General features: G+C 40.0%; 1 protein-coding gene across 1 annotated transcript; it reads right to left on the reverse strand.

Annotated features, from left to right (window-relative positions):
- Window positions 1-10,226: 10,226 nt before the first annotated feature.
- BTC (betacellulin) lies at window positions 10,227-51,727 on the reverse strand. The gene is made up of 6 exons (XM_081239333.1): window positions 51,372-51,727; window positions 27,020-27,118; window positions 19,622-19,739; window positions 13,950-14,096; window positions 11,765-11,875; window positions 10,227-10,316 (listed from the first exon to the last, which is right to left on the reverse strand). Exons 1-5 carry the CDS (start codon window positions 51,433-51,435, stop codon window positions 11,767-11,769), a joined length of 537 nt encoding a protein of 178 aa, XP_081095459.1. The 5' UTR covers window positions 51,436-51,727; the 3' UTR covers window positions 10,227-10,316; window positions 11,765-11,766.
- Between the last annotated feature and the right edge of the window lie 64,943 nt (window positions 51,728-116,670).

Consider the following 116,670-nt stretch of genomic DNA (forward strand, 5'->3'; position numbering starts at 1 on the left):
GACCTTTCCTTGATTTGTGCATGTAGACAGAGATCTCTCTCTCTTTTTCCTCTTCTTATAAAACTACCAATCCTATCAGACTAGGAATGCATCTTATGACTGCATTTATCCTTAGTTAGTTACCTCCTGAAAGCCTTATCTCCAAATACAGTCTCGGTCGAAGTTAAGGCTTCAGCATACGAATTTGTGGAGGACATAATTAAGTTCAGTTCACAACGAGGAAGAGTCTGCAGTTTTAACAAATTCTCCAGATTATCCTTTTGCACACTAACATTTAAGAACCACTGGCTAGGCTCCAAGAAGAATTATCTTACCTTCAAACAGCAAAATCTGAGATCACCTATCCTTTCTTATTTTCAGATCATGATGAATAAAGGAAGCGAAACGAGAAAGAACAGAGACAGAGGCGAAGAGAGACAGAGGCAAAGGCAGGACAGAAATAGAAAGAGAACACACCAAGTTAAAATGAGATTTAGCTAGAGCTCGTCATTCAAAAACTTATGAACAAATAAAGGCCCCACAATGATGAGGATAGGTCAAACAGTCGCAGGTGTCAAATGAAAGAGCTCCCACGGCCAAACCTAGAACAATTTAAGCAACAAAATAAGCAATAGTGTTAGATTATAACCCAAAGTATGAAATAAATATCCATGAATCCATCCTAATATAAATGATTAAATAATTTTTAAATGAATTAATTAATAGGGGAGAATAGACTAATATCTCATGTAGAAGAATTTCAAATAATTTATGTAGATACTCCACCCTCAAGTTAGTGGAGCATAACTTCTCACCCCTTACGTGTAGAATACACATAATGACTTCCTTCCAAAGACTATATTATGGAAAACGTGAAAAGAGGAGTAACTTAACATGAGGAAACCTGGGAAAACATTACCTCAGCCAGATGATCAAGGTCAACATCAGCAGTGATAAGTTATGTTGATGGTATGTACCATGGATACGATGTGATGAAAATGGTACTTTACTTCTGTGTTTTTCGTCTAACAACACATGATTCCAGTCTAATCATGAGAAAAATATCAGACATATCCCAGCTGAGGGACATTATACAAAATACCTTATTCTTCAAGACTTCCCAGTTCAGAAACAAGGAAAGGCTGAAAAACTGTCACAACCAAGAGAAGCCTAAGGAAACTTGATGATACAATATAATGTGATATCCTGGATGGGAACTTAAGACAAAGAAACAAAAAGAACACTAAGCAAAAGCTAAGGAAATCTGAATCAAACATGGATTTTACTTTATAGTAATATATTAATATTGGTTCATTAATTATAACAATCATACCATACTCATATAAGATGTTAATAATAGGGGAAACTGAGTATGGAGTAAATGAGAATTCTCTGTTTCATCTTCACAATTTCTCTGTGAATCTTTATTTCATTCTAAAAAATAAAGTTGATTTTTAAAAGTGACTTAAATGAATCAGACTCTAAATGTGAAGAAATTTTAAGAATATTTTAATTTATAAACTTTTACCTAATTCTTAAAGAACTCTTTCAATAAGAATAAAGTAAGAATTCTATATCAAAAGGGAAATTAAAAAGCTTATGAGTAACTATAATGCCTCTTCAACCTCAAAAGCAGAAAAGGATAATAAATTGCAAAAATCAGATAAAAGTATTTCCTTTATAGTAGGTGCCATATTGCAAGTGCATTTAAAATTAGCAAGGCTTGACATTTGTCTTCCAAAGAGTTCACAGTGCTTGAGTGTCTATTAAAAAATGATTCTGTGAAATTTTTATCAAACCAAATTTACTGTGAAATTATTGCCCAGATAAGACTTTATTTTGATCTTATTGAGTTATTTCCTTATTATTGAGCCCTTAGTTAGAGCTTCCAAATATAGCAAATGCCTGAGAAAGTAAATTTTTAAATTACAATTATAATACACTAATGGAATTACATATTGTTTTCCTTTGCCCAGTTACAGCACACAATAGGCATCTAGTAAAATATTGATTGAAAGAAAGAAATTACTTCTTATTGCTTCATTCAGTACACTAAGTTTGTCTCTTGACTATCTCATGGGTGTGATCATCAGTTGGTTTGTTAGCTTAGATTTCTTCTAAATGCTTCATCTCACAGCATAATCCTCACTGGAATACCTGATTATTATAGATAGAGATCTCTGCACATTCTGGATTAGCATAGTTTTGTGTGTGTGTGTGTGTTCGTTAAATCCAGAAGTTGGAGAGAAAAGCTGCTACAGCATGTAAATTTCCCTGCGTTGTCTTACAACTGCTACTCACTTAATGCTATATTATTAAAGATAGAAATGGAACTCCCTCCTCTCTACTGTCTATACGTGCAGATCCAACCAACATCAGTGAGCTTTTGATGCATAGCAAACCAACTCAAAGCTTAATGATTTAATACAACAACCATTTCATTTAGCTCATGATTCTGTGGGTTATCGGAGCTCAGTGAGGACTTTCTTCACATCAAATTTTATCCTACAGGAAGTTAATCCAGGCTTTTTCACATGGAGGATTCCCAAACAAGAAAGAACAAATTTAATGAGCCAGAATTTTTCAAGCCTCTGTTTTCTAGCGCCCCATTGGCCAAAGCAAGTCCCATAGGTAAATCTACACGTAAGGGTGGAGAACAGATTCCACCTCTTGATAGAAGGAACTGCTGAATAGTGTGGCCATTTTGTTTTCATCTATCACAGTCCATTCCCAATGCAAAATACACTGAACTCCCCATAACTGTTCTCAAAGTCTGATCCAACACGGTATCAGTCTCAGGACCTAATACCTTGCATTTTGTATCCTGTTCAAATGTAGATGAAATTCTGGAGTGTGGCATCTTGGGTGCACATTTCCTTCATTCAGAGACCTTTAAACTTACAAGAAGATAACTGCTTTTGACACACCTAACATGCAATGGAAAAACAGGTACAAAATAACCATAACAGGACTCTCATTCAAAAATGGAAGAAACAGGACAACACGGCAGTCACTTTTCCATAGCAATTCTGAAATCCAGCTGAGTATACATAGTCAGATATCCCTCCTGTGGGGAAAAGGAATGATCCCTGGTTAGAAGGCAACTCTGCTCCCAGGGAGTGGTTACTTTGTCCTTTGTCTACGTCTCTTGTTTCCACTCCCTATACCTTTCCTCCATCACTTGAGATGTCCTTCATTCTCCATATGAAATTACACATTTGCAGCTAAGCAGATTTCTCAGACTGCTTCCTTCCTACTTATAAAAATTGGGGGACTGAGATAATTTTTTTATTTTGAACTATCTCTGTCCATTTTAGTCCAAATTTGCCTAGTATAAGGTTTCAGCAAAGACTACTAGAAGAAACAATGTTTACACTGAGACTTGAAGAATGATGAGAATTTTATCCAGCAAAGGAGAGGGTGAGCAGTAAAAGGAGAATATTATAAGAAAAAGAAATAATTTCTGCCTGTGAATCATACGACCACAGGCAAGTTCCTTGAGCTCAGATTCTGAACCTAATTCCCTCTCTGCACCTAGTTAATAGTACCAATACCATAGAGTTCTTATAGGTATAAGAACAAATAGGAACAAATTAGATTTTATTTGTAAAGTGCTTAATACTGTATCTAGGAAATTAGTAAGTACTAGTAAGTACTTCATAAATATTTTCTAGTGATGATAAAAGTCTGGAGCCAGACTTCCTGCATTAGATCCTGGATTTGCCACTTAACTAGGTGTGTGATCTTGGGCAAGACATTCACCTTGTGTCTTTCAGCTTCCTCTGCAGGAAAACACTAAGTACTTGTGCATAAGGGTGTTGGGAGCATTCCATGAGTTCCTATGTGAAGCATTAGAACAATTCCTGACACATAATATATACTATATGAATGTTAGCTTATATCAAGAATAAGGAAACCCTGCAAGAGTCCAATTAGGCATTTAGAAATTATTCTATGACTTATAAGAAAACTGAGACTAGAAAAGTGTAAGTACTTGCCCGAGTTCATTTAGCTAACAAATTCCATGGTCCGAAACTCAAATATGCAATTTCTGGTTCCAATCTCACCCCATGATGCTTCCCTAAGCTCCAATAAAAATTGTCTTCATGGAACCTCAAGAAACAGCCCTTGGCTACTTGCCATAGTAATATTACCATTGGTAATATTATCCCTTGGTCTTTTCAGTGAAGATGAATTTCCTGAGAAGTTTCTGAGCTGTGGAGAAATAGGTAGGAATTCTCATCACTCTGAATGACTTGCGTCAGAATACTTTAACCATAGCACTAAGCAAATTATGCTTATTAACAGGAAAGGAGTCTCAGATTTGAATATGAACGATAAGATGTACAGAGAAAAATGCACTGGTCCTTGAAGCACCCTTCCTCTTTTAAAAACAAAATGAGAACATTTCAACTTACAGAATAACTTGTCAAGATACCCTAGGTAATTAGAGTCTCCAGTGTCAAAATGCTGATGGGAAAATATCACCACAAAGCTGAGATGCACATCCAGGTCTATCTGACTCCAAATTCCTTTTCCTGTCACCACACCACTACCACCAATGCATGCTGCCACCAGCAGTCATTTGCAATTGCTCTTTTATGAGCTACTGGGATGGGGAAAAAGGAGTTAGAGGAAGGGCTGGTGAAAAAGCACTAAACTGCACAGAAACTAAAGGTTTAGGGATGGCTTTAGGATTCACCTGGTATATCTCTGAAAGGGAACAATTGTTCACACTTTCATAGACCAAAGGATTTTTTTTTTGAAAAACAGTGTCACTGAGGCCAAACAAATCCTTAATATTCAACCTTATCTCTCTATTCTCTTTTGGTTTGGTTTCCATGGCAACCTATATTTATTGGGCAATTCTATGTGTATTTGCTGAAGGCAGGTGATTGCTTTTGCTCAATTTAGGGGGGAAACAGTCTAGAGAGAGGTCATTTAGAAGAATCTTATTTTATTTTGTGGGAACTCTTAGTCTTTAAAAATAACAGTTAATTTCTTAAACTTTGTGGTAGGCATTATCTGAAAGATAAGTGAAATCAAAATCGATTATAAGAAGAAGCAGAGAAGGAGGAAGAAGAGGAGAGAGAGAAAAAGAGAGAGTAGATGAGAAGGAGGATTGAGGGAAGGAGGGAGGGAATAAACACAAGCGTGGTGTGGGGATCGTCTCTGAGGACCCTAGTTAAATTCCAGCCATTTCCACTGCTTGCCTTCATACTCCGAGGGTGTCTTGTCTCCTCTCTCCATCTCTCTCATCCTTCTGCACCCTGCCTTCTACCCCTGTCACTGCAGTGAAGCGGAAGAGAGAGGCTGGCAGGCTTGCAAGGAAGCCTTGTGCCAAAGCCACCACCGCCACCTGGATGTCAGCTCCACAGATCTAGAAACACTACTTTCCCACATCACGTGCCTCCAATTCTCTGTTTCTCTGTCCGGAGGCTTTCTCCAACATAGCAGAGGACTTCTCTACCTGTGAGCAGGACAACCCAAAAGTACAGGGCATTTAACCCTCAACCAATGAGGGGCAGATGTCTGTAAATAGAAAGTCCATCTTAACACAAGCCTTGGTGGGACACTTCTGAGGGGCATTCCACATGGTTCCTCAGTGGATCCAGGTGGGATCAATCCCGCTGTCCACAGCAGTAATTCTCTCACTAACATGCCCTTCTGGATGGAGCTTCTCATGCTTCTCTGCCTCATTTTCCCCTCTTGCTCACTTGTATATCCTGGAACGATTTCCCAAATAAATGGCTGTACCCATGTGCTCATCTCAAAGTCTGCTTTCAGGTGAAGGGAAAATAAAACACTAGGGTATCCCTGTCTTGACATTAGCTTTCTATGAAATAGTATTAATAGTTCAATTCAATTAATAGTAATAATTATAATATTAATAATTAAAGCCAAAGAAAGTTGACGTTCTTGAGGATTGCCACTGCCCCAACACCTCATTCTGAGTCCCATCAGGGAAACGGAACCTCCCTGGGCTTCCATGTAGAAGAGTTCTTACTAAAACCCAGCATATGACAAATCGTCATCCAGCTTGGATCACAGAGCTTCAAAATATTTTATTTTTCTGCACACACCGCACAAGAATAATTACACTTTCTCTAGCAAGCAACACTGAGTTCTGTGTTTGTGAAGAATTCTGTTTCCTTGACTTCTTTTAAATAAGCTGAAGAAAGAGATAAAGGAAAACACCTACTGAAGTACCTCTGTTACGCTTTTTTTCTGGTAACTTAAACCTGAGTAAGTATAAGAAAAAAAATGGAGGAAAAAGTCTTTAAAAATATGTTTGGCTAACATTTCTTTTATAATACAAGTACTGACTGTAATTGTTGCTTAAACTTTCCTAGGTATCCACATTTTGAAATTTCCAATAACATAAACATAATTTATCTCTTGGAATTAATTGCTGATACAGTTTTTGGAGTTGTATTGTTTATTTAGTTTCCTAATGTAGAATTTCAGAGTACTTCAGACACCAATAGCCGACAGGTCCTGAGGATGAGTGAGCTTACAGCAGTGTCAACTAGATGTTATTATAAGATACACATTCTCAGGGTCCAGTAACACTAACAGACAGACAAGAATAGACAATTCGCACTTTATGTTCCAGCATCAACGCTCAGCTGCCAAAGTTGATCACATGGGAACAGGTTTTCTTTGCAGAAAAAAATGCCTTGAAGCATAGAAAATTCTTTGAAGAAGAACAGATGCCCAAATATAGCACCCATATTCATCAGCCATAACAAAAAAATGTATAAACCAAGATTCCTACACCAAAGAAACATAGTTATATTCTTTTTTGCCGACAGTCATTATTAAAGTATGTAAATTATTTGGCGGTCAAAAGAAATCTGCTCTTCCTATCATATACTGAGTTCTGTGAATGCTCATCTTGAGTTTCATGCTGCAAGACAGTGGTATAGGTTGAAAGTCTAATGACAATGTCCTCTGGATAACATAAATTCTTGGATAAGCCTTGTTTTAAATTCAGTGCTATGAAAGATTATATCTACTACAACATAAGCTGGTGACCATGAGGTCACTATTTGTCCACTGATGAGGTCCCAGAACTAAGGTACTTGGCACTTAGTAGGTACTTAATAAATATTTTTGAATGAATGAATGACAGCAATGCCCCAATATATTTAGGCTCTCATAATATAGTATTGCAAAATATACTAAAACGAAGGTCTCATTAAGGCCATAGTTTGGTCTTAAAACCATGAGCGCTGAAATATGTCCTGGACTTCCTTCACAGAATTTTGCACAAACCAGGGCCTTATACAAATAGCAAGTTATTTGACCCAGAACAATTTACTCTACTCTCTATGTAACCTGCCAACTCCATGGGCAATAATACAGAGTAGAAAATGTAAAAACCCAAATAATCCACTTCAGGAAAGAAAATAAAAGCTCTCCTCCATCTCAGCCCATCGCTTAATAATATAACAGTATTGGAATCAAGAACATCTCACCTCACAGCTCACATGCCCATATATTTAACCCTGTCATGCACAAGACATTCTGGAACAAGGCACGAAGACTTGATTCCATCCCTTCTCACATTCCCTTGTAGCAACACCCACTAGCCCCTCCACTGCTAGAGCTTTCCAAGAAATTCTGTAGAATTTGACAAGGATCCAAGAAATACCTGGCTCTACCCAGGATTTGGGCAGAGACCTTTATTTCTCAGAGCCAGTCATCGGATGTAATTTCCTTCAGGAGCCTTCCCTGATTCCTTCTAAGCTGGCTAAGTCACTCTCCTCTCTTAGATTTTAACATAATGTTTCATAGAGGATGTCATTTCTGCTTTAAGAAACTGTTGTCCACAACCTCATGATGCACCAGAGTTGGTCAGGATCTTGGTTCCAGGTTACAGAAATCCAAATAGAACTAGCTTAAGCCAAAAGAGGAATTTATTATAAAGATACCAGCAGGTCTCATGGAGGCTGCACACAGGAATGGAATGAATCTAAACTTTGAGAATGCATGGGATACGAACTCAGACTATTGGGAAACTCACCTCTCACCTTTGTTCTTCTCTCACCAGCTTCTTTTGCTTTTCTGGTCCACACGGAGCAAAATATGACTGCCGAAAGTGTCAAAATGCACGTCTGTATACCCCACGAATCCAAAGAAGAGTAACTTTATTTCAAGTTCCCAGTTTCCCTGGGAATGACTCCAATTGGCCCAATTTCATCAAGTGCCCACCTTAGACCAACCAAACGCAGCTGGAGGTGGGAGCTGAGGTTAAAAAATATGGCCAGGTTGTTGGGCAGACAATCTCATAGGTGTCTACCACACTTCCAAATTCTTTAGTTTCAAAGGAAAACACGTGGTCAGAGTAGACTATTTCAAATGTATTAATGATAGTTGCTATAATATATGTTTTTTTAAGGCAATAATGTTCAAATTTATTTCTATTAACAATTCATGGTAACAATAGAAAATTCCTAAGTAAACATATTTGCTTTGTTTTAAAAATAAATTTATTTTATTACATGATAATACTGACAGTTTACATAAACAAGGTCATTTAACATATGCAAAACAATTATAAAATACATTTTGAAAAGATACGAAAACCTTTGAAGTACTTTCTTGGTAGTTCAATCTACCAAATTTCAAGAAACACCATTAATATTTTAGCATCAAAAGAAAATTCCCAAGCTTGAATTATCTTGAGAGAATCCACTGGTCAACCAACCTCTGTTTGTTTGTTTCAAACACTCTTAGTATCAATGAAGACTGAGAAAGAGCATGAAGGAGTTCAGAGGAGGCTTTTGAAAATAAAGTGAATACAACATGTATTGGTTGAAACGGATCCTATTTCAAGAATGGTCACTCTCAGGAGAAAAAATGGATTTAGAAAATTATCAGTTGTTTCAGTTAGCTCTCATGGATATTTGAGCTATTTCTGTGTTATATATAAGCACAGCCTCAGTCTCACTTGAAACATGACATGTGATAAAAGGTAATAGACAACTTCAACTTTTCTCTGAATTCTCTGATTCACTTTGGGTGTGGAGTCTACACTGCAAAGTAAAATTTACAAAGATTCTGGAAAAGCTGCTTTTCTGACAGGCACAACAGCCAAAGTGTAGCAATTTGAGGACATCTCATCAGTTTTTATAAATGATCCACCCGGCCGATGTAGGAAATTCCATATTCTACGGAATATTGGCTCAATGTGCATTCTGCTTTTTCAGGTTTAAAATGAATCTTTATTAACCATAATCTGGAGTTGAAGGAGCATTTGGCAAGATGATCCCAAGTAATAGATGACTATGGTCATAATTTTATTGCACCAAAATTCACCTGAGAGCAATCACGGGTACTGTTTTCTTAGAAGAACAAATGAGGATATGGTCACAGCCAGTGTCTGCTTGGGTTCTGCTGTACTGTGACTGACCATTTACCCCGGGATACATAGCCTCTTCCAGTGCTATTATCTATCCTTTAGCAAGCATAGACACTTACCTGGTGCTTAAAGACTTCAGGCATTTACTTCCCATCTCTGCTCATTACCTTAGCTATGGGGCAAATCTGTTTGCTTTAGAAATGTAAGCATGTATGCATATCACTGAGAACTTATAAAGGAGCAAAGAAGTATAATGAAAGTCAAGACTACGGAAAGCATCATGGTAACAATAACATATATCCAGGACTCTGCATTCTGAGTTTCTGCAGGAAAATGCACCAGTGTCTCAGAGTCATGGCAAAACACAGTTTAGTGTGAAGTCTTGGGTTATATTGTGAGTTATGTTGCAACAACTCCAATGAAAAAAAATGATGGTTAAGAGCACAAACTTTGAACTTGGGTAAATCTTGGTTCCAGTTTCAGCTCTACCTACTCCTAACTCTGTAAAACTGGGTTAGATTATTTAACTTCTTAGGGCTTGTTTCTATACATGAGAAATGAGGATCATAGATTCTTAAAAGAATTAAGGAAATAACGTATTTCAAACTCTTAGCACATAGTAAGTTTTGGATAAATGGTAGCTTTATTATTAATTCAATTCCTCAGATCTAAACTCCTTCCTACTCTTCTTTTTTGTTTGACTAGTAATCCCGGTGACAAAACTTAAGTGGAAGTTTATTAAAATTTCCCTTCTTAACTGGGTGCTTTTCCCAAATACTATATAATAATGAAATTACTTATAATTATTATAAAAACAATAGTAAACAACACAAATTAACATTACAAACAAAAAGTAAATACATTATTTAAAATTCATTTTGCTAGCTGTTTTCCTGAGACACAGTCTGTCCATTTTCAAATGAGTAAGGTATTTTGTAGCTTGCCACCAGCCTGGAGGTACCTTCATAGACTGCAGGAAAACGGAAAAAAAGAGCAAGCCATTGAAAAGAAATGGACTATGTAATTATAAAAAATGTCTAGAGCCAGCATTTTGTTTTCAATTCATTCGTGTCATTCTGGTAATAAGTTAGGAGAATATTATAATTTCTTGATAAGCATTTACTATACCCTATTAATCTGCTGGGCGTTCCTGGGAAAGGAGATTCTTTGCACTGTGGGGCGAGCTAAGAAAGTCACCTTTCTTGCTTGCTGGATGGGAACAAGAAAGCATGTGGCCTTGATTGCTACTGGCCTCTTCTATGACCTAAGAGGAATTAGCCAAAGATGAAGCCAACTCTTCAACTGGTGAACAGAAAGACAGAAATAATTGTTCTCTGCATGAGAACTCTGGTACAAGCAAGCGTGAATGCTACCTTCCCTCTGGACTGCCAGTGCATATGAGCCAATACATTTCCTTTATTTTAAACCAGTTTGGTTGTGCTTGATGCCTTACAGACAAAACTACCATGTCTGACTGAGCTACTGAGCTAGTTATGCTCCGTCTTCCCCCTTGAGTCTTCCTCTGCGCTGCTCCGTGCTCCGGGGGGGCGGGGGCTGACCTACAGATTGCATCACAAGGGCTCCCTTGCCTTCTGGATTCTCATTGAGTTTGGCTAGTGGGAGGCATCTGCCAAAGATCTGAAGGCAAGAGGAGAGAAGGTTTGGGGGCATTTTTTCTCCACTTCCTGCCTCCTTCATTGTTTAGGTGCCACCGGCTGTGGCTATTTCCATCCACAGCTACAGCTCCTGCCTGGTGGGGTCTTCCAGCATAGCCAGATTCTCAATGCCAAGGTAACTCTTCCTCAGCATTACAGCCTCCTGCAATTGCTAGACTCTGGGAGCCTCAACGTTCCTATGGGTGCCCTCATCCCTGCCCTCCCAGCCCCTTCATCAAAATGTCTTTATTGGATCATCTGAGAGGATTTGTGATTCCTGCTGAAATCCCAAATGATAGAATATTTAAAAGAGCTTAGAACAGTGCTTGGCATGTGGTAAATGCTCGATAAATGCAGTTATTAAAATATTGCTTTTGTTATTTCCTTTCAGTGTGAGATGTCTAAACTAAAATTGTTCTTTCTTGTGATATATTGGAAAAATATATCAAGTATTTTATAATATTTTATAAGAATATAAAATAATGACCACAGCCATGCAGAACTAGAAAGCAGACTGATCTCAGTACATTAGAAAAAGTATATAAAAGTCCACATTCTATCTCTGTGGTAGAGTGACATCCAAAAGAAAGATATGAGAAAGTCTTTTATTTGGCTTCCGATTCTATGAAAAAATATGTCAATTTATTTTTAGATGTTTTTAAACATAATCAAATTCCAAACAATGATTTACTTGATGCAGTTAAGCCCTACTTCACCAGGTAAATGTCACCTGTTGCCCATCTACCAAGTTTATCACACTTACCATTAAGCAATACTAGTCTCTTGAATGTCATCATTTATAGGAGTTATATCTTTACCCAGAGTTTCCATTTCTTCTTCCTTCTTTATTCTTTCTCGATGTTTCCGAAGAGGACTTGGAAAACAAAGTGTTAGAAATTAGTATGGTCCTATTAGTTAATGCAAGCACAAAATTAATCAAGAGAGCCTATGATCTTATTTCTAGACTGTTAAAAATGTATAGGTTCCTTTTTAAAAAAAAGAAAATTTTGGTTCTCTCTTTATCCATCACTTTCTCTAGGCTCACATGATAGCTACAATAGCATCAGTGTGGATAGGGTGTAGTTATAGGTACATAGGAAGAATATGGTACCTAACTGTTGATAGATCTTGGTGAGCACAAGAAACTTTTTCAGGCCAAGTCATTTTACAAACTAGACTGATAAGCATTATTTAATGTGTAAATAAGAAATAGTACAAAATGGAAACAGACATAAGAAAACCAAGAGAGTGAGGGTAGCCTCTGGATATGTTAATTAAGTTTCTAGATATACTAATTAAGGAGTGTGTTAGATATTCTGGGCTGCAGTCCAGTTTTCTTAAAGTAAAATTAATGTAATAAAATAGGGCATTTCCCAGCTCTGCCCCAAACTTGGCCTTATAAAGACTCCTTTTTGGGGCTTCCCTGGTGGCGCAGTGGTTGAGAATCTGCTGCCAATGCAGGGGGCACGGGTTCGAGCCCTGGTCTGGGAAGATCCCACATGCCACGGAGCAACTGGGCCCGTGAGCCACAACTACTGAGCCTGCGCGTCTGGAGCCTGTGCTCCGCAACAAGAGAGGCCACGACAGTGAGAGGCCCGCGCACCATGATGAAGAGTGGCCCCCACTTGCCACAACTAGAGAAAGTCCTTGCACAGAAACGAAGACCCAACACAGCCAAAAATAAAAATAAATAAATTTTTAAAGACTCCTTTTTGCCATAAAGTAGGTAAAATCTTAAAAAATACCTTTCAATTTTATAGGTAGGAGGAATCCTACAGATTATTTTGTTTAATCCTCTGTCTTACAGAAAATAAAATTAAAGTTTAAAGAGGTTAAGAAACTTGTCCAAGGTCTCAAAGATGTTTAATGACAGAGCTGGGACAAAAATCACTCTAGACTGCCAATAGCTATGCTAATGCCTTTCTACCCAGAATGCTGTAAAGGAAGGAATCATGCAACACCCTCCTCTAATAAATACCACAGCCCGAGGGTAAATGTAACAATTTAGGAGGCTTCTCAAGACAAGAAGGTAGCATTTTAGAAAATGCCTTTTTAGCATGCTATGTGGGAGTCCTGGCCTGATAAAAAATTTGATGAGTTTCCAAAACTAACTTAAGAATTATACCAAGCCGTTCTGTCTCAGAGAAAAAACAAGGTTTTTCTTAATTACCAAAGACGAGGTATATAATGAAAAGTAAAGACAGGAGGAACAGTGCAGTCATCTTTCATAAATAAAATTCATTATTTTAATGTGACCAAGAAAAATATATATTTTTTTGTTTCCATCTTTCAAAGTTGTTTCAAAGTTGTGTCATGGTACAGTTTAAGAAAATAAAAGTATTGTTTAGCCTATTAATAAACTCACATAAAATATGATGGACTTTAGGACTAAATAATTGACTTCTTAAATTGAGATATAACTGATATATAGCATTGTATTCATTTCAGGTATGACTTGATATTTGTTTATATTACAAAACAATCACCACAATAAGTTTAGTTAACATCCATCACCACACATAGTTACAAAAGTTTTCTTTCTTGTGATGAGAATTTTAAGATCTCCTCTCTAAGCAACTTTCAAATATACAATACTGTATTATTAACTATAGTCACCATTAGTACATTACATCCCCAGGACCTATTTATCTTACAACTAGAAGTCTGTACATTTAGGTCACCTTCATTCATTTTGCCCACCTCCTTTTTGTTTAATTAGGAGATTTATATAAATTTTATTTTAAATTACAATAATTATGCTCAGAAAATGACAAAAATTATATGTCCTGTGTTTATTATAAGTGCTTCTAAATAAATGATGGCAAACTGTGAAAAGTGATTTAAATCAAAGCAAAAAGAGAAAAGGTAGGAAGGAGGGAAGGAAGGAAAGAAGATAGGAAAGATAAAAGTTTTCAGATTCCCTTAAAATTAAATTTAAAAGTACTTACTGACAGCATGTGCAGACACCGACCACCAAAATGATAAAAATTACCATAACTGCTATCAAACAAATCACCAAAATCTGCCCTCTATCTCCTCTTAGGTAAAACAAGTCAACTCTCTCACATCTCGCCCCAGCGTAGCCTTCATCACAGCTATAAAAGTGAAACAAGAAGAGGGCAACAAGGTCAAAAGTGAAAGACTTTTAAGAATCTTTACTGTTTCTTTTTGAAGAAACTAACACTCTATTCATTACTTGGAATTTTAAAGGGTGTAGTTCCTTAAAAAATATTAAGTTGTACAACCACTGTGTTCATGAGAAATTTCATTCTTTGCTGAAAACCTGTCACCCCTTGAACATCATTAAGAATATGCCTAATATCAATAAACAGGGATGATAACAATTTACTAAACTCTGTCTTGAAAGGAAGGGGGTGATAAAATTCCCTACACAGCACTCCCAAGTGTTTAAATACCCCAAGAACAGGGAATTCAAAAAGCCCCAGGATTTCCCATTTCATCATAGGACAATACAAAGCGTTTCAGTGTGCCCAAATTCTCCTATTATAAATTATTTTTAAAGTATATGGTTTTATATGATCAAACGTGGAACACATAGAAAGCTCCATAAATGTTGTTCTACAGGATTTCTCTCCCCCCAACCCCTAGCCCCCTGGCCTCTCTTTTTAACTTCCACGCATCCGTTCTGGTTCTACTGCTTTCAGAGGTAACAGCTAGGTAACACTCTTCCCTTCACCACCTCCCCAGCTGCATCCCCTCAAAATACAATAGGTCTCGTCCTCTCCAGTTCCTTTATCTGACCCTCTGAGGCCACATATTCAGAACTGTACACCATTCCCTCCACTCTCCTCTAAATGCCCCTTTGTCCTATGGCCTGAGTAAAGTGCCGTGACCAGAAATCAACAGACTCTCCAAATGGCACACTATTTCCCCTCTCATTCTTCCAACTCTGTCAACACAGTCCTGAATTCACCTCAACTTAGCAGATGCCCCACTTCTGAAGGTGCCGATACAGAGCCATTTGACCAAGCCGAGATTTGTCCAAGCAACCCTCAACCCCCTAAAGTTCAGTGATTTAGGGACCATCCATAGTATTCTCTGAATTGTGTGAGATGTGTAAAAGATGACTAAGAAGTTTGTCTGAGGCTATTTTAAAACCAAAATTATATGTTGTAACATCAACACCTTTGCACTAACAAATATTCTCCCTTTTTCTCCTCAGACTCATTCAAAACACAAAGAGACACTGGTCATATACATAATTATTGAAATCTCAGAAAGATGAAGCTCTACTTCTTACAAAGATTCCTGTGCAACCTCATTTTTGGTTGTGTTTGTTTGTTTGTTTCTTTTACGAAAGGATCTATTGCCAGGCCACTCGAGAGTTTATGTTTGTTAAGAGCTAAGACAGTTAATTCCCACAAAGCTTTATTTCTCAAGTAAGGAGATCCCTTACTGGCGATATTGTAGCTGATACAATGCTTAAAAAAGAAAAAAGCCTCCCTCAGTCACAACCATCAATTGAAAGGTGAGACTCAATGCAAGCAAAGGAGAAAAAACACCTAATGCCATCTATTGCAAAATGACCCCAGGATGTACGAGGGAAAATTGCTTCCTGAAAAATAGCTAGGCTCTTCATTGCAAGGTCAAAATAACAGGAAGAGAGCTTAGAAATATCTTGAAATATCAAAAATCTTTTGCACATAGGACTGGAACTGGGGGGGGGGATCACTTTTAATTGCATGTGTGGGAGGGAGGTCTTTGGAGTTTTTTTTTTAAGGTTATCATTAAAATCTACAAATAGAGTCTCTTCCAATTAGCAGAAATGTTTCTCTAACAATTTACTAAATACAGCATTTTTAAACAATAACTGTGCCCATAAAGTACATAGCAATTACTTGCTGCTCTTTTAGAATTTTTTTCTAATTATAAGCTCTGGGTTCAGTTACTCACCCATGCTTTAAATGAATTTCTCAGTAAGCAGTCCTTCCTGTAAGTTATAACCCAATGAAGCCATGTAGCTGGTCAGACTCTTACACAGCCAGTTACAGTGGCTCTCACATTGTTTCACTGCTCATCAAATTAATAACATATCAGCTGATGGTCATTTCAATGGGAGAGGAAGAGGCAAAGAGTGAAAGATGCTAATAGATGTTTAATAAATGCTGAGCAAATGAATAAATGAGTTTTTATTTAATAAACATCTTATAAATTAAAATTAAAAATAACATTTAAAGATGCTATGACCCTCGAGGACTCTGAAAAATCAGGATTTGGGATCGCTATTCTGAAATAATCATCAGACACTGTTCTAAGAGATGTATAAGTATTAACTCAATTGATCCTTATAACAACCTTTGAAGTAGGTGCTATTATGAACCCCATTTGACAGGTGGAGAAACTGAGGTAAAGAGAAAATAAACGAGTGGGGTTGGATTCAAATGCAGGAAGTCTGGCTCCCCAGTTCATGCACCCACCCACATGTAACACTACCTAAATGAATTGTGCCATGTAAATAAATCAAAGTTATGTACCTGGAAACAAACCATCTCCATTCCAAGAAAATAATGAGAAGACTAAGAAGGGACTTGAGTTATTTGAAACACACTTTGTTTTTTTATGTAAAGACAGGAGTCCACAAACTCCTATGATCCCAAGCAAAAGGAGATATTTATGGTTTCCCAAGATAGCGTAATCACCAATTACAAGACAGCTTTGCTTTATCTGTGCTACACCAAGTCACCTAAAAGGTCAGGCCTAAGATGTATACCTCCCATTCACTTGAATGGTACAATTTATGGAACATTTACTCTGTGCTGGGTATCACAATAAGTACTTTTGCCTGATGTATTATTTTGTTTAATTTTCAACACTTGAAAAGAAGATGTTATCTTCTTTTATAGATGATAAAACACTCAGGGGCTTCCCTGGTGGTGCAGTGGTTAAGAATCCGCCTGCCAATGCAGGGGACACAGGTTCAAGCCCTGGTCCGGGAAGATCCTACATACCGTGGACCAACTAAGCCCGTGCACCACAACTACAGAGCCTGCACTCTACAGCCTGCATGCCACAACTACTGAGCCCTCATGCCACAACTACTGAAGCCCACGCCTAGAGCCCATGCTCGGCAACTAGAGAAGCCACCACAATGAGAAACCCGCACACCGCAACAAAGAGTAGCCCCCGCTCGCAGCAACTAGAGAAAGCCCGTACGCAGGAAACAAGACCCAATGTGGCCTAAAGAAATGTAAATAAAATAAATAAATTTATTTTTAAAAAAACATTCAGGAAAGGTGACTGACCCATTGTTAATGCTGCTTATAACTGGCGGAGACAAAATCTTGACTTAGGTCTGTCTTACTCCAAAACCTGAGTCCTGATTTGTGTGTTCTTCCTCCTCCCCTTGATTTTTGTATCATTCCACCACTAAGAAGGTGTTCCTGGTTCAGATTAAGGTCTTGGTTTTGACATCTAGCACAGCACTAGATGAACCATGACAGAGGGACTCACTCGTTCATTTATTCATCAGACATTTCTTGCGCACCTAGTAAATTCTAGGCACTGTGCTTAGCACTGGAAGATGAAAATGAATAAGCCATCATCCCTGGCCTCTAGGAGCCCACAGCCACAGAAGGGATGTCCAGAGAAATCAACAGTGATGCTCCAGGGAAAAAAGCTTCCATAGAAATGTGACTGAATCACAGAGGAAGGACATCAAACTCAAATCAACGCAGGGTCCAGGAGGAGCTGATGTTTGAGTTGTATCTTAAAGTGTCAGTAAGAATAAACTTTCAGACTATGAGAAGAGCTTGTCTAATAAGCCATGCAGGGCTTCCCTGGTGGCGCAGTGGTTAAGAGTCCGCCTGCCGATGCAGGGGACACGGGTTCGTGCCCCAGTCCGGGAAGATCCCACATGCAGCGGAGCGGTTGGGCCCGTGAACCATGGCTGCTGAGCCTGTGCGTCTGGAGCCTGTGCTCCGCAACGGGAGAGGCCACAACAGTGAGAGGCCGGTGTACCGCAAAAAAAAAAAAAAAAAAAAAAACATGCAAAGGAATGTAGGATTAAGGAAGAACATTGGGGAATGTGATGAGAGACAACATGGCTAGAAAGTCAAGCCAGGATCAGAGAAGCTAGGGAGAAAATGGGTTTTAACCTCTGACTGAGGGGGACAGGGTGTGTATTGATCTCAGGCAGGTAGATTACACCCTGTGGTTTTCATTCTAGAAGGCAGCAATATTAAAGAACTGTACATCTATAGACATAGGGACCAGTTAAAGAAATGTACTGGGTTAAAGGGCATTAATATTTTAAAAATTCATTATATTCTCCCAAGTCAGTGAGCAATTAAATGATTTTTTTTTAAAAATCAACTTCTGGACTTCCCTGGTAGTGCAGTGGTTAAGAATCTGCCTGCCAATGGGGGACACGGGTTCGAGCCCTGGTCTGGGAAGATCCCACATGCCGCGGAGCAACTAAGCCCTGCACCACAACTACTGGGCCTGTGCTCTACAGCCTTTGAGCCACAACTACTGAGCCTGTATGCCTAGAGCCCATGCTCTGCAACAAGAGAAGCCATGGCAGTGAGAAGCCCGTGCACCACAATGAAGAGTAGCCCCCGCTCGCCACAACTAGACAAAGCCCGCACGCAGCAACAAAGACCCAACACAGAAAAAGATAAATAAATACATTTATAAAAAAACAAAAATCAGCTCTATCTTTCCCAACACACGCACAAGCACATTTTCCTTATTTCCATACATTAGTTTTTTTTCTTATTCCCCTCGAAGTATTATGTATGTATATGGATTTTTAAATTAAATTTAATTAGAATCAAACTTTGAAGAAGTCCATGACTCTTCAATGTTCCACTATATCAGGGCTTGGAATCACTGTTCTGAGATACTTGTGAAAAAAAAAAAAGAATACTGGGGCAACTACACAGAAGAACATCAGCATTCTATGACTTTAGGTCAAAAATATACTTAAGAAATCATCTTGCTCCTCTACGAGGTAAGGTCTCAGACAGCACTTTACAGAGACATCTTTAGAAGAAAATAAATATTTAAGATATGCAAAAAATTTGTTTGTGCCTGAGTAAAATTAAACTTGGACTCAATCTACCAAGAGTTGGAAAGAGAACTTTCCTCCCAGTTCCCTGCTGTACTAAACAGGCTTTGTGAATCTCTAAAAATAGGACTGATTTCCATGCACTTAATTGACACCTGCAAAAGTAGCTTGTAATTTGGCAGAAATTCCTTCATATTTACATTCACTATGAACCACCTAACACATGCCAGAAGACTGTGTTTGCAGTCGAGTGCAATAAACCCCTGGGAGTTTATTTGAGCTGAAAAGCATCCTTAACCCTGGACAGAAACAGTTTTGCTTGCGCAAGGCAGCAGAAGACACAGCCCTGCCTGGAAGGCGATCTGGACTCTCGCACGCTCATATTTCAGCAGGAAAGTGTGCGTCAGTTTCTCCATAAGTAGTTGTCCAACGGGGCCCCTAAACAAGTGGTGCAGGGAGGAGAGGGGGCAGGACCAGGGGGAACTGCCTCCCGACAGATGGCTGGATTAGCTCAGACCTTCCAGTCCTGTCACCCCCCCAAACCGGCACCAGTCTGTACCCCTTTGCTTGTCGGCTCAGCGCTTCACTTACACGCAGGAGGGCGTCTGCTCGGCCACCACGAAGCGACATCTCCCTTTAATGCAGTAATGCTTGTACTGCTTGGGGCACCGAGAGAAGTGGCCTCTTCGCTTTGGTTGTGTGGTCGTAGCTGAAGAATGAGAAATGATTCAATAAATCAACTCACTTTAAATATACATTTGTAAGTAGAATCATATTCCTAACTGTGTTGCTAGTTTTTCTGTGGAATATATTCCAATCTCTCATTTCTCCTTCTCCCCACACTGACATATGTCGGACTTTTGTGACCCGAAACTAGCCCTAGAGATTGGCTAATGGGGATTGTGACAGGAACGTTTCATATTTTAACTAAGATTTCTGTCCAAACTACCTCTCAGAAACGTTAGTGTTGTTTAAAGGGTAAAGCATAATTGTGATAAGAGAGAAGGCTCTTCTTTCCATGAAGATTGTCAGAGACATGGGGCTGATGGCATTGAAAAGAGAGAAGGGTTTTTTCCTTTCTTTTTCTTTTTTTTAACTTAAACACAGCACTTAGTGCCAGATGTTGGTCTGTAGCTTTATAGAGAGAGTCATCCCTCTGTATCTGAGGGAGATTGGTTCCAGGACCCCAGGTGACACCAAAATCCGCAGATGCTCAAGTCCCTTGTATTAAATGGCATTTACAGTCGGTCCTCAGTATCCCCCAGTTGGGATCCGTGGTTGGGTGAATCTGCGAATGCAGAATCCGCAGATTCGGAGGGAGGGCTGTATTTACTCATTTCATACTCAAAAGAGGCTTGTGAGGGAAGCACTGTTCTAACTGCTATTTATGGATGAGCAAAGCACAACTCAAAGAGGCTAAATCACTTTCCCACATCATGCAGCTAATATGTGGCAGACCTGAGACTCAAACCCAGGCAGTCCTGTCCCAGAGTCCATGCTTCTGCCTACTCCACTCTGGTGCTCTCTCAGGCAGGTAGCTGTCATCTGCTCTCAGCCTGTGGCACCCAGAAGTCCTGCTTCTCTGAATGGGAGATTATCCCTCTCATCTGACCCCTGGAGGGTTTCTCTTGCCCAGAAGGAGGAAAACACTGTAAGCTTCATGTCCAGGATTTCACTCCTACACTGACTTCCTTGTCTTACCTTTCAGAATCTTAATTGCCTAATTTTTCAAAGTGGGAGCCAGGGGGTGTAATATGGAGCGATTTCTCCATCCTTTACATGCAGAAAGTTTCAAGAAACAAGGATTGTCAAGAGAAACAGTAAAGAAATACTAACTAGCTGTTCCATGTGTTGATTCACAACAGACACCTGCCCACACCCAGAGAAAACTGCTAACTAGCCAGCTCCAGCCCAGGGTCGGCCTTTCCATAGTCATGGTATGACCGACAGCTTGCAGGACTCAGACACCTGTGGAACCAGAAGGCCTACAGTGGTCACTTCAGAGGGCATTTCACACTAGGCTAGGTATGACACCTGGCACCCCAATGACATTACACAATCCCTTTATAAATAGCGCTGACTACTAAACTTCTTAATTAATATTATGAAATGAGTATATATACATACATATACATATATTAAAAAATTGCCCAGGGTCACCAGGGAGGAGAATTGCAAAGGACTCTGGATGATCTATACGCAGCAAATTTCTGTGATGCCAGGTCACAGAGTTTCAGAGGGTGACAGAATGTTGTTGAGGCACTGGCTGACCTGGTTTTGGTTGGTGACTTGATTACCAGCCATGGGGACTGCCTGTACGTGCCAGACATTTGCTCCCATGCATGCCAATCAATGGGACTCTTATTGAAATTTCTCCCAGAAGTAACTGCAAAATGTCTCAAAGGCAAAGCTCTGTGTATTTTGGCAAATAAATTGATCAAACGAAGGTCAACTTCCATCCATCAAGTACTTCCTCTTTCCATAGCCCTGTAGTAGGCATTGGAAAACATCAAAGAAATAAGGGATATCCTATCTAACTATCTACATTGGTACAATAGAACAAATTTAAGTCAATAAAAAGCAACAAACCAGTAAAAACGACCATAGTAACCATGGAAACATGGAAACAGTGGAAAAAATACTGGCTTAGGAGGAAGGAAATTAGTGTTTCATTTTCAGCTTTGCCTTTCATGAGCCCTATGTGTCCAGGCAAGCTATTTAAGCTGTCTGAGCCTCAGTTTCATCATCTGGAAATTGAAGATGATAACATCTACCTTAAAGAGCTGTTGAGAGGCTCAAATAAAAAATACATGTGGGGCTTCCCTGGTGGTGCAGTGGTTGAGAGTCCGTCTGCCAATGCAGGGGACACGGGTTCGTGCCTCCGTCCAGGAAGATCCCGCATACTGTGGAGCGGCTGGGCCCGTGAGCCATGGCCACTGGGCCTGCGCGTCCAGAGTCTGTGCTCCGCAACGGGAGAGGCCACAACAGTGAGAGGCCCGAGTACCGCAAAAAAAAAAAAAAAATACATGTGGAAATTCCTAGCAAAGTACCTGGGACAATAAAGTCCTCGGTAAATGAGTTGATTCTAGAATCTTGAACATCTTGACAATTCTAAGAGAAATCTTGTGCCAGTACAAAGAGGGCTTATCTAATTAAAGAAAATTTCTAGGAAATGTAGACTTTTTTAGGAGGAGGTGAGCAAGCAGTTGAGTTGTGGAGAATGTCAAGAGCAAAAGCTCGGGGTCGGGAATATGCCAGCCTTATGCAGGAGGTGGGTGGTAGATTTAATGGATATGGAAGAGACCTGAAGGAGAGCAGCCAAGGATGGCTGTGAATGGAAGTCAGAAACCACAAATGTCAGTGGGCTGAAGTGTTTACCCTTGAAATACAAGGTGGGAGAGAGCTGAAGAAGGTTCTTATGGATTAAATTACATGAAATATGTAAAAACTAAACTGTGAAGTATTTTATCAATGTATTAGACAGGAAAGTGCAGAGTGGATTAAAGTAGGAAGATGCCAAGGGGGAAAAGAGGAATCCAAGGCATATCCGAGCCATGCAGACATACATGATATAGGCCTGGGGCAGGGAAATGGAGGGCAAGGAGATGAATTTAAGAATAGATAATCAACAAGGACCTACTGTATAGCATAGGGTACTCTGTAATAACCTGTATGGGAAAAGAATCTGAAAAAGAATAGATATATGTATAACTGAATCACTTTGCTGTACAACTGAAACTAACACAACAGTGTAAATCAACTATACTCCCATAAAGAAGCAGTAAGACTTACTGACGGATCTCCTTGCTCCAGAAAGGTCTTTTGTACTTTGCAAACCACACCTGACCTTAAATATAAGCCATATGGCTCTGTATCCTGAACTTTACTAATTCTTCTGGCTGTCACACCCCTTTAAACATAGCCAGTCTTTTAATAAACACCATACAGAGCAAGATACCAGAGAGCGCCTTAACCAGCAGCTGCTGGATGCAGTGATTTGATCAGCCATGGTTCATCCAAGCAACACAAATCCATGCCAGGGAAATGTTTGCCAGGCCCTGTTTTGATTGCTCACAGAGTTCTCTCCTCTGCAAATAAGCATGCCCTTAAATATTCCCAGCATTATTTGGATTTAAAAACCCTTCCATGCCACCAAGCAGAAAATGTCCTATGATTTCTCTCTGGAACTTTAAAACCTGGAAGAAAAATTAATCACACATACCGCGCCCACCCCCCCAAAAAAAACCCAAATGGGATCCTCTCTCTTTCTCATGGTAATGAGAAGGATTATCAGCATTCCCCCTTTTGAAATGCACCTAAAATTCCAGTTGCTTTCATCTAATATTCATCAAGGTCACATTATCTGAAAATTGAACAGCTGTGAAATCTAACATTTTCTGACTATCATTAGACCTGATGACATAGGGCAGGGGATGGCAAAATCTACCCTTCCATTCCAGAGATGTTTACCAAGAAAAAGGAAAAGTTAATCTTATGACAAAAGAATGATTAGTCCCATGTATTGTGTTTCTCTTTTGAGAAGTAAATGGTATGGTCTTGAAAATGTAACACCCGTGAAGATTTCCCTGATACTGGGGGTGGTGGAACTTAACCGATCTTTTTCCCTCCCACCTTACTCTTTTCCAATCCACATTCCTCAAACCAAAACCTTCCTCTGGGAGTGAGTTTGTCCCACAAAATTGCTGGAGAAAATTACATGTACCAGAGGACCAGATCGCAACACAATCTTATAAGCAGATGGGCACCACAGGTAACATATCGTAAACTCTTCATGAGACACTGTATTTCAAAGATTCTACAACCAGTTAAATAAGAAACCACCAGGGCTACTGCAGATCAGTGATGTCAAAATTTGATTCTAAGAGTTAGTAAAAGGGATCAGGAAAAAGAGTAGCTTTCACTGATAGTATGGGCAGATAGATAGGAAGCGGTCATCTTCTTAGGGTCATATGAATAATTAGATGACATGTGATGGATTCCCTTGGGCCAAACTAAAGTGGAGGAATACAGCAGACACCCAAATAACCTAGTTTAACTGTGGAATTATCCTCAATTTGATGGATGCTTTGATTAAACAGTGTGATTCCTTAGTCTTTCTGTGCATGATTCTTATCCTCAAGCCAAAACAGGCTTTTTGATGCCTTTGTGATTAAAACTCTTCACAATTGATACATTACATTTACTTTTCAGAAAATCTTCCCTTATTTATTCCAATAATGCTCATGAAAAATCTATTTAATGATTTTGCAAATGATATTAATATCAGCAACTCTTCTGAAATCAATTCTAAGGATAATATACAATTACTATGACAGTGCTTTTTTGGTAAATCTCATTACAATGTTTATAACCTCTTGTATCTCTAAACCTTTAGTTAGATACATAATTCAATCTCTGTGTAAGAGATTTAAAAAGGGATACTAAATTTTGAGATAGAAGTCCCACAAGTGTTATCAAGGAGAGAGAGGAAGGAAAACAAATACCTATAAATTCATCTTCTCACACAGCTATCTGACCTAAAAAATAGGGGGAACAACCAGTGCACAGAAGAGTTCAAGTGGTCACAGCAGAGTCTGGAGAAACGTTTCCTCCTATTCTGTGCAGTACAGCCTGAGGCTTTAATATTCTAAGCATCTTCCCAATAAGGGTTTCTTCATTTTACAACCTCCTTAAGCCAAGAAGGGAGGAAGAAAGTTTTATATTTTTTAAGTTAATTTTCCTTCTTATCTTGCCAACTATCTCTGTGGGACAGGGGAATGTAAATTCATGATGCTCTTGAAAATGTGCAAAATTGGAAAATTTTTTGTAATTGAGGATTCCCATTTGTCTTACATTCAATGCAGTTTCCTGTAAAAATGTGAATTGGTCTGTTTCTCCAGGAAAAGAAAAATAAATCTCACAGATGTACTTATTACCCTCCTGGGTTACTAGGATATGCTTACACGGGGGGCCAATCAGGTCTGATCAGCGTGTCTTTTAACCAGAAGGGCTGTGCCAACCATTTCTGAGCTTACAGGAGTGAGCCTTCACTTAGAGCTGCCCTTTTCATTCCAGCCCTTTAAAGGAAGAAAAAAGAATCCAGTGTTGAGATTTGAGTGTATTTCATGTATCTAAAATTATTCATGGCTAGGAGACAAAGAAGAATCGACAGGGAAAAAATTGTATTTCCTTTTGTTTTTCAAGAGTGCATGTGGGGGCTTCCCTGGTGGCACAGTGGCTGAGAGTCCGCCTGTCGATGCAGGGGACACGGGTTTGTGCCCCGGTCCGGGAAGATCCCACATGCCGCGGAGCGGCTGGGCCCATGAGCCATGGCCGCTGAGCCTGCGCGTCCGGGGCCTGTGCTCCGCAACGGGAGAGGCCACAGCAGTGAGAGGCCCGCGTACCACAAAAAAAAAAAAAAAAAAGAGTGCATGTGGAAAAAGAATGCATGTGATACCTCCTTTGCTCATTCTTCCCTGCTGGTTTGACCTCAGCTCCCCTAACCTCTAAATTTTGCAATGCATTGAGGCTCAATGCTTTCTCATCTCTTCTCCTCTCTCCTCTTAAAGTTTCAGTTCTGTAACATAAATAATTTCTAGAGATCTACTATACAACATCAGTTGCCATAATTAATAATATTGTACTGTACACTTAAAATTTTGTTAAAAGGGCAGATCCCATGTTAAATGTTTTTACTACAATAAAAAATTTAAAAATACATTTAGGAGGATGATGAAGATTTTTTAACACTGTCAATCATCAGACTATGGAATAATCTCCCAAAGGAAATGTGAAAATGCTGTCATTTAAGACATTTGAAACCAGACTGAAGAAAAGCACACAAACACATAAAGTTGGCTTTGTCCTTCTCACTACATGGGTGACAAGACCCACACAAGCATGACCTAAGACAGCGATGGACTCCAAAGACTGTGGGCACTCTCCAGACCACCCACTAGTGGGAGGGAAAAAAAGATGAAGGTTGGGCTGGAACTGATGACTCACATCAGGATGACTTGCTCAGCGTGTTCCTGGCTCAGTTACAACATTCCCAGGGTGCTAGGAAAGGAGCACTTACACCACGTCACCATGCTCCCAGCTCAGAGAAGTTTCCAGGGAATACAGGAGGTTCTTCTCCACTCTTCCCTACTTTTGGAATTGGCCTGTGTTGTGTTTTGTTTTGTTTTAAAATAAGAAACAACTCCTGTAGAACACCAGACCATGCAATTTATAAAGGACAGACAGACCTTAGACCAGGAGTCAGCCAACTATGGCCCAAAAGCCAAATCTGGCCCACAGCCTGTTTCTCTAAATAAAGTTTTAGAGACATCCAAGGCCATTCATTTGCATAGGTCTATGGCTCCTTTCATAGTTCAATGGCAGAGCAGAATAGTTGCAACAAAGACCGCATGACCCACAAAACCTAAATTCTTATTATCTGACTCTTTACTAAGGCTGATCCCTGCCTCAGACTACTAACTTTGAGAATACTAATTCAGGAATCTCCAAGGTAAAGTATGCTTTAAAATTGTTGCCTTCTTCCCTTCTTTTAAGTTATAAAATAGAAAAAGAAATTTTTTTAAATTTGAATAGAATATGCCAGCTTTCTATGAATCTAGTCCAAGACATCACATGCTAGAGGCTGCAGCACACACACATCTACGATGCCCAAAATAGTATAATGATGAAGAATGGAAGCACTAGAATGAGAAAGACCTGAATGTGAATCCCAGATTTGGCAAGTTACGTATTCTTTCTAGCTTCACCTTGAAATAAAGTAAAAAATATTATCCAGCTCATAGGGTTCTTGCAAGGAGTGAATGAATTACTGTATATAAAGTCCAGAGCCTGGTACATTAACATGTGCTCAAAAAACTACCTAGTTTTATGATTACTATATTATCAACAACTTAAAATTTAGGGGGGTCAAGTTTCTGAGGTTGAATATAAAGCTGATAAAAAACAAATGCTTCACTTGTTATGCATTACCTGGGCAATTTTCTCCATGATCTCCACAGAGAAGGCCATCATTTTCAGGACTCCTGGTTGAATTCCCATCTGCCACAACACAGTGGAGGATCACTAGACCTTCAATTTTAAAACAGAACCAAAACAAACATGAAAACTTGTTCAATGAAAATGTGCTCAATGTGAAAGTTTCTATCAAAGTCTTGACAATTTATGAAAATAACAAGCCTGTGGCTCCCATTTCCAAGTCATTCTCCCGCAGCAAGGGAGGGCTACACAGGCCAGCGTGTCTCATTTTTTAAGCTCAGGGCTCAAGACAGAATTTTCAAGCCAGCATCACTTACATCTGACAAGCCCTGGCCCCTTAAATGAGGAGACTTGACCATAGTTGTGATGTAGCCTTATCCTACAAGCAGAAGAACAGAGGGAGTTCTCAGCCAGTGGATAAATACACTGATGAATTTCCAGGGAGAAGGGATGATGAACCTGTGTAGCAATGTATTTTCTCCATGCCACATGGACCCAGTGTTTTTCAGGTATAAACTGTTGAGTGTGCTTCTTTCTGGGGAGATACGAACTAGATATTCAATTCATAGGAATTATTTAAAAATTTCAAATTCCTCCAGCTAAGTACCTCTGTCTCTGACAAGGACAGGCTTCATAGAAAGGCATGGGGAAGAGAGGAACACTGTGTTGAGGTTAGCACAGCTTAGAATACAAAGTGTAGTCCTTGCGAGGGTCCTGATTCAAACAAAGCAACAGTAAAAATAACTTATGAGATAATTAAGGAAATCTGACATTGTCTGGACATTAGAGAATATTAAGAAATTGTTATAGTTTCAAGTGTGATAATGATATTGTGGTTTGGATATAAAAAACAGAGTCCATATCTCTTAGAGATATGTATTTAAATACTTATTAAGGAAATTAATGTATCTCTGATTTGCTTTAAAATAATCCAACCAGGGAAGAGGGCTGTGAGGTAGTGAGGGAAAGGCACAGATGAGACAAGATTGGCCACATATTGGTAACTGTTGAAGCCGGGTGGTAGGTATATCAAGGGTCACTCTGCTGTTCTCTCTACTTTTATATATATATTTAAATATCTATAATAAGAAGTTGGAGAGGGGAGGGCAGTGGAGGAGAGATAAGACGGCTTGGTAGTTAACTTTTCCTGAGTTCACAACCTGCTTTTTCCACTTTACAGCCATGCACATTGGGCAAGTTTTATAACCTCTCAGTTTCCTCATCAGCAAAGTGGAGATGATTATTATCTCTTCTTCAGAGCATTGTGAGGATTCATCCAGGTAAGTGTGCAAAGCACTTAATACACTGCTGGCACATAATCAATGTTCAACTAAATTTTCATTATTATGTAACTGGTAGGAACAGAGTAACTTGCCGGTGGGTTGTATTGACATTTATACATCTAGCTAAGGTTCTAAACTATAAATGTCCTCCAGTACAATTCAGTTCAACAAATATCCACGAGCACCCAGAAACACACAGGTGGATAGGACATGCTCTACCCTCAAACTGCTCCAAAGCTACTAAGGCAGGTAAATAGCCAACCAAGTAACCAAAACACAAAGTGATAGTATTGTACCAGAGAACAATAGTATCCAGAAAGATCAAAGGCCAAAAGGTCTTCAAAAAGAGTCTTTCAAAACAGAAATTCTTTTCTATCTCTATTGAATTAGAAAAAAAAAATTTTTTTTAAAAGAGGTAGTAACTAGCATTGGAAACAGTGAAGAGAAATAGAAACTCATATCCATTGGGGATGAGTAAATTAGTATTACTTTTCTGGAGGACAATTTAGCACTATGTGTGCTAAAAGCTAAAAGCTTAAAATTGTACATGCACTTAAATCCAGTAATTTCATTTCTAGTAATTTTTCCTAAGGAAATAATTTAACATACATAAAAAGATTTCACTACAAAATTTCTCCATGTGACATTGGTTATAAAAAATTAGAAATTACCTAAATATCTAACAATAGAGAATTGATTAAATATATGGAATACTTCCATGCAATAAAATGCTATTCAGCCATAGAAAATGATTTTCAAACATTTCCGAATATTCCTCAGTAAGAGAAGCAGGCTACAGAATAGCGATCTAGTGAGACCTGAGTGTTTCTGTCTGTGATAAGTATAAAAATATCCATACAGACAAATAGTCAAAAAAGTTGGGTAAGTAAGTAGGTAGAGAGTTGCCCACAATGGTTAGAAGACTTTTTCCTTAATTTTCTTTATTTGCACTTTCTTATTTTTCTACCTGAATATTCTGTTTATTGCAACAAGAAAAAAGGAGTAGCTTAAAATTTAAAAAACAACAATTTGACAACCAAATTTCCCGATTTTTCCTATCTTTTATCCCAATACCTGGCCCCCTCCTTTCACACTTAGAACAAAACAGAAACAATCGTTTATGACTTCTCAAGCACAGGAATTGTATATTAATCAGTTTGGTAATCCTGGAATCTAACACAGAATACAATGGATATTCAACAAATGTTGAAAGATTGACCAATCTTAGGTCAATCTATAAACAAACAAACTAAACAATCAATTTCTAGTGGAAAATTTTAACCATCTTCTTTTTTTACTATAAAAACAGGTTTAGGGCTTCCCTGGTGGCGCAGTGGTTGAGAGTCTGCCTGCCGATGCAGGGGACACGGGTTCGTGCCCTGGTCCAGGAAGATCCCACATGCCACAGAGTGGCTGGGCCCGTGAGCCATGACCGCTGAGCCTGCATGTCTGGAGCCTGTGCTCCGCAGCGGGAGAGGCCACAACAGTGAGAGGCCCGCATACCACAAAAAAAAAAAAAAAAAGCAGAAGGTCTGGCAACACAGATCTGAAACACCTTCATGGCAACAGCTGGCTAGAGCCTAGTAGCACGTGACCACTTTAAATGCCACAGACCCATCAGGCTTGCTGCGTTCATTTATTTTAACTGTGTAGACCCTGACAGGCATTTGAGTGAGTGATCTGTATGGAGTGACTCAGAAATCAGAGAAATGCTCACAAAACCATCCACCCAATATTGAAGGCTGCTTCAGAGACAAAGGCCACTCCTGTTCCATCCATAATTCAACAGATATGTATTAAACATTTTGTGTTTGGCACTGGTGCACAACACTGAAGGTTCAAAGATAACATATTATCACTAACCTCAAGGAGCTCACGTTCTGGCAAGGAAGATAGACACACAGATCTATAAGGTATAGTGTGATGAGTACAGAAGAGGTAATACAGGAATAACACAGAGCGGAGAATAACTCTGCCTGGCAGCAAAGACTCACTGATAAGGTGGGAATTATGGTGAGTTTTTAATGAGTAATAAATGATTTTTTAAAACATCAATTAATAACTTCTAGAAAATGAAAATTGTGTAAGCAAGTAAGTAACTATGTTATAATGTACTATGACATAATTATAGTACATTATTTGTTTCAGCAGTGGACAATATTTATATGGTAATAATAATGTAAATAATTTAACAAAATGTGTCATGAAATCAGGACCAGTAATTAGCCAACACAGACCAGGTGGGGAAAGTGGTTGTGATTAATCATAATCTGTGCTGTGCTAGTTATTAAGTGTTTTGAGTATCACCCCTATAGTAACTATACTAGAATTAGAAGAGAATCTCAATAGGTAAAAGTCTAAACTTGACAAGTCAAGAAATAGCATTATAAGCATACTGTTTAGCAATACAGAGATAAACACAGAAGAGACACCTGAAGGAGTCAAAAGTGGTTGATTCTAGGGAGGTGAAGAGGTAGAAAGGCAGGTACAAAGATCTGCTATTCATCGTTATAAACTTTTTAGTACTATTTGATTTTTTAAAATTTATGTATATTTATTACTTTATTAAAAACAGAATTAATTTTTTTTATTAGTTTCTGCTTTATAACAAAGTGAATCAGTCATACATATACATCTGTTCCCACATCCCTTCCCTCATGCATCTCCCTCCCTTCCACCCTCCCCATCCCACCCCTCCAGGCGGTCACAAAGCACCGAGCTGATCTCCCTGTGCTCTGCGGCTGCTTCCCACTAGCTATCTACCTTACGTTTGGTACTGTATATATGTCCATGCCTCTCTTTCACTTTGTCACAGCTTACCCTTCCCCCTCCCCATATCCTCAAGTCCATTCTCAAGTAGGTCTGTGTCTTTATTCCCGTTTTGCCCCTAGGTTCTTCATGACATTTTTTTTTTATATTCCGTATATATGTGTTAGCATACGGTATTTGTCTTTCTCTTTCTGACTAACTTCACTCTGTATGACAGACTCTAGGTCTATCCACCTCATTACAAATAGCTCAGTTCAGAATTAATTTTTAAGAAAAGGATAAATAAAATTGTAATGAACCAGGGCATTCTAAATAAAAGGGACAACTTATAAAAAGACATGGCATGAATAACTTGTCTAGTTTGCTTAGAGGGTGATTGGGGCTTGTGATGGAAGAGGAGACTGGAGGGCTGGTAGGTCACAAATGGCCTAAGAGCCATGTTAGTTACTTTGAGTTCTGTTATGTCGCTAAAATGGGGTCATTGAAAAGTTTTAAGTGAGAAGCAACATGATCATCTTCTTTTCTTTCAGTTTGAAAAGTTTGCTTTAATACAAATACAGGTGATTTCAGACATACCTAAATGAGGTGGTGACACACAAATCTGTATGGAGAAGAAGAAATGAATGTGAGAGATATTCACAAAGTGAAACACACACACAAAAAAAGACTTGGTGACGAATGGGCTAGAGTGGGAGATAAGGAAAAGGGAGTCTAGGATGACTCCGGAGTTTGTAACTAGAGTGAATGTCTGGGTTGTGGTACCAATCACAAATATAAGGTATACAAGAAGACAAACAAGTTGAGGATTAGTGTAGACTGAATTTCTTGTTGAAACCTAATCCCTAATGGGATGTGACGGGCCTTTGGGAGGTGATTAGGTTGTGAGGGTGGAGACCTCATGTATGGGATCAGAACCCTTGTAAAAGACACCTCACTTGGGCTTCCCTGATGGCACAGTGGTTGAGAGTCCGCCTGCCAATGCACGGGACACGGGTTCATGCCCCGGTCCGAGAAGGTCCCACATGCCGTGGAGCGGCTGGGCCCGTGAGCCATGGCCGCTGGGCCTGCGCATCCGGAAGACACCTCACAGAGCTCCCTTGCCCCTTCTGCCATGTGAGGACACAGCAGAAAGACGGCTGTCTATGAACCAGAAAGCAGGCTCTCACCAGACATTGAATCTACTAGAGCCTTCATCTGGAACTTATCAGCCTCCAGAACTGTGAAAAATAAATGTTTGTTGTTTACAAGCCACCCAGTCTATGTTATTTTATTATAGCAGCCCAAACTGACTAAGACAGGCATGGAAAAAAATTCAGTTTTAGACACTCTGAATTTGAGCTGACTGTGTCTCATTTAGAGACAGTAAATGGATATTAGATCTGGAGCTGTGGAGTGAAGTCATAGCTACGGGTTCTACATTTAGGAGTTATGAGAAATAAACTGGTATTTAATGCCACACATATTGATCTGTTAGAAAGAGCCATGTGAAAAGAGAAAGCTGATTATGGATAGAATACTGAAAAAATCAATATAATAGAGGAGCAGAAAGAGAAGAGTCCTCAAGGGATCAAGAAGAGCCACACAACTAAGAAGAGAGGTTTTCTAGAAGTATTTGGTCAACTGTATAAAAACTGATGGAGAATTAAAGATAAGAACTGAAATATATGCAGTAGATTTGACAACCAAAAATCACTAGAAATATCTTGCTAAAGAAATAGTAATGGCATGAAAGCTGTGCAAATAATTGGAGATTACTCTTCACAGATGTTGAACTGAGAAAGGGAGGGGGGTTAAGATTAGTCAATATGTACAGAAAAAAAGAGAGTTATTTTGCTTTTGTTTTATTATGAAAGATCATTGACAGGAAGATGTCAAAGGTACAGGAGAGAGGCAAAGGATGAATTAACGACAGAGCAGAGACGTTGGAAAATTTAGCCCAAAAGGCAGGGCCACTTCTGCAATTGCGATGAAGTTCTTTGCAGTCAAAGTTAGTAATTCTGGCAAGTATAACTCTATTTTGAGTGAATGGAAAGTCTTTGGAAAATAAGAGCTTAAATGTAGTTTATATTCAATACATCTGACCTCATTGCTCAAGGAAATCCAAGTTCTGGTTAAAATGAGTGAGAAACATCTAATGTGTTTCTCAACTTCCACATTACTGGCATTTGGACTGGATAATTCTTTGCTGTGGGATGCTGTGCATTGTACTATGACTAGCAGCATCCCTGGCTTTTACCCACAAAATGCCAGTAGCATCCCCCTCCCTTCCTCCACCTACCACTGAGATGTCACAATCAAAACTGTCCCTAGACGTTGTCAAATGCTTCCTTGGGGGAGAAATTACATTGGTTGAGAACCATTGCAATTCTCTCCAAACTTAGATATGGAAAACATAAGATCTTCATTCAAAAGAGTCACAAATTATATTAAATTTCAGAATTACTAAGAACCTTAGAGGTATTCAAATCTCCTACCAACCCTCAGCTTCCCTAAAAACATCCCCTGGGAGAGTTCACCTTTAAAATTTCAGCACAGAGACTTCACTCCCTTCTAAGGCATCACATTTCAATGAGACCATTCATCCATTCTTTCACTCACAATCATTCATTCAAAAAAAATTAAGCACCTATTTCTAAAGCTCTATAAATGCTTCTTTATGTTGAACTAGTTTTTGCCTTCCCATAATTTTACTCTGCTCATTGGAATCACCTAGAATAAACCTAATCTCTCTTTCTTGTGACTGATCCTCGAATATTTGAAGTCAGAGATCAAGTCTTCCTGAAAGGATTTCTCTTCCTCAGGCTAAACATGCTGGTTCCTCCAACCATATTTTACCTGACATCATCAAGATCTCTCATAAGCCTTGACATCCTCCTTAAAAACAAGGTTTAAATACAGTGCCATTTTACATGGTTTGGCAAAGACGGAATAGAGTGGGGCTCTCAGCTCTCACATTGTGGGCACCATATTCCTGATAATGCAGCTCCATAACATATCAACCCTTTTTAACTATTCCATTAAATACAGGGGTTTTATTCTGCTTAGAATAAAAAGAAGCTCTTAAAGCACTTATACTGTCAGAAAGCAGTGTATTGATGGCTTTTTTGTTCTTTTTGTTTTTGCTCTGTTTTGTTTCATTTTAATTTTAACCTGAGAAATGATTTTGTACTTGTCCATTTTAAATGTTATTGTGTTAAATTTTACCTGTCATCCAAATATTTCACAATCTCTTTGTTTTCTTATTCTTTCATTCCACCTATTATCCATGCCTCCCTGCTGCACATGACCTACAGAATTCTCAGATGCATTCAAGCAATAAAAACAAAATAATGTTAGATTAGCTGCATTTGCTAAGTGACTGGATATTGAGTTCCTATTTCTGGGGTTGGTTTTTATTTTATTTTTTAGTGGAACATTTTATTTTATTTTATTTTTTTATATATTACTATTTTTTAATAGACCTGTATTGGAGTAAAATTGCTTCACAATACTGTGTTAGTTTCTGTTGCACCACAAAGCGAATCAGCCATATGCATACACATGTCCCCATATTCTCTGGGGTTGGTTTTTAAATACCAACTCCACTCATAAAATTAAAGACAAAAAGGAAAAGAAACCCAATTCTACTTTAGTGAGTCAAAGCTCCATTTACTTTTATGCACTTTGAGATTCTCAAATTAAAAATTACAGAATGTATTGAAAGTATTATCCCCATCAGCCACCATGGAGAATGAAGTCATTGGGAACAATACAAGCATTCAAAGAGACACAGCTTGACAAGGAGCATGACCCACTCTCTCAAAGTTACTGCTAACGCTGAGGTAAGTCATACACCAGCTGGGTCAACTACTTAAAAAGATCAAATGTGACCAACCTAAACAGTCATATACATTGTATTTGTCTCATCTCTGAGCTGCACTTTCCATTTTTAGAGCCAAGTACATTTCATATTTTTAAATAAACATAACATTATCACAAAATGTCCATACATTATATTCTGATAACTTAGGATATCTTCTTAGATACCCTAACTTCTACTTGTGTTTACTAAATCCAGTGATTTCCTATGACATCACATCAATCTTATTTTAGGAATCAAACCACACTCCATGTTCCATTAGACAATTCAACTGTAAATCAACAGAGAATGTGTCAATTTATGAATATAAGCAGAAATTAGAAGACTATTTCACAGTCAGATCTCTGATATTTCATTTATATTAGAGGGGAGCAGTATAGATTAATAGGAAAAAGATATTTGAAGTCAAATGGAGCTGTACTTGAATCCTGAATGTACCTTTTAATCACCAGCTTTGTGATAAGATTAAGTTACTCAGCATTGAACTTCAGGGTCCCCATCTGTAAACTGAGGCCCATAATATATAACTTACATGGTAACGATTTAACTATCTGTTTAAAGAAAGTGCAAAAAGTAAATTATGAATTATTAACCCCAGTAATGCCTGGCACAAGATAGGCACTCAATAAAATAGCAGCTCTAAGAGAACAGAAGTATAAAAGAATTCTCATTACTCAGTAAAATATAGATTCTCAACTCTCATTAATGAATATTGACAAATTTCTACATTTATGATATGATTTGACTTGTGTATAAAATATGCTTATGAAACAAACTACAAAAGATAAATACACATACATATTATACTTCTATAGTGCACTTATACATATGTGTTCAATGAGGAAAATCTGTCTTTCCACATGCTGCTTTTTTCCAGTGTTTTTAAAAAGATATTTGACATTATTGCACCTCAACTGATTAATATGTCATCTTCTGCATGTATGGTTCTTTGTATTTTCAGCACAGTTCTGCCAGTACTCAGCATGCTGTTTATGTCAGATGGGAGTTATTGATTCAGTTGGTTAGTTAAGTGATTCAGTGATACAAATATAACAGATAAAGTCAGATCTTAGATGATACTATTTAACAGTCACATGGATTATATTTGATTAGAAATCTAATTTTAATTTCTGAAAAATAAAGTTAACAAAATTTTAAAATTTAAATCAATGTTAGGAGCAAAAACTATAAGCATCTGGGGAATTTCCCAATGTATCTTTATTGTCATAAAGAAAAACAGAATCTTGAGTATGCATACTATACGCAAAAAGTATTTTCTATGTCCAAAAAGAGGACATGTCTAAAATGGAGTTGAAAAAAATATATTAAGGGGTGGAAATGCTGTTTAACATTGAGCTTATGGGTGGCTGAGTAAAGAAGTATGAAATAGATTAAGTTTGACATTGATGTTCTCCTTCATCTTTTTTTAACTCCTTTTCTGTCTTTTTTTGTTGTTGTCTTTTCCCCTCCTATAAACCAGTATCCTCCTACTGCTTTAACATTTCCCCTAATAGAACATAATTTCTTCATAGATTTCCCTTTCTAAATGTATTTACTTTCAAAGCAGACTTGCAAGGAGAGAAATTGTTTAACTCAACAGAAATACTCTAGAATCAAGTGCCTCAACCTGGGTCTTCTGGAAAGCAGAGCCTGAGACACAGATTAAGGGGTTATCACTTTATTGGGGAGGTACAAGCTCTGGGCCATGAGAATGAGAAAAAGGGAAGCAAGCAGAGAAGGAGGTAAAGCAATGCAATGTATGTACCCATCCTGCTGGGTGCAGCTCCAGAGTGAGCCACGAAGACACCGAAATGAGTGACACATTCACTCATCAAAGGGCCATGTAAAAGGTTCAGAAAGGAACTGCGTCTTGAAGTAGCTCACAGAAGAAAGAATGAAGGAGGAACTTCTCTGCCCCAATCACTTCCATCACCCATTTTCTTTTGGACAAAATTTTCCCCACTGGGTGCTGCCTCCCCCAATCTCTGGTCCCTTGGTGAGTGAGAGGCCAGAACACATGCCCTGGGACATGGCCTTGAAGTCCCAAAAGATGGGCAAGCTGGTATGAGTGGAGAGCTGATCAAGGGACAAGGGAGGTAGTTGAAAGGCCCTTAAGAAGTGCACGATTTTGTGTCCCAGTACAGTGAGGATTTGGGGCATCAGGACACCTTGGGGGAGTCTTGTTCCAGGACAAGGAGGGATTTTTCTAAGGTCTCTCAAATCACACCACCTGGAGGGCTGCCTATTCTATAAAACTGAAAGACAGGCTTCCAGATTTTCAGAGCCAGGAGGGGAGGCCAAGACAAGGGTAGAGAAAAAATAAGAGAGTCTTCACAAATAGTTTATGTGCATTCAAAATCAGGAGAATAGAATATGACCTCCTTCCTCCTCCCAAAAAAAAAAAAATTCTATTCCAAATGGTAGAAACAATATCTTGGTGTTTAAGAAGGGCTTAGAATGATGGATAACATTTTTTAACTCATAAAAGAACTTCACACTCTTATATTTTTAAAGCCCAGAGAGGGAAGTAATTTAACAACCTGTCATACATAAACTAACTCATATATCTGAAAGTTGTCAACACCACGATAATGCCTTTGCCAGTAAATCAACCATTTTATTTTTGCCATGACCGTTATTAAATCTGTGACAATGACTAAATTGAATGGGAACCCTATAGCAACCTAGAGCTAGTTTCTTAGAAATCATCGGTTGTCAAAACTTGACGTTTTGAATTCTATCCCTTTATGATAAGGCCGGACCAGACAGTCAGACATTGTAGCGCTTTAAATGAAAAGCTCTGGGATCACTGAATTTCCATAATAGTTCATAGAGAGGAGGCAAAAGGAACCATGGAAAAAGAACAATTTGTTATCAAGGAGGATTATCTGAGTGCAAAGTGAGGAGGAATAGTGGAGTTGGCTTCTGGATCCAGTGATAACACAGCCTCTGACCCATGAGGAAACAGTCATCAAACTTTAATAATGGTAAAGAAAAGAGCATAGGGTGTCAGAGTAGATGCTCTCCCAACCTGAAAAAGCCCCAGAATTTAAGCCCTTAAAATGAATTAGGATAACTCAAGCCAACTTAACTTTAACCCATTATTATCTTTATTGATCAAACCATTTGCAGAGACCAGAAACATCAATCAATCCATCAATCAATATCAGACAGTATAATTGCCAGGTATAAAGAAAATAAATTCTAATAGAATTCCAAAAAGAGGCAATGTTAAGCTGAAGAAATTATAGGGAAAACTTTCACAAAAGAAGTTGGAAACTAAACTGGACCGAAGGCAATGACGTAGAAATGAGCTGAGTGTGTTTTGGGGGACAATGAGTAAAGATGTCCAGCTGGAGTGAAGAATTATACAGAGAAGTATCTAGAAACAAGGACCTTCTTGATGTGTGTGGTGTGACTGTGAAATAATTCAATTGATTTTCTTGTGTGACCTATGAAAATGACTCATTAAGAAATAGTCACACCATGTTTCCAGTTGAAACTTCAATGTCTGTTCACCACATCCTGAATAAAGCAGCTGACTAATCCAGAAATAAAGAAGTATTTAATAGTGGTGAATGCTGTTGGGTAGAAATCGTTAAGAAAGAACGGGGTGCATTTCTTTTGCTACCCTTCTGCGAAGGCAAATGGAAAGTGTATCGTTTCACCTGGCATATACATCACATTTTGTTCTTCTTACCCTCTATGACAGGATAATTATCGTTTATCTAAAAACAAGTAGAGAATCTTCTCACAGAAGTTTCCTATCATAGGATGTTAGAAATTTGCAATGTTAGAAATTTGTCTCCTGAAATAATAACATTTGAAACTTTTGTCAATATAACTTATCAATTATAGTTATGCTAGGGTTTTTCCCCATCACAACAGGATCCCAGGTCATAATTATTATCTTAATAGATGGTAAAATATAAAGAGTGCAGCGTCTTTAAGGCAAAAACTGAGCCTGAGGCAAGGGATTGATACTATGTCCCAAGATGTCCTCTCATCACATCATATGAGGGGTACATGATATCTACATGGCATTATTGGTGATGTTAACCTTGATATTTCTATTCAGGAAAAGACATGGTGGAATGCAGTTTGGGCCGGGTGGGAGTGAAGTCACTCAAGTGATTTTCTTTTTCAAAATTCTTTACCATTAGCTCCCCAGGTCTCCATCTGTCCTGCGTCTTCTCCTTGCTGACAGTACCAGAGAAGTCAGCTGACAGTACCAACCTCCAAAGTACCCCCAAAGTGAAGTAACATTATAGTCGCATCTATAATTCATGGAGTCATAAGAACCTTTGGTGGTCATTTGGTCCAACTCCTACCTCACCTAGGAATCACCTCTACACAGCTTCCCATGAATGCAATCCAGACCACAGACATGCCAGGCATGGGAAGATTACCACATCCCAAGGCAGCTAATTCCATTTTTTCAGAGCTCTACTTGGGAGAAAATTTCCTAAATTAATGTGAGAGCTGTCTTCCAGGAATGTTAGTTCATTAATCCAAGTTGTATACTCTGAACTACACAGAGGAAACCTTTGTTGGGTCAACTTTTCAACTATTTGAAATTAACTCTCATAACCAAAACTTTCTCTTTCTACCCACCACCCTGACCTCTATCCTTCTATCCTTTCAGTTGTGTGTGTGTGTGTATGCGTGTGTGTGTGTCTTTGGCTTCCCCATCAATCTCCTGTCTTTCCAGAGCATCAATGATTTCCGCAGAGCTCACTCACCAGTGACCTCCTCCTGAGCCTCAGCCTCGTCCATCTCTGCAGTATTTGATATGGTTTGATATCTTCCGAAATCTTCCATCTAAAACTCACCCTCCTCTTGGCTTCTTGACTTATCCTTCCCTTTTCACTTAACTCTGCCAGTTACTTTTCTGACTCCTACACCATATATGGGTGCCATCAACACTCTACTTTCAGTCCTCTTTTTCTTCTGATCATTTTTATTGTGGTAAAATATATACAACATAAAACTTACTATCTTAATCATTTTTAAATATACCATTCAATGATATTAAGTACATTTATATTGTTGTACAACCATAACCACCTGATCTCCAGAATTCTTTTTATCTCACAAAACTGAAACTCTATACCCACTAACTCCCCATTTCCTGCTCCCCCAATCCCTGGCAACCACCATTCTACTTTCTTTTTTTTTTTTTTTTTTTTTTGTGTGTGGTACGTGGGCCTCTCACTGTTGTGGCCTCTCCCGTTGCGGAGCACAGGCTCCGGACGCGCAGGCCCAGCAGCCATGGCTCACGGGCCCAGCCGCTCCGCGGCATGTGGGATCCTCCCGGACCGGGGCACGAACCCGTGTCCCCTGCATCAGCAGGTGGACTCTGAACCACTGCGCCACCAGGGAAGCCCCCCTCTACTTTCTATCTATGATGTTGCCTTGGTCTTCTTTTTTATAATGCCATTTGATCTCACAAAATACCCATAGACTTAGTGTTGGAACAAATATGTACTGAGGGTTTACTGTGTGCTAGGCACTGTGCTAGAGCCTGAAATTATAATCAGCTAAATGATTCATTTATATTTTCAACCCTATTTTCTAACCAGATGATTGTCCAAACTGGCTGGCCATTAAAATTTCCTGTAGAGTCTTTTGTGTAATAATTTTTTTTTATTTTGTAATAATTTTAGATTTACAGAAAAGTTGCAAAGTACACAGCATTCCTATACACCCCTCACCCACTTTCATTTCCTCTAATATTATCATCTTTCACTACTGTGGTACATTTATCAAAATTAAGAACCAGCATTGGTAGATTACTATTGATTAAACTCAAGACTACATTCTGACTTCATCGATTTTTTATTAATGTCCTTTTTATGTGTCAAAACTCTTAGGAATTTGGCATCTTTGATGACATTTACCCTGACCACTTGGTTAAGGTAGTGTTCACCAGATTTTTGCACTGTAAGGTTATTATTTTTTTTTCCTTTTCATACTCTATTCTCTGGAAGCAAGTCACCAAATCCAGCCTACACTCAACAAGGTCAAGGAATTAAGCTCCACCTCTTAGAGGGGGGAGTATCCACCTCTATTATTTGCAGTTATTCCATAAGGAAAATGTGTTTCTTCTCCTGAAAAGTCTTTAAAAATTTAGATTCATAGGGACATGTCAACCAGACTTTAGTAGGTCTGGGGAGAGGCCTAATAATCTGTACTTTTTGCTTTTCTTGGAAGAAGAATCAGACCTGGGGTCCACTACTCTAATTTGAAGTCAACACCCATATTTCCAAATGCTCATAAGACTTTTGAATGTCTCAAAAGCAGTTCACATCCCTACCAGAAAAAGGAAGTTCTCTTTCACATATGGCACCATAAATTCTTGTTCTCTCCCAGGTTAACAGTGTTGGAAACAGCTTTAATACTTTTTTTGTTACTTAGACAAGTCATTATGTCATATAAATTGTTGCTTAGAAATATTTATTGAATTTACTCCTTTCTCTCCATTGCCTGGTCCAGGCTTTCTGGGCTAGGTAAAACCAATCTTAACACCACTGCACTCCCTGTATAATTCCCCTATTGAAAATATCACAGTAGCTGCCCATTATCCATTATTATTGCACTCCCAAGAAGGAGTCCTTCTAACATGAGTTAGGGACAAAATGATGCCCTTAATGGTAGAGAATGGAGCTGTCATAGAATAAAGTGAGGTCTTCTGTGAGAAGAATAAAGTTCATTCCCATTTAGTTTCCTCTCTCTCTAAGTGTTATGTGGTCATGAGCCAGTTCCCTGAATCTGTCCTCTTGGATAAGTCTCTTTCTCCAGGTGACACTGCTGCTCTAATATGGGTGTGGGGCTACCCCCTGGTTATGAGCCACCTCCAGCCTTAGAAAACCTAGCAGTACATGGTTAGGAACTTTGAAGCAAACCACTCAAGTCGGCCTCTGATCTGTACTTAGCTCTTCACCAAGCTATAGGGCCTCCAGTAAAAATGGAGTCTAGACGTTTCCACAGAATTAAAAAAGGCTCTTCAGGTAGAAGACCATATAATATTTTAAAATAAGGTCTTGACATATAATTAAAAGCATAAATTTATGTAAATTACAAAACCTCCTAGCTCCAATTCCTAGGAAATCCTGCAAAGATGTCACTGCATTAAGAATTCAGGATCCTGGGGGAGGGTGTAGGTTATGCTGCCTGTTGGGTAGGGGTGTTGGTGGCCAGGGATGAGTTGCTTTCTCCAGCAAAACCTTCAGGACCAAAGAGCCGAAGGCATGACAACCAGGACACTCATCAGCAAAAAAAAAAAAAATTTAAAAATTCAGAATACTGCCTAATGTCCTCATTCTGAAAAACAAGTCCTTATCCAGTCAATATTTCCCTCAATACCACACAAAATCAACTCTTTGTTCTATGCTTTGAGTCTGCCCACTCTCTGCTTCACCAAAAAAAAGTAATTAATTTATCCACCTTCTAATTTTTCTCCCATTTTTTCCCTCTACCACCATCGTGGAAAAACTAACTCAATTCCCTGTTTCCTTGGTGATATTTTTTTCACAATCACTTCAGCCCATAATAAATTCTCCTTCTTTGAGATGTTTAGTCTGTACTAGGTAATTTAAACTCTGTTAAGTATTGAACTACTTACTATACGATGTTTCATTTCTGATGAACATTTATACCCAGTATAATACAAACTCTTTTTGGAAAGACAGCAACTTGGACAGCTCTCCTTAATGCTAAACACAGTATTAGACACACTTTAAAATAGTACAAATACTTAGCTATGTCTTCCTCATTATTACATGTTTTAGATATAAAGACTGTACTTCCCAACAGCTGACCCAACACTATGCAACAGTGGTTCGGGATAAATTCTTGCTTCTGGATAAGTTGCTGTTTTGCTGACGGTGGTAGTCAATGGTTCCTCAATGTCATGAGCAAATCTCATTCTATCAGGTCAGCCTACTCCGGAATAGGAGGTATAGCCGCCATCTCAGTGAGGAACTGTCTAAAATAAGTCATTATTAGCAAATTCGAAGACATTAAAGATGGAATATAAACAGATGCTGGAAAACAGTTCTAGTTTCTGATTGTGGCAGCTAGGAAAGCATGTGCACGCACACATGCTGAAATTACAAGGTTTACGTCAAGATCTTTGCGACGCGCTATGAGAAGCTACGGGTCTAGGAGAACTTCCTGGGCTGTGTGCATTCAGAATTATTCTTTGAACAAATATACATTGAGCACCTACTATGCACAATAATCCTCTAGGCACTGGGAATATAGCTGTGAACAAATCAGACAAAAATCTCTGCCATCGTGGTACTTACATTCTAATGGAACTTATAAAGAACTGTTGAAAGCATGGTTATGATGGGGGCAGATTTCTTTTTTTTTTTTTTTTCCTTTGCTTGCTTCCAGTGGTGAATATTACGGCAATTTCCTTTGATCAAAGTACAAACACTCCGGCAGGTTTAAATGAACACAATGATTCTATTTCTCCTTTTTAGACATACCTATGAAATACTTTAAAAGTTATCTACATATTCACAAAGTTAAGAATATTGATAAATATTGAGCATTTTCTAGCCAACTATTCTACTAAAATCTTTTCCTGCATTATCCCATTTTATCCTCAAAACACTCCTGTGTCCCTAGATGTTAGGTACTATTATGATTATTATCATTCTATACATAAGAAAATACAGCACAGGGAGATTAAGTAACTTTCTCAATGTTACAAGACAATTATTATGGAAAAACTGAATATTTATGCATGGCTGTCTGCTCCTTAAAATGTAAAAAAAACTATTTTGTCATTAGACAACTTTTCTAAAACAACTTGTTTATTTTCCATTTGTCTGACATTTAGAAATGAATTTTGACATTGCATCATCATTCATTCTTCCAAAATGACAGTTTATTTCTTTTTAGTTAAGGCAATTATTTGTATAACCCCAATAAATGAGACAGCCTCATTTTGATGAGATTAAAAGTATTAAAATTATCTTGTAAATATTTCATTTTTCTCTGCTAGTGAAGGCTCGTTTTTTATCTGATTCACCTTAAGATGTTGGGTTTTGGTATCAATGCCAGGAAAGCGCTGGAAAGCTTTTCACTGCATAAAACTAGGATCAAAATTGGCAGTTGAAGAAGAATCTATAGACTTTTTTTTTAGAAACAGATAAGCACTTTGCTTTTGCAGTGTCATTTCTTACATTTGTTCCTTCCTATCAAAGCCAGCCAAAAAAGAACTCTTGAGAATTTTTATCTATTGCCTATTTCATAACTAGTGGGAGCTGGAATTTGAGAAATAAAGGCAAGGGAAAGTTTTTCCACCAGTTGGTAGACCCTGATTACATTTCAGAAGTACCCAGAATTTAAAAATCCAAATTTTTTTAAATTAATGATTTCTTCTGTACTTTCCAATTATCCATTATAACAGCTCATGTTAATCCAGAACTTAACTATGTTCCAGGAACAGTGTAAGTGCTTTATGTAGTAACTCACTTAGTCCACATAATAGTCTTGGTTCTATTGCTGTCAGCTTTTACAGATGAAGAAACTGAGGCCAACAGGGTTTAAGAGATTTGTCCAAGATTAAGGAGTTGGTAAATCGCAGCAACAGGGGAGTCATGCCTAGATGGTCTGACTCAGAGTCTACACTCTTGACTACAACATCACGTTGATGCAGGATATGCTCTTTTTACTCCTCAGGAATAGGCCTATAGGTCCAATCAGGGGGAATGTAAAGCAAGGTCACCTCTCTCCATTTGCCCTAAGGAGCGTGCCCTAAGTGTCATAGTGTTGCAAGCAGTCCAGGAAAGTGCAGGAGGCACCCACAGGTTCAGGCTCATTTAAGGATAGGGTCAGAGTAGGATGGCCAAAGTGATTCTAGGCACAGACCAAAGGAAAACACCCGGTCTGACCAATTCCAAGTGTTCACTACCAGCTGGGATGGCCTGGGCCTGGGATATGTGTAGGCAGGTTTCCTGGCTGGGATGAAGAGCCAAGAGTCCAAGAACATGAGGTATAGCCAGAGCCTGGGGTGCCACAGATGTATGGGTAGGCAGCAGAGAAAGCAAAGATGGTAGGAGACTGCTAGAATGAACTTAAATGCTTTTAAAATAAGTCAGGAGAACTGGGCTCCTCTTAAATACAGTGATATGTCATTGTACTATACCTTAGTGTCCTATCGCCCACTGTCTCCCCCATTCAGCAACAAATATTTATCTACTATGATCCAGGCACTGTCACTTCATCCTCGTTGTTCAGGCTCATAAAGCCAGAACCTTAAACAAGTTACTTAGTGCCTCTTTGCCTCATATCCTTGTCTACAAATGGGAATAATCCATTATGTCTAGCTTGTGTGTTCAGTGGATAGTTATATGGGGGAAACAAGTTATTACACTCCTAGAATAATGCCCAGCATGCATACTACATAACTGCTCTGCTATTATTTTTGGTGTAAAGATCAAAATACTCTTTCAATTGTGAAGGTTCCCAGAATGTAAAGAGTTATTATGGTGAGATTCCATACCCAAGGTTAAACAGATATCTGAATACATAGTAACCTTGTGTCACCCTATGAGACTGGACCAGTCAAGTGTCAGAAACTCAGCAGGAAGGTGGTGGTGAACAAATCGAGTCTGGGTCTCCTAAAATGGCCTCATTCAGCTCTGATGACAATTTCCTGTCCTTATTAGTGGGCTTTCTGCACTAGGGGCAGAGGTAAGCCTTCCTCTCCTGCTCTGGACAGGCCTGGACTGTGTGGCTTACAGTACTTAGATCTAACCATCAAGGAATCCAGACAATTGATAGCTATGAAATATTTAGACATAACCTTAGTCAGAGAAGTCCTCAACACTAAGTCAGACCGCATCCAGCCTCCACAGCAAACCTATCTCAACTTCTACAGGCGCCACCAAAGGTTTTTTATATATTTAATACTAAGCAGAAACCCGTGAACATAACAACTTGGTTACTCCCAGCTAATGAAACACATGTGCATTACAAGAAATTCTAATCAAATAAGAGTGCAAATCACCTCACACCTCACAGAATTCAAAGGGCATTTTTTAAGGAACCATTGGAGAATGGCCTGAGTCCAATGCTTTTCCCTCCCCACTTGAAACACCTATTTGAAAAACCTATATTTTGACTGATGAGATCTGCCCTTGAACCAAATATATGAGAGATAGGTAGCATTACCAAACATGAGAAACAGAAGTAGACTTACTACTTGCCAAACAAAAGTCCATCTGTGAAAGGATCTCTATCAAGACAGGAAGCAAGTCCCAAGTAAGAAGAGATGAAGAAACACGTCCTTCTACATCATCTCTGAGTAGTGGTCATGTTTTGCCAACAAGAAATAGAACTGTTTTCTTTACTGAACCTGCTGTTCCTTTAATGCCTGGGCATTGTCACAAACAGCCACTTGTATTCACTCATTCAATTAACTAATATGTTTTCAGCTCCCACTATGTGCCAGGAACTCTTTATACATCTCAACATCTCAAACATAAGGCTAATGGAATGAGTAAATCCATGGTGTTGCAAAGAGATAAATGCTATATTAGTAACTCATCCTGTTATACAACCAACTGAGACACTTTGAAATAAGAAGGCTGAACACAAACATTGTTATACATTTTGTCACTGTTTCAGAATCAGTGCTTCTGATCTACAGGTCAGGTAAATAATATACTACATAGCCTCAAAAAATGTAAAGAATGAATAAAAGTACTTCTTCGCTATTTGACTTGATCTTGCTGATAATCAAAGTATGTTACTACCTTACTGATGTAAATTAAGATTAAATACCCAATCTCTCTCCAACCATCTAAAAAATCTCCTCATTTCTTTAAAATCTAGCAATTATAGATTCATTTGGGCTACCAAGATTCCTCTTTTAAGACACAGATATGGCTGGGCAAACTGCAGTCATTAGCAGTACAAAGCATAGCCATTTTAATCAGATGATTTTCCTCTTAAATTTTACTTTGGAGGACTCTTGACCAACTGGAATATGGATTCTTTGTGAATCCAGGGGTTTGTCTGCAGTTTTAGAAGTGTATAGGGATCGTGACTTAAGCCTAAACTGCATGCGGCCCAGATTCTGGCTTATTTGGACCCTCCTGGGAAGACACTAATTCTAGTGGAGAAGTTGACAAGCATGGTTCATGGATTAGAAGAGTGACTCACGCAACAGCTTGGTGCTGTTTCTCTGACTGTCCCCTCAGCCTCCTAGTGACATTCATGCCTCCTAGTGACATTCATGAGTTGATTACTATTAGAGGGTGAGAAAAAAACAAGATGAGGCTTTCCCACTGGGCTCTCCACGGATTTCAGGAGCAGAGGGTACTGGGGTAAGCAGTCTCAACAGAGATGGGGCAGTGCCAGGAGTGTAGACAGACACATGGACTCTCTGTCCTGGGCACTTTTGACCTCAGCACAGATATTTGCAGGCCAAGCATCAGCAGGGCCACCTTCAGTGGCCACTACAAAGCTTGTCTGCACTATTGGGATCTTTCTTCCAGAATTGTTTGGGAATTTCCACACAACTGAGAATGGAGCAATAGCAAAATTTGATTTGTAACACTTGTTAATATGCAAGTGTGGCCTGCGAAACCTGGGATTTTTGAAGAGGAAAAAATCTCCCAATGCTCTTCTAAGCCCAAAAGCATATCTGAAAAGGCACATTCTAAAATCTTCACTGTGTGGGGCTTCAGCTACTTCCTTTGTACAATGAGAATTTTACCTGCTGCTGCCTACTTGCTTTACAACTTGAAACATCATGAATACATTCAAGAAGAACTTAAAGAACCAACTTACATATATTAATGGTTTAGATTTTAATAAGGAGGGGAACATATTTTTGACCTTAAAACTCACTCATTTTTTTTAAAAAGAAACTTTTTTTCCCTTTTTCACTAGTTGTGATTTTAGCTTTAGTTTGTTATAGCAATTGGATGAGAGGGAGAAATTTAAAAACAGAATAAATAGGGAGTCCAATTTCTTCAAGATTAAAAAAAAAACTTTAAACAAAGTTATTGCCCCTTTACCATATTTATCAAAGAAGCAAGCATCCATGGTTCTCTTTGTTAAGGTAAAGTTTACAGGAAACAAAGACCCATTACAAGTAAATGGAAGTTAAATATTATTGTAAAAAAATTTTCTCTTAAATTCCCAGTAGAAATGTTCATTAAAAATCAGCAGAGGGCTTCCCTGGTGGCGCAGTGGTTGAGAGTCCGCCTGCCGATGCAGGGCACACAGGTTCGTGCCCTGGTCCGGGAGGATCCCACAAGCCGTGGAGCGGCTGGGCCCGTGAGCCATGGCCGCTGAGCCTGCCCGTCCGGAGCCTGTGCTCCGCAACGGGAGAGGCCACAACAGTGAGAGGCCCGCGTACCGCAAAAAAAAAAAAAAAAAAATGAGCAGAATGTCAAGTTGGTAAGCACCTTAGTCTCATCTAAAGCAACTCGTTTATTTTATAAATGAGAAAAACAATGCTCAGAAAATTGTAACTTACAGACATCTCAAGTCACGGAATGGCAGAAGCTGGAACCAGGTCTCACATCTGCTCAGTACCCGCTCTCAAGACACTTTCATTGTGACATACATACACACGCACGCACGTGCGCATCTAGAACATCACACAGCCATTGCTCACATTCTTTTCAAGAAGTAAATAAGATAACATGTGACTTAAATTAGGAATAAGACTTAAAAGTTAAATAGGACCAATTAATGGAAACACTGATGTCAACAAATTACATCCTTTGGGATTTTGCAAGGAGTCGAGCCTCTTAGGGGGTCTAGAGACTGAATTGAATTCCCTAAACCGAACAGTCAACGAGGCAGTTGCCCACTTAGGTTACCCTGAGTTACAACAGCACTGGATTAGAATTCTGTTTCGTTTCTTCATTTCTTCCTTTTGACAAGTTTTGAGAAAAAAATAAAGTAACGTGTGATAGTAAATAGGGAAGAATGTCCATCAACCTGCAATAGTCATTTCTACCATAACACTTCTGCTGGCCCATCACCCTAATCTTGTCCTGTATTAGCTTGTGCCTGGATTATACCTGAGACAATCAGGTCCTCTGGCCCTCTCCCCTCCTCCCACACTGCACCCCACTGCCAGGTTTATCTCCTTAAATCATTGTTTGTATTATATCACTCTGTATTCAAGGCCTATGATGGTGTGTGATTAACTGTTTATTGATTTATATCAAAATATTTTAATCTGGCTTTTTTGGCTCTTCATAATTTGTCTGCCTCTCATCAGTTCTACTTTCTGGCAGGCTGACTTCCTGTCTCTCCAGAAAATTAATCTCATTCCCATCACCAACCCTTTACTAAATGCTTTTACCGCCTTTCATCCCCCTCTCTCCCCTACTACTGATATTTCAAATCCTATTTCAAATCCACTCAGGTCCTCCATGCAATCTCCCCACTGCTCCATCCCTCCCTGTTGAGCTCTCCTTTCACCGGTTTCATGACTTTTTCTCCTATTGTTTCATATCTGTTAGTCCTGCATTCCCAGCTTCAACATAACATTTTTTAGGGCGAGAATCATGTCTTAGGACTCTCCTGAGCCCTCCTCCCACCCCCATTCCCATATACTCTAGCATCTTGCTGACTGTAGCAGATTTTCAGTAAACACTTTGACAGTAGGACAGACCAGATAAAATGGAGGAAGAGAATGCCAGCTTCATCCAAGTGATGCTGGCAAAAGCATAGTACTGTCTCTAGGCCTGACTCTCAAACCATTGCCCTTCATCAGGCTCCACATCACTCCATCACTAAATTGTTTCTGACCTCTTCCTCTGCAGGGTTTGTAAATCAGTCCTTTCTCTCTAACCAAGATCTAAGTCTGATCCACTTCTGGCCAAGGTCGTGACACTTTTAAGGCACCTCTCTTTTTATTTTTTATTTTTTCTTTATTGCGGTACGCGGGCCTCTCACTGTTGTGGCCTCTCTCGTTGCGGAGCACAGGCTCCAGACACGCAGGCTCAGCGGCCATGGCTCACGGGCCCAGCCGCTCCGCGGCATGTGGGATCCTCCCGGACCGGGGCACGAACCCGTGTCCCCTGCATCGGCAGGCAGACTCTCAACCACTGCGCCACCAGGGAAGCCCTAAGGCACCTCTCTTATTCCAAGGTCACAGCCAAATGGAGGTTTCCATTTAGATCTCACCTCTTTTCCTCCATAAGAGAAAGCCTGGCCCTTTCCAGGCTGGAAGGTAGTGTCCTCATCACATAGACACTTCAGCTGTGGAGATGCCCCTCCTCCCACATTGATGCCCCAAGCCCAGATGTCCCTACCCTTCATCCCAGCTAGGACTACAAAATATTGCCAGTTTCCCTTCCCTCTGCCTGCACCCCGCACAAATGACCATGATGCAGAGGGGATGCCTTGCAGTAGTAGGATTTTCCCACTTAAGTATCTACCTGCTACCTTCCCATACTAGAGGGTGAGGGGAACCCTGCTTCCAGCAGTATAAACTTGCCCCAGCATCCGAAGTTCCAGCTCTCTCTCTGCCAGCACTGACTCCCAAGGAGGTGAGGAGAGCCTCCGGGAGGGCCAGGCACCCTACCACTTCTCCCACTGGCCACTCTCCCCTCACACCAGGTGACCGACCACACCCAGTAGTCCTTAACCTAACCACCCAAGTTTCACCATCGAAGTGAAGAAAAGTTTTCTCTCTGCAACTTCTCCTTAAAACAGGAAATAATATACTCCAAGTAAAGCAGCTATGTGTTTCATCAATAGTGCCCTCAGTAAAATATGGCATCTCCCTTTCCTTTTGTTTCCCTATCAGGAACAGGAGATCCAGGTCTCAAAAGTTGAATCTTTTCTCCCTCCTCCTGCACCTCCCAACTTCGCTGGGAAGAAAGGGGTGGAATCGTTCATTTTCGGGCCTTCCTCAGCTCTCGTCTCTCCGGGGTCGTCCCCTTCCTCTCTCTAGCACGCGCCCAGGGTGCCCAGGCAAACTGCTCTCCACCCTGCTCCGCACTCCCGGCGGCCTGCATCTCAAGCCAAGGAGTTCCCTTTCCTCTTCTTCCCAGGGGATGTCTTTTCGGTCTAGTCTCCCAGGCTCCCGCTTTGGTGGATTTCCCAAAATCCTCCACCTGCCACACCTCCTCGCTCCCGGGCACAGCTCTGCAACGCCCAAGGGCACCGGCGCCCCGGCCCTCCTCTCTGCACCCGCCCACGGGATCCCTTCCGCCCTCGGACCGCCCCCTGCGCCCAGGGCCGCCGCAACAGGTGCAGCCCCAGGTGCCCAAGTGCCGGATCCTTAACCTCGTGCTACCCCAGTCGTCCAAGTTCTTCGAGCTGCCCCTGCCAACCCCAGGGACCCCCTCGGGTCCAAATGCCAGCGCGGAAGTCTCGCCCTCCCTGCGACTCCACCCTAGACTTTCCTCCTGGGTCTCCAGCGCCCACTTCGGACACTTACCCAGGGCGAGGGCCAGGAGCAGTGGCAGGGAGCTGGCGCCGCTGCCCGGGGCAGCCCGGGCCATCAACCCCGCTGCCGGGCCGAGCAGCCCCGAGACGAGTCTCCCGCCTCCTCCTGAGCCCCCTTCCCGGGCCACGGGCGCCCGACGGGGTGACTGGAAACGAATCCCGGAGCTAGCAGGAAGCAAAACTACTCCCCAGGCTGGCACCCGGCTACCGGGCGGGCGAACACCCCGGGCGGGCGGCCGACCGGCTACGCGAGTGTCGCCGGGAAGAGGGAGCCTCCTATTTATCCGCGCTCTTTCTGCACACACCCCATCGACGAGGCGCAGGACTTCGTCGTGGTGGCCTCCACGCCGTTCCCACCCAAGTTACCCCACACCCACACAACGGGACACTGGCGGGCTGCCCTCGGGTCAGCTCACCCACGCCCCCTGCTGGGTCGCACCTGAAGGTTCATTTCCCTCCCCTTGGGGAGTCGAGGAGGTGGGGAGGGAGCGAAGAGGGAGCACGTGCAGGGGCCCGAGGTGCGGGGCCTGCGGGCCGCCGTGGAGCAAGCCGGCTCTAAACTCCCTCCCCGAGCCCACTGAGCGAGAACGGCAGACCCGGACTGCTCTGGAATTCCAGCTCCCCTTATTTCAGCCAATTGCTGGTGTCCTGGAGGGACCAGAGCCAACACTCACTGTGGTTAACCTCAGGCATTTGACAATTTCCAAGCTTCTCTTTTCCATGAGTAATTTGTTGAATATCTGGGAGTGTGGGCTTACCAAGAGCTACTTTAAGGATGTCACTTATATCTTTTATTTCTCCATTTACTCGTCTATCCATTGTATTTTTCATTTATTTATTTAATTCATCAACTCTGTTGGATCTATAAGAATAAGGAGAATGCTTTTTGCCTGGGGCTTGCCAAGCACTATCTCTACCTCAACACACCTCTTCTTTGAGGAGACGTGGAATCTGATGGTTCTGCACCAAGCATTTCCTGGAACACAAAGGCATCCGCACAGCTTTCAAAGACAGAAAGCAGCATCCAATTTTACCTTACATGATTAATATGTTTGTCTCCAAAATAACTAAAGGGTACAGCAGTTTTCGTACTGATCTATAGTCCTCTTGCATGATCAATACGTGTAATCATGCCTCCTCAGTACAGAAGTTGTATTTCTATAGCATCCGAAAGTCCAATAAACATTCATTTACATAAGAAATGCAGTTCAGATGTCTTCCCCTTCCTCCCCATTGTTTAAGTTAAACAAATTATTATGTGGTTTTTTTTGGACAAGTGACATTTCATTTCAAAACCAATTCACATTATTTTAGCGCGCCAGGCAATAAAATATAAAATATCCAGAGGAATAAAAATCAGTTGGTAATTTCCAGAATCCCATTCTATCACCCACATGACAGCTCATAAAGCATCTATGAGAAGACAGACATGAGGTTTAGAGAATTCAAGGTTGTGAGATAGACGGTTACTGCACCCCAGATAAAAAGGGCAAGAGCACACGAAGCCAAGGGGATTTGACATCATCTCCCTCCTTTCCATCTCCCTCCTTCCCTTTTCCTTTCTGATATTGTCTCCTTCCCCCAGGATCAGGGCCCTAGGTGAAGGCATCTTTCACTCTGAGACGGCACCCTAGCCAACAACTGTCCTGGTATCTTCAACAGAGCATTACTATTTTATTTTCCTTCTCCATAAATATTAATAAAAAATAAAACAAACCTAAGCAAAAAAAAACCAGATGTTTGTCGAATATTGTAAAGTGCCAAGACTTGGTGTAAATGTTCACCATTCATGCCATTCAAAGGGTAAATTAACTGTTTCAGGCCACTGGAGTATGAAATAGGGTACTTGAATATATTAAATAAGCCAGATAAATTAATAACCTTCCCTAAGGGCTTTATTTACTGCCAGAAGTAAAATAAGTACTCCAGAGAATATGTCTTCCAAATTTCCTGGTACCGAAGGTTCAATCTCTTCAAGATCAATCAAGCAACGTTCTCTTTCCTTTCTTCCTACCCTCCTTACTGCCTGCGTTCCTTCCTTCTTTCTCTCCCTTTCTCTTCCTCCTCCTTTTTTCTCACTCTCAATTCATTCACTAAGGGGGGAAAGCCAATATGGGTTCCAACCACTAACTTTGGAAGAGTAGGAGGCAAGAATTGACTTTCATGAGGCCTCATTTGTGTAACTGAGGTGTGTCTCAATGCTTTAGATTATAAACTGAGCTGTTACTAAGAGATGAATGGGTCAAATCTATAACAGAGTCACAAGGTAGGACTTATATTCCCAGAATCCCCAAGCCAAGGATTGCTTGAATCGTGTCTTTCCTGTGCCAGCTCTAGGCTGATATAACCAGCCCTCCTGAACCTGGTATGAGGCTTAAGTGGATGCCTTTGGAGGTCTTTAAGCATCAATGTTTTCTCTTCTCACACAGAGCAGCCTCCAGCAGGGACACTCCTCCGCCTCCACTGGACAGGACAAATAAGCTTGTGGTTATTTGCGAGGCACAACACCTAAACAGACACACATGTGGTGGTAGAAAGGAAAATTCTAAAATGTATCCATTCAAGGTCAGCATGTAATCTCCACATTATGACTTTAAGGTATTCAGTAGCACAGGAAGATTTCCTAGTAGTAACATTATTTAATTCAATAAGAGTAGATGAATAAAAAGAAATATGAATGGTGAATATAATGTTTTTATAGTAATGATAAACATTATGCATTGTAGATTATTAAAAATTAGTAGTATATATAGAGGGTTTTCAAATGTTCTTAAAACTATTGAATTAGTCTCTATAGAAAACCAGTGAAAAATCAATGCTCAAAAGCTGTATTCAGGTGATTTTGCTTTACACCCTAGTTTTTCTGGGGAAAGGGGATTATTAGTGTCTTTTTTTTCTTACATATTTTACCATACCTTCTTCTTCAGTCCTTCAGGTATCCATTTTTTATACATATGCCTCAATCTGTTTGACTTGCTATCTTTTTTCAATGGCAGCTTAATATTGATACAAGTTTAGTAAATCTCAAATATAATCATCTATGTGATATCTATCAGTTTCAGCTCTCTGTTATGACCTTTTCCTGTGACCATATTCATACATACTTGATAAAGATACTTCTGATTATTTTTTAAATCTGGGCTTTTGTGCAGGCCCTAGTTGTAGACCAAGTAGGCAAGCACTTAAGCAGCATAATTTTAATGTTGTAATATGGCCAGGCCCTAGACATCCCTCCTTAACACACCTGGCACAGTGGCTTCATCCCTTCCTACATTGTCATAGTTTCCCGTCAGTGTCGATACTCCTCCATGTGGGACCACAGAGTAGTATACTATGTACAATTGGTTCTGGAGTTTTTTTAGTCTGTTCAAATTGGACTTTGTCACTGAATGCCTGGATCACAAATTACTCATCTCCCTGAGCCTCAGTTTTCTCATCTATAAAATGTGATGGTAATGATTGGCACAGTTTTTATGATTCACAGTGATATATATCTCTAAGGCAAAAATCTGGCATATTATAAATTATTCAGTGTATTATGGTTATTATATTATTTTAAAATCTATTTATAGGTTACATAAAAAAGAGTAGGGGGCTTCCCTGGTGGCGCAGTGGTTGAGAGTCCGCCTGCCGATGCAGGGGACACGGGTTCGTGCCCCTATCCCGGAAGATCCCACATGCCGCGGAGCGGCTGGGCCCGCGAGCCATGGCCGCGGAGCCTGTGTGTCCGGAGCCTGTGCTCCGCAACGGGAGAGGCCACAGCAGTGAGAGGCCCGCGTACAGCAAAAAAAAAAAAAAAAAAAAAAAGAGTAGGGACTAGCTTCCTTCATTAACCCTCTCTTACTAACATTCCTAGTGGAGGGAAGGAAAGAGCACAGAGCAAATCTCTGATGGGAGGGCTTCCCCAGTGGCACATTGATTAAGAATCTGCCTACCAATGCAGGCGACACGGGTTCGAGCCCTGGTCCGGGAAGATCCCACATGCTGTAGAGCAACTAAACCCGTGTGCCACAACTACTGAGCCTGCGCTCTACAGCCCGCAAGCCACAACTACTGAGCCCTCGTGGTACAACTACTGAGCCCACACGCCTGGATCCTGTGCTCCACAGCAAGAGAAGCCACCACAATGAGAAGACTGTGCACCACAACGAAGAGTAGCCCCTGCTCACCGCAACTAGAGAAAGCCCACGTGCAACAACAAAGACCTAATGCAGCCAAAAATCAATAAATTAAACAATAAATTTATTTTTTAAAAATCTCTGATGAGAAAGTAACAGTGAGCCTAAAATTCCATGAATTTGGGCACTGTCTATGCCTCTGGCAATCCCTTAGACCTCTCTGACCTTCTTTCATCTGGTGGCTTCAAACTTATCCCAGGATTTGGTGCAACTGTAGCAATCATTTTAACAGAACATCAGAAAGAAGCAGAGTTGTTGGAAGAGGAGGTGGCAACATCTCTGAGGGAATCGCAGGTCCTGAGGACAGACTTTAGGAAGCATAGTAGAAAGCATTAGGGGTAAAAAAAAAGGAAGGGAGATAGGGAAATAGAAGTAATGTTATTACAGGAAAACTTGCAAACAACTTGACAGATAGAGAATATTCTCCTAACCCATACAATGGCAAAACTGTGACCCCCGCAATTTTTTTCTGCTCTTGTCCCTGTATTCTAGTTCATCAAGCATACTGAATACCTACCTTGCACCATGCATTGTATTAGGAGGTGCTGGTATTACCCAAATGAACACATCTGAGATGAGAACATTTTGCCTGTAGCATCTTTCACCCCACTGTGGACACACTTCTTGTCGACAAAGTGAGTGTTCCTGTCCCCTCCCTACTAGCTCATAAGTCCCTCTCACAGGTAGGGGAGGAATTTTTTCAGTTACGTTTACATGAGTTCCTCAACCCACTGCCAGAATAATAATAACAATGAACACTTATTGATGCTTACTGTGTAGCAGGCACCATTCCCAGCACTTACGTACACTAACTTTTTAAATGCTCACCAAATATAATGTGAATTATGTATCATTGTTATTCTCATTTCACAGTGAGGACATTGAAACACAGAAGTTAAATAAGTTGCTCAAAGTCACGTAGCTGATATATGGCAGAGCTATGCTGTGTAGGCTCAAGTTCTGAATCCTGGACACACTCTTCAAATCCAATGACCTAGTAGTAAATCGTTGCCATTGACTTTGTGCAGCTCAAATAGTCATAGCGAGTGTAGTCAATCCTCTGGCCACCTGCTGGAAGTCTCATTTGGGAACAACAGCGTATCTAATGAGTTCTTCACCTGACGTGCTGAAAAATTGCTTCCCTTCAAAATATAGAGGAAGGGATGAGGGGATTGCTGCATTGGACTGTAATTCTAACTCACAAGGTGAGATTGGCTGTAAAGTTAAACACAAAATAAAACATAGGAGATAAATGACTATGCAACCCTAGAATTAGTTCTGGCCATGTAGGGGGAAGACTGGAATTGGCTATGCAGCATCAGCTGAAAGAAGGTATCACAGAGAAAAACAGGCATGCTAAGAGGACTTGAGAAGCTAAAAAGGGTGAATTTTCAACAGAGTTTAAAACTCTCAAAAAAAACCGTGATTCCTATTAGGTAATTATTAACCATTTCAGTTAAAAATTATCTAAAATCTGGAGAAGAAGTCACATATTCATGTGCAGACAAGAGTGACTATCACAGACCTGCGAAAAAAGCTGCTGAAGAGGTTGAGATATCCGAAAATGACTTGGGACCACAGAGCTCTAATTATGTTCATAATGAAAATATCAAAATGGGGCATGGCCAATTGCTCTGTGCCAATGGTGCAACAAACATGAATCACACACACACATACACACTTTTTTTTCACTTTTATTGTGATTTAATTTTTTCTTCCAAGCAGAACAGAAGAGAAAAAAAAGAGCATCTGAGGAGGTATCAAAACCCAAGATGAGAGCAGAATATCCTTGTTTTTTAAGGCTGACCAGTATTTCATTGTATATACACACCACATCTTCTTTATCCACTCATTTGTCTATGGATATTTAGGTTGTTCCCATATCTTGGCTATTGTGAATAGTTACACAGTAGGGGTGCTAATATCTCTTCAAGATCCTGATTTCAATTCTTTGGTATAAATACCTAGAAGCAGGATTGTTGGATCATATGGTAGGCCCATTTTTAACTCTTTGAAGAAACTTTGTACTGCTTCCCATAGTAGCAGCACCATTTTACATTCCCATCTCCAGTGTGCAGGGGTTCTAACTTCTCCTCATCCTCACTAACAACTGTTGTCTTTGTTTTATAATAACCATCTAGCAAGTGAATTCTGCAATATGTGACAACATGGTTGAATCTTGAGGACATTATAATAAATGAAATAAGCCAGTCCCAGAAAGAAAAATATTGCATGATTCCATTTATATGAGGTGTCTAAAATAGTCAGATTCATAGACTCAAAGAGTGGAGCAGTGGTTTCCAGGGGCTGGGCAGACAGAGAAAAGAGAAATTACTAATCAACTGGCATAAAGTTTCAGCTAAGCAAGATGAATAAGCTCTAAAGATCTGCTGTCCATTGCACCCATAGTCAACAATAATGTCATGGACACTAACAATTTTGTTTGGAGGGTAGATCTCATGTGTTTTATTCTTACCACAATAAAACAAAATGTAAAAATAAAAAACCCAAGATGAATATAGACATCTTATGAGAGTTTGCAAATCCTTTGATGAATTCAAGTGTTTTGATTCATGAGTTATTTTTCAAGACACTGGGGAGGAGGTGGAGCTACTAGTAATCTACGTGAAATCAATCCCAAAAGACTGAAGATAAGGAAATATATTTTTAGTGTTCCCCAAAGGGAACGTATAGCTCTTAAATGATAAGTTGCTAAACTTAACCAGACTGGTAAGGGTTCTTGCCTCTGTTTCACAAATAACATTTCTTTCTGGGTTGTTTAGCCTTAAGCAGAGAGGACAGAGGCAAGGAGTGGGGGAAGGAAGGTGGTTTGCATGATAGATTTCTTCAAATATTTGAAGAATTGTCACATGGAAAATTAATTATATTCATACCACTCAGTCCCAGTGGTTGCAACAAGGACCTAAGGTTTAGAGGCAGATGCATTTGGATTCAATATAAAGATCCGTCTAAAATTCTAATGAGAAAATAGATCCCCTGGTGAAATAATACATTCCCTGGCACTGGAAATGCACATGCTATGTACTGTAAAGGCAATTCCAATAATTTCATCTCATTCCTAACTTGGAGATGCAGAGGCTGAGATTCCAAGGCTAGATGACTTTAAACAGCCTTTTTCAACCATAAAATGCTAATACAACACTGCATGTTTTCTTCCTTCAATACTGTTTTAAAGTAACCGGAAGATCACTGAGAAACCATTTCTGCTCAAATCTGCCATGAAACTAGACATTTAAAAAATAATTTTGAAAACTAATTAACATACAAATGGCTAAGAATTCTCCATATTCTAAACTATCTTCAAATTGCAACTTAATTTAAAATTTAATTTAAAACCAGTACTTTTAGTTTATGGTCCATAATATTTATGTGCTCACCAGCTCCCATAGAAATGAAAAATAAGTAATAAAGTATACTTATTATAAATCATGGTCTATTGGTCTCACAAATGATACAGTTTAACAATTTCTGCATTTTTAGCCTATCAACAAGTACAAGTTTATGTCAATTTTCAAATTATTTAAATGTGAGTTGCATAAGGTTAAATTTTGACACAGCTCAAATCACAATCTTTAAGCTATATAGATTATATTTTTTAATGTATTCCTGAGGGCACAAAATGGAGATTTAACTTAGGGGTATGGACATAAATTGCATTTAAACAGAGTAAATATTCCCATGAACAAAGAAATCTAAAGGAAGGATTCTTTTAAACTACAGTTGATGCCCCGAAAGATGAAGGCTGAGACTTGCAATGTAGTTTAGACTGAAAAGTTGTTATTGAGACTTCCAGCTGTGATGACAAATGACGTTTGTAAATCTTAATGACTTCTAACTGCTGTATCCCTTTCTTTGGGCAAACTGTCAAAATGGTAAATTCAACAGAAAAATTCCCTAGAGTGAGTAAATAATTTTAACCTTCTCCCTTTAAATGTTCATAATTTGAGATTTTAGTTTTTCATGATGTTCTTTTCATTTGTACTTTCTTCATCCTTAAAAAGCCTTGGAAGCATCCATTCTATGGCTATCTCATATTATCTTTGTTTTATAAATAAGGCATAAAGAAGTTTTATAACACAAGTCTCAGCATTAGAACTAGAATCAAGGACTTTTACAACTGAATCCAGTACATAATCTAGCACACTATATCCTTCTGCCACCCTAGTGCGGAGAACTTCATTAATAAAACCCATTTCAGGTCATTCCAGACGTGCAAATTGTCATTGCCTGTCATCCCACAGGTAAGATCGAAATTATGCCCCTCCTTTACAAATTTACTTAGCAGAAGATGGTGTGGTAAAGAAATTAAAACATTTATTATACAAACCTTCCCTCAACGCTCTCAATTTTTATATTTCCACCATCTCTCTCAGTTTAAGGATACATTTACACTGCAGTTATTTTCAACTATCTCCTTTATTATCATCTGAAATACTTTCCCCCATGAATCAAAATGATAGCTCTGCAAACAATCAATGTCTCTCATTGCGTTACAAAGAAAATGTTTCCAAAAGCACTTCTGCCCAGAGAAGAGTTGCAAGCCACCTGCACCATCTTAATGGCCACTAATGCAATGCCCTGCTCAGAAAGAAGGAAATAAAATAACTAAAGATGGAAAAAACTATCTTTTCCCTGCTACTTCACCACCTGCTTTCCTGCTTCATTTCCAGTGCTATGGCATTAACTCAGACACTTATCATCTGGTACCTGGAATGAGCTTCTGATTTCCCCAACTCCAATATTATTTCTCTGCTTCAGTTCCCTCATATGTAAAGTAGAGAATAATAATGAGTCCTCTTTCACTGGATGGTTGTGGAAAATAATGAAAGGATACATAGAAAATGTTCAGACTAGTATCTGGCACATAGTAAGCACTGAATAAACGTTAAGTAAAATTTTACCCTTTACACTGCAAGACTGGTAATTCCACAATGAAAATCTGAATATATCCAGAATCTACCCTTTCTTATCTCTTCCACTGCTACCATCTTGGTTAAAACCACCATCAGTTCTTGCCTAGATTATTATAAGAGCCTCCTTACCGGCGTTTCTGCTTCTGCTTTGGACCGTCTGTGCTTAGCTCACTAGCTGAATTATCGTTTTGATTTTTTTTAACATCTTTATTAGAGTGTAATTGCTTTACAATGCTGTGTCAGTTTCTGCTTTATAACAAAGTGAATCAGTTATACATATACATATGTCCCCGGATCTCTTCCCTCTTGCATCTCCCTCCTTCCCACCCTCCCTATCCCACCCCTCTAGGTGGTCACAAAGCACCGAGCTGATCTCCCTGTGCTATGCGGTTGCTTCCCACTACCTATCTATTTTACGTTTGGTAGTGTATATATGCCCATGCCACTCTCTCACTTTGTCGCAGCTTACCCTTCCCCCTCCCCATATCCTCAAGTCCATTCTCTAGTAGGTCTGCATCTTTATTCCCGTCTTCCCCTTAGGTTCTCTGACCATTTTCTTTTTTTTTTTTTAATTCCATATATATGTGTTAGCATACGGTATTTGTCTTTCTCTTTCTGACTTACTTCACTCTGTACGACAGTATCTAGGTCCATCCACCTCACTACAAATAACTCAGTTTCCTTCCTTTTTATGGCTGAGTAATATTCCACTGTATATATGTGACACATCTTCTTTATCCATGCATCTGTTGATGGACACTTAGGTTGCTTCAATGTCCTGGCTATTGCAAATAGAGCTGCAGTGAACATTTTGGTACATGACTCTTTTTGAATTATGGTTTTCTCAGGGTATATGCTCAGTAGTTGGATTGCTGGGTCATATGGTAGTTCTATTTTTAGTTCTTTAAGGAACCTCCATACTGTTCACCATAGTGACTGTATCAATTTACATTCCCGCCAACAGTGCAAGAGGGCTCCCTTTTCTCCACACCCTCTCCAGCATTTATTGTTTGTAGATTTTTTGATGATGGCCATTCTGACCAGTGTGAGATGATATCTCATTGTAGTTTTGGTTTGCATTTCTCTAATAATTAATGATGTTGATCATTCTTTCATGTGTTTGTTGACAATCTGTATATCTTCTTTGGAGAAATGTCTATTTAGGTATTCTGCCCATTTTTGGATTCAGGTTCTTTTTGATATTGAGCTGCATGAGTTGCTTGTATGTTTTGGAGATTAATCCTTTGTCAGTTGCTTCATTTGCAAATATTTTCTCCCATTCTGAGGGTTGTCTTTTTGTCTTGATTATGGTTTCCTTTGCTGTGCAAAAGATTTAAGTTTCATTAGGTCTCATTTCTTTATTTTTTATTTCATTTCCATTTCTCTAGGAGGTGGGTCAAAAAGGATCTTGCTGTGATTTATGTCATAGAGTGTTCTGCCTATGTTTTCCTCTAAGAGTTTGATAGTTTCTGGCCTTACATTTAGGTCTTTAATCCACTTTGAGTTTATTTTTGTGTATGGTGTTAGGAAGTGTTTTAATTTAATTCTTTTACATGCAGCTGTCCAGTTTTCAAAGCACCACTTATTGAAGAGGCTATCTTTTCTCCACTGTATACTCTTGCCTCCTTTATCAAAGATAAGGTGACCATATGTGCGTGGGTTTATCTCTGGGCTTTTTATCCTGTTCCGTTGATCTATATTTCTGTTTTTGTGCCAGTACCATACTGTCTTGATTACTGTAGCTTTGTAGTATAGTATGAAGTCAGGGAGACTGATTCCTCCAGCTCCGCTTTTCTCTCTCAAGATTGCTTTGGCTATTTGGGGTCTTTTGTGTTTCCATACAAATTGTGAAATTTTTTGTTCTAGTTCTGTGAAAAATGCCAGTGGTAGTTTGAAAGGGATTGCATTGAATCCGTAGATTGCTTTGGGTTGTAAAGTCATTTTCACAATGTTGATTCTTCCAATCCAAGAACATGGTATATCTCTCCATCTATTTGTATCATCTTTAATTTCTTTCATCAGTGTCTTATAATTTTCTGCATACAGGTCTTTTGTCTCCTTAGGTAGGTTTATTCCTAGATATTTTATTCTTTTGTTGCAGTGGTAAATGGGAGTGTTTTCTTAATTTTACTTTCAGATTTTTCACCATTAGTATATAGGAACGCAAGAGATTTCTGTGCATTAATTTTGTATCCTGCTACTTTACCAGATTCATTGATTAACTCCAGTAGATTTCTGGTAGCATCTTTAGGATTCTCTATGTATAGTATCATGTCATCTGCAAACAGTGACAGCTTTACTTTTTCTTTTTCAACTTGTATTCCTTTTATTTCTCTTTTTTCTCTGATTGCTGTGGCTAAAACTTCCAAAACTATGTTGAATAAGAGTGGTGAGAGTGGGCAACCTTGTCTTGTTCCTGATCTTAGTGGAAATGGTTTCAGTTTTTCACCATTGAGGACGATGCTGTCTGTGGGTTTGTCCTATATGGCCTTTATTATGTTGAGGAAAGTTCCCTCTATGCCTACTTTCTGCAGGGTTTTTATCATAAATGGGTGTTGAATTTTGTCGAAAGCTTTCTCTGCATCTATTGAGATGATCATATGGTTTTTCTCCTTCAATTTGTTAATATGGTGTATCACGTTGATTGATTTGCGTATATTGAAGAATCCTTGCATTCCTGGAATAAACCCCACTTGATCATGGTGTATGATCCTTTTAATGTGCTGTTGGATTCTGTTTGCTAGTATTTGGTTGAGGATTTTTGCATCTATGTTCATCAGTGATATTGGCCTGTAGTTTTCTTTCTTTGTGACATCCTTGTCTGGTTTTGGTATCAAGGTGATGGTGGCCTCGTAGAATGAGTTTGGGAGTGTTCCTTCCTCTGAAATTGTTTGGAAGAGTTTGAGAAGGATGGGTATTAGCTCTTCTCTAAATGCTTGATAGAATTCGCCTGTGAAGCCTTCTGGTCCTGGGCTTTTGTTTGATGGAAGATTTTTAATCACAGTTTCAATTTCAGTGCTTGTGATTGGTCTGTTCATATTTTCTATTACTTCCTGATTCAGTCTTGGCAGGTTGTGCATTTCTAAGAATTTGTCCATTTCTTCCAGGTTGTCCATTTTATTGGCATAGAGTTGCTTATAGTAATCTCTCATGATCTTTTGTATTTCTGCAGTGTCAGTTGTTACTTCTCCTTTTTCATTTCTAATTCTATTGATTTGAGTCTTCTCCCTTTTTTTCTTGATGAGTCTGGCTAATGGTTTATCAATTTTGTTTATCTTCTCAAAGAACCAGCTTTTAGTTTTATTGATCTTTGCTATCGTTTCCTTCATTTCTTTTTCATTTATTTCTGATCTGATTTTTATGATTTCTTTCCTTCTGCTAACTTTGGGATGTTTTTGTTCTTCTTTCTCTAATTGCTTTAGGTGCAAGGTTAGGTTGTTTATTCGAGATGTTTCCTGTTTCTTAAGGTGGGATTGTATTGCTATAAACTTCCCTCTTAGAACTGCTTTTGCTGCATCCCATAGGCTTTGCATCCCTGTGTTTTCATTGTTATGTGTTTCTAGGTAGTTTTTGAATTCCTCTTTGATTTCTTCAGCGATCTCTTGGTCATTTAGTAGTATATTGTTCAGTCTCCATAGAGTTGTGGTCAGAATAGATACTTGATACGATTTCAATGTTCTTAAATTTACCAAGGCTTGCTTTGTGACCCAAGATATGATCTATACTGAGAATGTTCCATGAGCATTTGAGAAGAAAGTCTATTATGTTATTTTTGGATGGAATGTCCTATAAATATAAATTAAGTCCATCTTGTTTAATGTATCATTTAAAGCTTGTGTTTCCTTATTTATTTTCATTTTGGATGATCTGTCCATTGGTGAAAGTGGGGTGTTAAAGTTCCACACTATGATTGTGTTACTGTCAATTTCCCCTTTTATGGCTGTTAGTATTTGCCTTATGTATTGAAGTGCTCCTATGTTCGGTGCATAAATATTTACAATTGTTATATCTTCTTCTTGGATTGATCCCTTGATCATTAGGTAGTGTCCTTCTTTGTCTCTTGTAATAGTCTTTGTTTTAAAGTCTATTTTGTCTGATATGAGAATTGCTACTGCAGCTTTCTTTTGATTTCCATTTGCATGGAATATCTTTTCCCATCCCTCACTTTCAGTCTGTCTGTATGTGTCCCTAGGTCTGAAGTGGGTCTCTTGTAGACAGCATATATATGGGTCTTGCTTTTGTATCCATTCAGCCAGTCTGTGTCTTTTGGTTGGAGCATTTAATCCATTTACATTTAAGGTAATTATCGATATGTATGTTCCTATTACCCTTTTCTTAATTGTTTGGGTTTATTATTGTAGGTCTTTTCCTTCTCTTGTGTTTCCTGCCTAGGGAAGTTCCTTTAGCATTTGTTGTAAAGCTGGTTTGCTGGTGCTCAATTATCTTAGCTTTTGCTTGTCTGCAAAGCTTTTAATTGTTCCATCAAATCTGAGTGAGATCCTTGCTGGGTAGAGTAATCTTGGTTGTAGCTTTTTCTCTTTCATCACCTTAAATATGTCCTGCCACTCCCTTCTGGCTTGCAGAGTTTCTGCTGAAAGATCAGCTGTTAAACTTATGGGGATTCCCTTAAGTGTTACTTGTTGTTTTTCCCTTGCTGCTTTTAATACTTGTTCTTTGTATTTAATATTTGATAGTTTGATTAATATGTGTCTTGGTGTGTTTCTCCTTGGATTTATCCTGCATGGGACGCTCGGTGCTTCCTGGACTTGATTAACTATTTCCTTTCCCATATTAGGGACGTTTTCAACTCTAATCTCTTCAAATATTTTCTCAGTCCCTTTCTTTTTCTCTTCTTCTTCTGGGACCCCTATAATTCGAATGTTGATGCATTTAATGTTGTCCCAGAGGTCTCTGAGACTGTCCACAGTTTCTTTCATTCTTTTTTCTTTATTCTGCTCTGCAGTAGTTATTTCCACTATTTTATCTTCCAGGTCATTTTTCCGTTCTTCTGCCTCAGTTATTCTGCTATTGATCCCTTCTAGAGAATTTTTAACTTCATTTATTGTGTTTTTCATCATTGTTTGTTTGCTCTTTAGTTCTTCTAGATCTTTGTTAAACGTTTCTTGTATTTTCTCCATTCTATTTCCAAGATTTTGGATCATCTTTACTATCATTATTCTGAATTCTTTCTCAGGTAGACTGCCTATTTCCTCTTCATTTGTTAGGTCTAGTGGGTTTTTGTCTTCCTCCTTCATCTGCTGTGTGTTTCTCTGTCTTCTCATTTTGCTAAACTTACTGTGTTTGGGGTCTCGTTTTTGTAGGCTGTAGGTTCATAGTTTCCATTGTTTTTGGTGTCTGTCCCCAGTGGCTAAAGTTGGTTCAGTGTGTTGTGTAGGCTTCCTGGTGGAGGGGACTAGTGCCTGTGTTCTGGTGGATGAGCCTGGATCTTGTCTTTCTGGTGGGCAGGTCCACGTCTGGTTGTGTGTTTTGGGATGTGTGTAGCCTTACTATGATTTTAGGCAACCTCTGTGCTAATGGATGGGGTTGTGTTCCTCTCTTGCTAGTTGTTTGGCATAGGGTGTCCTGCACTGTAGCTTTCTGGTCGTTGAGTGAAGGTGGGTGTTGGTGTTGAGATGGAGATCTCTGGGAGATTTTTGCCGCTTGATATTACATGGAGCTGTGAGGTCTCTTGTGGACCGGTGTCCTGAAGTTGGTTCTCCCACCTCAGAGGCACAGCCCTGACGCCTGGCTGGAGCACCAGGAGCCTGTCCTCCACATGGCTCAGAATAAAAGGGAGAAAAAATAAATAAGAAAGAAAGAAAGAAAGAGAAAGGAAGAAAGAAAGAAAGAAAGGAAGGAAGGAAGGAAGGAAGGAAGGAAGAGGATAAAATAAAATAAAAAACTATTAAAATAAAAAATAATTATTAAGAAAAAATATTTTTTAAGTATTTAAAAAAAAAAACCAAAATGGACAGAACCATAGGACAGGTGGTAAAAGCAAAGCTATACAGACAAAATCACACACAGAAGTATACACATACACACTCACAAAAAGAGAAAAAGGGTGGGGGGAACATATATCTTTGCTCCCAAAGTCCACCTCCTCAATTTGGGATGATTCGTTGTCTATTCATGTATTCCACAGATGCAGGGTACATCAAGTTGATTGTGGAGATTTAATCCACTGCTCCTGAGGCTGCTGGGAGAGATTTCCCTTTCTCTTCTTTGTTCGCACAGCTTCCGGGGCTCAGCTTTGGATCTGGCCCCGCCTCTGCATGTCGGTCGCCGGAGGGCGTCTGTTCTTCGCGCAGACAGTACGGGGTTAAAGGAGCAGCTGATTCAGGGGCTCTGGCTCACTCAGGCCCGGGGGAGGGAGGGGTACGGATGCCGGGGGAGCCTGCGGCGGCAGAGGCCGGCATGACATTGTACCAGCCTGAGGCGTGCCGTGCGTTCTCCCGGGGAAGTTGTCCCTGGATCCCGGGACCCTGGCAGTGGCGGGCTGCACAGGCTCCCGGGAGGATAAGTGTGGATAGTGACCTGTGCTCGCACACAGGCTTCTTGGTGGCGGCAGCAGCAGCCTTAGCGTCTCATGCCCGTCTCTGGGGTCCGCGCTTTTAGCCGCAGCTCGCGCCCGTACCTGGAGCTCCTTTAAGCTGCGCTCTTAATCCCCTCTCCTCGCACGCCAGGAAACAAAGAGGGAAGAAAAAGTCTCTTGCCTCTTCGGCAGCTCCAGACTTTCTCCCAGACTCCCTCCCGGCTAGCCGTGGCGCACTAGCCCCTTTCAGGCTGTGTTCACGCAACCAACCCCGGTCCTCTCCCTGCGATCCGACCTCCGAAGCTCGAGCCTCAGCTCCCAGCCCCGCCCGCCCCGGCAGGTGAGCAGACAAGCCTCTCGGGCTGGTGAGTGCCGGTCGGCACCGATCCTCTGTGCGGGAATCTCTCAGCTTTCCCCTCCGCACCCCTGTTGCTGCGCTCTCCTCCTTGGCTCCGAAGCTTTCCCCCTCCTCCACCCGCAGTCTCCGCCCGCGAAGGGGCTTCCTAGTGTGTGGAAACCTTTCCTCCTTCACGGCTCCCTCCCACTGGTGCAGGTCCCGTCCCTATTCTTTGTCTCTGTTTATTCTTTTTTCTTTTGCCCTACGCAGGTACGTGGGGAGTTTCTTGCCTTTTGGGAGGTCTGAGGTCTTCTGCCAGCGTTCAGTAGGTGTTCTGTAGGAGCTGTTCCACATGTAGATGTATTTCTGATGTATCTGTGGGGAGGAAGGTGATCTCCGTGTCTCACTCTTCCGCCATCTTGAAGCTCCTCCCGAACTTCTTGATTTTTAAAATGATGTGTTGGATCTGTTACTCCTCTGCTTCTCTCTCTATGTTGGATCTGTTACTCCTCTGCTTCTCTCTCTATCTCTCTTTCTCTTTCTCTCCCTAATGGCTGTTCATCTCACTACAAATATAAACCAAAGTCTTAAAGGATCTATAGGGCCCTGCACAGCCCATAGCCTCCTTTCCATTACTTCCCTGACTTCATCCACCCCTCCTACTTGACTTAACTCCAGCCCTTAGGCTTCTTCAAGATTCTGCATACTGGCCAGGCCCTCTCCCACGTTAGGGCCTTTGGACCAGAGCTTCCTTCTGCCTGTGACATCTCCCTTCTCCCCACATGCTGCATCATTCACCCTTGCCTCCTTCAAATCTCTGGTCACCCTCATTCAAACTGTACTCTTCCCTTCCCAGTGCAGTTGATGCACCTTAACCTGCACTATGTTTTCACATGGTATATATACCTATTAACATACTATATAATTGTTAATATATATTGTTTCCCACCAGTAGAAAAAAAAAAACCCACAGGGGCAGAGATTTTTATCTGTTAGTACATTGATGTGGCCCTAATGCCTGGAAGTGTGTCTGGCATGAAATACCTTATTCTCTAAAACCCTGAATGAATAAATGTGTTGCCACCCTGCCGAATACCCTTCAGTACTTCCCCATGGCCGGAGGTCAGACTCCTTGGCCAACATATAAAAGCCCTGACCATCTGGCCTCTTCCAGTTCCTTCAACCCTGCTCTCTGACCGATGCCTCCCCACGCTGCAGTCCCAATGAACTCTTTGAACTATATGCAGTTTCCTGGCCATAAGCTGAACATCTTCTGCTGACCCGAATGCCTGTGTTCTCTTGTCTACCTGGAAAATACTTCTCACTTTTCAGGATATCACCTTTACTGTGAAGCTCTTCTTGACTTTCCGGTTCCTGGTAGAATATATTCGCCTCTCTTTTGTGACCCTAGTATAACCTGAAGACAGTTCTAACTCAGCAAGAAAGTCACAGTGGCCTCCCTTGTTTCCACCCCTGTCCTCCTTGACAACATCATAGGCCACATGAGAGCAGAGACCTTATTCAGACACCCAGCATCTTACACAGTGCAGACCGGGTCATAGAGGTCACAGACAATCAATATATATTCTTGTATATTCATAGGAATGAGTGAAAGATGTCAAGTGCATACTGCTAGTTCCGATTCTGTCTAACAGCAGTGGCTAAGGTTAGAAAATGAAACTCCTCCAGGTCCAAGATTCTGCCTGTGTCATTCAGAAGAACTCAAGACATGCGCTAAGAGAGAGAGAGGTGAAGCAGAGACTACTGAATGTGGAGAAAGGGCAGAAGTCTGACCAGCAGCACGCAGAGGTCTAGGGCTCTGTCTTCACGCCTATTGGAGGCATGGCAGTCAAGGGAGAGTCCTATCCAGACCACCTGGATCTCTGGATCTTTGCTGAATTACATTAACTCCAAGGGAGACTCTCTCGAGGTGTGGAGGGCAGGGGAAGAACAACTACATATGGGAGGATGGCTCTAAAGAGCTTCCAATAGTGGGAGCTGGATAAAATGTCAAGGCAGGAATAGTAGAGAAGCCAGAGAGAAAAAGGAGAAGAAGAAGGAGAAAAGGAAGGAGGGAAGGAAAGGAAAGGAAAGGAACTGCTACTTTTTTCTCTACCAAAATTGCCCTTGCAATGTCCTGCTTGTCATTAGCCCAAATTTCAACCCACATCCTTTCTATGGGGACAGTCCCTGAGTACTAGTCCCATAAAGCTCTTTTCTATCACCGCCCTTTAAGCATGGCTTTCAAGTATCTTCCCCTTTTCCCGTTGAGCATAAACCCTCTTCTTGATCCAGGCATTTTTCCTTGTTTTGTTATCTGTTCTTTGGGCCCGGGTCACATAACATGCTGACTAAGGTTAATTACCTCATTAATTCCTCCACTTTCCTGATGCGCAGTATTATTTTTTCACCTTCTGTTCAAAAATGAGTTGAATTCATTACTAGGATCTTGTGTGTGAAGGTCAGTTAAACTTCAAATTGTAGGCCAAGAGACAAGGAATTTTTAAAAAGTCCACAGTGCTACTGCTGAAAATTGTCTCCTAGATGTACCACCTGTGCCCTCAGTTTGTCTTGTTGGGAATATCAGGACACATCCTGGGCCTTAGCTCTGTTTCCCCCACTTCAACCTTTCCAGCAAGATACACATCTGTAGCATAAAGAGGCCAGAGAGTCTCCTTCCATTTCTTCCCAAGGTGCCTCTTTCACACTCACATTCCTTCAATTAATTCACTCAATAACCAGGGGAAAAGCACCCCCTCTGTGTCAGGTACATTGCAAGCCTCCAGGCACATCAGATTAAATAAGACTAGTCTCTGCTCTCAGAATGTTCAGTGCAATTAAGGAACAAAAAACCAAATCAAAGGTTGTTACAAAGTATGATAAATAGAAAAATAATAACAATAATAATAATAATAGTTGCTGAAATTTATTGAATTTGTACTATGTGCCAGCCGCACATTACTTTTCATGTATTAACTCATGTATTTAACTCATTCATGTATTTAGTCAAACAACCCTATGAAGGCTGATAATTTTATTATTCTCTATTTTGCAGGTGAGAAAAATGAAACACAGAGAGATTAAGTGATTTGTCCAGCTGGCTGATAAAGGGCCAAGCCCTGATTTGACCCCAGATACGTACTCTGAAGCATTTAAATCAGACCACATGACCCAAGACCCCATATCTACCTGTAATCTCTGTTCCTGACTTGTCATCACTGTTCCTGTGGAGACACTCCCATAGGCTAGCATCTGCATACTTGATGTGGTAACCAAGGACATACATATGCCAAGGAAATACAGGAAAAAAGCCAATCAGAATAATATTGTAATTGTCTGGGTTCTCCAGAGAAACAGAACCAATAGTATTTATTATAAGGAATTGGCTCACATGATTATGTAATTGTTCAAATTCCAAATTAGGTTAAGATGTTGAACCAGCCTTCTACACTGGCAGCTGGCTCATTCAGTGACACACTAAGAGAGCAAGCTTCTGTTTTACAGAGATTTTCTGAGTTTGCCCTGGTATTCTTCAGTGTTACTTCACTTCCCATCAGTCAAAACACAAGTTAAGAAAATGGATAAAAGAAAATTATGTTCTTAGCTATCTTCTAAGCCAGTAATTCTCAAACTTCATTGTGTATATGAACGTCCTGTGAAAAAACAAATTTTTTTTAACACATATTCCCAGGCCCTAATCTCAGAGCTTCTGTTTCAGTAAATCTCAGTTGAGGCCCAGGAATCAAGGATATGACAAACAACCAGGTGATTCTAATACGAGTGTTTGATTTTCAGATCATATGAGGAGAAAAATATTCTCAGTTCACTCTCACATCTTCTCCTTTCCTAGGCAGGAACTGCAAATTATGATGTGGTTATGGTTTACAGCATAATCATCCCATTGCATTTCCTCCAGACCCAGGAATGTTGTCCCCTGGTAAACTAATCAGCTCCTCACTGGAGTCACAACCACTAGGGGGACAATGTGATGAAGCTTCTCCAACCACCTGCTTTGTAGTTTGTCTCTTGATTCTGTTTTTCTCCTGAACTCTTTTTCTCACCTTACTTTATCTCCCTTCTCCCTATTTCTTCTTATGAAGCAAACTGGAGCTATAAACTATTAAGGAGAGAGTGTAGGGATTTCCTTTCATTATGAACTGCCTTTAATTCCTATTGATACATTTCTGAACCCTGAGCCATTGCCCAGAACTGCCTGTTAGGTTTTCGTTATCAAAGGACATTTGGACTCATGGGGCAATAGCTAACTTGGCCAATTGATTGAGAGGGTTTCACCTCATTGGGAAGCTTAGCCTGAAGTAGACAAAGGAGACGGCCAAATGGGGTCAGAGTTTCATAAAGCAGTGTAAAACCCTCTTAATGAATCTGACTAAACTTTGGCTAAAAAATAAGTAAAATTCTGATTTGTCCATTAAAGATAATTGGTTCACATTTGCCCTGTAAGCTAAAGAAACTATGATTCTGAATATCTGCAGTTCTCAAAGTGTGCTTCCCATGACTACTGATGAAGAGATGGTTCTCTTTTTGATTATCCTCAGGACCCTATGCTCACCGTCATTTGTCTCTTTTTGAAATTTTAAGACCAAGACCCATCAGTTATCAGTTTGTACACATGTTCATTTTATTTCCACTTATTCCTTCAAAATATCTCTTCCTCTTCATCTCCCTTTCTTTATTCCTACCATTTTTTCCATGCTCATCCCCATCTCAACACAGACTTGTGCACACACACACATACACACAGTGGTCCCAACAAAATCCTCTTGGGCCTCAGCCCTTTGAGATGAAGCCTTGCAACTCTGTAGCAGGCAGCAGTGCTCAGAGGGCAAGCATCACCTGACAGAGGAGTGTGGGAAGCTGCCAGAGGTAGAAGAAATAGACCCAGTGCTAGACTTATCAAAATGGCTTCCTGCTGTCGGATAACCAGAAGGTGCTAATAGGAATACAGGGAGATGGAAAGGGAAGCGCTGACACGTATTTGGAGAAACATAAGGGTTGAAACCAGGGGTTCTCTAGAGATGGGAATAAGCTCCAGCTCTGCTGCCCAAGACAACTGTGATGTCTAGGGCAAGAGTAGAAATGGAGGCCTGTAGAGCACTTGGCTAAATACTGTAAAATATACCCCAAGCTAAAAGCCAATAGGGTATCTTTATCCTCCCTTCTTAATAAATATGCATTCATAACAACAAAATAAAAATGTGTGTGAAGCTATGCTTTGTATCTGACTGAGGATGACTGAATCAAATTGTTATTGCACAAGTCTAGGTGTTCTCTTCATAGTGTTCCAGTCTGGTGGCCTTGTGATGGGTAGTTGAGTTAAACAGCCCAGATATGGAAACAGCCTAAGTGTCCATCAACAGATGAATGGACCTTCTGAAATATATACAATGGAATATTATTCAGCCATGAGAAAGGAGGACATCCCGCCATTTGCAACAAAATGGATGGACATTGAAAATATTATGCTAAGTAAGGTAAGTCAGAGAAAGTCCAGTACTGTATGATATTTTATATGTGGAATCTGAGAAAGAAAAACTCATAAAAACAGAGAGTAGAATGGTGGTTACCAGGGGATGGAGGTGGAAGAACTGGACACATGTTGTTTAATGCACAGTATAGGGAATATAGACAACGATATTGTACTATAATCATCAAACTTGCTAAGAAACTAGAAATTTTATTACAACCAATAAAAAGAAAGGATAATTATGTAACATGATAGAGGTGCTAATTATCATTACAGTGGCAATCATATTAAAATATATAAATGTACCAAATTAACATATTGTATACCTTATATTTAAAGAATGGTATATGTCAAATATATTTTAATTTAAAAAAAGGTTATCCACACAGTTTTGGTTCTATTGACAGTGATGATCTAAAGACTTAAAAAGTAAAACATAATTGTAAAAAGGCCAGGGATTGGATTTCTACTGACTGACTTTAGTCCCATGTTTACCCTGAAGCTATCACAGTGGCCCAAGGGATGGAATGCTCTGGTTGGTCAGTTCTGTTTAATTTCAACAATCATAGAAGCAATGAGAACGTCTGATCTCCCTTTACTCTTTGCCCTTCCCCCTTCAATCTCACACACACAAACTACATAGACTCAAGAAAGAATTATCATAGAAGATAATCATAGTTAAAAACATGCAGCATTGCTTTTGCTTTTTTTCTTCCAATTTACACTTATTGTAAGCATCAGAGAGAAAATTTGGGGAAATGAGGTGTCTTTGAAGTATTCTTTTTAAAATTATATCTGTGGCAACATTCTGAAATGGGACATGTAATCATAGTAAGTAGCCAAAGAAATTCTTGCTTTCTATTTATATATAGTTCAAAAAGTACAAAACTAAAAATATATGACTGTAGGTTATATACATATGTGGTAAAATCTATAAAGAAAAGCAAGAAGATGGAAAAGAACACAAAAATCCAGCCAGTGGGTACTTTTAGGGAGAGCATGGACAGGGATAGGATCAGAAAAGGCACAGAAGAAGTGCTGTTAATATTCCATTTCTCAAGCTGGGGTCAGGTATATGGGTGTTCATTTTATTATTATTCTTTATTTCTCAGATATGTTATAAATATTCTGTGTAGTTAACATTTAATTTTAATTTTAAAAAAAGAAAATCTAACCTAAGTTTAATTTGAGACTATTTTAAGTAGCAGTTACAGGGATTGTGGTTTGTCCGGAATAATTATATCATTTGTAAGAGGTATCTGAGAGGCTCTTTACCTTTTGCCTTCTGTGTAGCTGCTAGAACCTGCCCTGATTCCATGAATAAAGCTGGAATTGAGTTAGACTGTGATACCATCACCTCCTGCCCAGCAATCTTATCACCGTCCATGGTAGTATGACTGCTATGAAATATGAAAGGCCCCAAGTAAACCAGGCACAGCTCCAGGGTCTGTGGAACTGTGCAGTTTCTTTGAACTTAGGAACAAGAAAGCTCAGAGTGCATTCTCTTCTGTAGGCTTCTTGCCAATGTCCCTAAGTGTAAAACAGTCCACAATCCCAGATGCTTCATCAGAGATGAGACTATGTGCTATGCACTGAATTTTTGTGTCCCCCCCAAATTTATATGTTGAAACCTTAACCTGCACTGTGATAGTATTTGGAGATGAAGCCTTTGGGGGTAATTAAGGTTAGATGAAATAGATCATGAGGGTAACCACTAGTGACGGGTGGTTACCCATACACAACTATACTGCAATAAAATGTTTTTAATGAGATGGTATTTCTACTCTCACTCCCTCCTAACTCACTCCCAACCTCAAATAAAAATCAGGTAATTTTGACATATTGGTAAAACCAGTAGGCAGACATCTAAGTATTATATGAAATAGGGTGCACAGAAATCCCACTTATAGATTAACTTCAGGAAAATGGTTATATTCACAATATAGATTGTCTAATCCATGAACATGGTTTTTCTCCACATTTTATTTCCTAAGGATTTTCTAGGGATGTTTTAAAATAGCTATGTTAAATTGTTATAGTACCTACTGTTATATTAAAGAGAAATACACTAGTGTAAATTAGATGCTTTGTGGGAAAGATACAAACAAAAATTGGTCTGTGTAAATTGTAAGGGGGAATTGTGCCTGTCTGTGGCTTAGAGAGCATAGAGGTGGTGAAATATAGTCTTCTCTCACCCCCAGAATGAGAAAATAAAATTTATTTTGGTCTTAAAAGAAACCAAAGACTGATGTCTCTCCTTCCTTGTCTGGCCCTGAACACAAATGACCATGATTTGAACCAGACATGTATAATATACAAATACAAAAGTCCCTTTCTTCTCCACCACAGAGAGAAGTCTCTGAGTATGCCATAGTCTTAATCATACATGTAATCATATTCCATGTGTCATGTACATTTCAGGTATCCTTTATCACTTTGTTCTGTTTAATTCTTGCATGTATTTTTCAAGTCACAATTATATATTCATGTCAGTTTATGCATTTGTGTCTCCCTCCTCCACTAGCTTATTAGCTCATGAAAAAGGGGACTCTAATTGTTTCATTCATCATACTATACCCAGGACCTACACCCTGCCCAGAGCATATATTCAATAAATGTGGGTTGAATGAATGACTGAGTTTTTTGATTGATTATCTATGTCTAAGAACCAATTTATTGTCGACCAGATAAGGAATTTTCTTCATTTGCAGACCTTATAAATTGACTTACATTGTTTCTGCATATCCACATTACTAAATCAGACCCTTTGTTTTTTTAAGGTAGAGATTTTTAATGATGAAGCTTTACCAGGAAACACTAGATACCACAGCTTCAGTCAAAATTAATTCTTCTCCTCTCATATCATTTTTTCATAAACAAGATCTAACCAGAAAGTAAAACTTTATACACAGAATGGGTATTCAGTAATTCTTGTTAAACAAGTCAATTAAATTATCATTAAAGTTTAGACACAAAGTCAAAATTGTTGCAAGGGAGTAACAGCAGAGCATAAAGAGAAAGCACTTTGGACTTCTGGTAACTAACTGTACACCGAGGAAACTGTTATGATTTTAGGAAATGTAGTTGAGATAGGATGCATGGGTTGTGTTCTGCCTTGTGAGACATTAATACAAATATAAAATTTTCATCACATTTTCATAACACACACACATACACATATGTGCACACACCTACAAAAGCTCTCCCATTAAAGTTCACATGGTTGTTGCATGTGCATACCAGGGGACAAGATTTTTAGAGATCTTAATTGGTACAGCTTGTATTCAAAAGCCTGGGAATGCCAGGTTACAAGGGCCTGGTGAGAGGAACTGCAGAGTTCCCCTGGGAACCCCTAAATTCCCACACCCTCTGAGTTATGGAGGTCACCATAGCAACATCTGTGTACATCACTGCTTCAGTGTGGATGGGCCACAGCTGCTAAGCCCTACTGGGGATCCATCACACCCTGTCTGGCTCCATATTAAGTCACAGTCTTATTCCAAGATTTCTGAGATTCTCTGAGCCCTTGAGCTCATCCCAAGAGAAATAATTAAAGTCACACTGACTTGAGTAGCATATGGGTTAGCAGTATGCCATTAGCTATTTTATGGTTCTAGGATGACAGTCATTTCAGAAGACAGCTGACTGCACCTGAGAGGTGTGGCCTCTCTGAGTGGTTCAGAGAAAAATGCACTCAGCAATGATGTCCCAGACTAAGTTATCTCAGCCAAGGAGGCTGGGCAAAGACCATGGTGCCAGGTCCCTAACCACAGTTTTTGTTAGGGGTGATAAGCCTTTTCTGATTGCTATGACTTCCATTAAGAAATGCAGACTCTTCCACAGGTGCTGGGGTAAATGCCTCTGGGATTGTTGAATGTGTTGAACGGGTTGAAAAACCAGCCCCTGTTTCCAGTACTATGTTTAGTGTGTACTGCACAATTATGCCACATCTAAGGTGCCTCTGTTCACATTATGTACACATATTAACATTTGAGAGCATGTAGGCCAATGTAGAGACCCAACCAATCAAGACCTCTCTACATAAACCCACACCGGAAAACATGGTCATGCACACACTTGGGAGAGCTTGTGTTACCGAGTCCGAGCTCATACTACTCACTGCACAACAGGCCAGTAAATTGAGAGACAAGTTGTTGGGGCCAGAAATATCAACTCTATTCAGAAAACCAGCAGACTGAGAAGATGGTGGACTAGTGTCCCAAAGAACCAACTTGCCCAGGTTTGTATGCTAGTTTCTTTTATAGAACAAAGAAGGGGAGGTGGGGAGGTAAAGTAAAAAGGGATATAAATTGTTGCAAATGTTTCTGGGTTCTAAGTCAGACTCCAGAGGGAATGTGTTAATTTCTTCTTTCCTGTGGCAGTTCACATGTGGGCCTGGTCAGGATGTTTCCTGTGAGGTAAACAATGGTATTTTAGTTTAACACTCAGCCATGGGAGGCAGGTTTCCCAGAGATGGGCCATTATGTATACTTTAAGCTACAGGCAATATCCCTTTAGTATTAACTTGTAACAAAAGCAGTAGAATACAAAGGTTAAAGTAAAAGAAGCAGATCCAATATGGAGTCAGATTTGTTCTTCCCTATTACACTTGCATGTACACATTCATCAGCACACATATATGTGCCCAGCTGTGACCTATCATGAGCTCACGTTGGGTATTCCCTGAAGTCACCTCTCTTGCCCCTCTTGCCCACTACACTCAGACCCCTCATTCCCTACCCAACACCATCCCAACCTGACCTGTAGAGAAGAGGAAGCATGCAAACTGCTGATGTCTACCAGTGTCTAAGACACATGAGCCATCCAGAGAGTGGGAAGGTGTGCATGAAGCCAGGACTGCAGGATGCTGAGGTTCTAGAGGGCACATATCAACAAGGTCCAAAAAATTAAAGAAATGGACAGAGACCAGATATTCTACAGTGTAGCATCAAAAAGGAAATTCTAAAAAATGCTGTTCTACGCATTTAATTACAAAGTATCCTCATGAAGAAAGAATGGGAAAGCTTGGTAAGAAAGCCATGTGACTCTGACAGCATGTCAGTGAGCCTGGATCTAAAGAGAGAACAAGTGTGATGGGTGCTCAGGATGGGGGAGAATATGAAACAAGAGCAAGAGCTTGTACCAACAGTGTCAGGAATGCAGGTTGAGGCTGGTAAAGATCAGGAAAGGGAACAAGGAAAGGATGATCCACTGAGGGGTATAAAGGTAAATTACTTGCCTAAGATCTCATAGACACAGGTAGTAAGTGGAAGAGCCAGGATTTGAACCCAGGTCCATGATACACTGCCTCGATACTGCTCTTCACATGCAGGCAGCTGGCAAGTTCTCCTGATGGTGTGATCTCTGCTCTCACTCAGACCCTCATCCAGATAATTGCAATTTCTCCCAACCCATCTCTGCTCATCTTACTCTATTGGAATTCACTCCCCAGGATTCTCCTAGATTAAAGCCATCTTCCTAAAATCTGACCACGTCATTCTTCCTCCAAAACACTTCCAGGGCTTTCCTTTCAGTCCTGAAATGGCATGCCTGGCTCTCCTTGATTTGACCCCTACAGCCTTGGGAGCCCCATCTCATTACCCATCTCCACGACAGAAGGGAAACGCTAATACTGAACATGTAAAAGTTCTTCTAACTGTTTCATGTTTTCTGGCCTTTGTTCACATTGTTCCTGCTGCCAGGAATATCCTGTCCCCCACCTCCCATGACAATGTCCTTCAGACCTTAGTAAAAGCTCCACCTCCCACCCCAGGACCCTTCTCCGACTTCCCAGACTCGGCAAGCCCTGCTCTGAGTGCCCGTGGTACCTTATACTCTCACCACACTTATACTGTATGGAACCTTCCTCTGCTATTTATGAGCCTGTCCCCACCCCAAGATTTTGAGCTCCTTATAGCAGGGGACATTACTGACACATTTTTTTTCTCCCCAACATCTATACACTGCCTGCTCCAGATATATCTGCTGAACTCTAAATTACATCAAGTATAAATTCTTCAGATGGCCTATAGGGCTTTCTGTTATTGGCCATCAAATCCATGCAAGCCTTCTTGCTCTCCCCAGAACACACAAAGCACATTCACCCCACAGGGCTTCTGTTCTCTCTGTTCCCTCTGCCTGGAAAGCCCTTTCCCCAGAGGGCTGCAGTACTAATTCCCTCTACCCCTTCAAGTCTTTCATAAACTATCTCCTTCTCGGTGAGTCCTGCACTGACCTCTCTGTTTAAAACAGCAACTATCCACAGCACCCCCATGTCTTCCTCCATCACCTGCTTTATTATTCTCCATAGCATTATCACAATCTGACTTTCTAAGCATTCAATCTTTTATTCCATTTATTTTCCACCTTTGCTCAAAATATAAGTCAATGAAGACAGAGACTTAATTTTGTTCACTGATAAGAACAGTGCTTAGCACAAAGTAGGGGTACAATAAATGTTGCCTGGATAAATGAATACATGAGTGAATGAACAACCCCACTCCCCAAGAATTCAAGTTAGAAAAATCTGTCACATAGCACAGGGTGGCCCTGACCAAGGCCTGTCTACAGATGGAGACCCCAGTGAGATGTATGCAGAACTTGCCAGGAGAGACGGGTGAGTCTTGCCTGGTGATCCAGCATCAACGTAAGACCCTAAGGCTTTGTGGGAAAAGCTGATTCCAGCACAGTATGTGGCTGGACCTAGATACCTCTCCAAATCAGGCTCTCTAGCTTTCCTGGCAAGCTACCATAACATAAGGAACCCTGGCTAGCTACGTGAGTGTGGACAGAGCCCTATAGAACAAGTATGGGCAAGACCACAGGCTGAACATGCCCTGGATCAACAAGAGCTCAGCCACAGGATGGACGCCTGCACAAGGGACCATTCAGGACCTGTATTCAACAAAATAAGCACCATGGGGTTGGAACAAAAACAAGGCTTGGCAATTTTCCCTTTCTGCTTGACCTATGAGAATAGCACTGGCCTTTTTTAAACTCAGTAAGCCCTCAGGATTCTGCAACAATTTTAAGGGTTGGTAGGCCATGGGGATGGAGAGTCAAAGGATCAAAAGTGAGCTTCTTGATGCCTGGGTGCTCCAGTGATTAATTTGGAAAACAAAAAAGAGATTTGACTCATTATTTCTATGAAGCTGATAGAACAGACCATACTGGCTAAAGTACTGAGGATTTAATGGAATAATGATGAATATCACCTGTCCTTTAGACTTTGATTATTCATTATCAAGCACCTGGCAGTATCCAACACACTTAAGTGCTCAAAAAATGGGCACTAGTGCCATTACTGGACAAGTAGTAAGGCACTCAAAAAATTGCTTATATTTGAAAGTCCATACCGCTAAAAATTAGGTCAGTACAAATTTCTCAGTTATCCTCAGTGGCAAATTTAAAAGTTGGACATCTTCCATCTAGGCACCAAAGCTATGTCACTAACATTATATAGGGGAAAGGTTATATCAGCTTCAAGGAAATTAATAGTCATCACTTAATTACTTTGCCTTGCAAAGTAATATAGGCTTTTATTCCAGTGACTTTTTAACTACATTTCTCCCATTTTGATTTCAATTCCCTCCCCTGTAAAAAGGAAGTAATGTCTACCTCACAAGCGTTTTATGAGGATCAAATGAGATCATGTTTGTCAGCAACATATAACTATAAGGCTTTGTCATTATTGTCATTGTCACCCATTCCCTTCTGAGCACACACTTTGTGCTTTGAAAAGATATGCTTTCCACAGTCCATGAAAAATGTGCTTGGAAGCCTGTAAGGGGATAGCTTAAGCCAGACATCTATGCTCCCCTTCTGACTCCTTGGACCCTCTGCCATGTGCAAAATGGAAATGATTTATGTGAATGTTCCATTCATAAGACACTGGAAAGATTTCATATGAAAGACGCTGTGTGGTGGCATTAGGACATTTAACTTATTCTACTTATTCTTGGAATTCCTGGGAGGCATTACTAAATCTAAATTGATTGTACAAGACAAATGACCACACTGACAAGGTAACCACCAATATTTCCACAGTATGCTATTCAGATGTATAGTAACAAATTTTGCTATGTATGTAATTCAATAGGATGAATATGAAGTCTCTGATGCATAATCAAATAATCTTGGGCTCTCTGAGGCTGGAATTTTTGTGATAGATTCGTATGGGGTTTTTTGTTAGTGTGTTTGCTTTTTGTCTTTTACGAATTATTCAAGGGATTCCTTCCTGCTCTTGACTTCAAGGTAGAGTTGCCAGATTTGACAAACAAAAAATATAGGACACACATGGTTAAATTTGAACTTCAGATAAATAATAAATAATTTTAAAGTTTTTTTGAAGTGTTGATCACTGATTTTTGTTTTAATCCAAAGCAAATAATTCCCTAAAGTCGTTTTGGTGAAAGAGGAATGACATATTTTAAAGCAGCAAGAAAACTACATTTTCTACTTAGATTTTTTTCTTAATATAACCTGCAACTAGAAGAAACTGAATGTTTTTAAACATAGGAGTCAGATAATCAGAACTTCACTTTAGGACAAGAGTTCTAGCACGTAGTATGTACAACAGACGTGGATCAACTAAACCAGTCAAGATCTCGTTGTTCAGGGAAGGAGAGAGGACTGAAACTCAGAGACGGAAATACAAACAGAAAAGGAGGAAACTGCATGGGAGACACTGGGGTGATGCGTCTACACAGCGAGTTATTAATTAAATGAGGAGGAAAAGAGAAAATTAAATGCCAAACATAATTCTAGAGTTCTAAGTATAGAAGAATAGGTCTCACTCAAGGAAAATAGGGAAATCAAGAGAAAAGGCTGATTTTGAGGACAAAGATTGTAAAATATCTTTAGGACTTGTAGAATTATAAATGTTCTATTAATTAGAACATTAGAGCTAAGGCATATCTAGAGCTAAGGCATCTAAGTCTATATGGGAATATAGAATGCACTAAAGTAACCTTCCAATAAAATCAGAAAACAAGCGCATGCTCACATGCACGTACACACACACACACACACACACAGCCTCAAACATAACAAAAAAATTATACAATCTTCCTGGCATGACAAGTTCTGATTGTAATTTTACCCATTCAATTACTCTTTCTTCTAAGAAAAGAAAAGCAGTCATTAGTATTATGTAATTTGCTTAATCTAACCACTACTTATCAAGTACTGACAGGTCAGTACTGGTTCACCTACTGGTGATACACAGATGCACTGCACTGGTTCACCCACTGGTGATACAGAGATGGAGCTCAGTGAGGCTCCTGACACCACGGAAAAGGGCAGGTACACAGGTAGATCGGTTCGGGGGAGGTGAACGCTAAGAATGAAAATAGAGCAGGATAAGTACTATAGAATGACAGGGTTTCTGGGTTTCTATCTCAGGGGAGATCAAGGAAGGTCCCTCTGATGAGGTAACATTTGAACAAAGACTTGGATAAAGTGAAGAAATGAAATCTGGTGGAAAAGTAGCCCAGACAGAAGTTGCAGCAGCAGCAAAGTCCCTGAGGCCAACAGGTAGAGAGTTTTATGTGTTACTTGTCTCCTTCCCTGCCCAGCCATGCCATGGCCTTGCACAGTTTCTCCCCTCACCAACCTCAGGCTCTGGTGTGTGTAGTGCTTTGGGCCCAATGGTATGGGAGTGGATGTCATAAAATCACATCTGTCCGAAAGTTTTGAGTGTCCTTGTATGGTTTTGCTTGGTCTCCAGTGTCCCTGCCATCTGTCATCTGAAGCACATGCCGTGGTGGCCACCGCTTCCAGGATGAAAGACCAGTGGGGCACACCTGACCCTGACCCCAGCCTGAAGCAGAGCTGTCCCAACAGTGCACACAGCCATGAGCAAGAGAAAAGTTTTCATTTTAAGCCACTAAGATCTGGGGAGATGGGGGATTATACAGCATAATTGCAGCAGAAATGTGACTGATGCCATGCAACAGATAGGAACTTGAATGTTGGTGGAATAAGTAAAAACAAGAACGGCTAGAGCAGAATAGGTGGCAGGGAGAATACCTAGACACAAGGTGAGAAAAATGTTATAAATTATAGAAGCCCCTTGGGGCCCTCCCTGTCCCCCCCAGGACCTCTTGTTTATACTAACGTTCCCTGTTTTCAAAAAAAATGTTTTTAACTTTGAGAAGAGGCCACTCAAAGGGATTCAAGTTTGAAATGTCTTCTAAGTGTGATAGATAGGATGTTAAGGTTTATGTTTTTAAAACATCCTTCTGGAAGCTGTGTGAAGAATAGCATTAAAGGTGACAAAGGTGGAGAGGGTTACCAGGAAGAGATGTTTCGAGTAGTCTAGGCAAGAGACAGTGGTGGTTAGACCCTGAGTGCAGCAGTGCAGAGGGAAGATGGGATTCTATTTGCCATGTCTTTGAAGGGTGAGCTGGCCAGACTTGCCATGATTTGGAGGTGGAGTTGCCTGTCCAGAGACATGGAGGGGGATTCCCTAGAGTTTGGGCCTGAGTAACTCCCTAGAATATACCCAGTACCTGCCATGTGCTCTATGGGAGACGAGAAGCATAAGACATGATTTCCATCTACTGAAACCTTACAAAACAACACATAAACTGAATTAAAATAGCCTTTGCTTAAGAACAAAAGAAAATTCGAATCATAATAAATATTGAAGATTTCAAGGAACATGTTGCATAAGAAATAGCACTGCTTATATATACAGTACATACACGGATTGTACGCCTGTATTCACACCCCGCACACACACAGGACTTTAACCATGATTTATAATTAGCTGAAGGAGTACAGACACTCTGAGTCCTGTATGAGTTGCCAGTGACATTCTAATTTGAATTAGGACGTGTAGTAGCAGGAGCTAACAGGAAAGGACAAGTGGAAAAGAGTTTACAGGGAATTTGCTGATGTATTCAGACGAGCAGGAAGTTAAGCACGGCTTTAAGGTTTTAAGTAAGGCTGCTGGGGAAAAGATGCACTCTAAGGAAAAGAAAGAGGGCTTCCCTGGTGGCGCAGTGGTTGAGAGTCCGCCTGCCGATGCAGGGGACACGGGTTCGTGCCCCGGTCCGGGAAGATCCCACATGCCGCGGAGCGGCTAGGCCCGTGAGCCATGGCCGCTGAGCCTGCGCGTCCGGAGCCTGTGCTCCGCAACGGGAGAGGCCACAACAGTGAGAGGCCCGCGTACTGCAAAAAAAAAAAAAAAAAAAAACGAAAAGAGAGAGAGAGAAGCCAGTTGGTGGAGGGAGGTAAAGTTGGGTTTTAGAAGCGTCATGTTCAAGGTGACAGCAGAGTGTTCTGTAGAAATGAACTGCAGTGCCTGCCTGAGAGAAAAGACTGGAGTAATAATGGTAATCACCCGCTAGCACTTTCTGAGCACTTACTTGTTGCTTGGCACTGTCTAGCACTTTACATGTGTCATCTTATTTGACCCACATAAAACCCTTAAAAGCCAGATTCCAGTGAGGAAACTGGCTGGGAGAGTCACGCAGCTTCCCAAGTAGCAGAACCAGGCTGTGGAGCCAGCCAGTCTGGTTCCAGAGCAGATGCTGTGCTGTGGAGGCCAGAGGGAGGGGACAAGTGTAGAGAGCTTTATAAAGTAAATATATCCTCGGCATCTCCTTGAGTCACACTCAGACTGGTTTTCATTAGCACTGCTGCAGGATATCTGCTTCAGGTTTGTCTTCCCTCCCCATCCAGGCTCTTAAACTCCTGGAGAAACCCCATGGTCTTGTTCCTCCCCTTCACTGATTAGTGCAGTGTTGGATATCTTCATTCTTTCATTCATGCAACAAATTTTCATTGGGCATCAGTGACGGACCACGCACTGTGCTAGGAGAGGGGCAGATCCAAAGGACGACCAGGATCTTTACCCTTGAAGAGCCACCCCCTAGTAGAAAAGAGAGAGATGTGAGCTTGTCATTCTAGTGTGCAGCATGATGACAACTGTAATCCAGGTGAAGTGCTGTGGCCTCCATTAGGTACTCAGAAAAGCAAGAGATGCTTTTGTTCTCTGTGACCAGATACTAGGAGAGTCATTAATTTCTAAGGACTGTCATAATGAATTACCACAGATGGGTGGCTTAAAACAGCATGAAGTCATTCTCTCACATTCAGGAGGCCAGACGTCTGAAATCAAGGTGACAGCAGGGTCTCCAAAGGCTCTAAGCAGATCCTTCCTTACTTTTTCCAGCTTCTGGTAGCTTCTGAATTCCCTTGGCTTGTGGTAGCATCACACCAATCTCTGCCTCCATCTTCACATGGCCTTCTCTGTGTGTCCTCCAAGGAGAGGACGTTTTATAAGGACATCAGTCACTGGATTTAGGGTCCACTCAAAATCCTGGATGGTTTCTTCTCCAGGTTCTTAACTAATTACATTTGTAAAGACCCTATTTCCAAACAAGCTCACATCCCAGAAAAGACAGCCTCTTCGATAAGTGGTGCTGGGAAAACTGGACAGCTGCATGTAAAAGAATGAAATTAGAGCACTCCCTAACACCATACACAAAAATAAACTCAAAATGAGTTAGAGACCTAAATGTAAGGCCAGACACTATAAAACTCTTAGAGGAAAACATAGGAAGAACACTCTTTGACATAAATCACAGCAAGATATTTTTTGATCCACCTCTTAGAGTAATGGAAATAAAAACAAAAATTAAAAAATGGGACCTAACAAAACTTAAAAGCTTTTGCAAAGGAAAGGAAACTACAAACAAGATGAAAAGACAACCCTCAGGATGGGAGAAAATATTTGCAAATGAATCAACGGACAAAGGATTAATCTCCAAAATATATAAGCAGCTCATGCAGCTCAATATTAAAAAAAAAAAAATCCAATCCAAAAATGGGCAGAAGATCTAAATAGACATTTCTCCAAAGAAGACATACAGATGGCCAAGAAGCACATGAAAAGCTGCTCAACATCACTAATTATTAGAGAAATGAAAATCAAAACTACAATGAGGTATCGCCTCACACCAGTTAGAATGGGCATCATCAGAAAATCTATAAACAACAAGTGCTGGAGAGGGTGTGGAGAAAAGGGAACCCTCTTGCACTGTTGGTGGGAATGTAAGTTGATACAGTCACTATGGAGAACAGTATGGAGGTTCCTTAAAAAACTAAAAATAGAATTACCATATGACCCAGAAATCCCACTACTGGGCACATTCCCAGAGAAAACCATAATTCAAAAAGACACGTGCACCCCAATGTTCATTGCAGCACTATTTACAATAACCAGGTCATGGAAGCTACCTAAATGCCCATCAACAGACGAATGGATAAAGAAGATGTGGTACATATATACAATGGATATTACTCAGCCATAAAAAGGAATGAAATTGGGTCATTTGGTGAGTCGTGGATGGATCTAGAGACGGTCATACAGAGTGAAGTAAGTTAGAAAGAGTGAAACAAATATTGTATATTAACGCATATATGTGGAACCTAGAAAAATGGTACAGATGAACCGGTTTGCAGGGCAGAGATAGAGATACAGATGTAGAGAACAAACTTATGGACACCAAGGGGTAAAATTGCGGGGATTCTGGTGATGTGATGAACTGGGAGATTGGGATTGACATGTATACAGTGATGTGTATAAAATGGATAACTAATAAGAACCTGCTGTATAAAAAAATAAATAAAATTTTAAAAAAGGTCACATTCCGAAGTTCCAAGGTTCACATTCAGAGAAAAATGCATAGTCTTTCCAGCCAAAAAAGCTCTAGCTACAACCCCATTTGAGCTAAACTGGGCAAAAGGGGAAAATTGGGGCTCACACAAGCAGAAAGGGCAGGAGTATGAAACAGCAGTCCCAAACTACAAGCTTGTTTCTCCCTCTTTGTTACAGATTTTTTCTGGTACCTCTATTCCAGCTTCATTCTTTACACCTCTTTGTAAAGCTAGAGACCTATGGACCGCTGACAGCATCAGCACTCATATCCTTATATCTTCATGGTCAGAAAAGAAAGAGCCATGTTGCCCAGCTCCAGAACTAAAAATCCCAGGGGACAACCAGTTATGTTGGTTTTTCCCAGAAACAGAGATCTGTGCTGTATGAATCATGAAAGAAAGAAAAAATACGTTCTCCTCGGATTGCCAAAAAGGAACATAAAAGGCTGAGGCCATCACCAATCTAAATCTAATTGTAAAAATGACTGCCATTCTTCTGATAAAAATAGCAATTGAATGCTTTTTAAAGCACTAATTAAAAGCAAAAGGAAAGATTAATTTCACTCATGGGAAAATATAAGAGCGTCATCCACCTTGAAGAGAAGGGTGGAGTAAAACTTTCTTTGGTAACTAAAGATCATCACAAGGATCCCTATTTTAACTTTCTGTGAATAATACAGGAGTTGGCAAAGTTTTACTGTAACGGGCCAGATAGCAGATATTTTAGGCTTTCAACCAAGAGGCAAAATTGAGTAGATTATGTAGGTACTTACATAATCCTTTAAAATATAATTGTTGGAGATCATAAAAAACCTTTCTCAGCTCACATATCGTACAAAAACAGGTGGCAATCCGAATTTGTTCTTTAGCCTGCAGCTTGCTAACCCCTTGTGCAGGCTTTCAGGCAGAAAACCTTCAGCGTCTACCATTTCAGTTTAAAATTGGTTTTGTTTAAACTCATAATCAAATACCCATAGAGGGGGTTAGGATGATAGCAGTCAGCTAGTTTGATTTTTCCATTTACCCATAAGGGAACGTCCAGAACTACGAAGCAACCTGCTCATGCCTTCAACTCTAGTCTGTAGTAGAACCCGAATGAGAACCCAGCTCTTTAACCTCCTAATCTGGGACCTTTTCCTCTAAACCAAGGTGCCTCTTACAGATTCATTTTTCTCAAATAGCCAACAACATAGGACTCAAGTTTAAATACTCAAGCATCTCTTCCTAAGCTAGGCCTAATCACATATTTGGTCCCAATTTGAAGATTGATGGTAATGACATGGCCAACTTGAGCAAAGAAGCGTGACAGCTGTGAGGAGAGGGTTGTCCCATTTGAGAAGGGCACTTTGTCAAGTCCCCAAGCGATCAGGTGCTACAGCCCAGGCCACCAACCTCCCAACACCTCCATAAATGGCAACAATAAAAACCATGAACAATGACAATTATTAACATTGTTGAATATTTACTCTAAACCAAGTACTTTTGTTAGATTTTAGCAGCATTCCTTCACTGTTTTAAGATTCCAAAAAGGGAGATAAAATCACTTTGGAGGTGATTTTATCAGGAGACAGACATAGTCTGAACATGGTAATAATGTACATTACATGACCCAATTCGTTTGTCATTATTGAGGCTGATTTTTAAAGCTCATAATTTATGGCTCTTCCATGCCACTATAAATTAAAACAGGGTGGGTGTCCAATATAGCTCACAGGAATGACATTCCACCCATGAAGCACAGATTTTCCAAGGTGGAAAGCAGCCAGCGTTACATGTCACAACCTTATGTATGATAACTCCGTGTGTTCCTTGGAAGGCCACACACTTAGTTCTCAGCACAGACACCTCCCCTGCCCCTTCTCCAGTGGGTAATTCACTCTCTTCTGCTGTGAATTTGTACAGCATTGCCTCAAGAACCCACACCTGGTACCAGAGAGGCTAACAGTGCGACCACCATGGAAAAGGAAAGCACTGCTAAACAAATTTTGAAAATTGGAGTCTGTTTACTGCCAGAAAGCAGGAGAACAGAAAAAGTTAATTTTAAACAATGAATGCAGAAAAGGACAGTTTAAAGTATCTAAAGAAACAAACAAAAGTATTCTAGTGATAATAAGGTAAGCATACAAGGTCCTAAAACTGCCTCTCCAGCCTTACCCTTCAGTCAATCCAAGCTATTTTCTGTTCTCCTTAGTCCCCTTGCATCCCCAGCCTTTGTTTCTTTCTCCAAGCTCATCTCAGCACCTAGAACTCCCTTGCCCGATCTAATCTCTCAATCAGTGGTTCTCAGTTTTTTCTATCCAGACACAACTAAGGGCCTCAACCCCCTCCTAGTGGATGACGATGGCCCCCAATAACTGTGTAAAGCAATGGAGGCATGTCTCCAAAACACCATTTGCCATTTGAAAACATTCCTCAGATGAAAGAAAGGGGCATGCAAGCTCCCAGCTGAGAATCATTAGTCTATGTCATTGGTTCTCAGCTTTGGCTGCCCAGTAGTAAAACCTAGAGAGTTAAAAAAAATCTGATGCTCAGGCCCAAACCCAGATCAATTGAATCGGAATCTCTGGATGTATCACTAGAGTACTGCTAGGTTTTAAAAGCTCCACAGGTGATTCAATCAGTTTCGAGAACCACTGGCCTAAATTCTAAATTCTACCATAGCCCCCAAGACCTCAGCTTTCTTAAATCCTCAAGTGGAACATCGATAAATACTGCTCTACAATATCTTCCCTGAAGCCTTGGGGTCAGATGTGTTTCACGATTCACAACTGTTTTTGGATATCCTGTGTGTGTGTGTGTGCACGCACGTGTGTGCGTGTGCAGCAGTGTATTAAAATATGCAATGCCCTCTGGTGAGTCTAGGGCAGCACCTCATAATCAAACACATTAACATTCTGCAGTGAAACAAATAAACATCCATAAAGAGACTATAAATAGACAATCTTAGTTGAGGTCAGATTTTGTTCCCAAACGAGTTAAGAAACATTTTTCCATTTGCAGAGCTTTGACATTTTGGAATCACAGGTAATAAATTGTAGGCCTGGGTTAATCAAGTAGCTCCCTTTCCCAAAGTGCATACATTAACCACAAAGATGAGCAAGACTCCGATCCCTCCCTGACAAGCTTGCCATCTAACTGGGAGAATTGGATAAGAGGCACATAAACTACCAATTCTAGTCAGGCCAGCTTTTCTCAAAGCATGCTTAGCACAGTGGCTCTCAATCCTGCCTGCACATAAAAGTCACCCAGGAATTTGTGATTAATGTCGCAGCCATACTGCAGAAAAAATTAAATCAAAATTGGGGGCAGGGCTTCCCTGGTGGCGCAGTGGTTGAGAGTCCGCCTGCCGATGCAGGGGACACGGGTTCATGCCCCGGTCCGGGAAGATCCCACATGCCGCGGAGCGGCTGGGCCCATGAGCCATGGCCGCTGAGCCTGCACGTCCAGAGCCTGTGCTCCGCAACGGGAGAGGCCACAACAGTGAGAGGCCCGCGTACCGTTAAAAAAAAAAAAAAAAATTGGGGGCATATACCTATTTTAAGTGTGAATAGTAAGTTTAAAAATAATCACGAAGAAAAAATACATTAGAAGAAAGTAGCTTGGTTTTCTGTTGCTGAATGTAAGTAAAAGTGATTTTGAAACGTGCTCTTTGGGGTTTGGACAGTCGGGAAAAGACCCAGGGTGCAGGAGGAGGTTGTGGAGAGATGCAGAGCAGTGATGAGTCTTGGAGTCTTGATTCAAAAGGAGTAATTTGACTTTGCTAAGAAAAGGGAAAAAAAAAAGACGATGTGCTCTTCTTTCAATCAGAGCTTCTCAGGCTGGGGCAGACGACAGGCAGATGAAGAGTTTGGAAGACGCTTCTCAGCTTATTCTCACCCTCTGTCTCCAGCCCCCATCCCAACTCTAGGTGAAAACAACTTCTCCAAATCTTCTGCTCTCATGTGATTCATTATACAGTAGTCTGTGACATAGCATCAATTTTTTGAGCTGTAATTTAAGTCTTTTGTTATAAATTAGATTTTTACATGTTTGTGCCTATCTTCCTATCCAGATTATAAGCTAGAAAACAGAGGTTATTTCTTATAATTTCTTACATTTTCTCACAATAGCTATTACTATGCCTTACATAATTTAGATTTTCAATCATTTGATTCTATTTTGCATCCAAACCTTGGACCTCCACTGAGGCTGACAGAACTGGAAACAATATAAATCAAAGTGAGAAATATATGAATGATGTTTTTTCCTGGGCTAAAATGACGAATGTTCACCCTTGACCTAAAAAAGTCCTATAAATCACTAAGAGAGAACAACAGGTAGATGGATGAGTTTTTTAATCCTTACTCTGAGTCTACATGACCTATGTTATTCAGTGGTTGCAAAAGTAACTGCCTTACTCAAGCAAGAGAGGGGAAACTTTAAGTTATTAACAGAAAACCTTAATTATACTAATTGCTAACAAAAAGGGGAATAATCACTGTCAGGTCAGCAAACAAATCTGAGAAATAGAAGTCTAGCTTGATATCAATAAAATGACACTTCAAGAGAGATGGCAGAAGCAGTCTGAGCCTCCATTCTTTTTTCTAAATCACATGGAAGCACCTGGCACAGTGAGACACATGTTGGGTGTCATCTGTGATGTCTAGGTACATGCACAGAAAAAATCTACATCATGGCACAGCCTTAGCAAGAGCAGGTATCTCTGGAGGAAAGCCTAGGATGGGTGTCAAGGAATTGGTCAGGGCTCAATCACAGAAGCAGACAACTAGAAAAAAAAAAGAAGGAAAAAAAGTACATAAAATTATATATGAATATTCTTCATATATAATATTATGTATGTATATTCTCCATATATATATAATTATGTGCATATATTCTCCATATATGTAATTATATACACATGCACACATGGATTGGTCACGAATGTTTAACTTGGCTGTCGGAATGGAAGAGGGATGTAAGATGGGAAAAAGCAAGAACAAGCTGGAATCCACAAGCACAAGCTGGACAGACTGAAACCCTTTACCGCTGAACTTTGTGCAAAGTTGTCCTACAAAGCTCGGAGACTTTTGTCGCTCATTTAAACACGCACACCTATATGTGTTTTGTATACCTAGCCCAAAAGTCTGAAGAGCTGTTGGAGGGTTGGAGGATGGGAGAGCAGTTACAGACCCAGTGCTGCTCCCACCAAGGATGTGCATCAGCAGATCAGCAACACTGTGTATGAGCTGAAAAAAGCCGGGGCTTTCTTCTGCCTTCCACGCCTCACACAGGAATCTCTGCTGGGGCTGCCCTCAACGCAGCATGAAGGAAAGCAAATTGTGGAAAATGCAGTTCAGCCTAGTCAAGCTGACAGGTTAGAAAGCCACCAAAGGTCTTTAATTTACATGGTTTAAAAAAAAAATTTTTTTTTTGGCCAGGGGTGGGAAGAGAGGGAAGGAGAAGGTGCTTTATTAAAAATATTTTTTTATTTTTAAAAGAAATCAAATCTAAACCATTAAACTATGTCATATGAACGATAAATCATTTTTTTCTTCCTGATACATTGAGCTACAAATTATATACAGCACTATATAAGTTTAAGGTGTTCAGCATAATGATTTGACTTACATTCATCATGAAATGATTACCACAAGTTCAGGGAACATCTACCATCTCATACAGATACAAAATAAAGGAAAAAAATTGTTGGCCTTCCCTGGTGGTGCAGTGGTTGAGAGTCCGCCTGCGTTGCAGGAAACATGGGTTCGTGCCCCGGTCTGGGAAGATCCCACATGCCACGGAGCGGCTGAGCCCGTGAGCCATGGCCGCTGAGCCTGCACGTCCAGAGCCTGTGCTCCGCAACGGGAGAGGCCACAACAGTGAGAGGCCCGCGTATGGCAAAAAAAAAGAAAAAAAACTGTTTTCTTTTGATGAAAATGCTTAGGATTTACTCTCTTAACTACTCTCATGGATAACATAGAGCAATGTTAATTATATTTATCATGTTGTGGCTTACAGCCCTAGTACTATTTATCCTATAACTGGAAGTTGGTACCCTTTGACCACAATTTAAGGCCATCATGACACTGATAATATTCAAGCCAACGACTTAGGTAAGCAATCAAAAAAGCAGAAAAGATATAAAGGTTGGATATTTGAAAATATCTGAAGGATCAAGTAATTTCCTCAGCTGAGGGACTGGTATAATAATGACACATCCTTTATAGTTTTTCCACACTCTTACATACTCAAAGGTGGGGTTCTGTGATCTTCCACAGATGCAGAAGTTCTAAAGTTTAATTTCTGACGTAACATATCTTTTCCCTTATTCACCACAAAGACTTTTGTCTCCAGCAAACTGCTCATCACATTTTTACATGATTCCTTTCCAATTACTTCTGCCCTTTTAAGTCATGAACTCCCTGAATAAATGCAAGTGAAAAATGGTACTCATCAAAAAGAATAGACCCTATGTCTTCACCAACCATTTTTTACAAAGAATCAGCCTTTTGTAGAACTTGAAATAAAATTTTGGCACTTCTGGAAAGCCTCCCTAAGTTCTGATCTTGATAATATGTGTTGTTGTTGCTGTTATTTCTCTGCAGCCCAAATAAGTATGAAGACTGCATCAAGGTGAGGCCATCAGAAATAACAGGTCCAATTTCTCCAAAGAAGACATACAGATGGCCAAGAAGCACATGAAAAGCTGCTCAACATCACTAATTATTAGAGAAATGAAAATCAAAACTACAATGAGGTATCACTTCACACCAATTAGAATGGGCATCATCAGAAAATCTATAAACAACAAGTGCTGGAGAGGGTGTGGAGAAAAGGGAACCCTCTTGCACTGTTGGTGGGAATGTAAATTGATACAGCCACTATGGAGAACAGTATGGAGATTCCTTAAAAAACTAAAAATAGAATTACCATATGACCCAGCAATCCCACTACTGGGCATATACCCAGAGAAAACCATAATTCCAAAAGACACATGCATCCCAATGTTCATTGCAGCACTATTTACAATAGCCAGGTCATGGAAGCAACCTAAATGCCCATCGACAGATGAATGGATAAAGAAGATGTGGTACATATATACAATGGAATATTACTCAGCCATAAAAAGGCACAAAATTGGATCATTTTGTGAGTCGTGGATGTATCTAGAGACTGTCATGCAGAGTGAAGTAAGTCAGAAAAAGAAAAACAAATATCGTATATTAACGCATATATGTGGAACCTAGAAAAATGGTACAGATGAACTGGTTTGCAGGGCAGAAATAAAGACACAGATGTAGAGAACAAATGGACACCAAGGGGGGAAGCAGAGGTGGGTGGTGGTGGTGGTGTGATGCATTGGGCGATTGGGATTCACATGTATACAGTGATGTGTATAAAATGGATGACTAATAAGAACCTGCTTATAAAAAAATAAAAAAATAAAATTAGGCCTTCTGGGGAAAAGAAATAACAGGTCCAATTATGAGAGGTAATTGCATGCTTAGCAGTCATAAGTATCTGATACATTTATATGGCACTGGGATGTTGGCATGAAGAACTTTGAAAATCAGGTTTTCCAAGCCATGGATCAACGTAAGTGTTGGCTTTTTGCCAAAATCTCAAATGTTGATCTAATCCTTTACATTTAAGCCAGTCCACCCAATGGCCAATAGCCAATGAAATCAGGCTTCAAGCCCTTTGTTTACAGAGCCTGAACCTTGTAACAAGCAGCAAAGTGCTAAGCACTCCATATACAGTTTAATTTCACCTTCACACCAAACTAACGCTGTAGTTAGTATCTCTATCCTACTAATGAAGAGAAGGCTTGAATAACTTGTCCAAGACCTGTCTGATTCCAAAGCACAAGTATAACTACATACTATAGCATTCTACCCTCATCTAGCTCTGTTCACGATTACAACTCAGGACCTTTCTTGACTTAATAATAACAGCCCCTATTTACAGGGCACCAACCTGTAACAGATGTGGGTCTAAAGGATTTATGGCATTATAATCATTTAATCCTCACAGTTGTCCCATGAGAAGACTACCCTTATCAGCATTATATACAAAAGGAAGTTCCTTTAGTGAGAAAAAGAGAAAGGATAGGAACCCTATTGTGCAAATAGGAGGAAGAATTTGAATTTTGGGGTTGGTTCAAATTCCAATATTGCCACCTTCTGTATCTTTATTTCAGGTTAAAATAAGACACCTCAAGCCCACGTACTTACCCGATGAGCTTCAAGCTTCTTTATTTCTAACCATGCTCTTATTACATTGAATTGCTTCACACTTTTGGTTTTCTGCAGTTTGGGGGTCTGCTCTTACCTTTGACCTTATCAAATTTTCCTGGTTTCCTTGCTTGACTCATCACACACTTTAAGAATTTTGACTGACTGGCATCCTCCAGTTGTAAAGACATTCCTGTTGATTTGGGACGATATGCTACACTTTAGAACCCAAGGACCCCAAGCCTGGATCTGGTCCCTGCTGCCTCGTAAGGGGGATTAGGACATAGGCCAGGCCAAGCCTCTCTCTCTTACTCTCCCCCAAGTGCCCTCATGCTGCCTCCTTGGCATCCCAGGCCCCCACTGGGAAATGTCACCAAGGCTTGTTCCCTCTTATCAGCACTTGCTAGTCAATTTCCTCTGACTCACAGTCCAAATAGACTCATTTTGGTTTGAAGAGTCATACTCCCTGAAAAGAGAAAGCTAGCCAAAATGCTAATCTGGTTTGCTGAATTCTGAGGTGTTAAAGGGCTAAAGTAGTTTCTTAAATGTATTTAACTATAAGGCATTTTAAAACTTTCAATGTATTGACAAAACACCAAAAGGAGTTTGTAAGATATAATGTACACTTAGATTTAAGAGATTGGAAAAAACGGTCAAAGATTTCATTTTTTCCCTCAGGAAACGAGTAAAATTAGTTCAGGTGCATTTCTTTATACTTTGGAACAGCATAAGAAAATAACAATAAAATATAGTGAGTGATATTGATTCTCTTAACAAAAAAGACAGCAGCACATGTCAGGTTAAAACATCATTACTTTTACATTTTGTCATCTTTTTAAATGAAAATAGTATTTTGTGTTGGTTATTGCTTAATATTAAAAGCGCTGTTGCCACGTCAGAGTGTGTTTCAGACCTAGTCTTAAGTCTGTCCATTTATTTTGTTTCCTTACAACATCCTGTGAAAATGTTGTTTGGCACAGGTGTATGGTTGCTAAGATAAGAACATAAAACTGATGCTTCCCAGTATTCAGGTAGTCTTACATTTGGCCACTGAAAAAGTCTCTATTTCATCCTGAAAAGCATGCTTCTTGTTTTTTAAGAAAGCGGAGGCTACAATGGTTCACTTTCTTTGGAAGAGTTGACTTGTTTATTTAAATAAGTTTGAACGCTCTTTATTTAAAGCTTCTTTCTTCCAGACACAGACACATAGAAATACATTTGTATAGTATGAGTGTTTAACAAAAAGTAAACAAGATAATATCACAAAAGTGTCATTGTAAGTTTACCACGTCAGACAACACAGAGAGCAGTAGTACGTTGACAGCCTACGGGTTACCCTGAAGATCATTTGTAATAAGTCATTAGTTTGTATCATTGGGCAGGCCGGCCTCTGGGGTTCCTACATGTAGCTTCTTAGGACTTTTGACTACTTTTTTCTTAAGCAGATTATCTCGAAACAATAAGTGCAGCCGAGAAAATGTATTTTATTTATCTCTTACATATATATTGTAAAGACATTTTAGGAAAAACACATTTCCAGAAACTTTTCCCCCATATAGTACAGCAATTAATAACATCTCAAAGAGGGTCAGAATTCTTAAGTGGTACGAACAGTCTGGGAAATTCGAGATTAAAATATTATTCCTCAGTTGTAATATATATACTTCTGGGACAGTGCCTTAACCTAAATGCCTGAAAGTTTCCTGGCCAGAATACCAACAATCAAAGCATATAAGGGACCACTCAACTTTTTGTGTTAATTCAACCAAAACAGTTTCCATGCCTGGGGCTTGTCTATCAGGAGCCTGAAGTGAAGCCTGTTTAGTCAACTGGTAAAAGGGAAGGATTCTGAGGTTGAGTCAGATAGTCCAGAGTTCAAAAACCTGCCACCTTTCAAAAGGTACGTTCCGTCTTTGCTCCTGATCATCTGTAGAGTGTGCATAATAATAACATATTTGAATATATATATATATATATATATATATATATATTTTTTTTTTTTTTTTTGCAGTACGCGGGCCTCTCACTGCTGTGGCCTCTCCTGTTGCGGAGCACAGGCTCCAGATGTGCAGGCTCAGCGGTCATAGCTCATGGGCCCAGCTGCTCCGTGGCATGTGGGATCTTCCCGGACCGGGGCACGAACCCATGTCCCCTGCATCGGCGGGCAGACTCTCAACCACTGTGCCACCAGGGAAGCCCTCCTTGAATATTTTTGATAAATAATTTGAGTACCTACCACATACCATACACTGTTCTCGGTAATAAAGACACAGCTGAGTAAGAGGTAGACCAGGTCTCTCAGGGAGCTTACAACATAGTGAAGAGAACATAGACAACTAACAAGGAAATAAATGAAATTTAAAAGGTAATTGCAGTTTGTGCTAAGTACTATGCAGACAATAAAACCAGTTATGGACTGGAGCTGTGTTATCAGATACAGTAACCACATGTGGCTAGTTCAGTTGAAATTGATTAAAATTAAATAAAACTAAAAATTCCATTTCTTGATCACAGCAACCACATTTCAAGTCCTCCAAAGCCACATGAAGCTAGTGGCTACCATATTGGACAGCTCAGATATAGAATTTCAGCATCATCACAGAAAACTCTACGGAATAGCACTGTTAACTAGAGTGATAAGGAGAAGCTGGGGCAAGGGACTACTTGAGCTGCTATTAATATATATAAACAACCATGCTGGAGATGTGGATGGACCTAGACACTGGCATACAGAGTGAAGTAAGTCAGAAAGAGAAAAACAAATATAGTATAGCAGCACATACATGTGGAATCTAGAAAAATGGTACAGATGAACCAGTTTGCAAGGCAGAAACAGAAACACAGATGCAGAGAACAAACGTATGGACACAAAGGGGGGAAAGCGGGGGGGGGGATGATGAATTGGGAGATTGGGATTGACATATATACACTAATATGTATAAAATAGATAACTAGGGCTTCCCTGGTGGTGCAGTGGTTGAGAGTCTGCCTGCCGATGCAGGGGACACGGGTTCGTGCCCCGGTCCAGGAAGATCCCACATGCTGCAGAGTGGCTGGGCCCGTGAGCCATGGCCGCTGAGCCTGAGCGTCCAGAGCCTGTGCTCCACAACGGGAGAGGCCACAACAGTGAGAGGCCTGCGAACCGAAAAAAAAAAAAATTTTTTTTGATTTGAAGTTAGAACACTGCAGAAAGGTCTAACTTTGAAAAGCAAATTCTCTGTCCTTGATTTTCTGTAACTCCAGCTCTAAATACTGCATCCACCACATCTTAAAGATCATTATGACAATAGAACATGACCTTGCGTTATATACAAAAGAGTACGTTTAAAGCAAATATTTCTGCATTGAGTCCTATCTCCCAGTGAACGTTATTTTGAGAATGTTTTACTTAGACAAAAGCACCAATACATAAAAACAGCCAATGAGTATTTATTGAATTCCTTCCTAAAACATGACTGACAGAAGAGGAAGAACTGCTTAATAACTAAAAAAAAAATGTAATATTCACTTAACCATAGTCCGCTATGCACATTCATATTTAAAGTCAGATAAGGTAATAGTCAGATGAATAAGTCAGTTTGTCTTTGCACATGTGTTTAAGAAGCACACACACACAAGTTAATGTATGCCAGTCAGATTTCATTTCTCTTTCTCTGAGAATGACTAAGTAGCAACGTTCGTTATGCCCCAGCCAGGAATTTAGCAGAATTTATGGGGTAAAGGATCCATAAGGGGATATATTTCAAACTAGAGCTGGAGGATTAGTTGAATTCCTGTTTGTCAATCTAAGAGCAATGGTGTTAATACTTGTATCAGTGAAAATCATAAACAACTCCTGTAAGAGCCATCAAAGTTTTGTTGACCAATTGGTTAAATGAGAAAAGAGGTTAACCATCTCATTAAGAGAACTGAAAAGTGTTGATTGAGCCAGCAGGGAGCTCTGAAAATGATTTTCCTCTTCTTGGAGCTGCCACCTGGTGCCCTGAGAATGGACAAAAGTGGCACATTAACCATGTATGTGGAAATTGTGTCTAAATATATTAATCAAACAACCGTGAAATGTAAAGCCCCATGAAAGGGACACCTAGGTGGTTTGGGCTCATGACACAGCGGCTCTCAGGACCCAAGGGCAGCTGCTCCTAGCTCCATCCTGTGAGATCTTCTCTTTCTGGGCAAATCACCCAATGAAGCAAGCAAAGCAGTCTATTTATACCTGTTCAATGCACAAAGAAAAATCTCAAAGTTACATCTTAAAAATGCTTTAAGAAATGGACTGTGTCCAATTATAAAATAGAACCCTGGTTATGGCACATACTGCACAGAGATTTATCTTCTTCCACTGCCCCACCACCAACTCTTAGAAGCAAAATATAAGCCTTAGAACAAATTAATGAATCTTTAGGGTCATGCAAGAAATATCATGCTTTTTGTCTCAGCCACAAGACCCGTTAGCAAACTTGGGAGTGGCAGCTGCGTGCTCAAGCTTCCTGGATTATTACTTATCCCAAGAACAGTGAAACAATTGTTCATGACCTTTTGCACCAGTATTCTACAGGAACATGTTTACTGGACAAAGTTTCAGGAGAGATATCTTAAAGGACTTGTTACTTTGAAAAAAGTTGGATACTCTACTATGCATGTAACCATACTTATATAATATTTATGATGTTGGGGTTTTTTTGCCTTCTGCTTCCAAAAATATTACATGTTCATGCCTTTGAAAGGAGGAAATATACAGAAAACCAAAACCAGGATCATGGAACTTTACTTGTTTTCTAATTGGTTTTGTTCACTTCGTAAGACATCATAAACATTTTCCCATGTCATTAAATGTTCCTCTAAAGTATGAGCGCACCATGGAATGCAACACTCTAATTTTAACAATCCTTGTTTTTGAATATTTGGGTTAGTTCCAAATTTGCTATTATAAATTACACTTTGAGGAACATGCTTAAACATAAATCTGTCTGCATGCCTTTATTTGAGATATATTTTTTAAAGTGGTAGTCAAAACACTGTAAGTATTTTTAAAGACTTTGGTAAGTGTGGTCAAATTCAGACAGCCCCTCTGATTTATGTACAAGAGAAAGTGAAAATAAATAATCCTGTGGAGTATTTCCTGGCAATAGCTGACCACAAAATGGCCGCGCCTTTGCTTTGATAGAATTCTTCACTGCAAGGGCAATTGGTTGATCCTTCTTGACCACCAGATGTCAGTCTAAAACAGAGCAAACTAAACTAGCCTAAGGAGGGGAAAGGGGAATCCACTCTTAGGCTTAAATACTTGGTACCATGCTAAAGAGACTGGGCTTTATCAAATAGACAAACAAAAACAATGAATATCATTCATTAGATCAAGCAAAAAGACATTGGAGGACCAGGTGTCCTTCAATGGACCTCAGATTTAGGACCTGCAATCTGCTTTGCTTTGTATTTCCCTAAAACTCTCTTCACACACTGGCCTCACAGCTGAATCTTTTCGGAAGTATTAGTTTCCTCGGAAGCAGTAAAATGTTTCATGTCAACCCATGAACTTATTCACTAGCTCACAATGAGACACATCTCCTGGGGTAAAATGAAATGCTTTAATTAGATGTTTTGAGTTTTTTTATTTAGTAGCTAAACAGGGAGTATCACCAAGCACGGTAGAGTGGCCACTATGAGATGGCCCTCTATGTGGACTCTGGACATCCATTTCAGTGAATGCTTTCTGATTTCCTTTTCCTGCCTCTGAGAAAAGGACGTGCCACATTCTAATGCATTTGGAGTTTCCAAAGATACGGTAGAGCTGTTCTCAAGCACTATAACTGACACCGTGATGCCACCAGCCAAATGCAGTAGGAAATTCTAGTTTGATGGGTGAGTGCAACTACATGAGCAAAAGATACATAAAAAGGAAAAAAAAAAAAACCGCAAGGGTACCTCACAGTGTGCCAACACTATGAAAATGAACCAAGGCTTTAGTCTAAATTACGTGAAGGAAATTAAAAGGATTTATTATTGAGATCGGTGCTTTTACATAAAAAATATGCACGAAGATGGGACCTCCCTAGCGGTCCAGTGGTTAGGACTGGGCACTTTCACTGCCGTGGCCCTAGCTCAATCCCTGGTGGGGAAGTAAGATCCTACAAGCCACGGCAGTGAGGCAAAAAAAAAAAAATACAAAGAATAGATGGCCCACTATTTGAGGATAAGAACACTAACATCTGTTGAATAATAATAATACACCCTTCAAACAAGCAAAAGAGGTGTTTTAAAAAAAGCAAAGATAAAGGAAAAGTCCAGAATCTATATTCAAATAACCAAATTGGACAAAACAAGATGTGCATTAAGCCCAAGTATTTTAGATGACACTTGGGTAATGCAGTTAGCAGGAGAAAAATAAATGCACCTTCTCTTAGCCTACATTCATAGAAATGCAGTGAATGTGCTGTTAAAGGAAACGTCTACCTCACTAACCAGAATACACATGGAGTGTTTTGCTCAGGTCAGAGGGGAGATAACAAACTGGACTTCATCTTCAGGGGAGAGAACAGAATCAGAGTCTCAAAACCATGTCTTTTCAACAAAGAATGAAAGTTTCCCTGAAGAGAAGTCTTAGGTGACAGTGTGATAGCTCTCCTCAAATACTGAATGACTGTCATTTTTAAAAGGCAATGGAATTTATCTCATGCTCTCAAGTTCACAGAACTAAAATCAATGAGTGAAAGTCACAGGGAGATTGATTTGGAGACACAGCCAGAGCTTACAGCTCTACAGTCTGTGCACTACAAATGGATGTTGATTGAGAGGATGACGTGTGGCCATGGTCTCACTCAGTGAACCTTTATCTTCACACAATGATGCCAACAGGGCAGCAAGCCCTGCATCCACCATATGAACTGCCCAGAAGGGACATCCTGATAACAGTGCCTCAAGTGGATGCCTCTAGCCGCTGTACTATCCCGAGCCTCATTGTTTCTAGCCTGGACTATAGTAACAGTATCCTTATAAAATGAGTCCATAAATCCTTCACATTTCTCCCTTCAAAAGATGGAACCCGATTCCACTGCCTTCCAATGTAGACGGGACTCAGGGACCGTCTCATTTCTGTTGAATAGAAAACAGAGGAAGTGACGATATGTGACCAGGTCATTAAGTCATCATTACTCTTTAGTAATGATATCTCCTAGATGCCTGGCTCTAGAGGAGGTCAGTCGCCACGCCATGGAAACCCTCAAGCTGACGCTATGGATTGGTCTAAGAGACATGGAACCGATGCCTCTGGTAAGTAGTTGGCAAGGACCTGAAACCTCCCGACAGAGACCACACGAGTCTTCTTAAAATGGATCCTCCAGCCCCAGTCAACATCTTGACTGCAACCTCATGAAAGACTCTGAACTAGACCCGCCCAGCTAAGCCGCTCAGGAATTTCTGACCCACAAAAACCATGAGATAATAAATGTTTGCTGTTTTAAGTTACAGCAAGTTTTGGGGGTAATTTGCTGTGAGCAATGTGTCTAACACAAGATCTATCTCCCTCTCACACCTCAAGCTCACCCTTTCTTCTAGGTCAAACCACAATCTCCACCAAGATAGCACTAAGCCCATCCCCCAACTGGTTTCATCATATAGTTACCCTCTCTATCCAATCCATTAATGCCTAAGTGATCATTTTAAAGTAGAACTCTGATCCGACTAATTCCGTATTTACACTGAAAGTGGCCCCCCATTCCTTGTAATATACAGTTTACAATGTCTAACAAGGGCCCTTATGACCTGGCTCTTACCTTTTCCAGCCGCTCAGTTATCACTCTCCAAACACACGTGATGCCAGGTGTGTCCTACTTCCTGGCTATATTAGCTTACTAGGGCTGCTATAACAAAGTACCACAGACAGCATGATTTAAACTGCAGGAATTTATTTGCTCACAGCTCTGGAGGCTAGAAGTCCAAGGTCAAGGTGTTAACAAGGTTGGTTTGTCCTGAGGCCTCTCTCCTTGGCTGACAGATGTCCATCTTCTCCCTGTGTCCTCACACAGTCTTCTCAGTGCCTTCATATCACTGGCGTCTCTCTGTTTGTCCAAATTTTCTCTTCTTATAAAGACTCCTGTGACTGGATTAGGACTCACACTAAGGGCCTCATTTTAACTCAATCCCTCCTTAAATACCTTATCTCCAATACAGTCACATTCTGAGGTACTGGAGGTTAGGGCTTCAACATATGAATTTGGGGGGACACAATTCAACTCATAACAATGACTTTCACTCTGTCTCCTCTGTTGGAAATGGCTTTGCTATCGGGGGCAGTGAGTACGGATACAGAGTACTCAGTGAGGGAAGAGGAATGGGTGGGGAAAATTAGGAGAGGAAACACCGACAGTAGGAGACATGGAGATTAATAGACCTCAGGTAAATACTGCCTACCTCACAAATTTGCTAAAAAAAATTTATTCAAGCATGGATAGTTTCTACCTTCAATTGCAGAAAAGGGTTTGATATCACAATTTCAAAGGCAAATGGAACAATAGAACATAAAACATGCAGGGAAGCAGCTTCTCCTACCAGGACGGGATTATAGCACAGAGGTCAGAACGTTAGGCCATAAGCCTGAGAAATGAAACACGAAATACCACACAAAATATATAAATACATACTTTCATGGTCAGTGTCAAATTCAAATTGGCTTTGATGAAGTAAGTCTGCTGAAATGACTTAAGAAGACGGAAAGGAGAATTTTGCACACTTCCAAAGAGAAAATCAAAATGCAAGTGGATGTTAACTATTAACAAACAGACAAAGAAATAAATGTAATTTAGTGTTTCAGGGGTATTTCTCACTTCTTTTAATCAATTGATATTCTGGAAAGAAAACTAATTCAAATATGCCTTCCTGCTCAGGCATAAACAAAAACAAGTCCTTATATTTATTAACCTTAAATTACAAACACTACTCAACTAATGAAAATAAATGCATGTCGTTATTCTCACTAATAGCAAATGCATGTTGCTGCCCCAAAGTTACACATCAGTGCTCTTATTTTCATCAATGTTTGCTAATATCTAAGCATTGATCACAGCAATTATACTACACCTGACACTGGAATAAATCTTAACAGCCTACAAGGTGCTTTCACATACATTATGTCTGTAAAAGCTCACAATAGATGGGAAAAACCCTGTGGTTTAAATGCACACATTAGCACAAGATAAGAGCTCAAAAATATTCACATAAAACTGGGAGTCAGAAAGTTTAAATAACTTGCCCAAAGTCACATGGATGATAATCGGTGGAACCAATACTTGAGCCTCACGTTTTAAATTTTAAACTCGGTGTGGTTTTCTACTTCTCTAGACAGGAGTTCATTCATACACTCCTACTACTGCATGCCAGGCTGTGCTGCGGACACACAGATGCACAAGGGTCAGTCCCTACCCTCAATCTCATTAGAATCTAGAATCTGCTGTGGACACACAGATGCACAAGGGTCAGTCCCTGCCCTCAATCTTGTTAGAATCTAGAAGGGAAAGGCAGACATGTAAATAAGAAAACGTAACCAAGTGTCAAGAAGCTTTGACCTAAGGATACGGAAGGAGCACAAAAGAGAGTAGACATTTCTCCCTGAAGAACGGTGAAGGGGTGATGAATGTCTTCATAAAAGAAGAGTTTCAGATGAGTAGATAATCATCAAATGATGACAGAGGATATATTACCAAAGGCATATATGTGTGAAACAGATTGACTATTCTTTTCACTGAACACTGCAAGTAATTTGATACACCTAGAGCATAGGGTATGCAGAGATGGGAGGGACGGCAAGAGGTAAGGCCTGAGAAGGAGGCCAGGACTTGGTTATGTGGAGCCTTCACAGCAAAGCAAAAATTGCAGACTGTGTCCTGTTGACAGGCATTATTTCAAGCATGGGCATAATTTGTATTGATAGGTACTGTAACAGTGATTTAGAGGTTGGAGGATGGATCACTGGACTGTAAGACAGGAGGAAGGTACATCAGTTAGGCCTATTTCTCTAGAGAAGGCAAAAGATAATGAGCTAAACAAAGGGAGCAGAGGAAAAAAAGGAAGGAAATTCAGCTGTAAGAACTCCTTAAAATGTGGTGATCATTCAGTGGTGAGAATAAAAAGAATAGTAGCTAGGATGATACAGGACCCATTTTCACCAAGGTAGGAAAGTAAGGAGGAAAAGCAGATGATAAATTTAACTTTGAACAAGTTGAGTTTAAGATGCCTGTGGAATGCTAGTAATCAATTTCTCATAGGCAGTTTAACATAATAAGAAGAACTTAAGGGAGAGATGGGTAAAGATTTGAGTCACGCTGAAAATGTGGGAGTAGATGAGATTGCCCAGAGAGGATGTAGAGAACCAGCAGAGAAGGAGGCTAAGAACAAAGCTCCAGGGAGATGCAACATGCAAAATACATGTAAAGATAGCAGCACTATTTACAATAGCCAAGGCATGGAAGCAACCTAAGTGTCCATCAACAGATGAATGGATACAGAAAATGTGGTATATATCTATATCTATATATATTGATATATATACAAATAGATATACAAATAGAATAGATATATATAATGGAATATTAGCCATAAAAAGAATGAAATAATGCCATTTGCAGCAACACAGATGGACCTGGAGATTATCATGCCAAGTGAAGTAAGTTAGACAGAGAAAGACAAACTGTTATATGTTATCACTTATATGTGGAATCTAAGATATGATACAAATGAACTTATTTACAAAACAGAAACAGACTCACAGGCATGGAAAACAGACTTATGGTTGCCAAAGGGGAAGGGGTGAGGGAGATAAACTGGGAGTATGGTATTAACAGATACACACTACCATATACAAAATAGATGAACAACAGGATTTACTGTATAGCACAGGGAACTATATTCAATATCTTGTAATAAACTATAATGGAAAAGAATGTTTTAAAAAAGAATATAGATATATGCATACATATGTATAACCGAATTATTTTGCTATACACCTGAAACTACTACAATACTGTAAATCAGCTATACTTCAATTTAGAAATATTGTCACAGGGTGCCAGGCATGACCCAAAGGAACACCTTGGAGAAGGGAGTTCTGAGCTGCGCTAGTTCTAAACTACTTGCAAACTGACTTTGGAAAGATCTTATAACATTTTATAAAAAAACTATAATTATTCAAAAAATAAAACCATACTTCAATTAAAAAAACTGAACAAAATACATGTAAGGAAGAGGAGTAAAGGGCAGAAAGAAAAAAAATCAGAGAGGAGGAGAGTCAAGAGAGAGACACATCTCAGAAGCCATGGGATTAGAAAATGTCTATGTCAAGTGCTTGAAATAAAATGGGAACTTTAAAAAGTAGGGTAGACTCAGCACTTTGGAGGTCACTAGAAATTACCACAGCAATCTTAGTAGATGATCAAGGTGCTGACTATAGTAAGTTTAAGAGTGATTAAAAGGAGAAGAGGGGCTTCCCTGGTGGCGCAGTGGTTGAGAGTCCGCCTGCCGATGCAGGGGACATGGGTTCGTGCCCTTGTCCGGGAAGACCCCACATGCCGCGGAGCGGCTGGGCCCGTGAGCCATGGCCGCTGGGCCTGTGCGTCCGGAGCCTGTGCTCCGCAACGGGAGAGGCCACAACAGTGAGAGGCCCACACACCGCAAAAAAAAAAAAAGGAGAAGAGATGAAGACAAGTAAAGCCTATTCCTCCAAGAAGTTTATCATGAAAATAAGAAGACAGAGAAGCTGGAGAAGAATGTGTGTATGCAGGAAATGATGGATTTATTTGCTTTTCAGTGGAAGAGACTTGAACATGTTTATAGCTAAAAAAGAAGATAATAGTGAGGGAAAGGGTGAAAATTGGACAACAGAGGGAGTAATCCAAGCAGCAGAGTCCGGGGGAGGCTAGAGGAAATAAGATAAAGAGCCTGTATTAAGGAATCAACTTTGAACAAGCCAAAGGGGACTAGGGAACTCGAAGGAAAGTCGAGACGAGTAGAGTAAGCAAAAAGAAAATTGAGGATATTCACAATAATAACCACAGTTTTCCTAGGGACAGAGACTGGGTGGCAGGAGAGTAAATGAAGAAAACTATAGTAGTTTGGAATTTCAATGACGAACAGAAGAGGGAGCTGATCAGAGATGTGCACAAGTATTTCTAAATAATCCTAGAGACTCCTTTGGTTGGAGACCATGGATTAGCAGTGGTTCCAGTTTAGAGGATGAGAGGTTTCCTCCAGGAGCTCCCACCAGGCCTGGATGCTGTTAACAGAGAAGGCAGGTGATGGGATCATCCAAGGTTGGAGATTAGCAAAGCACATGCCACGAACACGTATATGCTGAGGATATTAGAGGGTTGGTAAGAAAATGGCTAAAGCTGCTGTGGTGGACAATACAGGGACGTTCACTCAACACCCATTCCCAGCCTTCTTCTCCCTTGTCTTCCTCTCCTAGTGAAACTGGAAAGCTAAATACGTTATTTCCAAGTTTTTATTTCAGCTGAAGTTGACCTCATGATCCAGTTCTGACCTCATAATCCAGTTCTGCCTCATGATAAAAACCAAAGGCAGCTCTTGCTTTCTTGATAAAAAGGACCAGATGTGGACAGTGTGGCCCTTTTTCACTCCCTTCCACTTCCTGCCCTGAATGTGGAGCAGTCCTAGAGGTACAGCAGCTATCTGTTGAATGTGAGGCAACACACACGAGAATCAAAGCCAACAAGCTAAGGGTGGTGGGGAGGAAAGAAGGAAAGTGCCTGGACCCATGATGACATTACAGAGCATGTTATAGGTTGAATTGCGTCCCCCAAAATTCATATATTGAAGTCCTAATTCCCAGTACCTCACAAAGTGACCTTATTTAAAGATAGGGATTTTACAGAGATAAGTCAAAACGAGGTCAGTAGGGTGAGTCTTAATCCAAAATGCCTGGTGTTCTCATAAAAAGAGAAGCAGCATATGAAGATGAAAGGTGAAATCAGGAGATGCTTCTACAAGTCAAAGAATGCCAAAGATTGCCAGCAAACCACCAGAAGATAGGAGAGAGACATGGAACAAATTCTTCCTCACGAACCTCAGGAAAAACCCACCCTGCTGTCACCTTGATCTTGGATTCCTGGCCTCCAGAACTGTTTTAGTCAATAAATTTCTATTAAGTCACTCAGTTTGTGGTACTTTATTATGGCAGCCCTAGAAAATGAATACAGAGTGCCTAAAATCCCTGTGGTAACCTTCTACCTCTAAATTCTCTATTGCATGCGAAAAGTAAGCACCTACTTATTTAAACTAAACCACTGGTTGAATTTTCTATTTCCTATAGTGGAATGCAATCTTAACGAAGAAATGTAGAAGGGGAAGAAAATTGTCATAAAGGGAGGTGAAAACTGGGATGAAATGGTTGAGTCAAGGATTTCAATGAGGTCAAAGATGGAGTGTGCATTCGGAGGTTAGAGTAAAATGGACTTTAGAATTTCAGAAGTGGAAGAGCTGCACAGAGCGAGATCATAGGTGTGCCCACGGGTATAGGTTTCTGCAGTCTAGATGATAGTTATGGAAGGTAAGGACATCAGGGAACAGTGAAGTCACAGTGGTGGATTACTGATGCCATGGATGTCGAAGTCATTCATCATGGGATTTGAGGAGATAACATGGAAAGACAGAGACCACAAAGAAAGACCAGGTGTTGAGTAGATGTGAACGACACCAAGGAAGGTGATAAAATCTGAAGATAGGAGCTTCAGGAGAGGGAAAGATTTTGCTCAAAGGATGAAAAGCAATGGTTTAGGAGTTATGATAGTCTGATAACTGGTAGAATTCTGTGATAGTCTGATAACTAGTAAAATTCTAACACCATCTCCAGGCTCCATGGTAGATGAAATATGGGAAATAGAATCCATCCAGCACAAGAAAGCTACAAATGAAATATAAGTTTGAACCTGAATGATACACATACCTTAAAATGTTATCACCTGAATTAGTCAAATAATTAATGCCAAATAAAATGTAAGAGCTTAAATTATCTGAGAAAGTGAGTTTCAAATTTGGAAGTGGCTTTATAGGTGTTTAGTTCAATCTCATACCAATGCAAGGGTCCTCATCCTTGAATTTCATTTCAAATTGAAGGTACATCCGTGGCCTCAGAGTTTTCCTTGATTATGTGCCTGTAGGTGAGGAAATACAGAGAAAGAATATTTAATGACACATTGTTCCAAATATGTTGATTCAGCAGATTATTTTTAAATACACCCCATTTAAACTCTTTTTTTCCTTCAGATTCCAGTACAAAGAGGCCTTTTTCCAAAGAAAGAGTGCTTGTAACTATAAATATACACTGACAAATTGCGTACAGAAAGCCTCAGAAAATATGTTAGAATATCAGAGTGCTAGCATTCCACAATTTGCAAAAGACAGTAATAAATATGTTAACTACACTCAATTTTTCAAAATCATTTCACTCAATTTTTTAAAGTCCTACCATTGTCCCTCAGGAGAAAAATAAAGAAAAAAATTATGCCTCCAAAGTGAGGCATATTTCCTTGATGTGCTTTTTCCCTGGTCTTCCAGAAATCTACCAGACCCAGAGCTGTAAAAAGAATAACATTCTCTTTGTATGGGGGAAAGCTATAGACTTATAACTAAATCAGTCTGAGCAAAGTACGTTACTATTTTTTCTCCCCTCTTGCTCTTCTATTAAAAACAAGGGGGAAAAAAACTTAAAAGCAAAATGATCCGAAAAGTGCTTGGTGATGGGAGGAGAGGCCTTTCTGGATTTAGCAATTTGTCAGGCTGACATTTACTGCCTAATGCATACCAGCTCACGAAATTTTGTGGAGAGCTAGACTGTGTGTGACAGACCCCTCTGGCTATTAGTTGGAGAGCTTGTAAACACAGGTATGCATTTGGATTGGGTTTGTGAAGAATGAAAAATAAGTACTGATTAAGTGATACAAATTATATGGTGGAGAAGCATAGCATACCTGAGGCTGTAAATGTCTCAATGTTTAATAAATGAGAAATGCTCACTGTAAAGGACTCCCAGGAATAACTAAGTTTGTGAAGCCCCCCTGACTCCCCTCGAAGTATAGAGAGTTACTGTGAGAAGGCAAATAGCTCTGTACACAGACAGTAATCAGCCTCTACAAAAAGTACATTTTCTTTTTCTGGGGTCAAAAAATTAAATTATCCTAGAGGTGATATTTTTCAGAAATACGTGGCTCTTAAATGAAATAAAGCTGCTGAGATATACAAAGCCACAAAACTTTCTTTACTTTTCCGTACTTGCACTTGGCTTACCAGTCCCAATTTTCGGTGCAAATAGAACTGCTTGATGGTACTATTTCAACTTAATTCTTGGGGGTTACTACTCAGGCTCTCTGGATTCATTTCTCTTCAATTCAGGGTTTACTCCCTCCCTTACTCCCAGCTGGCATCTGGATTTAGGGAAATTGATGTAGCATCCCTGCACTAGCTGGTGGGTAGGTGGGATGCATTGAGTCTGTGTACCGTCCTCTGTTCTATTTTAAAAAAAATGATTCTGACACTTGTTAAAATGGTAAGGAAAATTTTATTCAACTGTTGAAGTAGGGCTTTGCAATAGGGAAGAGAAATTAGAGTCTACTGCCAATACAGCCAAGACAAGTGGAGATTTATAGCCAAGGAGCAGAATGAAGGGGTCAGTGGATAGAAAATTACTCAGACAAGATAGCAAAGGGAGGGGAATTCTTGCTAAACTGACCGAACAAGACTCTTGCTAAAGGTGGGCCAAGAACTTATCCATAAAGGCAGGGGATGAGGAACTTAATCAGATGTCATAGGTGGGAGATGACTTAGCAGGACTCTTTGCTAAAACTCGGCCGGGCAAGCCAAAGACAGAACAGGACCAAGGTCAAGGCCAACTTTGCGGTCTTAGAGAAGCCTGACTAAATTGTGAGTTGTGTTGAAACTGAGGTTTGTTATTCTTGGCACAGTTTTCTGCTTGAAGGTCATATATGAAGAGGTTAGAGATAGGAAAGCAGATTAGTAAAACTACCTGCATAAAGATCATTGTGAAGCTATGAAACTGAATGAAATTGTCCTCAAAGAGAGGATAAAAGAGAAACTTTGTGGAACACTTTTATTTAAGGAGTAAATGGCAAAAGACAAGTTAGAAAGAGAATAAAGAGCAGCAGTGAGGTAAAGATCACAGGAGCTATAGAAACCAGTGGAGAAGATAGTTCGGAGAGAGACGACCACATTGTAACTGTCCTTATAGTTCATTTCCTATCTTCTTAGGGACAGAGAAGATGAAATCAGGTCATTCGCTGAAATTGAGAGATAGCGTTGCTATGGACATCTAGGGGGGAAAAGTTTAAAAAAGGATAATAGAGGAATGAAAAAATTGCTAGACTCTAGGGAGGATAGAGCAGAAATTAGAGCATGAAGCTACAGGACATCAAATGAGAAGGCTTCTTGTTGACTCCCCTAAAGGTCACCAGGAAAAGGTCTTTATCAAGCAAAGCTAAGTTTGTTAGACTTCAGTAAGAGAGAAGAGTACCTTGCTAGAGCATTAGTAGCATCTTGGAAGAGGGATGTCAAGTCAGAGGAGGATGCTTGTAGGATTTAGAACATGACTGAATGATGTTTAGGCAGGTCTTGCCAACCACGAAGCTGGTTGGGCTTTTGACATCCTAATTTTAGAGTAATGTGCACAGGGAGGAAAGGGTCTTGAAGGGAGTCTTTTTTTTTTTTTTTGGCGGTACGCGGGCCTCTCACTGCCATGGCCTCTCCCGTTGCGGAGCACAGGCTCCGGACGCGCAGGCTCAGCGGCCATGGCTCACGGGCCCAGCCGCTCCGCGGCATGTGGGATCTTCCCAGACCGGGGCACAAACCCGTGTCCCCTGCATCGGCAGGCAGACTCTCAACCACTGCGCCACCAGGGAAGCCCTTGAAGGGAATCTTCATGATCAACTTGTCAGTCACGTTCCTCAGGAGAAATAGTTTCCTGGAGCAAGAAGTTAAGTTGTTTTGTGCTTGCTCTCAGTATTATTTAACATAGGGACAGGAAATTCTACCCAGTTATTCTTTAGCACAGAGACAGGACCTCGTTTTAGTTTCAGCTCTCATTTCATAATTTTCTCTGGAGATAGCAAGCAAGGAGACAGAGTAAAAGGGGAAATGTGGGATTATCCAGACCTGAGAACTGACAAATTGTGTAAGCTCCTGGTGAGGGCGGTGACATAGTCAAGCCTGTTAAAGAGAACATAGTCGAAATAGCGGATCATAGAGTAAGAAGGCAGGTCAAGACAGAAGAGGATCCAAAGACTAGAAGAGGGAAAGGAGCAGAGGTTGAAATACACAGTAGATGCAATGTGAGTGAGGATTTGAAAGGTTAAATGATAAGAGGGTGAACTGAGAAAGAATAACAACGTAGTTTAAATACGAGGGGTGAAAAAATGATATCACACTTTTACTAATTACAAGTAATGGGTTTCCCTAATTATACTAATATTTATAGAGTAACCTGGAATAAATGGTTCTCTTGTCCTTTTCCCCAGTGTTCTGACTGACACATACATTCTCGTACTTTAAAACCAGTTCAGATCTCTGTGAAGCTTTTCTCCTCTCCCAAGTGTCTCCTCTGGACCATCACACCACATTCTGCCTAGGTCTCCACAGTGATTCCTCTCACAGTATGTTGTTTACACAAGTCCGGGAAGGGAAAACTATCTTGCTTTTTTAAACCAAAACTGCCTGCAGCCACTTCTGCCTCTAAGTCAGTGGCAGATTTTAGCTATAGAGAGTCTTCTATTGAATAAAATATGTCCACAGTCCACTGTGGCTGTGACCTCCAGAATATGATTTGGAATGGTCCAGTGAAATTAAGAGAGAATGAAACTGCTTTGCATTTAAAATGAGCAGGAATTTGGGGGAGGTTGGAGGCAAACAAGGGAAAAATGTAAGGAGACTAGAGAGAGAGCTGAAGAACAAGCCACCTCCATAAATAGGTGGCTCGTGGAGTGAAGTTGTCAGGTCCTGGTAGTGAATGTGTCCTAAGAAATTCTAAAAAGGGAGTAGGGTAGCATTCACATTCAATTATCTTCTGTTTGGTCCTCTGTCACTCCATCACCCCAAACCTTTAATAAAGTGCATTGCATGCAAGAATGCCTTATGTTTTGCAGGAAATTAAGGGAAAATGTCTAACTCCACATCTGGGTCTGTTCATGGCATAGAAAATAGAATAGCTATGGAAGTCAGGACACAAGGAAAATCAAGTCATTGGAGCCTTCAGGAAATTAGAGTGAGGTGACCGTGAGAATATAAGCCCATGGAATCTAAAACAACAACAAACAACAAAACTTTGCCAGAGGTGATGGGCTTCCTCTGGGATGTGCAGTAAGTGTTTGAATATTTTTTCCTAAATATCCAAGGAAAGGGGACCCCAGTTGTCATCTGGGATGCATGTATGATTATATATATATTCTGCTTTTGACACAGAGTAAGCGGTCAATAAGGATTTGTTAAGTACATGGATAAAAATTCATGGATAAAAAACCAATTCTATTTTATTAGGGCAAGAAGATCAGATACTGTCTTGCTTGTGTGAGAAGGCGTCAAAAAGTAGGAGAGCATATATTAAATTACATCTTCAAAGACCGATAACAGGAAAGTGGCTCATATTTACATGTCATGTACTACCCTTGAAAAATATGAATAATAAAGCTGGGAGAGTAACATGCAGTTACTAAGAGAAGGTAAAACGTAAGGGGAAATGAAATCCTTACGAAAGGTTATAGGAGTGAGCAAAGATTATCAGAAAGAAATAATGACCAGGTTGACAAGCTTAACCTCAAAAATACAGTGTGTTATTTATTCTTATGTCATCTCAGTAAGGCAGACAATAGCAACACCTATACAAGAGCAAACCAGAGGCACACACACAAAATTGTGCTGGTCTATAACATTCCGCCAGTCAGTGATAGTGTACAAGCCCAGTTTCCTACTCTAACGCTGACAGTGAGAAAAACCAAGAGTGCAAAGGAAAGACCACTTTTAAAAATTGGAAGATCCTCCACCAACCTTCCTGTAAGTGTTAAGCCCTGTTTGTATTTCATTTCAGTACCCGTCTCTCTGCGGAAAGAACCACACCTGGCACACACCTGCTGTTGTTTTTAACATTAACCTTTTGGACAATTTCAGATAACACTGGAGACATTCTAGGAAATTAAGAATCACTATAATAGCAGTAAATTGTGATTTTAAAATAATGTAATAGTGACTTGCATTTCAGACACCTCATCATTTTTTCCATATCATCGTGATAGAGTCTAAAGAGTAAATTGTGCTTCAAAAAATTAGATTTACAGCCACATTTATAATACTAAAGCACTTTTCAGACTAAAGCAGAAAAATGAAGATTAAGGCAAGAGGGTTTTTTTTCTTTATTTATAGAATCAAGGCAAGGAGAATAAATTCAAGATGATAGAAATTGTTGTGGATGGAGTTGAGGTGTGAGGATTATTTCAAGCCATAAAATCACTCCACATAAATATGTAACTCTAGTGCCAGCTTTCTTTACATAGTAGAGAGAAACAGACTAGATTTAAAAGTCAAAAGCTGTTAATTGTCTTGTGGTACTGTTAGGAGTTGACCTAGCATACATAATACAGTATATAAAAGCTTGCCGTACAGACTACTTTATGGAATAATATGGTACTGGAATAATTATTAGGATATTTAATGGCAAAGTACAAAATCTTTATTCTCCTCTCCTGGAAAAATCCACAGTTCTCTCACTTCTCATTTTTGAAAAGGGATTTCTAATACTTGATACCAGATGACTTTTGCCAAGTGCTTTTAGAATCTGGATAATGTTGTTCTGAGACACAAAGCACTGAACTTTTTTTTTCCCTTTCTTTTCTTATTGTAAAAAATAAAGACTCCATTCAGCCCACCATGTCATTTTACAAAGCCAACCAAATCACTTATTTTATTCCCCTTCATATTTTCCAGAAGATTTCTAGGCAATTTTTCAGAAACCACTTTTCCTTCATTTTAAGAAAAGAACCTTCCCTCACTATCCCTCATGGTTACCTTTCATGTCTGAGACTGACTTTATAATTTTACTATCCTTATGCCCATCATTATAGATATCCTAAAACAAAGCTAAGTCATTGACCAGAAGACTGCTGAAATCAGGACAAATGAGGCTATTTATTCACAGTTTATAATGGCAAGGAAGTCAGCCACCATCACTTGCATTTAGCAGAGACTCAAAGATGGACAAGGAAGTGAGAAAGCTTGATAGTGGGGGTCGGGGGGAAAGCTTCAAGCATGATCTGATTGGAGGTTGATGGCATTGAGAAGCTGAAAAAGGAAAAACTAAAAGCAGGGCATCACTGAGCCCCATAGAGAATTTCAGCCATCACGAACTTCAGTTATCAAAGGATAATATTATTAAAGTCTTGTCTGTTATTTTACACCACAGGGGAAATTCTATGGACGTTGCCATAATTGCTGCTCACATTTTTCAGTCATCACAGCAAATAAAATACATGTCCACCATTAAAATGAAATAAAATAAAACAAAAGCAGGGCATCAAATGTAATTGGTTTGGGGAGCATATTTGGCTTTTTCTGGTTGGTCTTGAGCTGGAAGCAAAGGCAAAAAATATGGAAGCTGTCAGCGACTGACCATGTCCTGCCCACTGTGGTATACTTGCTGCAGAGGCTGTAGTTTGACTTCCTGCAATGGTTGCTGCAGAGAGGTTGTGGGTCAGAGTTCTACTGTCATATATGCTATGGTCTGGCCACTGTTGTATATGCAGTCTCTCATCTCCCCTTTTGGTCTGTATCTTACTTGTCAGAAGGTAACCAATTTATGGAAGGCTAAAGATCCAACTTCCATTTCTCAGAGATTGTTTAGCCACCTTCACAATCAGCTGCAGAGCAAGATTGTCTTGACCTTTTTATTATATAATCATGGTGATCATATGATGAGAAAGTGGCTATTCGAGGCAGAATGCAATGGACCGACATAACGAGCATTGTGATAGCAACAAGAATAATTAACATTTCCTGTAAAATGCTTGAACCAGGAATTCCAATCACTCAACCCAGGCCAAGAACCAATTTCATAAACCATGAGAATCAACCTTAGAGAAACCAGTATCTTTTTCATTATGGTGATGTATAACCTGTTCAACCATGTTCTGTCACTGATACGAGTAGAGCAAGAATTAGCAATGGCAAAGATGCCACCATGACTAGTGAACAAGAAATCTAGAGCAGTGCAACTGTTCATCACTATTCATGTGAATGTGTTGAGACTAATCTGTATTCCATCTAAAACAGAGGTGGTAGCATTAATACCTCTGCCAAAGCTAGTGATAAGTTTCTTACAGTCTTTTCCAGTTGTATATGATTCCCACAGGTGGGAATCATACTGCTTTGATGGTTTGCATAAACAATGAGTCAGTAATTCCCCCAGGTAGAATACCTGAATAATCAAGGGTGGCATCGTTTTAGAGTTTGTGTCTGAATCAGAATTTCCAGCCTTGAGGATTTATAGAATTAAGGTCTCTTTGTACAGACAAATCTCAGAGTACTACTCCTAAGGTTTATGAGGTGTTGGTCTGAGGCAAACAGGACCAGGCATTCTGGACACAGTGGAAGTGGTATCTGGTAGAGGTATACGGAAAGCTAGGGAAAGAGGAGTAGTTCATGGCAGAAGGTCAGAACCAAGACTTTACATTAGTTGTGTCACATATTTGTATCTGTTAGCCTCTTACAAATAGCAAGTATTTGGTCCACCACCCTTCATAGGTTATTAAGTTCAAATTTAGAATAACCTTGGTTATCATCAGTAGATTGTGACTTTGTTGTGTCCCTCTCTTCTAGAAAAAAAAGAAAAAATTATTACAGGTTGATTTGTTTAAGGTCATTTGTCCACTCTTTGTCTCTCCTTC

This window comes from Mesoplodon bidens (assembly GCF_964165515.1).
Source record: "Mesoplodon bidens genome assembly, chromosome: 1".
Classification (NCBI taxonomy): domain Eukaryota; kingdom Metazoa; phylum Chordata; class Mammalia; order Artiodactyla; family Ziphiidae; genus Mesoplodon; species Mesoplodon bidens.

Excerpts from the sequence above, each read along its gene's own strand:
- BTC (XM_081239333.1), bottom strand. The coding sequence starts at position 51,435 with ATGGCCCGGGCTGCCCCGGGCAGCGGCGCCAGCTCCCTGCCACTGCTC. Across the intron at positions 14,097-19,621 it reads GAGCAGACGCCCTCCTGCGT|CTGTGATGAAGGCTACGCTG; the intron begins GTAAGTGAAGCG and ends TCACTTTTATAG. Across the intron at positions 11,876-13,949 it reads GGTGTCTGCACATGCTGTCA|TCCTCTTCGGAAACATCGAG; the intron begins GTAAGTACTTTT and ends TTGTTTTCCAAG.